The sequence below is a fragment of the Ceratotherium simum genome, chromosome 10, assembly GCF_057802395.1.
Source record: "Ceratotherium simum simum isolate JZ-2026a chromosome 10, ASM5780239v1, whole genome shotgun sequence".
Taxonomy (NCBI): domain Eukaryota; kingdom Metazoa; phylum Chordata; class Mammalia; order Perissodactyla; family Rhinocerotidae; genus Ceratotherium; species Ceratotherium simum.
Genome location: NC_141909.1, coordinates 25,880,244 through 26,024,422, shown reverse-complemented (window position 1 = coordinate 26,024,422; position 144,179 = coordinate 25,880,244). Strand labels below are relative to the sequence as shown.

Sequence of the window (144,179 nt, the reverse complement as noted above, 5' to 3'; positions counted from 1 at the left end):
TTAGAAGAAAAGGCAACACTCTCTTGTAGCCTCCTTAAGGGAACATAATGAGGATTATTGTTGGCAAATGATGACATAGATACAACCACTTAAGATACAACCAGAATGAGGAACAGCTGGCAAGACCAGTCATTTCTGAGGGACTAGTTCAAGAGGCAGCTGAGAAATATGGTTTTGTGTGTGATTTAGAGCTTTTTGTGGTTTTGGGGAGATTTCTTAGCATTTTTGGTGGTACTTGCAGCATCCTGCCATAAGTAGCAGGAGTTATTCATGCCAAGAAACAAATAGAGAAGAGGAAAAGGTGGACACCACACAGCAATTCACTAAATACTGTATGACTTGCCTAAGAATTTTAAACAGCAGAATAGAAATAAAACATAGCCTTTCCCCCTGATTCAGTGCTTTGTACTGTACCTGGCTGCCATCTTTACCTAGATTTTCATAACTTGCTGATTATCAAAGTCACTTGGAAGATGTTTTAAAAATCTGTAATATTGAGTCATTGAAAATTTGATTCACCGTGTTGATGGCAGGTCCAAAAAGCCATAGCTCAAGTCTTTTTTTTGAATCTCAGACAGTCAGCTTTGGAAGCCACTGACCTAGACTATAAGGAATTCTTTTATTAAAGTTCTGTTATTCATACAGCTTCAGAATTAGCTAGCCTAGGTAAGCAGCCTACTTCAGCCATGTAATTAGCTGTCTGGTCTGGGACAACTTTTCAGAACCTCATGATACTCTTCTTTGATTAGACCTACTTAGCAGCAGTGTTGTGAAGATTACAGATAATTTGATATGGCATGCCATAGGTACCCAAAAATGGCATCTTTTATAAGGTAAATAAAGGTCTAATATAAATTACTCCAGCATGTTATAAATGTTAATTTAAAAGCCTTTTAAAATCAATTAACATATTAGTCATTGTATATGGTACATTTAAAAAATCACATTTTCTTATAATATTTTTGTATAATTAGGATAGGCACATATCATTGCAACCCACAACAAATTATAACAAATTCTAAAAAAATTAACATTAAAATTAATGAAATTTTACTGACTGAAATCCTTTCTATTCTGTTATAAAAATAAATAAATTATTAAATAAATAAGATACTTTTCACAGGTAAACTACTTTATTGAATTACATACCAAGGAAGTATTATTATTTACTATTTAATTCTAAGAACAGTCTATCTAGTGATTTTTACTTGATTATTCTATTGTTTTGTTTTGTTTGTTAGTTGTATTTGTTTGTATTGTTACTTAGAAAATTAAATCCAAATATTTTCAGGAATTTTTAAGTTAAATCTCTGAGTTGTTCAAATGATTTTCCCAGTCTTTAGGATTTTGATGAGTCTTAAAATCTAAGTGACTTGGATTCTCAGTTAGCAAAGTACTATTTACTTTCTGTTTTATTATTTCTATGTTGTATAAACTAGTCCAAAATATCTCAATTTTACCATTTACCTTTTAAAATATTCTAATATGAGAAAGGTATATTTATGAAATTCAGAGGTTAATTATATGAAAAAGTTTATGAATAACATAATACTTAATCCAGTTCTACGTCTTCCTGTAAACCAACATAAAGATGAAAACAGTAGACACTTACAATATTGGAGTTTTATGTTCTTTTTTGAAGGAATTTATAGAAACCTGTGAAATGACATGAATACTTTTCCCATACACACACACACGTAAGTAAACATTCTCTACTGATGGTATAAATAGATTCAACTGCATTGATCTTGCAATCAACTTATAGAGAATGTTACAAGGTGACGTTTTCATTTTGTAAATATATGTATTATATATAAGCATATGTATTTTAATTTAGAAACTACTAAATATAAAAACAATAACATATACATTTCAATGTTATTTTTGAAGATACAAATAAACATTTTTATTTCTTCCAAAACTTATTTAAGAGTTTAAATTCAAGAAAAAGTTCTTTTTTTTTTTTTTTAAAGATTTTATTTATTTTATTTTTCCCCCCAAAGCCCCAGTGGATAGTTGTATGTCGTAGCTGCACATCCTTCTAGTTGCTGTATGCGGGACTCGGCCTCAGGATGAACGGAGAAGTGGTGCCTCGATGCGCACCCGGGATCCAAACCCGGGCCACCAGCATCGCAGCGCGCGCACTTGACCACCAAGCCACAGGGCCGGCCCAAAAAGTTCTTTACTAAAGAAATTTTATATTCTTTCAATTCTTCATGGTCCTAATTTATAATGTTCCTGGCCAAGATTTAAAATGTAATCAGTGTTAGTATTCAGTAGAATTCTGAGAATCAGCAGATATTGTCCTAATATTGCATCAAACTTTAGAAATCCATTCTATTACAAAGACTCCAAAATACAATAATATGTTTGAAAGCAGTCATTAAATTTCTATTGTATCAAATAGGATAAAAAAAGTAAATGGAATTATAACAGATATACTGAATCTGCTTGACAGTCAAATTATGTAAAGATATGTTCCGATCATTAATAGAAACCTAGGAGGAAGAAGACAAGATATAATCCTTGTATTCAAGGTGCCTTCAATCAAATGGAGAAGCTAGTACCTAATTTAACAGAAAGCAAACTAAATTATTATTGTACTATGTGTACAAAATAATTCAAGTTGATTTTAAGAAGATGGAATTATTCATTTGAATAAGGAAGGAGAAGAAATCTTGATAAAGAGATTTGGGTTCAATCCTAGAAGATAATGGGTTTTAATAGATAGAGAAAGAAGGAGGGAAGAGAAGGAAAAAGTTTTAGAAAAGGCACAAATTATATGCCCATCTTTTCAGAGAATGGTAAAATGGCATATGGCAGAAGTACAAGACAGGTTTGGGGAAAAAAAATAAAGAAAGATGGAAAGATGCAGTGACATATTCCAGAAGGCCTTGTTTGCAAATTTAAGGAGGTTTTTTTTTAGGGAGATTCGCCCTGAGCTAACATCTGTTGTCAATCCTCATCTTTTTTTGCTTGAGGAAGATTGGCCCTGAGCTAACATCCATGCCAATCTTCTCCTGTTTTGTATGTGGGTTGCCTCCACCGCATGGCTGATGAGTGGTGTAGGTCCGCGCCTGAGATCCGAACCCACGAACCCTGGCCGCTGAAGCCGAATGCGCCGAAATTAACCACTATGCCATGGGGCTGGCCCTAAGGAGTTTTGTTTTTAATACTCACCAAACAGTTGTGAAAAGAATAATAGTTTAATCTGAACTGTGTATTAGGATAACACTAACCATAGCATGAAGAAAACATAAATAAAGTAAGAGATTGGATTTTGAGTGAACAATTAGATCACTACTAGGCAAGAGTTTATGAAATCTTGAATGGGCAATGGAGTTTGGTAGAAATAAAGGAATAAGGAAATATTACAAAATAATTTAGTTCATTCTTTAAGGTGAGGGTTAAAGGAAAGAGAGGTGACTGAGATTTCTAGACATAGTGATTGAGAGGATATGACAACTCAAAATAAAATACTAACTTAAAAAAATCAATCTATTTAAGAATTCTACAAAAATATGTGGTTTTCATAAAACTACCAAAAATCGCTGAAGTATTTGGTTTTATAAGAGAGTTTGATTTACAAAATCAAAACCTGTATAAATTTTAACATACTAGAGATCTAAGCACAAAAAAGAATAAGTGATTTTATTTAAAGAAAGGAGATTTCTAGGAAACAATGCACAAAATACCATCCTCACTATTAAATCTCTTAAATATGATTGTGACAGTCTCCATGATAAAAATGATTAATTCTCAGGGGTATTAGATGATGATTCAGTTTGTTATGTTTAGTAAGTTTCTCATCCTTGTATTTATTCAGTGGTTATTTTTTTAGGCCATTGCTCCCTAATAGAAAATAAGGAGTTACGTGTGCTGTTCAGTGTGGGTATTTAAAAATGTTTCAAAAGTAGGAAATTATTCATTAGATATTAGGTGCAAACAAGTGGAATGGCACTTCCTTTGTTTGGATAATCACATATGAGAATAAGAGCAATTCACAGAAAATCCCCAACTTCAATTGTACTTAATCTTTTCACTCTTCCTATACTAAAAATTTAGCCAAATAACTTATATTAGCTAAAATTGCTCTACTTCAGTATGGTCTCTGACACAGATTCCAGCAAGATATGAACTGGCCAAAGCCTTACAACGTAAGATAACAAAAAAAAAGGCAAGAAGGAGCTGCTCAGTCAAAACTAATTTATACCCTCACGGCTGATAAGTTTATGGAGTCATTGAGCTGTTTGCCAATTCCTAATGTGATAGTCATTTCTGGATAGAGAATGCTAAAAATAAAGAAAGACTGGATTTTTATGGCTCTATTATTTATGCTTTTTTGTTTTTTAACTTTGGAAAGGATATTGACCTCTTTCTCAGTATGTCACACAGGCTTTATGACATAAGGACACTGAACCTGAAAGCAATGAGTAAAATGTGAGTTGATACGGTTATGTTAGCCTTGAAAATTATTAATGACAATAATTGGAAAGAAGCAACAACAAATGATGAGTTTTATAAAGTAAACTTTGTTAGTATTCCTAAAAAATGCTCTTATCCTTCATTAACCTAAAAGCCCTTTGAAGATAGGAACTTTTGAAACATACCCTAAACGTTACTATTGATTGACGGAGTCAGAATCCAGTGCATTTGTAGTTTTCTGGCTTTAGCTAACCTGTTGTCCACTTTACTAGGCTTAGATGTAAAACCTGGAATAAAAAAAAAAAGTGAATTAATAGACTATGTTCATTGGATTAAAAAAACTTCAGATAGGAAAAATTCATGAGGATCCAACTTGCAAGGATGGCATTATAATAATAGGTGATGTTTGCTAACAGCCAATCATGTGCCCAGCAATGTTTTTGTTGTTAGTGTTGTGGAGTCCATTTCAACTCCCTAGCAACCCTGTGTACATCAGAGCAGAGCGCTGCCTGTTTTTTATGTGGGATCTTCTCGCCTTCCAGGGCTGTTTCAGACAATGCTCTGCTGCTATTCCTAGGGTTTTCATGGCCAATTTTGTCAGAAGTGAGTTGTCAGCTCCTTCTTCCTAGTCTGTCTTAGTCTGGAAATTCTGCTGAAACCTGCCCACCGTGGGTGACCCTGCTGGTATTTGAAATCCCAGTGGCATACTTTCGGCATCACAGCAACACGCAGCTGCCATGGTATGACAACCGACAGATGGTCCAGCGATGTACCAGACCCTTAAAACATCCTTTATTTAATTCTCACAATTTTCCAATAGATGCTATTACTAACAATTTCTTTTTAGAGATGAGGAACCTGAGACCCAGCAAACATCATTAGTTAATTAAAAGTTACCCACCTAGGACATGGAAGGTCCAGGATTCTAATCTGGAAATGTCTGCCTCAGCGTGGGGGCTTTCATCTTTGTGCTCTGCTCCTCCTCAAGCAGATGATTCAGTGTAGAATATTGGTTTTATGTGCTTTAAGTCTTTTTTCATCTATAATTGCAAGACTTTTATTCTGACAGCTGGGTCGTCTGTTGACTGTGCCCAGCTTATCCTTCTACTTTTGAATCTCAGCTAATTATTCAAGTGTAAGAATACCACTTTTATGTGACTGGGATTAAGCTTAGAATCAGTTCCCCCACATTCAAATTAATCAATTGTCAAAGTAAGATCTTTCTCTGTTGTCTTTCTATTTAATCCTAATAAAAAATCAAAGTGAATAGCACGATTCGTACACTATTAACTGTCATTTGAGCCTTCAAGAATTTTGCATTTTAAGGTCGGCCTTATCTTCTTAGCCATAGTATTGGATTTTTGAAAGATGAATATGAGCTAGGTTTCCAATACAAACTGTACAATTATATTTCAGCATGTGTTCTTTTCTGGGTATCCATCCTTGACTGTCATCAGTATAGGCTTGCATGATTCAAAACATTTACCATTAATTAGAGCTCTGCAAGTCAGCTATGAATGCTAAAATATGGCTACTTACAACTTCGTATAGATTTTCGAGCACCTACTTTGTTCTTATCTGACTCTTTGATTTATCTTTGATGATTCCATTTGACGCATTTATACCAAATTTGGAGATTGATTTATCTATGAAATTTCTGAAGGAGGTAAAAGCGGCTCATCATTTGTCTTCTGCTTAAAAGTGTTAGATCCACATTAAGATCCTTCTCCATTTCTCTTGGGCCTTTTTTTAAATTGTGTTCTAAGCTGAGAACCATGAATTACCTGACAGAAAAAGGTTTTACCTGAACTGCCAACCTTCTAGTGCATGATAACAGGATCTTATGTAGTTTTTATGCAGCCCATAATGGCTGCTGGCAGCAACCATGACAGACAAGGGCCAGGCATCACCTTTATTTCACAGATCACACAAAACAGCTAGTGAATCAGAAAAAAGGGTAAAGTGAAGAATGAGAACTCCAACTCGCACTTCATTTAGAAGGGATATGGCTTACATTTGTTTTTCCACCTTTGGAAAAAAAATTGCAGGATTGCAATAAACCAAACCTTCCGAAAGGTGAAATGGTTTGAAGATTACTCAAACCAGTAAGAACTGTGCTGCAAACTTATCTTACTGTATAAAATGGGCTTAGCATGAACCTTGAAAACATGAGCGTAAGTGAAAGAAGCTAGATAAAAGGCCACATGTTATATGATTCCATTTATATGAAGTGCCCAGAATAGGCAAATCAATAAAGACAGAAAGTAGATTAATGGTTGCCAGGAATTGGCGGGGGAAGCATTTGAGAGGGGCTGCCAGTGAGACAGCTTTCTTTCTGGGGTGATGAAAATTTTCTAGAATTAAATAGTGGTGGTGGTTGTACAACTTTCATAAAACAAAATGAATTTGAGGCTTTAAAAGACTGACTATTACAGTATGTGAATTACTTTTTTTCCTTAAAAAACAGCTGCAACACATTTTGAAGATGTTAGAAGCTAAAACATCTGGATGAAAGAAAATATAAATTTGATCAAATGCTAGGTAGTCTAAGTTTTTAATAAGAATACATATTCTGAAGCTACTTATTTTCAGACACTTGAAATATCCTTAAAGTCGAAGGTAAAATAAAATATTTTAGACAGTACGCAAGTCATGATGTCCTATAATTTTCAAATGTTTCTTTTTATAGTGAGTATGAGATTTGAAATCCAAGAGTCCCTAAGCTCTTAGCCTAGAAGTACTGAAGAATTCCCCTTCACAAGACACACATATAAAATAGCCAACAAGAGATTAAAAATAGAAAAGCAAAGTAGATCAGGGTCAAATGTTAGTATTTCTATTATTTATTCTAATTTTACTTCCTAGTATGAAGATATGCTTCAATGTCTTAATATTAATTCTGAAGTAGAAAATTGTGTGACTGAAAGAATCTAGCTTTTTTGTCTCTTTCTTTCTTTTGGAGAAGTGTAGTCTAAGAAGCTTTGTTTTAATGAAATGGCATTAAAATTGCTTTTTACAAAATGAAGCCACTAAGTTTATATGCTAATATTATAGCAATTAGCTATGCTGTGGTTAAAATATAATGCTTATTGAAAAGTAATTGTTTTTATGGCTTACTCAAAACTTAATTTTTCCCCCACACATGCAAATGAAACTGAAAGCACAATAAAAATTTGGCAATATAGGGACTCTGGCCAAAAATATATATTACTCATACAAATTCCTGCATTATATATTTCTCAATAAAAAAGAAAAATTTAAACAAAGCATCTTGTTTTTTGCACTGCATTGTACCCAAGTTGAATTGCATGTGAAAGTAAATGTTTTACATTTTGATTTGCAGTTAGTTATTTTCATTTGCTAAACTATCTCTTTAACAACTTAAAGCGGAATTGTGATCCAGTATCATGAAGTTAATTTAAAACTAATAGTGAAAGAACTAAAGGGAGAAACATTAAAGGAGAATAACAGAAAGAATAAGATTATTTTACCTTGAAAATATGGAAATGGTTTTAGGTACCATTTACTGGCATCTATTAGAAACCAAGTTCGGCTTATTCACAATATCAATTAATTCTCTCATTATACCTACAACTCATCCTCAAAAAAAATCAACAAAAACCCTGAGCTATAAAGCAGTTAAACTTTCCCAAAGCCATACAATTTAATAAATTAACATTTAATGTTAATTTATGTTAATAAGTTAACATTTAATGAAATTAGAACATATGCGAGTTCGAACAAATTCCACGATACCATACAACTGATTGTAATACGTATACACATACACACACATGAAAAAATATAAAACATAAAAACTACCCAAAGTCCTTCTTTTTATCTAAATGGGGCAAATATTTGTAAAGCATACTCTGTAAATTTTGGCATTTAAAAATTATTTACAGAAATATTTTGCAATCACTCTATCAATTGACACATATTTAAATTACCCAATTGTTAAAGATAATTATGTTCAAGTCATCTATTACCTACAAAGTTGTTGGAATGCACGAGAAGTTACTCTAGCATAGTGACACAAAGCAGCATGAACCACCACGGGCGGAACATATTTACACAGCAGGGTAACATTAAAGCCATTTACTTCAGGTGAGGTAGTGTTATAGGCCATGTTGTTACCATAATTTCTTGTGAAAGGGACAATATTATTGTGTCATAAGCCATTAGCAAGAATGATGGTAGTGTTATGAAGAATGTATTCACCAAATTTGAAGCCAAAATGGCATCTTTTCCAAAAGGAAATGTATTACATTGCACACATACTCCTGTTTGGAAGCACAGACTGGTTACATATGTAGATTGTAGGTATCTATATATATATCCTGTCTTAGTATCATTTAAATATGGTGAAATACAGGGCTCAATGTTTCATAAATAAAATGTTTCCTCTATTTAAAAACATCACAATACATCTTCCTCATAAACTGTATAAAGTGTTTACAGTTATGGACATCAAGTTTTGTCTGTGTGTTTTAACATTCTTTCATTATTGTTCCTAGGACATTAATGATATGTTCTACCATGGTATGATTTCTTTAAGCATCCATTAAAATACATTCTTGTTACATGCCATCAAGTCAGCTCCAACTCCTGGCAACCCTATGAATGAGTGATGTCCACAATGTCCTGTCCTCAACAGCCTTACTCAGCTTCTGTAGAATCACGCCTATGGCTTCCTTTATGGAGTCTCTCCATCTCATATTTGGTCTTCCTCTTTGCCTGCTGTCTTCTAATTTTCCCAGCATTACTGTCTTTTCTGAAGAATCCTGCCTTCTCATGATGTGCCCCAAGTAGGACAGCCTCAGTTTTGTCATTTTTGCCTCCAGCAAGAATTCAAGCTTAATTTGCTCTAGGACCCACTTGTTTGTCTTTCTGGCAGGCCAGGGTATCCATAGAGCTCTCTTCCAACACTGGATTTCAGATGAATCCATTTTTTTCCTGTGAGCCTTCTGCACCGTCCAGCTCTCACACCCGTGCATAGTGCTTAGGAGTGCGAGGGTGTGGATAATCTTGCCTTTGGTCTCTAATGACACTTCCTTACACTGATGATCTTTCATTGCTGCCCTTCCAAGTTTTAGTCTTCTCTTGATTTCTTGTTGTTTTCTCGGCTGCAGTCTCCATTTAAATTGATGACTGAACCAAGGTAAACAAAATCTTTAACAATTTCAGTGTCTTCATTGTCTATGTTAAAGCTGTGTAGTTTTTCTGTAGTCACAAGTTTTGATGTTCAAATGCAGTCCTGCTTTGGCACTTTCTTCTTTCACTTTCATCAGAAGTCATTTCAAGTCGTTGCTGCTTTCTGCCAGTAAGATGATGTCACCTGCGTCTTATATTGTTGATATTTCTTCCACCTATTTTCACTCCTCTTTGATCTGAGTCTACCCGCAGGGACACCTACATTTCACAGGCGTATGGTGATGGTGACACCACGGACCTGAGCAAAATGGTTTGCACCATACACCGTGCGGCAGAAGGCAATGGTAACCCGCTGCTGGATTTTCCTTTCTTTTCCCTCTCTTTCTTTTAAACTTTTTTACCTTGAAAACTCTATAACGAGACAGTCCAAAATGAAAATATGTTCTACACACCAAGAAAATTTTTTTTCTGTGTATACTACCATTAGAAAGGCTTACTACATTGTTACTTTTAACTTATTTGTTATACAAAAGCCATTCCAGATGGAAGAATGCTAATAGGATTTTGATACTAAGATAAAGTTACATGTTCCAGATTTTGCATGACAACAACAATAATACAAACTTTTATGGCCAGAATTTAAACAAAGCCAAACTAAGCAGTCTCATAAATATTTAACAAAATATGTCTTTAATTTGTACATGCAAGAAACATTGAAAAAGCATCTCTGGAAATGAAATGGTAAATGCTATTTCTTTCAAAGTTATTTTATTGTTGTGATTTGATGTGATAATGGAGACATTGATTACTCTGGTGTTATATCTTTATGGACAAAACAGAGAGCAGAGCATTTATAGATTGGATGTCAACGATACTCAGTCTATGTCTACATTGGCTGACTAATTTTTAGTCAAATGTATCACTCTTTTTACACCACCATGAGAAAGAGAAGTACAAAGAGAGTGAGAAAAGAAAGAGAGACGGAAAGAAGACAGAGAGGCGGAGGATTAAAATTAAAATTTTATTGAACTCCTCTGAGCCCAACCAAACCTAGAGTGTATATTATTACAGACTATATTTCTCTCCCAATTTAACTCAAAGCAGCTAGTCAAGAGTTGCTTCTTTATTGAAGGAAAACTTGAAAATTAGAACAGCAATGTTCTTCATGTTTATCGCAAGGATAAATATTAAGCCCAACTAATACAAATTAAGGGTAATCAAGGAATATTACAATAATTTCTATTGTTTTATTTATTTTTGTTTGTCTCCAGTGGCTGAACTCTTCAAACCTATAACTACAAGGTGCATCCACTGTCCAAAGAATGCAACTGAAATATGGAGTGGAAAAACATTTCCCAATTTATTTGCCTTTTCTAATTCCAACACGGAGCCACTTGTTCTTTGTCCTTTGTTATCTTAGTCACAATAGGGAGGGACTACATTTGAAAGAGTTGCCAGTGATGGTAAAGAAGTCGCTCAGACTGAGAAGAGCCAAAACATCAATCCATTTAACAATGGAGCTCTCCTTAAGTTCATATGAAATAAGTCCTGGGGTTCCTTAGCAAATTAATTTTGGTATACTATAGTCAAATTACATTTGTATAATTTACTCAGCTGCTCACTTAAACATAATTTTGTAAAAAATACAGTATATCTAGGCATAAATATAATTTATTTACACAATATGGGAATTTCAAATTTAGGAATTTACATATTTTTGTTAAATAATATTGATATATAACTTTTTAATTTCCATTTTGGAGCCAGACTGACATATTTTAAATAATCCTAGACATATTATCATTTTATAGTTTCAGTTAAAATATTATTTTTGTACCTTCTATTCTATTGAATAGAATTGTCTGTCTATTATTGTAGAACCACAAATTTACCTAAAATAAAAAGGCTATTTTGTTACTGGCACTATTTCTGTTTTCTTTTTATATTTGATTGTTTTTTCTAGCTTACTTTATCTTGGAAATTCTTGTTTAATACAGTGTGAATTTGATCTCTAACACTAAACACGATTCTCCTAATCTACTGACACCCTTTATAGGCTGGCCTCAAGAAAATTCCACATCATTTAGAGCCAGTTCAGTTGTTAATGCAATCTCAGAGAGCATGATATGAATTTTCCAGATAACATGATTTCAAGAATATTTATTTTTGAAATTATACACATTCTATAATAATGTGCACAATGTGTTGTTTACTATTTATAATATTTGGGTGGTGTCATGCTTCCCTTGAGACAAATGGCATCATGGGTGGTTAGAGGATTGTTTCATGAGAGGAAGAATTGGATAGACAAGACTTGTTGTTATAGGAATCTTGCTACCCAGAGCTATTGATCACACGGCTATTGATTGATCTGTCTGTATTGGCACAACTGTTGTTTCATTTCTGCTTTAGTAATTAAATAAAATAATTTGGAATTCATAAATTATTAATAACTTGTCCATTAATTCAGTTAATTGTCATCAGCTACCCATGTTTGCTTAACTTTATAAATGCTCATTTCATTATATTCAGAATTATTAACTAAGACAATTTCTAACAGTAAGTGAATTTTTTATTCCTAACGAGATATATAAATTCCTGAAATGATAGATCTTAAAGAGATTATTTAACAAACATTTCCCACCATTGGTATTGAGGTTGGAAAGTGGGGGCTCCAAACGTTAAAGGCAAAACCGGTACTTGTTTCAACTTATATTTTTAAAAATACAGAATTTTAGTAAAATATAATCATTATAAAGTTTTTAGATGCTTATTTATTAAGAATTTTTAATGATTTGTGGAGACGTTATGATCATACTTAATCATACATTTGATACTTAATCATACATTTGATTTATCATTCACTATCTATTGTGGTTATTTAAAACTTTATTAAATTTCTAGTTGTTTGACAATTTAGTCACATATTTTTATACATATACTTACTATGGGCTGTTAGTTATCAGAAGGAAGTAGTCAAAACTGATGTTTTGGCATAGATATTCATATGTGTAGCAAACACCAATGGAAATGAACCAACTACTGCTTTATGTAAAATGATGAATAAATCTCACACAACACATGTCTGGAGCTAAATAAGCCATACACAAAAGAGAGCACGCTATATGATACCACTTAGAGAAAGCTCAAACACAAGTGAAATTAATGTATAGTTCTGGAAGTTATGCTAACGGCTAATGCGTGGAACTTGATGAAGATGCTTCTATGTAGCTGGTAATGTTCTACTTCTTGAGCAGCATGGTAGTTATACAGGTGTGAAGATCATCAATGATATATGCATTTATATATGTTAAACTTAATTTCTAATTTTTTTCTTAATTTTAAAATATTTGATAAAATACTGGAAGCAGAGTGCTCTAAATTTAAGAAAATCTTCCAAAAAAAGAAGTACAATGACTTTTTGAACTTCTTGTAAAAACATATGAAAACACATTGTCTTCTTCTGTTGTTAAAACACTTGAGCAAAATAAAAAATATGGATTTTCCTGCATGTAATGTTAGACATAATCACATCTAAGTGCTACCTCCACTAAGAATTGTAAGAATTTTTGTTTAAAATTTTAAGTAAAATAAAGGAGTACTAAACATTTAGTAACAAACAATAAAATGTAAGAAATAAATACAATAAGTTACAAGTTACTGTCTTTATACTGCATTAAGATGGCTGATTTTTCTACTTTATGCTTTTTTGTATTTTTAAATTTTCTAAAATTAACATGACTTATTATAACCTAAAAACCATGTCATAAAAATGTTCATTTCTATTTACCCAATGATTCTAAGACTGGATTTTACTCTGTATAAAAATTTCAACTGCAGGAAAAAAATATATAATTTTTTTACCATGGTATTATTTATAATAGATGAATTTGATGAACGACTAAGGAATACATGATATGCATCCAAAGAATACCATTATGGTGATTATCACATATTTTATAAAAGCTTTGTAAAACCGTAGTATCATAAGCTAAAATGATTTTAAAAATTATAATTATTTTTTCAACATACTTTTTACTGCTGTGGTATATCCTGAAATGATGTTATTAAATGAATGTTTTAAATGCATAATATGTACTTTTTTCTGAAAAGCATTCATGAAATATCAACTACCTTTCATATGCTAATGGTCTATAATAGCCTATGTCAGAATAATGTATTCATTGTTCCATAATGAATGCACATAATCAAAGCTCTGTTTTCAGGATAAGTATGTAGGAGAAAGTTAAAGACATCCCAAAGTCTGAAGCTGGAAAAAGGTATGAATTAAAGGGTCCTGTGTACTATTTATTGCAATTACCTCCAAGCCACTGGAGTTATTACTTTTTTGGAAGGTAACAGATTCCTGAATTTTATCTCTGTCATAAAGAGCCTGGGAAAGTTATTACTTCTGCTTAAATATCTAACAGTGCCCTGGAACTGGGTTTCTCTTAACTTTCTAATAGACATGAGATCAGTCCTAATTCTGTTTTCCATGTGTTCTTTGAGGTAACAAGTAGAGTCATGCAGTTGCCAGGTGGACAGCATTGGTCTGGAGTCTTGGTGTACTAGCTACTGTTTCTGCAATGGAACACTCTCAATATGGGAAAATCTTTTTCATAAGCTAAATCCTATGCTTGAATAAAGTGCTCGGAAGGAGGAGAGATTACAGGTCTTCCATCACTCTACTCCAATTTGTAGACTTCTGTTTGAAAGAGCTCTCAGAGTGGTTGGGATGATCCAAATAAGCAGTACTTAGTTGTGCAAATAGATGTTTCCTATTGAGTGATGAAAGCGTCCGGGTTGAATGTTTGGTTAGATAACAGAGCACAGAGGCCATGGGTGAAAATAAGTAATCCCAGTACTCTTGCCTTTCGATTTTTGCCTTTCAATTCTGATTCAGCTGGGTATGGTTTTGGCAAAGGGATGTGAGAAACATTACTTCTAAAGGAGTGAATCTCAGCCTTTGTTTCTTTTTTAAAAGTAATGATTTTGAGGCATACCTCAGGGCAATGAAATAATTGTCTCTGGGGATAAAGCCATGCAATTGCTTTGAATGTTAAAATCTGAGAAGCCCTGCTAGAGCGGTGTTTTCAACATGCTGCCACTGTCATCGCAGCATAGATGTCATCCAAGAACTTGAAAGAATGCGAAAAAAAAATTCCAGAAACTCTGGAGGTGGAACCCAGTAATCTGTGTGTTAGCAAGCTCTAGATGTGAGTTTGATCCATGGTAAAGTTTGAGAACTACAGGTGCAGACTAGAATATAAAGGAGTGACTCAATGTAGTTGATGTGAGTATTGGATTTAAATTTACTGCAACAGTTAGTAAAGTGAATAATTGACTAGGAAATTGTTAAGTTCAATGTCAAAAATCTAGCTAGAAAAATTATGTCTAGATATAAATAACTAGAAACAGATCCTTATAGGACCCTCCCTTATTTATAAAAGTCTACAACACTGCTATAGGTAGGCTAACATAGAAAAAATGGAAACAACTAAGTTAAATTATTATTTTAAATTTATATAATGCTTTTCATATTATTTAAGCTTTTCTATAATCACTATTTAATTTTATCCTCAAGTTCATCAAGAAAGTGATTCGGAAATGTCACAAACACTTTTTAGGGACTAAGAGAGAGACTGAAGTTTAAGGTGAAATTACTTCCTTAAAATCCTGTGGTTAAGAATAAGCAGAACCAGAACTTTTGACTTTGAATCTGGTGTTCTGATGTATGTATTTTAAGGAAAAAACGGAAGGAAAAGCAATCTTTGCTTGACAGGCATAACCAATCATGAATTATCGTATGTGTCTGTGTGTGCCATTAGATTCTCTGCCATTACAGAAAAGGAAACTGAACTTTTACCTGAAGCTCAGAGTTATAATTAAAACAATCAAATCCAAGATCTCTGAAAAGATTTTGAATAGATTGCAGATTGCTTAAAAGCCGAATATAATCAAGCAAATCCAGAGAGGATTTAATAGACAGAAGCTTCTCCTGTCTTAATTATACGTACTGGTTCAATAGAGAGCTTGTAATAAAGAGGGATCATCTTGTTTTGTTTTTAGCAGACTGAGACTCATTATCTTACCATTTGTCATAACAAATATTTTCTTAAAATTCGTATGTGACCAGCCTCATAACTTTTCTCTCCGTGCAAACTGTCTGCATCTGAATTTCCCTTCAACAACAATTATTCACAGCCCAAGGGGTTCCCTCATTATCTACATTTAGGTCTATATATGAGAGTAAGTGATATAGCCTGCTCCCTCAATTTCTATCATTTGACTTTCATCAAAAAATAAATCCAATTTGCTTCAACTCTGTAGAAATAGAAGTATGTGAGCCAGGTTGTAAAGTAAATCGACAACATGGACCATATGTCATTCATCCTTCTATTCACATATAACCTTGCATATGTTACATGTTTTTTTTTTTTAAATTTAACTTCAGTGTCCACGTAAACATATATAGAATTTTAATGACAGAAAAAGAAAATCAGTTGAACTGGGTATCTATTGTATGCCGGGTGTCATTCTAAGTCCTAAAAGCTCATTGGTGAATAAAAATGATATTGCCCCTCTTGAGAAAGACAAAAAATGAGCAAATAATTTTAAGTGCAATAAATGTTATGAATGTGTAAATAAGAACTATGGATCTAACCTAGATGAGAGAAAGAGGTGAGTCCTCCCAGAGCAAATTGCATTGCAGCTGAGACCTAAAAGTGAGTCTGTTAGATAAGCAAATGGGGTGGTTTGCGGAGGTTATGGAGGAGAGATTTCAATCAAAGAGAAGAACATGTTCAAAAGCATGGAGAACATGGCTTATTCTCAGAACAGAAGAAAAGCAGGGGTGGGAGTGTAGAGGAAGTAGTGATAAAAGAGCTGAATAAGAAAGCAGAAACCATTTACATGGCCTTGAAGGCCAGATATGGGCCTTTATCCACAGATCTATGGAAAGACATTAAAGGATATTAATCACTATATGTACATTATAAAAATAAGTGATCATTCTGGATGCAGTGGACAGAACGAAGTGAAGGAAGATAAGAGTAGATTCAAGGAGGTAGCAAGGTAGTGACTTAGCTTTGTGTATGATGGAGGTCTTAGGTATGGATCTTTGTGGACACATTCAAGAAAGACCTATTATGAAGTGAAAAGGTCTTGATGATTGAGTAGTTATTAGATTAGTTATTAGTATGTTAGGGAGAAAGAGAAATTATGGATGACTCCCTGGTATGTGGCTTCAGAAAGGTGGTAGCTAGTGATAATAGCTGCACTCTGGTGCAGAATCCGATTCGGTGTGAAGTACAGAGTAACCCCATTAGGAACATACTGAATTTGAGATGTTTGCAATGAGACCATAGGTAGAGATGTCAATTTTAACTACGTCTGAGAAAAGAGGTTCCAGGCTGGTCATTTGCATTTAGAAGTTGATGGTGATAAAAGTAACTGCAGTGAGTAAAATCTTATTAGAAAATACATAGGAAAAGAGAAAAGTCAACCTATTAGGGCCATGAAGATGTCCACCATTTAAGGGAAAGAATTAGCAAAGGATATTAAGGAGAAATAGCCTCTAAAGACAATTGGAAACCTAGAAGAGTATAATATCATGGTATCAAGGGGTATGTCAAGAAGGAATGGAATGTGGCTGGGTTCATTACTTCTGAGAGATCATATAATTCTCAAAACGATCTATTGGTTTAACTGACATGGAGGATATCAGTGACCTTAGCAACAGTCATTTCTGTTGATTGCTGAGAGCAAATTGAGGAGAAATGGGAAGTTGAATAGTTAAAGACAACAAATATGAATATTATCTCAGGAAATTTTGCAGTAAATGAAAAATTACAAAAGAGAGGAAAATAATACAGAATTTAAAAAAATGTTTATTTTAAAGCCGGTCCTGTGGCTTAGTGGTTAAGTGCGCGCGCTCCACTACTAGCGGCCTGGGTTCGGATCCCGGGCGTGCACTGACACACCACTTGTCCAGCCACGCTGAGGCTGTGTCCCACATACAGCAACTAGAAGGATGTGCAGCTATGACATACAACTATCTACTGGGGCTTTGGGGAAAAAAGAAAAAAAGGAGGAGGATTGGCAATAGATGTTAGCTCAGAGCCGGTCTTCCTCAGCAAAAAGAGGAGGATTGGCATGGATGTTAGCTGAGGGCTGATCTTCCTCACAAAAAAAAAACAAAAAAATGTTTATTTTAGACTAAAAGAGAATCATATAGGACGAAGACCACTAAAACAAAACCAGTTAAGGAGAAAAAGCTGAGGATACAGGGAAGAGAGTAGATATAATTAGGGTCCCAAAGAAATGGTTTAGGATAGAAGCTAAACCATGAGTGGAGGATACACTAGACAAGGGTATTTACACTGATGAGAAGCTGAAAGAAGTGAGAAGAAAGGTAAGAAAAAAGGAAGGAGAAGAAAAGGAATGTTAAAATGTATTTTGAAGAAGAAACAATATCCATTGATAAAAAAACGTTGAGCAGGAATAAGAGAAAAGAATGAAGTTGAGAGGTTTTGTGGGATAGAGATACAAATGAGAAATATCAAGCTTGAAGAGAAGAAAATTAATTAGACAGCCCTGAGGAAAGAAGGAAATGTAGAGACAAATATGGGAGAGTCAGCCTTAAGGAATCGAGAAGCTACAGCTATAATGTGATACATGGAACCTAATGACTATGTAATATGCAAGGAAGAGTGCAGGTGTCTCCCTTTTTACATATTAAAAAATAATCTGTAATTGCTACTTGAAACTTATATAATGATCTAGGAGGAACACCTTTGGCTTTTTCCCTCGCTTCCACTCTTTTCTCTCCTCTCAGCTCACTTACAACATGCGTTCTTTCTACCCTTTGTAAAGCTAGGGCTAGTCTTGATCTACAGCTGTCTTCAATTTGTTACTTTTTTCTACTTGTGAAAGTATGTAGCCCATGAATCATAACTTTGATAGAACTGAAAATCACTTCCTGATTAGTTGATTAATACCATACATTTTGGAATTGTTTCCATTGTGTTTAGAAATGTCTTTTGATCAGAATCACATAAACAAGATATTAAAGGGATCTATGGGGTGTTCTAGTTCATTATCCTCCACCTGCATGACTACAGAAATGCTATGTTGCATAGTAGATGGACTTTGGAGCCAAAGAAATCTGTGCCTAAATTCCAGCTTTATAAACTTGGGCAAACTTCTTAAGCCTCAGTGACTACCTGAAAAACAAGAAAAACAATATCTGCTTTTAAAATAACATGTATAATGTATATATCACACAACAATGTTCAATAGATGTTAAATTCTTCTGTACAAGATATTTTGAATCAGGTTTTTATTGTTGTTGTCAGTTGTTCAATACTATTTGTTGAGAAAATAAATATTAAATGTAGAATACATCACCAAAATATTAATAATGTTAATTATTGTTATTAATTGTTAATAAAGAAGGATCACCAGATTCAAGAGCAGAATACAATAGCAAACATTTGGGTTATTTTGCCCAGAATTATAGACCTCATTGTCTAGAATTAAATTTAATGACTTGCAATGTATTTTTAAAAATTTTAAAAGTCTTAGTAAAAGAGGGAGTGACATGATATTCCTGGAGTATCTGGTATGTGCACTATGCTAGGTGTGCAATTTATACTCACTGTCTTGTGTAAATCTGGAACAACTGTTATCTTTGCAAGCCAGAAGAAGTAACCGAAACCTCTATGGTTTGAACGACTCTTCCAAGCTCACTTACCTAGTGCTTACTGGAAATGAGATTTAGACCAAGGTCTGTTTGGTGCCACAGGCCATCCTCTCTACGTTTCGCTTCATAAATCAAGAAAACAAATTCCACAGTCTTTCAATTCAACAGAAGATTCACAAGAAGAATTTCCTACCAGGAACTTGAGAGATATCCTTCCAGGAAAATAACATGCTAAGTTACTTTGCCCACAGTCGAGTAATGAAGTCTCTGTTGTCCAAATCCTCAAAGTCCTTGTGACTAGTTTTTATCACATCAGTAGAAAATGAATTTCCTTACATGCCTGATTAAGTCCAATCTCTCTTTTCCTTGGGAATTATATGTATGAAGAAGCTGTTTGTTGCGGTGGTTTTTCCCTATTGGCTTCTGTGGGAATTGGACTCAGATGTCTAGGCTGTAGGGTGCATATTCCATAGAATACTCAAGAACGTAAAACAATAATTTACCGCTCCCTAAATTAATGCTCTGCAGTAATGAAAAAATCAATGACACATTTGATCCTACTGGCTCTGACTGAATTGCTTAACACTCAAAACCCAGTATTGAAGATGCTATATGTTCCAGATGGTTCTCAGACATCACTAGCAAGTTACAAAATCCCTTTATATAGTGAGGCAATATAGAATATTTCTGACATGCTAGACATAGGGAAAAATAGCTTCCATTCCATTTCTATCTCTCTGGAAACTGTCAAAGTAAAAAAATGTAACTGCCATCTAAATTATTCTGTGACCTATTTGCTTTAGGCAAAAAAAAAAGTATAAAAATCATTACATATATTTTATATTTTCTCTAATTTTTAAATACAGATGCAACATCACCAAAATAGGATGAAGTAGATTGGAAAAATCTACTGAGAATCCTATACATTTTCCCTCTCATTTGGGACTGTGTCTGCATAATACATGGTAGAAGCAGGTGTTTGTAAGATATAACTTCTCACAACACACGCAAATACACAAATTTATATGGGTGCTAAATAATTAAATAGTTACATTTAGTATGCAGTACATAGAACAGTAACACAGATGAGTTTGCAACATTAAAGGCTTTTGGACTGTGGAATTATATTCTGCTATTCAGATTGTTGATGAAGTTTTAGTTTGGGAACAGGGAAGAGCTGACGATACAGATAATTTCGAGATTGCACACCCCCACTATTTCTTATCTGCTCAAGTGAAAATCATAATATTGCACTGAAGCTGAGTATTAAGTTCTCCAGTTCATTTGCATTCACCTCTCCCTTGAGGCCTATTGTCCTCTCTCTTTTTATGTTATAGCACATGATTAATTTATTCCATCACAATTACACTCAAAACAAAGCTTACATTTAAGAGGTAACAGCTGTTTTCATGAGAGGTGAAGAGATTGACTCTAGATGATGTTTTCAGCCTGAAATTTAATTAATGATAAGAACTCTATGGTATTAAAGTTATTGCGTATTGTAGAATATACACGAGACCATTTGGTGATTATATTTGTTGTATATTTTTATAAAGAAAGACATAATACAATTATATTTGTAAATTTATGGCAAATAAAAATATATATATGTGCATAGGGATAATTTGATTTTTCTAAAGCTTTAGCACTTTACCCATATTTTCCATAAAGTATTCGCTATTAATTTGAAGATTCTGGCTCCTATATTATTACTTCATTGTTATAAATCTTTTCCAAGAAATACAATTTTTAAATGAAAATAGCATATAAAAGTTCAAAGATTTTATCATCAAACAATTTTTAGAAAATAAATCTGAAATACATGCATTTTTACCATAGCAAAATAATTTAAAAATCATATTTAAATTTAATGATGAATGACAAAATTATCGTAAGATTAGTATCTTCATACAGTTCTAAGTGTTTTATGAACTTTATCTGGGACTCAGTTAACATATTACGTTAATTAATGATGTTTATCATTCTTCATTCCTTATATATGTATATGTATATATACATTCTTATTCATACATATATCTATATTTATATTATGTATATATTATATATATGTATTTCTTAATGTCTCTCACAGAATGCACAGTCTTATAACAATCATACATAAAAAATATAACCAGAAAAAAACAAAATGAATACCTTGATTATCACTTTTATTGAAACTTAGTTATTCATTTGCATATTTTCTATTATCTTTCAGATAGTATAGATCCTGGGAATATTGGGTTATTCTGAGAGGTATTTCTTAGTGGGGTTTTATGTTCTGCTGACATTCATCTCTAAGAAATTCTACCTTTTTTTTTGCTTTCTGGGTAATTTCACTTCTTTTTTTAGCTATGGAGACTCATCATTACTCTCCAATTTCAAATAATACCTAAAGTAGCCACATCTACTGGCATCTTTCTGTTAGTGTAGTCTCCATGGTGAATTCCATGGTTTTACTGGCAAATATTGAGATAGCAATGTCGGGCTGTGTCATCTAGGAAAGCATTTGGATTTCCCTCATGACATAGCACTTTCTTCTGATACCACTCCTCTGGACCACTACTTACTGCTGCTCATCTCTGCTTGCAGTTATTATACACAGATATGGAGATTAAGTACATTTGTTACTGAACAGCAGTCACCCTCCACAAGTAAATTCATAAGTGAAAAAGCAGTTTCTAAATAACCAGTCTGTTAGTAATGTGAATGGAGGAAACATCTTGTGTGTGTCTTCGATGTCAGTAGGAACCTGTACAGGTATGTGGGTGGTGCAGGGCATCGCAGAATTCTCTTTTAAATCAGTTTCGTTTCTCCTTTTGAATAGTCTTCTTTTTGTATTCACTCCTTTTTGGATTTTGTACCTAAAAATGTGTTGGATGTTTGTTTTCTCACTAAAGTCCTACAGAATTAAAAAATTCTAATGATTTAGAATTACAAAAGCAAAAATAAAGAATTATTTTTTTAAAAAGCTTCTGAAAACCTAGAAAAATCATTTAAGGTAGTAAATTTCCCCCTAAATAGGACTTTTTTCTTTTTGTTTTCCCCATTCTAGCAACACATAACTGCTATAATTTTCCGCAACACTGGGTGTTTTGTTTGTTTGTTTGTTTGTTTGTTTTGCTTTTTTGGGGTTTATTTCCACTGTTATTTTGAGTTTGGTGCTGCTTGTTTGATGTACGCAAGAGCTATATCTGATTACAGATTTAAGCTAGAACACAAAACAACATCATGGGAAAGTCAGAAACTTTATAACTTAAAGTTATAAACTTTAAGCACGAAAGTATCAAGTTGCAATGTGTGGTCTTACTCTAACAGTTCTTTTTGACCATGGTGTTCCAATTTTATAGGTGAGGGAATTTTTCTAATTTGAAGTATTTCTCTACTGATAGATATTTTAGCACAGAAAGCATATACCTCCTTATTTATTTATATATATATATAAAATAATTATAAAAAATTCAATAAGTTTATAAAATACATAAGCTTTTCTAGTGGGAAAAAGAAATAATTAATTTCTGTGCATAACAAATAAAACGCCCTATGTTTCTTTTCCTCTTTCATAGTACCACTGAGTACAGTCTTAGCATTAAGTAAGACTTAGATCAAATTCATCTTATGAACTCCTTTGATATTTGCCTACTGATTCTTTTCTTTGGAGAAGACAAGATCTGTGTCATTATATCCATTCATGTAATCAATATATGTATTGAGCACATATTTTGTTCTAGGCACAGTGCTAGCTATTGGTGATCCAGAGATGGATAAAACAGATATGCTCGTCTCTTCATGGAATGTGGTGCATGTTACCTGTGGAGTTCAGAGGGTGTTCTCTGCTGGGATAGTGAACTCTCCATGATTCTAGCCTAGCCTTCTTTACCCCCTTGCTCCAAACCTTTTGCATTTTAGAGACACTTTTCACTATGTCTTTTCTATAATAAGTAGAAATAATTAATTTTAAAAGTAATAGGAAGCATGAATTGAAAAATATGCCTTATTATCTGTTCTTGCCATATTATATTTAACCAAAAAAATTTAATGGCAGAGTGAAAGCATATGTATTAAAATAAGGAAAATGTATAGTTCACCTTGGAACCATTGATAAGCACTTATATAAATTTCCCAGATTGACTCATAATGTAACAATAAACTACCAAGAAAATTTTTCTAGTCATTTTTAAGCCTCATTTTCTCTTGGCGTTTGCAATTTAGCTGAACTATTAACTGATATCAGTCCAAATAGAAGTCTTATTCCAATTCTCACTGAAATCCATGCATCTCCTAATACTGAAGTTATTCCATCTTTATTTAAAAATCTTAAATTGCACCATTTTCATCAGCAACATATTGCTCAGAAGCAGTTTTCACAGCAGTCTCTTTTACCACGTATCAATCAACATGATTAGTCCTGCCAAATACTCAAAAGTAAGAAATCAAAGAGCAAAAATAAGACAGACCTGCCAGGTATAACCTTGCAGTTCAAATTGTTTAAAATTTCTGATTTGTGATCATTGTAGCCTCAGGAATATTTAGATAAAAATAGTCTTGAATCTAAATTTATAAAAAAATCTTTAAAGAAAAATCTTTCATTTTCTTGAGTACTCTTTTTTTTTTTTTTGAGAAAGATTAGCCCTGAGCTAACATCCGATGCCAATCCTCCTCTTTTTGCGGAGGACTATTGGCCCTGGGCTAACATCTGTGCCCATCTTCCCCATCTTCCTCTACTTTATATGGGACACCACCACAGCTTGGCTTTGATAAGCAGTGCATAGGTCCTCGCCTGGGATCTGAGCCAGCGAACCCCGAGCCACCAAAGCAGAGCACATGAACTTAATCACTATGCCACCAGGCTGCCCCTTGAATACTCTTTTTAAAGCAAGTTAAATAGATAGTAATGAGCTGCTGAACTTCGATTTTTGATAATGTAGACAATACATAAAAGATTACACATAAAACAATTTTTAAGGAAAAATATATATGCAAACTGCCCCAAACTTATACTGTTTTCAATATTCATTCTCATTAAACATAACTCTTGTGTAATTTGCATAACAAAATGAGGTAATTTTCTAACTTTTAATGATAATAAATGATTTGCATAGATAATGTTCTTTAGCTAACTGTTTGAGATAATTATTTTAAATTTCTTTCAGTTTTCTTCATTAGTACTATGGTACTAATAATTAATAGTGCTGAAGTAATTTAGTAATATAATACTTTGCTACTTTTACCTAGACTTTATTTTTAGTTGATCTGCAGACAACAGTTTTTTGTATAATATAAAATTTAAGGCTTAAAATCTAGTATAATACTGGAATATGCATCAGTCTCAGATGAAGCCATGGGGAACAGCGAACATGGGGACTCGTCCTAAAGAGAACTCCATGACCAGCTCAAAGAGTTTTTATTTTTCCTCTCCAACATGATGTCATATGTGAACAAATGAAAGTGGATGGTTTTTCTATTTACAAGTTTTACAAATGAAATTATTCATTATAGTTTTCTTGTTATTTCTCTATATTGACATACATACATTGAGGATACCATGTGTGTCTACCAGGCCATGAAGAAAGATATCTGTATCTGATGAAGAGGAATGCATATGACATTGCAATCCTGGACATGAGTCTCGGTTGTCTCTTGGGGAGAACTGGAGTATTTTTGAAAACATATATGAAAAAGGAAGTATGAGTGCCAGGTGGCCAAAGTGGTAGACAACAGAAGGTATTGTCATTGAACTCCATAGACATTCACTCCTTCCTCAGCTACCCACCTGCACCTCCCTGCCTTCACTTTACTGTGGATGTCGGGCGGGCTATGAATAGTCTAAGATGATAACAAGCGTCTCATCCTCCTTGCTATTTATTGCTCCACAAACCCCAGGTGAAATGGATCAGCACATGGTATTCTCACAGTGAAAGAAATGAGTACAATTCAAGCCAATGAGAATTTACCACTGACTTCCTAGGAAAGTTTTTCTCTATTAAAATCTAGGGAACAGATTTTATTCCTGCTGAATAAAATTGCTATTTCTTCTAGCAATCATTCTAAATCTACCATGACTGCTAAAGGATGACCGAGTGGAACTATGGAAAGAATATGCATAAATCGTGATACTACTGTGCCATTAAATCATCAGACCTCAAATCCGATGCTAGCTATAGCCTTCCTGTTATGTGATTAAATATATATTAATATAGTTCAAAGCAATTTGAGTTGGATTTTCCGCACCTTGCAGCTGAAATCATTTTAAATAATACATTGTCTCAAGGTTTGAGTGAATGTTAGCTTGATCTTGATTCAATAGATTCGCCTTTGGACATTTATTAAATATATACTATCTCAGTAAAGACTACATTTGGCTGTAAATAAAAGTGTCTTAAATAGGATATATGTTTATTTCTCTTTTGTATAAATACTCTCTAGAGATTAGTGGTCCACAGCTGGTTACGGAGTTTCCTCTATGAGATCCCCAGGGAACCAAGGACTTTCCTGTTCAGAACTCGGGCATGTTCTGAAAGGGTTTGCTCCCCAACCTCGTGTTCCAAAATGGAGCATACACATTCCAAGAAAAGACAAGGAAGAGGGGATGAAAAGAAGGTCAAAATGTGTCTGCCAGCTAACTCTTAAGGAAGGTTTCTGGAAACTTCCAGAGGACATTTCTATCCATATCCCATCTGAACTGAACTTATCCACACAGCCACATCCAGCTTCTTTTAAAAAATCATGTGTATTCTGAATTGGCATGGCTAATTCTGGAAAAATGGAAGTATAGATAATGAGGACAAAGAAATTGTGTTAGCGTCTAGATAATAACATAATGCATAATTTACAGTAATATTATGACAAATATATTACCAATAGATAGGATACCCACGTAATTTATTGTACAAACTAGAATAATTTTAAGTATAAAAGAAGGAACTATTAAAAATTATGCCAGGAAAATCAATATAAATTGAACTGCCCATGGACATTATGTATGCAGGGAATCTCATTTAGAAATCGGAGCCATTTGTGTACTTTTCCTACTTAATTAAAACATGTATATTTGTTGTGTAATTTTTCCTACACAACTGTATATTCCTGATGTTTTAAAACTTAAAAGCTAAAATAAAGTATCTTCTATTAATGACTAAGTGTCGTAGGAAAATTGATTACTTTAGGCATTTGGGGACATTTTGAAAGCTGTAAATGAATGTGTCTCTATACATTTTATGCTGTATGATTATACTGTAAGAGTTCTGATTTTTCTCTTTCTATTTCTTTTTCCTCTATGGTTAAGCTGTCAATTATTAATCTTGGTGTTGGTCGCTATGCTTTTAAGAGTCATTCTAACTCCCCCGTATAAAATTGTTGTTCCAGAGTAGTTTACTTTGGGCTGAACAAAGAGATAAAAGAGCTTGTTAGAACTGTGTGTAAAATAAAATGCCGAGATATATCCAACAGAGTAAAGTGCATGTATTTTAGGGCATGAAACTTTAGACAGCTATTTCAGGTTACCTAGACTGTGTGATTACTAACTTCAATTTTCAATGTTTGTTCAAGAGTGCTCAGATTGCTAAAAGAATCTGTGCCTATAAAATATAAAAACACGTCTATTTGCTATGCATTATATCACATTCACTCATTTGTATGGTAAAATGAGTTTCAGACACATTGCTAATTCCCTCATTGTTGCCTTCCTGTAATATGTCAAGTACATTGTCACTATGTCTGTCACAGTCCAGTCAGGGAAATAGAAATCAATCCACATTGTTCAAACAGGCTGGATGGTTACACAGGTGGCAGAGGGCTGAATGATCAACAGAAAGATGACAGGGACTAAAGAAATAAAAAGCAATAAAAGATAATACGGTAAAATCTAAGTTGCTAATGCCTCTGGGCTGGAGGCCACCAGCTTGCATCAGCTACTGCACGCTAGAGGAGGCTATGGTAGTAGTTATGGACACACTAATAGGTGATCAGTGTCAAAACAATCAAACAAGTGATCAAGTCCAATAATACCTCACTGCTACCACTGCTCCAAGCAGTGCTAGCAGCTGCCAATAACTGCTGTGCCAGAATCAGGAAGCTCTTCTTTTCCTCCCAGCTTCTGATCTACCAACAATGCTTCCTATTGGCAGAACCTATCAGAAAGCCAGCCGGCAAGACATAGGAAAAATGTACTTTGTAAATTCTCAGTGTCCTACAGTACATAGCAGAGAATAGACGGACATAAATGGAGGCCAAGATTAAATAGGCAAAGGACAAGAATGAAGACTAAAATTTGAGCTTGAGAATAACCATATAAGTACAAAGAGAGGATTGATCTTATTGGCTCTTGGATGTGTCTATGATATTTGCTCCTTACGCTCATGACTGTTTTATAGGTTCTTCTGCCTGGACTTTTTAGAGTAATTCAGGGAGAAGCTCTTAGTACTAGATTCAATTTGATTTTTACTTTAGTTAAATTAGTGACTACTAAGTACTTGAATCACATAGACATGTGAAGCACATATGTACAGTTAGACTGAAATCTTCTGTAATTCTCTGGAAGGTTGACATGACCAAAATTTATTTGTGTTTTGTAATGAAATTATTTTGCTGCATTTAGGATTGTTCTCATTAGAGTAAATACATTTTCTTAATTTTTCTTTGCCCATCCATCTAAAATATGTATATACTTTCTTAATATGTATGTACTATATTAGTCAGTATAGCCTAGGTTTTATTCTGCTAACGAAAAGCACCAAAATCTCATACACACACACAAAGGTTCATTTCTTGCTGCCCCTATGTCTGTTATAGGCTCAGGTATCTGTCTAGACAACACTGTCAGCCCTCCATGTGGCAAATCAGTCACCTAGGCTGCTCAGACGTCAACATCCTCCTCACCTCCAAACAAGGTCTTCTCACATTTTGCAGCAGGATATAACGCAAGTGGAAGGTCTCACACAGGCTTTCCTATGCCCATGCCTGAAAATGATATGTAACTTCTAGTTGCAAATCACAGGGCCCACTTATATGTAAGGGGGCTGGGAAGATGTGGACACTGTTTCTTTTACATTTATTATTTGTCAATAAGAGTTACAGGGGCTAGCAATATAAAGAAGGAAATAAATATATCATCCGATAAAATGCTCTTGGGGAAGAGACTACTTAACCTTGCATAGTCAGAAAAGACTTCCCTGAAGATGTGACATTTGAGCTCAGACCTGTATGGGATGTGCTTTTATTTTGACTCACTATTTACTATTGATTCTGACCCAGACTCTGTAGTTGCATGTTAAATTATGGATTTTTTATGCAGTAGAGATCCAAATAGTTTCTGTTCAGAAGAACCCAAAGATATGATTGTATTGCCTTCTAGAACATAAATAGGAATAAAATCACCAGTTTATATACAAAATGATTTGTTACTTAAATTTCTACAATCAATTATTAAAATTCTTTCTAAACAACATAGTTAACTGGTTTTTGACAAAAGAGCAAAGACAATTCAATGGCAAAAGGATAGTCTTTTCAATAAATGGTACTGGGACAACTAGACATCCACATCCTAAGAAGATTAATCTAGACCAGACCTTATATTTTTCACAAAATTTAACTCAAAATGGATCATAGACCTAAATGTAAAACACAATACTATGAAACTTCTAGAAGATAACATAGGAGAAAATCAAGGTGACCTGGGGTTTGGCAATGACTTCTTGAATACAATATCAAAAACACAATCCATATAAGAAAAAATATAAATTAGACTTCATTAAAATCAAAAACTTCTAATTTGTAAAATGCATGGTTAAAGAGAATGAAAAGACAAGCCACACACTGGGAGAAAATGTTTGCAAAATACCTATTGGATAGGTATTTTGACTGGTATCCAGAATATACAAAGAAACCTTAAAACTAAATAAGAAAATAAACAATCCAATAAAAAATAGGCAAAAGATCTGAACAGACAACTCCTCAAAGAAGATATGTGGATGACAAATAAGCATATGAAAAGATGTTTAACATAATACATCATTAGGGAGTAGTAAATAAAACAATAAGATATCACTACATACCTATTAGAAAGGCTAAAATTCAAAACATGGACAATATCAAACGCTAACAACAATATGAAACAAGAGGAACTCTCATTCATTGCTAGAGAATATCAAGTTGTATAGCCAACTTGGAAAACAATTTTGGCATTTTTACAAATCTAGTTATAGTCTTACCGTATGATCCAGCAATTGTACCCCTTGGTATTTAGCCAAATGAATGGAAATATTATGTCCACACAAAAACCTGCACATGTACGTTTATAACAGCTTTATTCATAATTGTCAAAACCTAGAAGCAGCTAAGATGTCCTTCAAAAGGTGATTAAATAAATCAACTGCAGTACGTCCAAACAATGGAATATTATTTAGCTCTAAAAAAATAGCTATCAAGCCACAGAAAGACATGGAAGAATCTTAAATGCGTATAGCTAAGGGAAAGATGTCAAATATGAAAGCCAACCTATTGTGTGATTCCAACTACATGACATTCTGGAAAAGGCAAAACCATGGAGACAGTAAAAAGATCAGTGGTTTCCAAGGGTTAGGAGGGAAGGAGAGGCATGAATACATGAAGCACAGCGGAATTTGGAGCAGTGAAACTATTTTGTATGCTACTGTAATAGTGAAGATATGTCATTATATATTTGCCAAAACAAATAGAATGTTCAACACAAAGAGTAAATCCTAATGTCAAATATGGATTTTAGTTGATAATAATGTTTTAATATTGGCTAATCAATCTTAAAAAATATACTGCACTAATGCAAGATATTAATAATGGTCGAAACTGGAGGGAAGGTGAGATGGTATATGGTAGATCTCTACTTTCTGCTCAATTTTTCTGTAAACCTAAAACTGCTCAAAAAATAACATCTATTTAAGAATATTATTTGTATCAATTTTACCACACTGCTTGTGCCCTCGTAAAGGAATTTTTAAAATTTCATTTATATTTGAATGAGATCAAGTTTCTATAAATTCTTAAAATTATTGTTTGACAAGTTAGTCAGATAAAGTATACAGAATAAAATATTTAATGCATAAGGACGTGTTTTATTGAACATTTGGTACTGAATAATAATTATTACCAATAATATTAATAATTACCAGTAATTCAAACAATGTGGTGCTGATGGCATTCAAGAAGATTAAAGCTTAGAATATATTGGCTTTAAAAAAAGTTCCTGGGCCGCCCCAGGAACTGCTTAGCGGTTAGGTGTGCGCTCTCCACTACTGGCGGCCCGAGTTCGGATCCCAGGCGTGCACCAACGCACCGATTTTCCGGCCATGCTGAGGCCGTGTCCCACATACAGCAACTAGAAGGATGTGCAGCTATGACATACAACTATCTACTGGAGCTTTGGGGAAAAAAGGGAGGAGGATTGGCAATAGATGTTAGCTCAGAGCCGGTCTTCCTCAGCAAAAAGAGGAGGATTAGCATGGATGTTAGCTCAGGGCTGATCTTCCTCACAAAAAAAAAGAAAAAGTTCCTGTAGGGGCTGGCCCAGTGGTGTACTGGTTGAGTTCGGGCACTCCGCTTCAGCGGCCCAGGGTTCGCAGATTTGGATGTTGGGCGTGGACCTACGCTCTGCTCATCAGGCCACGCTGCAGCAGCCTCCCATATATAAAACACAAGTAGAGGAAGATTGGCACAGATGTTTGCTCAGCGACAATCTTCCTCAAGCAAAAAGAGGAGAATTGACCATGGATGTTAGCTCAGGGCCCATCTTCCTCACAAAAAAATAAAGTTCTTGTGTTTCGGTATTTTATCTAATGTATAGAATAAGTTCTATTTCACTAATTGAGGATGTTATTATTAAAATTATAATAAAGGAAAATGTGCTATTTAGTCAATCATGTTAGATGTTCACCCCTACCATTATCCAAAAAATAAATGAGTTCTAAAAAATAACTGTAAGTAACATGCAAAAAAATGAAACAAAGAATGAATAGGAGACTAAACCAGAATGCACATGTGATCAATGTGCCTGTCCCCTCTCCTGCCCAAAATTCTAGACTTGGCAAAGGACAAAAAAGACTACATAACCATACTAGTAATTGTATTGAGACTGGAGTCTCTTAAAATAAACCTAGAATATTAGAAGGAAATTTCCCATAGCTAAAGAAATACAGAATTCTGTGTATTTAAAGGGCCTGCCAAGTAGCAAGAAGTGACAATGAGTAATGGCCCACAAGACACATATCATAGTAAAATTTTGGAACTGTAAGAAAAAAGGGAAAGTATGAAAAGCTTTTAGAAGTAAGACAAATTGCCTACAAAGGGATAAAAATAAAAGCGGTGTCAAATTTTTCATTGCCAAAACTGGATTATGTAGAAAATGTTTTAGGAAAAGTTAAAAAACTATCTTAATGCCTAAGTCTTCGTTTTATCAGACATTTGGTGTTGAATACAGCCATAGTAATAAACAATGAAACAATGTTTCATGCTGACGGGTGGGAAACTGATTTGGAATTTAGTATTCTATATCCAAACCAAGCAAACTTTAAAAATGAGAGAACAAAAAAAAAACTTTGTGAGAATACAAGGACTCAAAAGGTTTACCTCTCACACATGCTCTCTGTAGAAAATTACTATAAAGTGAAATGAATGTGTCAAAATCTTAAAATTGTCAGATTCACCAATATATTATTAATATTATAGTAAGTATTGATATTAATGAAATAAAAAATTTGCACAAAGAAATATGTATATAGATATTTGCCTTACAATTTATAATAAAATAAGCATACCAATGTCTAATAATAGCAGTTAATATTAATTGCTTACTCTATCATGTGTTGTGACTTTAAACATATTCTTTTATTCAGCCTTCAAAATTCTGTGAAATAGATAGTGTTATACCTATCTTATAGATGAGTAACTGAGGTTTGTTGGGGAGAACGAGAAGTCGAAAACAAGCTGTTTGATGCCAATGTCCTCTTAATCAAGGTGTTATAATTAGGTTGTTAAAAAAAAAAAAGAAAGCATTGAATATCCATAATATCAAATAATATGGATAACATCACATCAATAACAATCATAGAGGGAGGTCCTGTGGATGATATTAGGAATGGTTCTGGATTTTAACAATAAATTAAACAAAGACACTAAAAAGCAATCAATTATTCACTAATATTTTATATGGATATATGTTATATATTTATGCATAATATATTTAATAAATGTGTATATATGCAGAGAAGGAGAAAAAAATCTAAAAGAACTTGAACTTTTATGTGAAAATAATTGTTACATAAGGAGACTAAACTAGTACGTATTTTTAAAATAGGTAACGTTTTTGATTGCTTAATGTAGCCTAAATGCTTCTGTTTTTCTAAGAAAGTAAAAGTAGTGCTTTATTGCACATCTAAAAGTAAGTTTGAGAACTCAGTTAAGATGCCCTGCCAATTGCTTGCAATTTTTATTCTCCAGTTTCCGGTGTAGCTCTCATACCTTCCATCCCATTCCACCTCTTCCCACATCCTCATATTACCATCACCTCCACCCCCTTCCTCTAGGTGACAATCTAGCAATTAGGTTACAGTTTGCAAATAGAGCAGCAGAAGGATGCTGCTCTCTGGGTAACTGGTAACATCACCTAAGAAAAATCCTGTATTTTTAGGGTGAGAAAGAGAAACAGCAACAGAAGGTAGAGGGGGGATAAAGGCTCATCTAAAGGCAGGATTAATAGACAATCCCGTCGCATCAACAGCTTTATCTTTCTGATGATTCTTTTTTTGTCCTTTTCTCCAGAAATTGCCTCTCCACAAATTCTTTAAACTGAAAGTTTAGGTAATAGTTCTTTGTTCTTCTCATATGTGTCAGTGAGAAATTCTCAAACTTTAGGGTACTTTAGAATCATGAAAGATGTCCATCAAAAAATTTGCAACTATATAGGCCCTTCTGTAGAATATGTTTGAGAAGATCTAGTTCAAGTATCTGCATGTTTAACAATCTGTCCAGGGGACTTCTAGGTGGATGGCCTCCACAGTCTCACTAGGAGTTTCCAGCAACTTTTTATTCAAATAATATTTTTGATCCAAGGCTTTAATGCTGTGTCTTTTTTTAACAGTTAAAATATTAAATGCTTTAGCTTGGTATTCAATGGCATATATATTTAATACTGCAAAGTTAATCATTCAATTGTTTATTCATTTATCCAACAATCCATTCATTAAACAAAGAAGTATTAAGATATTATTATGTTCTAGGCATTATTGTTGGTTATGGAAATATAGTCGGGATGGCAAGGCTCTTGACTGTAAAGAACTCTATGGTAGATTGTATTATTTTTTGCAAATATCTCAATTTATGAGGCATCTCTTCAGTGCTTCCCTTATGGGATAAATATACCTGCCCTCTTACGTTGACATCAGGGTTGGCCATAGAATTTGGGATGTAGGAAGAAGTGACATATCACATTCAACCAGAAGTTTTAAGAGCCATTGCATGGTTTTGACACAGCTTATTCTACCCTTAGCCACAAAATCAGCATACCTCTGATACAGACTGCTCCTTCAGCCTGGGTTCTAGAGCAGTATGACACAGAAGAGAGCCATAGTGGAGGACATAAAACATGATTGAGAAATAACCCTCTGTTACATGAAGCCAGTGGGACTTTTGGTGATAACATTTTAAAAATTTTTTATCTTATAAACAACAGAAATTTATTTGTCACAGTTCAGGAGGCTAGAAATCCGAGATCAAGGCACCAGCATAATCACATTACATGATAAGGGCCCTCTTCTTTGATTCATGGTTGGCGCCTTCCAGCTGTGTCCTCATGTGGTGAAAGGGTGATTTTTTGTTTTAACAGCAGAAAAATAGTAAAGGCTAACTGTCAAGTCCATGTTTTAAAAGCCAAGAAGACATAATGATAAGGGTTACAAGAGAGGCTCATGAAAAATGCTATGAAATCAGATATGAGACAATTATCCTTGGCTCCAGGATGGGCTGGTGGAGGCATGGGATAAGTTGAGTTGGTCAGAAAAGGATAACAAGGATGCTCCATTTAAGGTCCCATTGAAATAGGTATCATTTATAAGTTAATTTAATTCCCTCTCTTTTGGAGTATATCAGTCAATATATCACAAACAGTATTTCCCTTTTTCTCCTTCTTTTCTTTTTTGTATGCCTTATCCTGGTCCTGAAGTAAATTACCTCTGGTTTAATCTGTGTTCATGGAGATCATGTCCAATTTTGGCTTAAATTCTTTCTCCTTTCTAGAACTTCCAACTCATCACAAATGGAATTTTTTTTTTCATTTTCAAAATTCTTAGAGTGCCAATATTTGTAGAATTCAATTAAACATCTGTTTTGCTTAGCTTTATTTTCTTATTATTTCTAGGTTATCTCCTCATGTATATGTTATGTTGTGGGAATATGGGAACCAAATGTTAGGCCTGGCTATACGATGATTTCATAGTAGATGCAGAAAAATGTTTGCTGGGTTCTAGGAGTTGCTGATGGTGTCCTGTCCCTTCTCTTCTATTACTTCAACCACCTACAAAAAAAATAGTGCTGATGTAACTCATGGTTTGGCAAACTTGTTCTGTAAAATGTCAAAAGTAAATCACTCTTTGCAAGCCAAACAGTCTTTGTACATTTACTGAACTCTATTATTGTAGCATGAAAGCAGCCACAGAAAATGGATAAATGATTAAGAACGGTTGTATTCCAATAAATTTTTATTTATAGATACTTAAATTTAAATTTCACGTAGTTTTCACATGGCATGAAATATTATTCTTTTTTCTTAATTTTTTCAACCTTTTAAAATATAAAAATTATTCTTACTTTGTGAGTTTACAAAAACACCTTAGTTTGCCAACCCCAGAGATAGCTGGTTCAAGTTCAAGGACATTTCCTGAGCCATGATGTTAGAGCAGAACTTTCTATGTAATGATGGAAAGAGAGTAAAATGCTGCTTCTATTTTGTAGATACCCCTCCGTCGAGAGTTTAGTTAAGCTATTCCATGGTTTTGCTGTCTCAGCATCCATTTTGTGTGGCCATGTGGCCTGCAGGGACCTTAAACTGATGCTAGCTCTCTCATGCAAGCACATGCCCTCGATAGTAGCCTGCAGAGTAAGAAACAAATGTACTGATAGGACTTCCCCAACAGCCTTGTGATCAACAGTCTCTCCGGCCTCCCAGTGCATGGATGCCTTATGCACCCATTATGTAAGACCCCTGTGGGACCTAACACATTGCTGTTCTTTTGGTTTGAATTGACCAATCTGGCCCTAGCCCCGGGAAACCCCAGAGCACTCCACCTACTTACACTAATAAAGGCATATGTCCTGGGTCATGCCTTTTTCTCTGCCTGTACTCTGCCTTGACCGCCCCTCACAGCATGCTGCACACTTCCTCTAGGACTTCTGAGTAATAGGCTTCTCTATTTCAATTTCTCTTGTGGTCTGCTGTTGAACCACAGTTCACTATCTGTGCTCCACTTAACAAATGTTAATTTAACAAAGTCATAACACCTTCATCTGGTACTTTGGTGCTTCTTAGAAACATTCTCTTCAGAGATTAATATTTCTCCTTAATGGCTGGTATATAAGGCTAGAGGGCATCATTCTGCTCTTCCTTGGTAGTGGAGATACACTGTTTAGTTTTGAGTGTGGTAGACCTTAACGTCTTTAAGTTACCTGAGAAAATTTGTTTCACTTAGACCCACTTAATCCACTAGAGGACTACACTGGGGTTTGCAGAAATAGCCAGTTAGTAATTAAGTGTGATCATTTCCATGTATGATTGCTTCATAGTTCATTAAGATACTCACTGAAATTAGCAAAGATTGCTTAGGATTTAGGAGTTTGGAATGATAATAAGGCATTTGAAAAAGTTTCTTGTTATATTTTAGGGCAAAATGGAGAGATTTGTGTGCATTATATAGAGACATTTTGTTTTATAACTATTTGAAAAATTATGTCCCAGAAATGCTGAGTAACAGATTGTTTCAAACTAGGGGTAGGAGGTATTGGAAGCTGTCTTAAGTGGTATGTGACAAAGTCCTACCTTCTGTTTTATTCTCTTCAGCACTTTTATTAATGTCTTTGATAATGGTCTTTTGGTTGTTGGTGAGAGAGATCAGCCAGAACCAGGGAGAAATAATTCACCCTTGATGGGTGTTGTTTTTCAAATAAGCTGAATAAAAAGGAAAAGAATGTCCATCAACCAAAATAAGACAAAAAATAAGCATACATATATACATGTGCATATACATACACATGGATAAACACTCACAGTCTATACAGATTACATTCCCAATTTAGTTATGCAAGGATATAAAATCATAATGGATATGAGTTTTCCCTTGTGCCAAAATAGATGTAGCCAGAGTCCCTAACAGGGGAAGACATGCTTATAACACACTATCTGATCAAGGTAGGGTCTAGTTAGGCTCCAAAAAGTCAACTTGTTCCATGATTCTGACCTTTTATGCATGGGACTTTAATTGACATTTTGGGAAATCTTAAATTTTCAATCAATGTGCTACTTTTAAGGAAGTGTATAGCAGTCATGAGCCAAATTCTGCATCAGCAAGGCCACACCTTCTTCTAGAGGGAGAAATCATACTTAGTGCCCAAATGACTCTGCCACCAGCTTTCTCAAGAAATCTCTTTTTTTCTATGTTAGCACAACTAGATTTCAAATTCCCTGATGGGAATTATTAAATAAAATAAACAACCTAAAATTTAGCCCTGATTAAAGGAATATCTATATTTAGACATAAAACCCAACAATAAAAATATAAGATTGATAGAGAGTCAGGGGTAACATTGTTTTAACAAGATAGAATGTTCATCTCAAATACATATGATTTTACTTTAATGTTTGCTAGTTTACTATGCATCTACAGTAGTAAATCATTGTAGAGTACTACACTTTAATTAAAATTGTTACAGAGTAATGCAAAAGCCAAATTAACATATGATAAAAGAAATGTAGATATATTATTTGGAAAAGTAAACATAATACCCATTTTCAAATACTTGATGGTCTTACAGGTAGAAAAAAGCAGATTTATTTCATGTGTGAAGGACCAGGGCACATTATAGGGAAGTTGATTTTTAAGTGAGAAAATTGACTAGAATTGGAACAATCCATTAATAGTTATAGACTGTGTCACAGGAGAAACACAAAGTGACTTGTTCAAATAATGTTTAGATAAATATCTGCAAAAGATTTTGTAGAAGGGATTAAAATGTCACAGTTGAATCACAAAAGCATGCCCAAATCTGGTCATGAGAAATAAGTTATAAAATACAGGTCTGAACTTCATAAGAAATCTCTAACATTACTGTGCAATGGAAAAGTGCCCAGGAAATAGATTCATATTAGCCACATTAAGGACTAACTTCACCCACACGCAGCTCATTGATGCCTTTGCTTAATTCCTAAATACATGCAAAATTAACCTTATAGGTAGATACAAGTTCATCTATGCCTGTGGTTCTCCACCATGGCTACCCATTAGAATCACCTGGGGGATTTTAACATTTATCAATGCTCAGTTCTCTCTACCCTCAGATATTTTAATATAAGTGTTTGATGTGGGTCTTTCCATCATTACTTCTTTCAAAGCTTCCAGGAAATTACACATGGATCCAAGGCTGAGAGGCATTAAAGTGGTCTAAATTATTATAATCAGAGTGAATGGCAGTGTCAATCCCACTGGGTAGATTATGTACAGTTTCCAGTATTTCTAAGAAAAAAATTCTCTCATTTCTTCTTATATTAAATAAACATTGAGTCTTTTTGCTAGGGCTGAGAATAAAAGGGAAGCTAAGGAAGCTCACTATCTACTGGATGAGATAAAGACAAACAATTAACTATAAGACGATGTGAATTTAAATAGAAGGGAGATATGAAATTGGAAAGACGAAGATACAAGGTGCAAATATAATCTGAAAGGACACACATCTTGAAAGGGTGATTTTGGATTAGAATATTGGTAAAATATTAGGATAGAGGGGTGAACCAAGATCAGCTTGGAAAGAACCTCCTATACCCTAAAGCATCTAAGTCTTATCTTAGAACAAAATGTGGTGATATCTGTTACAGAGAGAGGAGCTCACTCCTCCTGCCTTTTCCCACTCACTCCTCTTTTTTCAACACATAGACATATAGGAGCAATTCTTAATTATTCTTTGGCACCAACTAGGTATTCTTTAAACACTTCAGAACATCCAAATTTGAAATTCCCTTCTCAGTCCATATCACAAAGGAGAATACAATCCTCACGTCTGTTGTATGAAAGGGCCTAGAACTAGAGGCTGAGATCATATGAAGACATGCACTGTGTGTTTACAAACAGGAAATATGGAACCTTGGGCAACCATGGCCTCAGAATAGAATGTTTGAACTGCTAAATTTAACAAAGGAAAAAGATTCAATGAGCAATTTATCAATAGTGTTTAGTTATTTTAAGAAATTAAGACATCAATTTAAAGGCCTTGTCTAAGAATCTATTTATACATGTGTTTTAATAGTTATTAATATTAGATATTAAATATATTATTATTTTCATATTATAGCTAATGCTTATTTGGTGATTCCTGCATGTCATTCACTGTTATAATTGTTTCATATTATTAACTGATGAACAAAAAAAATCTGTACATAGTAAAAGAAATTAAAAAATAAATTATGTATTTATTAGATTATTTCATCACTCAAGTATCAGAATACATTAAAATTACAATGGGTAATACAGGAGGTTATAAGTTTAAATACACATACATAATTCTGTTAATGCTGGCTTAAAAATAGCCCTACAAATAGGCCACATGCCACGTTCAAATGAGGTCGTGATCTCAATTCAAGCTTCTGTAAAATACATATATTTTTAATCTCTGGCATTCCTTGTTTGTGTGTGTGTGAGAATGTGCACATGAATAGCAGTGATTTGATAAGATTATGCAAGCATATGGCAAGAAGCTGGGCTTCTTGGTATATTTTGGCAGAATGACTAGTGATTTTTGAGTTATAAGTGAGCAAAGAAAGAATGCTTTAACTTCATAAAACATTTGGATTTTCATAACTCTATATAATTCAAAATAACACCAGTTATAAACTTTATACTTGGCAATCTTAACATTCTTATTTCAAACCAAAAGAAGCTTATGTTGTGAAGTCTATGGAAATGTAATCATCTGCAGTCTATTTTCAACACAAGCAGAAGAGGAGTTTAGTTTAAGACCACATTTAACTAAATAATTAAAATCCTCGCGGATACTCTGATTTGTTTAGCAGTATAGCTAAAATGAGATATGAGCTAATGATTTCTAAATTAATATACTCATTAATTTACTCTTATGCAAGTTTGATGCTATCACTCCAGAAATTTTTCAGTTGGATGATATCCCATAATGTTTTGCAATTTTTAATCCAGTTTTTTTGTAGCCATAATAAGAAAATTATTGGTGGTGTGCTCCTTGTTTCTCTGGTGTTGAAAAAGACATGCCATATTTTTAAAACCTTTAATATAAAGACCATAGTGAGTAATCTTTTAAAAAGCCATATTGTTAATGGTTTCTGAAAAGAAAAAACAAAAACAAAATGCAAAGGCTTTTTTTTAATCCTGAGGATCCATTCTAAAAGCTTTGAGATCATGTATTTAATTTGTAGTTTCCGTATAGTATAAAAGGCATTACACTTTTAAACTGTTGGTGGGAATATAAATTGGTGCAGCCACTATGGAAAACAGTATGGAGGTTCTTCAAAAAGTTAAAAATAGAACTCCCATATGATCCAGCAATCCCACACCTGGGTAATTATCTGAAGGAGATGAAAGCACTAACTCAAAAAGAGATATGTACCCTCATGTTCATTGAGGTATTATTTATAATAGCCAAGACATGGAAACAACTTAAGCAACTTGCCTATCTGTTGATAAATGAATGGATAAGGAAAATGCGGTGTACACATATATATACATACACACACACACACACACACACGTGTATATGCATGTGTATATGCAACTTATCTATCCATTGATGAATGAATGGATAAAGAAAATGTGGTACACACACACACAGTGGAATGTTAGTCAGCTACATAGAAGAAAATCTTGTAATTTGCAACAATGTGCATGGACCTTGAGGGCATTATGCTAAGTGAAACAAGTCAGAGACAGACAAATACTCTATGATCCCATTTATTTGTGGAATCCAAAAAAAAAGAACAAAACTAAAAAACTCTGAACTCATACATACAGAGAACAGATTGGTGGTTGTCAGAGGCAGTGGGTGGGAGATGGGTGAAGGGGGTCAAATGGTACAAACTTCCAGTTACAAAATAAATAAATACGGGGATGTAATGTACAACATGGTGACTATAGTTAATAATACTGTATTGTTTATTTGAAAGTTGGCTAGGGAGTAGATCTTAAAAGTTCTCATAAAAAAAAAAATTATAACTATGTATGGTGGTGGATGTTAACTAGACTTATTGTGGTGATCATTTTGCAATATATAAAATATTTTATTTTTTTAGTGAGGAAGATTGGCCCTGAGCTATCATCCATCGCCAATCCTCCTCTTTTTGCTGAGGAAGATTTGCCCTGAGCTAACATCTGTGCCCATCTTCCTCCATTCTGCATGTGGAACTGCCACCAAAGCATGGCTTGAGGAGCAAAGAAGAGGTCCGCACTGGGGATCCGAACCCGGGAACCCTGGGCCGCTGAAGCAGAGCTTGCAAACTTAACCACTACTCCACTGGGCCGGCCCCTATAAAATATTTTTAAGAAGACCTTGTAGGTCAAATTGTTATCGTAAGCACAAAGTAACTCTTCAAAAACTATTGTTAATATTGGTTTTCAATTATAAATGTGCTTCAAAATTTGTACTACACAGACATTTTTGGCCTTATTATAACACAGTCTGACTCATGGATGGCAATAATCACTTGTTTACCATTCCCACAAAAGGTAAACAGGAGAGATTTCTGTCAGTCATAACTATTACATGATTACAAATGGAAAATTTAAACACAGTCAGATGATATATGGATTTTTTATCTTCTTTTGCCTTGACCAAATCCTACAAAATGTTGCATGTATGTATTTTTTTCCAAGATGAGTGATGGACTTAAATTCTCTGATAGATATTACAGATTATTTTTTTATGGAAAAAAATCCAGGAAGTACTATTTTTTAAATTTCTTATTGTAATTAAAAAAAAAAAAGAAAAACATTTTGCGTCTGTGTACATAGGTCTGTATAAGTATGTACAAATATATATATACACATATGCATTATATACACATATGTATGCAGTGTTCTACAACTATTTCAAAGTTATTTCAAGCCTATATCTTTTTAAAGAACCATCAGTATTGAATATTTACACAAAAATTTTCAAATTCTTATTCTGTTAGAATATTATACGTGGTTATTCACTCATGCTCAAGAAATAATTATCATTTATTGGAGTTCTGTTGGTTTCTAAGAACTGTGGCAGGTCTAAACCCAGTGAAATTTGCCCAGAGCATGGCCACCTATGGGATCAGATACTGGAAATAAGGGCTCCAAATTTCATTTCCAATGCTATTACTCTAACCATGTCATATTACCTTATAATATCTTTCAATAAATAACTATATTTTATTCATAACAGAATTTAAAGTCTATAGAGCCGTCATATTAGTTGGAGCTGGAACAGTTTATAAAATATTTCATATTTTAGTATTAAAATTACGTTTTAACATAGGTAGTTATATAGGCTCAGTTTATATTAGAAAACAAAAGTCCCTTCTCTGACTAAATTGACAGTTTTGAAGTTGAGGTTTTTGAGAGAGAGAATTACTCTTTATGGCAACTCTGTGTTTAAAGCATTGGTGGTTCGCTAATTAGCCTCCTGTCCTGGTTATTGATGGAAAGAATACAAAATACGTGCTAGCATTCATGATGGTGCAATTTGAAGCTGATGAAGTCAATGCAAATGTCATGTATGGGATTTTGCAGGGAGAGAGGAGGGGTTGGGGATAGTGACAGAGTGTTCCTCTATGAAAGAAGTGTTTGTGCAGGCTGCTAAAATGAACTACTTGTTGCTGTGCTCAGCTGGCTCAAATCCACAAACTTGAGACCTCACATGTTCTTAGCATCCCTTTGTTTGGTATACCATACTGTATTTTTAGTGGTTATGAAGATTCCTGACATCCTTCAAGCATGCAAAAACACAATAATGTTATTTTTGCTGTTAATCCACTCTGGCAGAGTTAAGTCGAATTCCATCACTGTTAACGGCATGTAAATATATTGTAGACACTAGCATGAAATCTAAAGATATCTTTTGCACTGACCATTTTTTTTTTTTGGTAGAAATGCATTTTTTGTACTAATATCATGCACATGTATCATTAGTCTCTTTTCTCTATAATATCTTTTCAAAATATAATGTGGCGATGCTTTACATTTCATAACATGGTAAAATCTGAGACATTTTTTTAATTAGAATTTAAAAAGAATAAAGTTTGTTTTACTCAGAAACAGAGAGGTATGAAGCAAATCTTTATGCACCCTTAATTTAACTCCAGAGTAAAGTAGAATCAGGCTACAGTTTAATTAGAAATGTGTGTGTGTGTGTACCTGTACTTTTAGAAAAATATGACGGCCGTGGTATAAAGGAAGAAGACAATCTTCTTCATTGTTTTACCATTATGTAACTGTAGTGACTTTTGAAATGAATATGAGTTTATCAGATTGTAACTTAAAATGGTGACATTTCTGGAGAGTAAAACAGAGAAGAAATGTAAAAGAATCAGATACCAATCAAGGCTAGAAATATATTTTAGAGATTAAACTGGACAAAAAACATTTTTAAGAAGCTAATTTTAAGCTGGTTATGATAAAATTTCAAAAGCAATAGAAATCTTTTATCAGCTATATATGGGTCAATTATGGACTTTTAAGGAGCTATTGAGCCAGATATCAATTTTAGGAATATGTTAATCATTTCACTTTATCATTTTGAATTAAGCGTAATACTAAAATTACAGAAAGGCTTGCCTTATTTTAAAGGCCATGGATTATAATACTTTAAAGGAATTTTAATAGAATAACTCCTAAATCTAATAGTTCATTAATAGTTTATACCAAATAATCAGTAACTAATAACAAATATATGTATATGAAAGAAGACATTTTAATTTAGAAAAATATAAAAATTATAAACTATATAAATTATTGAATAATATTATCCTGTACTATGTATTGATATAATATTATAATGAAAAGATCCAAAATATGTTTTTGAGTTCATCCAAATACTAGAGAAATGGTGAAGTGATGGCTATACAAAACTACAAAATTTTCATTAAAATATTAAAGTTAAATCTATATAACTCTTTCCCTCAAGACGTTCAAAATAGAAAACAAACTACACAGTGATTCTTAAACTTCAGTATGCACTAGAATCAGCTGGAAGGCTTATTAAGAAGATGTGGTGTATATATATATATAATGAAATATTATTCAGCCATGAGAAAGAAGGACATCCCACCATTTGCGACAACACGGATGGACCTTGAGCATGTCATGCTAAGTGAGATGTCAGAAAGAAAAAGATAAGTACTGTCTGATATCACTATTATAAGGTATCTACAAAAGCCAAACTCATAAAAACAGAAGGTAAAATTGTAGTTACCTGGTGATGGTGGGATAGGACAGATGGTGTTTAAGGGTACAAACTTACAACGAGTAGTAAATAAGCCCTAGAGATCTAACGCTAATGCTAGTCTAACCACTAGACTAACAAAGAAATAGGAGATACTGGCATTTATAATGGGTAAAATGCAAAGCCAAATTAAATTTCTGTTATGTTCAAGAATATGATTGCATTTTAGTTTTTACTTGTTTGTTAAACAGTGTGGACCAAGTGGGATATAAATATTCAGTGACTTTATCCCTTCATCCAGTCAAGGGCAGATTCTAGAACTTTATGGTCCTTGTCAGATAGGAAAACGTTAGACAAGTTTAATCCAGTTTAACACTCTAATATCTACTTCAACGCTTCTATACTTTTCCACCCAAGTCAGGTTTGATTCATGGCCCTAGTAACCCTCATGGTATAGGTGGTATGGTCTGCTTTCTCGCTGCTTCTTTTCTCTCTTTTGGATTCCTCTCTTTTTCACTGGGTCAGCATAGGAACAAGAGAAGCAGAAAAGAACCAGGATCTCTTTTGGCTCCATTTTTCTTTCTCCCTTATGCCGGTGAGTTCTGATAAACTTGTAACAAAAGTGAATGCTGGCTATCTCACTGCAGAAATGAGTGAACCTGTTGACAGGAAATACCCAAAGAAGGTGACTCCTCTTGCCTTCTTCCAACCCTTCTTTAGCTGCCATCCCACAGTCTTTTGCTCATTTGGCAGCTGGCCAGCCTTCCTGATTGAGATACCCACAACATGCCTCAAATTTGATTTTCACGTACTATAAATACAATGGAGACCTCATGGATCCTTGCCACATCAATGATAGATATGATTGCTGCGCTACCTTTTACCTTCTTCCTGGCTAAGCATGTCACTTCAATTCCCTCTCCCACCCCTGCTTAAATGAGCACATGTAGCTGATAGTTTGATGGAGGGGCATACCTTCAATAGAGGAATGAGGGCTACTCTAAATCCCTATGAGTAATTTTGTTGGAAACATTCTTACTGGGCTTAAAATGGAGGGTTCAGAAATTGGATTAGAATTGGGATAGCAGAGCCAGTCCAGCCTCTTATTAAGTGCTGAAGCAGGTCTCTGGCCTCTAATTGATTGTTGCTTGATGCCTCTCAGTCCCTAATTTTGGATTCCACTAGCCAATATAGGGCAACAATAAAAGCACAATCATGTATTTTGTTACATTATTAAAGGAACATGGTAAAAATTCAACCTCAGAGCCACATTAAGAACAAAATCATGAAAACCTAATTTAAATTCCAAGAAATTTTTGGTGGGGGAGATGGAAGATTTTACAATGTTTTAAAATTAGTAATTTGATCAGAACATGTTAAAATTTAGGTAGAATAAAAAAGAAAATGCAATGGCGGTGTCTGTTCACATAATGGCAACATTGAATAAATTTTCTCAACAAAGTAGTCTATGGGATAGAAAGAAGCAAATGATTTTAAAAAGATATTATGGAGGCAGCCTAGTGGTGATAGGTGTAATCACATTTGTGGATGGAAATGACTGGCTTTAGATAGAATTGGTGTCTGGCTCCTTGGGTTACTGGCCCATTTCTGGTATTCTCAAACCCCAGTTCTTCCAATTACTAAGTACAAGTGAGTCTTCAAGTCATTTAACTACTCATTTCGTTTTCTATTATGTGAAATGGAAAGAAACCCTTCTCTATGACTAGTGTGATAATTATGTGAGATAATATATATGAAGTGATTGCATAGTGCCAATATGAGTACTATTAGTACAGTCCAGCAGGATCTAGTGGAAATCAATTAAGAAATTGTTTAAAATATTAGGCCCATATTTTAAAATAATGAGGAAATTCCACAGAGACTTAAAGACCAGGGAAGTAGGACTCAAAATTATTGTGCATAAGAATCATCTGGGAGCGTTGTTAAACTGCAGATGTCTTCACGGCTAGGGTGAAGCCAAAAATCTAGATTAAATGAAAATCTATTCTGAATTATTTTTTAAATCGCACTTTGAAAAATATGGGAGAGGGGTTGATGTTGGTTAGTGGACTATACTGAGAGAATGGAATAAAGACATGAATAGAGACTAGGGATGAATGTTACTGAAAATTTTAGCATTAGTTATAGAGCTGTTAAAACTCAAAATTGAAGTGCACCATCCAATGTACTTGTTATCCTATACATGTGTTTATAAATATTTTGAACCGTGCTCTTTTCTTCTACTGCCTACTGGATTGGGCTTAATAGCTAATGGATAGGTATTGTAACATTGGTGTTCTATAGCCTGAATCCACTCTGTGAACTGCATCTTGTTTTTCTCATAGGTTCTACTGAGGTTATGCTTTTAGGACAGTGAACAAAGGCATGTTTTAATAATCAGGGAAAAGAAAACTTAAAGGAAAAATATTTTCTATGTCTCAATCCCCTTCTTTTAAGACAAACAAACCCATTAATTGGAGCTAACCTATGGAGTTCTGTTAAGGAAATTTAACAAAAGTCACTTTTACCAACTATGTAAAAGAATGATTATCATCGTGGGTTATTTTGAACTCATCCCCTTTATAAGAATTAGGTAAAAATATTATAATTATTAATATGATCAAGAAAAGTCAGCCACAGTATTTGCTCCTAATAATTTCTGCCTGAAATCATAAATGGAACAAGTGAATTCACTAAAGTTTTAATTCCTATATATGGTAAATATGCAGAAATTAATTTACACTCTGGAGAGAGAATTCCAAGAAAGAAAATTCCAAGTTTCCCTGTTGATTGTATACTTTCCAGCTTAAATAATCTACATTCCTGACAGAATCATCATAAGAACTGATAGTTATTTAGTACTTATCTGTGTTTAGTGAGAAATTGAGAAGGATTTGAAATTTTACCCTACTTGCAAGCAACCAGTTAGCGTGGTAGAGTTTTATATTTATATACTGACAGAAGAAGACAAGACCCCTGGTTCAGAGACATGGTTTATTATTCACAGTAAAAGGAGCAGTCAGAACGTCACCATGTAGTGGTTCACATGCCCCAGTTCCCACCGGGAGACATCATGAGGACCTGTCACCATAGGAGAGGAACTTTGAATTTTAGGAGATGCTGAATTTCATCAGAGCTGTTTATGAGTTTCCTATCCTCCCTTATAGAGAGAGCGAGATTACTCACTACCCTGGAATGTGAGCAAATTTCCTCCATGGGAGAGCAGGATGCCATCTCTAGGTTATTACCCCATAATGGAAACAAATGTTTGAGTGAGGGGAAGGAGAAGGCTTTATCTTTAATGTTCTAGGATGGCTCCAAATATCTCCAGAGGGATATACTGTCTCTAACTTTCAATTCCAGTTGCTGTTCAAACATGCCCTTTGCTCAGAAGTCAAGAGACCACACAGAAACACAAGGAATCCATGGAGAATTGTATCCTAACAGTGAGCAGCATAACTTTAATGCATGATTTCTAATTTTAACTACTATGATGGTAGCTTTTTCCCCCATTTTATAGGTTAAAGAAAATAAGACCAAATACAATGTAAGTAGTTGTCACAAGATCATAGAGTACAACGTTCCTCATTTCAGCTTTATTCTCTGTATTCCTTCAGTAGCCTCTGAATGGACTAAATTTGCCCCCTGCAAAACTCATACATTGAAGTTCCAACTCCCAGTACCTCAGAATGTAACTGAATTTGGAAATAAGGTTTTTAAAAAGGTAATTAAGCTAAAATGAGGCCATTAGGGTTGGCCTAATCCAATCTGACTGGTGTCCTTGTAAAAAGAGGTGAGTAGGACACACAGAGAGATCCAAGGGATGGATGCGCATAGAGGGAAGACCATGAGGACACATCAAGAAGATGGCCTTTTGCAAGCCAAAGACAGAGGCCTCGGGAGGCACCAACCCTGCCAACACCTTTATCTTGGACTTTCAGCCTCCATAACTGTGATAAAATAAATTTCTTTTGTCTAAGCCACACAGGCTGTGGTATTATTTTTTATGGCATGCCTAACAAAATAAGATACCACCCTAGATCAGATAGCTTAATCTTCACACACAAATACCTGTAGAAATTTAGAGATGGGAGTGCTGGTAATAACCTAATCAGGTCATATAAAAAACAGTGGTTACACTGTGAAGAACTTCCAACAGATAAAACTCAGAATGTAGGTCACTACATTCGAGATTAGGTTCTCTGCTTTGGCACTCCAGAACATTACTATTATCAGAGCTCAGAGGTGTTTAGGCCTGGGAACCACGACCTTAGTAAAGAATACAATGATAATTATTAATTAGTAATGAGAAGTAGAGAGATGAAGATACCAAAAGCAGTAGAGAGATGAGACTTTCCAACCACCAGTGCCTTAGATGCTGTGACTACAGTCCAGGCAGTTTTCTATTACCTGAGACCTTCATTACCTCATATGGTACCTCCCTGAGAGTTGGTGCAGTAAATTCGTAAAATCAAATGAACTTTTGTTAACTCCTCCCAGAAAGGCTCAAGCAAGCAGTGGCTGCATCATATAATTAAATGGTTTTCATACCTCAGATCAAGTAAATAATGATTTCTAGGTGGAGCATAAACATTGTCACATTCTAAGGCCTCTTTAGCTGATTCTAATGTGAAGCGAGCATTGAGACCGCAAGACTAGAGTCTCCCTATCCACATATATATCTTGTAAGTTAAGTGTTTCCCAAATATTAGAAGCTGCTGCCTTTCCGGTACAGGGTGATATTTTCAGTACACGGTGATGCTCACATCACCAGTTTGTGCCTCTGGTCAAGGACTTGCCCTGAAATAGGATCAGTTCAGGCCTGGTTGTCTTTTATTCATCAGGGAATGCAGAGAATTATTCTATTTTGAAAAGCCTGTTTCAAGTGTGGCAGGAAGATATACCAATTGAGGTGCATTTCTCCCTTGTACATAATGACCCTCTCAAATCAGGCCTCGAGACATGAGATGACATTGCCTGGAGAAGAGATTGTAAACAGAAGGATTGGTAAATACTGAGCTTTTAAATTAAAAAAAAAAAAAAAAAAAAAAAAACCTACTGTATAGTTTATAAAGCAGAAAGATATAGGCACTTGAATCTCTGCTCTCAGATCATACACTCCTCTGACCTATGAAGAGAGAGGGCAGGAGGTGTGTGAGATATGGAGTCAAAACAAGGTAGATATGATATTTAGATTCTAATTTCTACCTCTGATGTTTTTGGTTTTGTTTTTTTTTAGGTCTAGTCTCTTGAAGTAGGATGTTGTGGATGATACAACTCTCTTGGCATTTGGAGAAATGATTTTAAAGAAAGCCAGTGCTGCAACTTCAAGTTAAAGCCTTCTCCTGGGTCATCATAGTGGCATTGTGTGTCTCAGCATGAGAGGACAAAAATATAATTCCTAAAATTCCTGCAGTTCCTCAGTCGCGTAGGATTAGAATGGAAATTTACAATCCCACTTGCCCACACCCAAATGAGTCACAGAAATTAACCATGGGAGAGAGAATTGCAAACAGAAAGCTTTACAGGGGCTCTCACTGTCACATGGAGGGGATATGGCAGCAGACATTATGGAGGGAACCATCCAAACTGGGATCTGATGAAGGTACAGATAGAAGCTCAGTGCATATTTTGCTAGAAGATCCTAAAAACTCCACAGAGGGAAGAATGGGCAAGATGGGAGAGAGATGATTCTTTAATTTAAACAAGAAATATCTGAGAAAAATTACAGAAGTTAGTAACCTGAAAGAGTTTACATAAACTTTTTTTTTTGTATCAGAAAGAATAGGGAGAACTTCTGGTTATGGAGGAGTAAGGAGGTCAGGAAATTGTCTCCTCAAAAAGCATGTTTATATCTGAACAAGATTGTCACATATATCCATTTCAAGATTCTAGAAGTTGGCCAAAGCCAAACCAAAAATAAAACAGCAGCAACATTTATTTCTGAAGTACTAATGAACTTCAGCTGAGAACGGTGGGAATCTGTGTCATTATTGCTAGGGCTGCTCCCACAACCCCTCCCAACATCTCAGTCCATATGGTAGTTCTACCAGGGCAGCACCGACTATGAAAACTAGAAGCTTCCCTGGGGGAAGAAGCTGACTTAATTTGTTTCAGAGAATGGAAAGTACAACCCCAATGATATTACTAATAAAAGTAGCAAACACGACTGGAAACAAATACATAAATCCTGTAGATCTGTTAGCTTAAGGTAGCAGTTATGACTGGAGTGAGTGGAAGTCCACTGATCAATCAAAAGTTTTAGCACGGTGATCCTGGAAACAAGAGAGCCATAGTAGAGTGAGACATGCTCTCCCATATTCCTGGCTTCATGGGTAGCTGTGTGCACATGGAGAAGAGACCTGAAAGGGCCCAAGATCTCCAAGCAACTGTGATTAAATGGGAAACTCTGCACATGCACATGTGAGACTGGAGGTGGCCTGGTCGAAAGAGTTGAAAACTGTTTAGACTTTGGAGATACTCTCCAATCTGGTATAAGGATCCATTATAAGACAGTGAAAGTCTTAACAGGAATTAGGTTTGAGCACGCTCTGTCACCAATCGTTGACTGTCTTCTGAGCTATGCAGATATAGGTACAACCATTAGGAATTGAGGCTAAAGAAATAAAATAAGAATAAAAGCAACTGAGCAGAGGCATCAGTGACCACACCCTGCTGTGGAGACAGAGCCCACAGATTAAGTCCAGGAAAGCTACAACATAAAGCAAAACAAAGCAAAGCAACAAAAATTAGTAATGGCAACAATATTTCTCAGTTAAAAAAATCAGAATCCAAAAATGTTACAGTATGTTGTGCAAAAGCTACAAATTCCAACAAAAAAATTAAGAGACATGTAAAGAAATAAAAAAGTATTAACCTTACTCAGGGAAACTATTAGATAATAGAAACTGTCTCTGAGGGACCCAGATGTTGGATTTTGCAGACAACGATTTCAAAGCAACTGTTACATCTATGTTCAAAGAATCAAAGGAAACAATGCTTAAAGAATTATAGAAAAATATAAAAATGTTTCAGCAGAAAGGTAATATCAACAAGCAATAGAAATTCTACAAACCTAGCAAGTGGAAATTCTAGTGTGAAAAGTAAAAATAATCTAAAATAAAAAATTTCCTAGATACACTTAACAGCAAGTTGGAGATGGCAGAAAAACAAATCAGTAAACGTGAATATAGATCAATAGAAAGACTATAATCTGAAGAGCAGGAAGAAAAAAAAGATGAAAGAAAAATAAACAGAACCTCAGAGACCTGCAGAACAACAGGAAGCACACCAACAGAGAGGTATAGGGAGGCTCCCAAGCAGAGGGGAGAGAAGGGAGCCAGAAAAAAATGGAGGATAATGGCACACAGCTCCCAAAATTTCATTTAAAAAATTACACCTAAGAATTTAAAAACAAAGAGATCCAACCCAGATGTAGAATAAAGCCAAAAAAAAAAAAAGAACAATTCTTTAGAGGAGCAACAGAAAAGCAATTCACGATAGACAGGGCAACAACAATATCAGTCTCTGAGTTCTCATCAAAACCACTGGAGGCTAAAAGGCTATATAGGATGATATGTTCAGAATGCTGAAATATATATATGTATGTATAGAAAGATGTATATACTACCCTTAAAAAAAGGTGAAACAAAAGCTATTCCTAGATAAACAAAAACTGTGATAAATCATTGCTAGTATACCTGTCGTTCAAGATATAGTAAAGGAAATTGTCAGGCTGAAAGGAAATTACCCTAGATGTTAACACAAATACACAGGAAGAAATGAAGAGCACTGGAAATGATAAATATGTGCGTAAATGTTAATTATTTTTAAAATATGCCACTCTTTTCCTCTTTTAATTTTTTTAAAAGACCCATGGTTTTATAAGGCAATAATTTTAACACTGTATATTTCAGATTATCAAATACATAGATGTAATAAATATAAAAATTATAACACAAAAGAGAGGAAAGGATGAGTTATATTAGAGCAAAGTTGCTGTATTTAACAGGAATTTAGTCAGTATTAATTGTTAGGAGACAATTTCCCATGGATCTCTCTCGTTTTCATATACCTTGTCAGCAGAGACATTTCTGCCTTTGTGCTAGACTAGCTTTTCAAGAATATTTGTGTAGTGAACAGTCTTGGAAGATAGAGATATATTTTCATGCATATAAGATCCAAGAAAACTAACCTCAGGGATTCTTTCCCATAACAAGACTCAAGGTGTGTACAAGTATCACTTGATCCTTTCCAGTTTCATTGTGGGAATTAGGCCTCAGGGAACCAGGGCATGAAAATGCGGATCTTTTGGCTTCCAATGTTTCTGTGAGAGATAAAATTATTTTCTTCTTCCCCATGAGTCACCTGTCTTCTCTCAGTATCCATGAGACTGTTGCAGGCTATTGTCATTGACAGTAGGGTAAGATCTCAAAACTTCTACAGTTCTTGATATTAACTTGAAGTAGATCGTGACAAATTAAAATACATATTGTAATCCCTAGAACAATCACTAAGAAAAAAACTAAAAATATATTGTTAAAAAAATCACCAGGGGAGTGAAAATGGACACTAAAAAAATGGTGAACCCAAAACACAAGAGTAAGAAGGAAGAGAGGAAGAAAAAAAAAGACATGAGAAGTATAAAAAAATAAATAAAATTGTAGACAGAAGTACAAACATATTGATAATTATATTAAACGAGTTTTGGCTAATCATCCAATCAAAATGCAAGACGAAAAAGTAGTACTTAATGTATGCTGTCTATAAGAAACGTATTTAGATCAAAGACACCAATAGGTGAAGGTAAAAGGATGGATCAACATATACAGTCAAAATAGTGATCATGAAAGAATGGGAGCAGCTATATTGATATCAAAATAATAGAATTTAAGACAAGAAATATTACTAGAGACAAAGGGAAACATTTAATAATGATAAAAGGGTGCATACATCTATAAGAAATAACAATTATAAACACATATGCATCCTAGCATAAGTGTCTCAAAAGACATGAAGCAAAAACTGAAAGAGTTGAAGGGTATATGGACAATTTAGCAATTATAGTTGGATATTTCAATGCCATATTCTCAACAATTACTAAAACAACTATATAAAAAAATCAGCATTGATATAGAAGACATGAACAATACTGTTAACCAGCTTGATCTCTCATTTATAGAATACAGCACACAACGAAAGGATAATACATGATCTTCTCAAGTGCACTTGAAATATTCTCCAGGATAGGACATATGCTATGTTATAAAATAAGACTCAAATTCAAAAGGGTTGAAATAATTGAAAATAGGTTCTCCAAACATAATAGAATTAAGTTAGAAATAAAAGAAACAGTTGGGATATCTTCAAAGATTTGGAAATTAAGCAGCGTAGTTTCAAATAAGCCTATTGAAAGAAAAATAGCAAGGGAAATTAGAAAATATTTTGAACTGAATGAAAACAAAAACAAGACATATCAAAATTTATTGGATCCTGCTAAATAGTTTGTAGATAAGTATAACTTTAAATGTCTCTATAAAAAAAGAAAGATCTTTATTCAATAATATGAACTTGAGCATTGAGAAAATAGCCAAAAAAAAAAAGAGAAAAAATGAAACTGAATTCAAGCAGAAGAAATGAAATCATAAATATCTGAGGAGAATTCAAAAAAACCAATAAATAAAATCAATGAAACCGAAAGATAATTAAAAAAAAAAAAACACAAAGATTGACAAACCATTCTTTAGACTAACCAAGATAAAAGAAAGGAAACAAAAATTATCAAAATCAGAAATTTTAAAAAGTCCTTACTAATGGCTCTACAGAAATTAAAAGTATTGTAAGGGAATATTATGAACAATATTATGCCAGTAAGTCAGATAATTTAAACAAATTGACAAATTAATATAAACACAACAATTACCAAAACTGGCTCAAGAAAAAACAAAATCCGAATAGACCTATTACTGATAAAAAAAAAAAAAATTGAATTAATAATAAAAAAAGCCTCACATGAAGAAAGTTCCAGGCCCTTATAAATTCATTGATGAGTTTTATCAAATATTTAAAGATGAAATGATGCCAATCTTAAATTCTTTTAGAAATAGAGAAAGTGGAAACACTTTCCAGCCCTTTCTATGGAGACTGTAGTACCCAGATATCAAAACCAGGCAAAGATAACACAAGAAAAGAAAACTATAGAAACTACGTAAACATAGATGCAAAGATGACTGACAAAACATCAGCAAACTAAATCCTACAACATATAAAAATTATTGTATATCAGGACAAATTGGAATTTCTCCAGGAATGCAAGATTTGTTCAACATCTGAAAAGTAACACATCATATCAATAGAATAAAGAATAAAAGACACATCATATCCCAGTAATAGGAAAAGCATTTGGCAAGACCCAACACCTATTTATGATAAAAACTCACAACAAACAACAAGTAACGGGGGAAACATACTCATCTAATGAAAGCATTTATGAGAAACCTATGTCATTATTGTACTTAATGGTGAAAGACAATATTTTTCCCCAAAGATCAGAAACAAAGCAAGAATGACTGTTCATGTTATTCCTATTTAAATATTGTGTTGGGGATTCTAGCCAAAGAATTAAAACAATAAAAATAAATAGAAGGCATCCAGACTGGAAAAGAAGTAAAACTACCTTTATTTGCAGACAGCGTAATCCTGTATGTAGAAAATTCTAAGGAGCCTACAAAGACACTAGTAGAATTAGGAACTATATTTAATGAAGTAGCAGGATACAAGGTCAGAAAAATAAATTAATTTATATACTGGTAACAAAAAATCCAAAAATAAAATTAAGAAAATAACTCCATTTACTCTGGCATCAAAAAGAATACAATATTATGGGACAAATTTAAGAAATAAAGCAAAATTTGTATACTAAAAACTGCAAAATGTTGGTGAGAGAAATGGGAGAAGTTCAAAATAAATGGAGAGAGATTTCATTATCCTAGTTTGAAACACATCATTGTCTTCTCCCCAAATTCATCTGTTGTTTCAATGAAACCCCTACAGAAATCCTGGTACGTTTTCTTTTGCAAAATTGACAAACAAATCCTAAAATTTACATGGAAATGCAAATAACCTAGTATATTAATAAAACATTTTTGAAATATAAGAGCAGTTTTACTATAAATCTACATTAAATAAGATAGAGTGGTATTGGCATAAGGATAGATGCAGAGATCAATCAAAATGAACTAAGAGTTTAAAAATAAACCATTATATTTATAGCCAGTTGTATTTTAACAGAGATGCCAAGACAATATATTGGGCAGATGATAGTCTTTTCAACTAATTGCACTGGGAAAATTGGGTATCCATTTGCAAGGAAATATATTTAGACACTTACCTCATATCATAGCAACAACAACAAAAACTCAGAATGGGTCAGATGCTTAAATGTAAGTGCTAAGTCTAGCAAATTTTTTAGAAGTAAACAGGAGAAAATCTGTTTGACCTTGGGTTGGGGAAAGAGTTGTTAGATATGAAAACATCACAATCCATAAGAGGAAAATGATAAACTGAACTTCATCAAAATTAAAAACTTTTGCTCTTCAAAAAGGCATTACTGATTAGAAAATTAAAAAAAAAAAAAGACGAGCTACAGAATGGGCAAAATTACTGGAAAATTATATATCTGATTAAAATAATTTTATTCAGAATGGGTAAAGAACTCTTACAACTTAATACCAAGAAGACAAACTCATTTTTAAAAAACAAAAGATTTGCATAGACATTTCAACTTGATACTAAGAAGACAAACTCATTTTTAAAAAACAAAAGATTTGAATAGACATTTTTCACCAGAGAAGATATGTGAATGGCTAATAAGCATATCTTTAAGGAAATGCAAATTAAAATAACAATGAAATATCACTGTACACCACTAGAATAGTGATTATCAATAAGAGTTATGATATCAAGTATTCGCACATACGTGGAGAAACTGGGACCCTCATATATTGTTGGTGAAAGTGTAAAGTGGTGCAAATAAAGTGGTGCATAAGCAAAAATATTATGCTTAGTTAAAAATGCTAGACACAAAAGAGGCCAGATTCCATTATAAGGAAATTCCAGAAAAGGCAAATCTGCAATGACACAAAGTAAATCAGTGGTTGCCAGGTGCTTGGTGTAAAATCAGAGATTGACTACAAATGTGCACAAGGAAAGTTTTTGGGTGATGAAAACCATCTAAAACTGGATTGTGCCAATGGTTGCACTCCTCTGTATATTTACTAAATATCACTGAATAGCACACTTACACTTGGTGAATTTTACGGCATTCAAATTATACCTTACTAAAGTGATTTTGAAAGAAAAGGCTCTCATGCTACATCTTTAGTTACAAGAAAATTTTTAAAAATCATATTTTAGAGTCACATGACTAAAAATTTTATTAGTGACACCACTAAGACTACCATACCAAGCCTAATTTCCTTTGGTACTATTCAAGATGAAGATGCCACTGTTATGTATGTATGTATCATTTCTGGTTAATCTCTATCCCATACTTCTCATTAATCCCACTTCTCTAACACAAATTTCAGTGCCCCACACTTACCCAAATCTTTTCATGCTTCCCTAGGAAGCCACTACGCTGGGTATAGAACCTATATCCAGAACCTCTTCACTGAGGGATCTTGAATCTCCTTGCCTTCATTGAAAATGGATTTTCCTCTGAGGGTCCTGTCTCCTGTGTTTCCCTGTGAAGTAAAGGAACCTCCTATTGCCACATCTCAGGTATATTCCTTGCTCCCTGGCACTGTCATAGTATTATTTTTATGTTCTTTTATACAAACCTCAGTTCTTTGAGGCTTATCTATGCTGTTGTAATTCACCCTTATTGAAAAAATTAAATGATCCTTGCACACTTTTCCTACCGTTGTCATTAATCATGTTGACTACAACATCTACTTGGAGCTTCCACTTCACCAATTATGTGAACTCATCAGAACTTTATTCCTTTGATGTTTATATTTTTCCCTATCATCAGCTCCCTTCTTTCATATTCAGTTTAGGCCTCATTTCCATTATTTCAACCACCGACTTATCATTAAGCTGTAGTCCCTCTGTGCATTGTCCCTTAATCAGACTGCTCGCTCCACTCCCAGCAAACCCCAAACCTGAATTAGAATAAAGGATTGGCTGCACATTATTGCCAGAGAAAAATAACCCAGGTTTACAGATCCGCGCCAGTATATATCCTTGTTTTCTAATATCCCCAGGCTCTCTACGATGCTGAACAATCCTTCCAAGTTATTGCCTATTCCCATTCTCCAGAGAAATTATTTCAAACATAATCTTCTGTTGTCCTCATTCTCAGCTGCAAATCTTGCCTTCAAATTCATAGAGCAAACAGAAATGCTCAACGTTCTGCCATTAATATTCAAAGTTGTCTTCTTTCCTATTTATTAAAAGGAGTTCCCTTTTATAGCAATAATCATCTTGCTTTTCTCTCCTCCTTCTTCAGTTATATTTCTCTGCTGATTAAACTTTTTTTTTTCTGTCTTCAGTCCCACCCTTTTTCTTGAATCCTTTCACTGACTACTTGAACATGCTCGATTTTTCTTTCTCACTGACATACCATCCCTGGGCCTCATGTGTTCCTGCACCTATATAAGCCCATCTACTTTCTCCCCTGCACAGATTCCTTGAATTTAATGAAATTCATTGTCACCATGTCCCATCTATGAAAAAACTCTTTTAAATCTTGCTTCTCTGCAAAATCGCTTTTCTAACTGCTCTGAAATTGCAGTTACTTTTGCTAAAACAAATATTCAATATTCCCATATAAATAATTGAAAGACATTTAATCCTACTGACCATTTGTTTTCATGAAAATTCTATTCCTCTGGTTCCTTTCTTCTTCTTTGGCCACTATTTTGGTTTATTTTTCAGCCTCTACCATCCCTTCCTATCTCACCAATATCATTAGTCTTTAAGATTATCTTCCTTGTCCTCTTCCCTTCCCTCCTTCTGCTCTCTCTTATTTAATATACTAAACATTTACCATTTTAATTAAGCTACCTTACCCACTTTTAATTCCCTTCCCAAGCAGCAAAGACTTCACTTCTGACTTACAAGCAAAAAAATAAGGGATTCAGATATACTTATCTTGGCATCTTATTCTCTAACTTATATATTTATATATAGTTATAGTTTCTCATATATTAATATTGCAGAAAAGATGTGTCCCTCCAATCCAAAGCTAATTCCTCTCTCTCTGCTGTGGATACCACCTGCTCTTATTTTCCAGGAACTGTAATCCATCAATCCTATCTACTTTACTTTTTATCCTACGATTATCTTCCTTCACTGAGACTGCCTGTCAACTCAGGTTATATTCTTCTTATCTCATTCTCAGAAATCCTCCCTCCACCTTGAAACTCACTTTATCAAACATCTAGCATATCTTGTCTCCTTCACAGAAATGTTTTTCAAGATATATTCCACTTGCTGTGTCCATCCGCCAACTTTCATTTACACCTTAAATCACAGACGTCTTGTTTTCACTCCCATCGCTTCACCAAACCTGCATCCTCTGCGATTGATTTCACTTGAGAATTCAGCAGCATCCGGAAGCCTAGGTCTTGAATATTTCTCTCCCTTATATTTGGTAAATAGAACTTTCCAGAGTTCTCCTTTTGTTCAGAACAATCTTTCACAGCCTCCTTTACACATTTCTCTTCCTTACTGCCTCTTTAAATATTAGTGATCTCAAAATTATGCTTTCAATATTCTTTTCTTATCTCCTTTCCCAGCCTCTACAATATATATCATCCATGTTGATGACTTTAAATGCATCATTTATTGCTGATTCCACACAAATTCATGATGTTCTGACATTTGTGCTATATTTATGATCCATACTGAGAGCTGTCTATGCAATATAATTACTGAATGTTTTATAGTACAAACATTTCAAATTCACTATGTCTCAAGTTATTGTTTGTCCCTAAAACATGTTCTTAATATTGCCCCAATCTTATTTAAAGTGCTGTAATAAATCTTCACAGTCATTCTTGATTTTCACTACTATATTATTACCTTTTTAGTGTTTATAGAATATGCACTATGCAACAGTTTTTATGGTAATTTTTATAGAATTACGATGAGATATAGTATATGCATATTCACATATATTGTATATAATGTATATAATATAAATTATGATACATTATACACAATATGTAACACATGAGTTTTATATATATATATGTATAGATACATACACACACACAGTGTGGCTGTACTTTGTTGTCTATTAGTTTGTAAAACTCAGTCTATTTCTCTCCACTGCTTACATTCTTTTCTCTTTGACACTCTGCCTCCTCATGTTATTGCAAAGCTTTGAGGAATGGTAACATATGTTGTAACTGAAAGTTCTAATTTTAGGACATGATGTAGGATCAGTGGATATCTATAGGATCACTTTGCTTTAATAAGATTGAGATAATTTCACTTTGAGTTAGAAATAATCTAATAAACGAAGATGTACAATATTCATCTCCCTATCACCTCATTTTAAAACTCAGTTCAGTTTACTGGAATTCAGCTAGTAATGACATCATATATGTGAAATGAGGGAGTTGTAGCTCACAATAGTTTTTTGATGTAGGAAAGAAGGCTTTTTATAATTAAGTTTATTTAGGACTCAATTGTTATGCCTCACAAGAATTTAATTTAAATAGCAACCATTGTTAAAGTATTTTGTTCTTATAATAATGGGACAATTAGTAGATGATAGAAATCTACTATGGCTTAAATCCATTCCTATTCGTTTTTTGAAGCAGAGAGAGGAACTCAGAGACTTCTGATGGCATTTTCTATCTATAATCTATAATAAGAATTTGTACTCTCTCAGGCTGCTGAGATTCTGCAGAAATATATAGAAGTGATGTTCTTTAAATCAGTGGGTTACAATTTGGGCTTTGACTGTACGTTCTTTTAAAATTATATTCACGTATTATCATTGTTGAATATTGCCTTCTATAAATGCTGGAAGTCAAAGGTTCTTATTTTGAGCTCTTAAGCGTTGCATTACAAATGGTTCACAAAAATGTCGTTTAGCTATATCTGTCTACTTTATGCTAACAAATGACAGTAGCTTTACAGAATTTAGTATGGTTTTATATTGCACTCAGTTTTCTGTTGCAATAAAGAACTATACTATACAGTGCTAGAAAATCCTTCAAATTAGGCTAGATGTAAGGCTTAATCTGAAGTTAATACCCAGAGTTAGAAAACTCATCAGGAATATATACATAATCATCTGTGCAAACAAGGAGCTAGGAATCTTCCCAGCTACCTAAGACTTGACTTTCTTCTGGTGGTATTTAAACCTACTTTTCACTTTAAAAAGCAAAAATGACTAACATGTCTGCCACTATGGAATATTTTAATCTCAGTTATGTCCTATGCCCACATGACATTCACATACCACCCACCAAACCCTATAGCTGTCACCCCCACAACCTATACACCCTACACCCCCAAGAGCTTCCTTCTTGCCAGCTTAGTTTTAGTTGTGCTAAACCGGCTCAAAAAAAACAGACCAAAACCAAACTATTCAAAGTATCCTAAATAAATAAGTCAAGGTATACAATAAGTGAAATATATCTCCAATTTCAAATGTGGTATTGCGAATTTTATTATTTTAAGAGTATTGACACAAATACCTGTTGCGAATTATTAAATTATTTAAACCACCTTCATCTATGCAAAAGTAATATGAGAGAACATTTTTATGACTTAAAGTGGAACATAAACTTTGCATTTCCACCAGGCATACGTTTGATAAAGTAAAGACTTAAATTGAGTAATACCTTTATAGGAAAACTATAACCAATTTAGCTAATTTATTAACAAACTAAATGTACTTATTTGAAAAACAGAATCTTAAAACATTAGTGACTGCTATCTTCCTTTAAGGTAAAATGTATTACTATTCCTTGAATAGATCAACTTCAAAAGCACTTTTCATATTCAAATTACTGGTTGTACGCTGTCATACCTCCAACTACCCATATGATTTCCCTTTCCTTCCTGTTTTATCTTATATTCTCTCCTTGCTTTGAGCAATAATCAAGCTTTCTTTATGCTGGACCTGCTAAAAAAACGTGTACTTCAATTAACATCTTTTTTTTTTTTTAAGATTATATTTATTTATTTTTTTCCCCCCAAAGCCCCAGTAGAAAGTTGTATGTCATAGCTGCACATCCTTCTAGTTGCTGTATGCGGGATGTGGCCTCAGCATGGTTGGAGAAGCGGTGCGTCGGTGCACGCCCGGGATCTGAACCCGGGCCGCCAGCAGCGGAGCGCGCGCACTTAACCGCTAAGCCACGGGGTCGGCCCAATTAACATCTTCTGATCCATGCTATTTTTATATCCAGGCAAGTAACGTGGTCCAGACATGCAGACCAATTTAGCAATGTTTTAAAATCACCTGGAGTGTTATCAGATTGTGAGAGAAGGCTAGTAATGCCAGAGTCAAGTAATCACTGCTTATTTTAACTTGATCCTGTGGCAAACACCATCAAGGCATAAAATTGAGTCGAAATGAAGAGAATAGTCAAACAAACAGACTTGGAGACATTCTTTTCAATAAATATCAAATGTAGTTAATCCAAGTATTACTTGGGTACTGACTTCAAAACAGATAGATTTAGTGATTTAATTTTTTTTTAAAGTCCAGCAAATTTTTTCTTATATTTTAACAAGGTGGATTTGACTGCATGCTGCATAAATACTTTATCTACAAATGGGTAGATTTTCACACAAATGCATAAAGCAATCGATGACAAGTAAGCACAGAACAACTTGCAAATTCATTGGCTACAGATCTAGAGATGCTGATAAGCCTTTGATTCGCTATTAGTTTGACATGATATATACCATCATTAATATCTGTGAATAATGTACGTGTATGTTTATCTAATTTATTTCAATGTCACATGCCTTTCATCAAATATCAGAAATTCAGCCTATGACAGAATAGTTTTGTTTGTAATTAAGGGTAATTAAAGATAATGTATTAAAGATGATATTATATGATATGAACAAAAACCCTTTTTTATGAATGGGTGATTTATTCTTTAATTCTGCAACGTTTAGCTATAACATTATCTGATGATATTGATATTCACATGTGGATAAAGGTAACCAAATGTGCAGTTCTTTGAATTTTCATTATGTTGGTCGAACTTGTCTCCGACACAGCTTTTTTTTCCTAAATTTACAAGTCTTCAAATCACTTATCTGATCTAAACCAAAATTACATTATATTTCTGAAAAGACTGGCTAATCTGGCACAATACTGTGTGCTCTCAAAAATTCTCCTACTTGACTGACCAAATCCTTAGGCTTTATGACATTTATAATTATTGTTAATGATCATTCTTAAGTCATCTTTCTACTCCAATGGACTATACACTCCTTCGTGGCATAAACCTATTGGCTTTGGTCATTTTTCCACTGTTGGTATCTGATATGCTCAATGAACAAAATTTAATTAGAATAATAACCACAAACACGGGAAAACAGAATCTTTAGAAAAAAATTATTTTAAAAACACTAAAACAAATTCCCCACAAGTTGATCTTTGAAAATAAAAATACAAAAATGTTGCTGTGTCCTCCTGTGTTTGATTTTTAGGCAAGGCAAATTATAATAAGAGTAAAATCAGTTATATTAAAAAATATTTATAAATTATCCTCTCAGTTGATTCTTATTTTCATAACAGTAATTCTCAAGATGTGAAGGTAGAGAAATTCTGCACCACATATGATAGATGGTTTTTTTCTTTTTTTTTCGTTGTTATCTATCTTGTTAGTATTCTACATGGTCATTTTTTGTAAATCTTTTAAGAGATCTGGTAGACAATGACATTAATTGTACAGTTCCTTAAAGACAAAATATTGTCTTGATAAAGAATAGTATCAGTTTAATCTGTTTTTCCTCTCTTTTAATGAAAAAAAAATCACCTGTTTAAGTTGTTAAACAAGGTGGCCATTAGACTGAGGTGGCTCTAATGCCTGGGTAGCCTATGTAAGGAAAACAAAACCTAAGCCAGAGTCAACGCACTTGACCCGAGAAAATGAAACTTAAGAGCAACCAATCACCAACACCAAGGAAGCTTTTTCAAATAAGGCAACTGCTTAAGCTCTAGCCAATCAATAACATCTTTGCTTTGCTTCTCCATCTTCTCTATAAAAACCTCCTCCCTAGCTCCTGTCGTTGAGCACTCCTAGCAAAATTTGGTTTGGTGCTGCCCGATTCTAACGGATGTATGCTCAAATAAACTCTGGAAAAAAAAATTGTAATGTGCCTCACTTTACCGTTTAACACATCTGTGACTTCTGATCATCAAGCTACTTATTCAGTATTCCTAACTTCAAAGTCTCTCAATAATTGTAATCTCATGGTTATATCTTCCTTAAATTTGAGAAATTCTACTTTAATATATTATAAATATGTAAATTAAAAATCCATAAGGTTTTATCCCCAAGCTTTATACAAGTTTAATCTCTGAATACTGAAGACATCAGTTGGAGTGATTCATATATCTACTAGGGCCAGATTATTATTATTTAAAGTTATAGCACCAAAATAGGCCTTTGAAAATCTTTGATTAGCCTATTTTATTACCTTGGCTTGCAGAAAGAGCTAAATTTTTATTTACCACATAATTTCTCAATATCCCCAAACCGCCCAAGGACAGGCTTTACATTTCCCCAAAAAAATCTCAGTTTAGCAGAATAGAGACAAATATAGTATCAGCTTTGAAGCTTGAGCAGTTCCACACGGTGAGATTACAACAATATTAACGGAAGGAAAGTAGGTACAAATAAATAAATAAAGCTGCACTGAATCTTCATCCTTTGACTTACTAGTGTGGTCAGAAAGAGTATTTTGATGTTGGAAATATCCTTCAGTGCTGGTGATTTTTGTAAAAATCATGCTGTTATTTTTGGCGAATTATTTTACTCAGATTTGCACTTTATATATATTTCATTTAACACAGAATATTTTTTATATGCCTCATCCTATGCTAACTTCTGGAGATGCAAATGGAAGATGACAATCATAGCCTCTAATTTTGCTTAAAATCTATATAGAAACCTATATAGAAAACCTATATAGAAAACCTACATAGAAAACCCTAAAGAATCCACCAGAAAACTTTTAGAAGTAATAAACGAATATGGTAAAGTTGCAGGATACAAAATCAACATACAAAAATCAGTTGCATTTCTGTACACTAACAACGAAGTAGCAGAAGGCGAAATTAAGAATACCATCCCATTTACAATTGCAACAAAAAGAATAAAATACCTAGGAATAAACTTAACCAAAGAGGTGAAAGATCTGTACACCGAAAACTATAAAACATTTCTGAAAGAAATTGAAGAAGACACAAAGAAATGGAAAGATATTCTGTGCTCTTGGATTGGAAGAATTAACATAGTTAAGATGTCCATACTTCCTAAAGCCATCTATAGATTCAATGCAATCCCTATCAAAGTTCCAACAACATTTTTCACAGAAATAGAACAAAGAATCCTAAAATTCATATGGAACAACAAAAGACCCCGAATAGCTAAAGGAATCCTGAGAAAAAAGAACAAAGCTGGAGGTATCACACTCCCTGATTTCAAAATATACTACAAAGCTATAGTCACCAAAACAGCATGGTACTGGCACAAAAACAGACACACAGATCAATGGAATAGAATCGAAAGCCCAGAAATAAACCCACACATCTATGGACAGCTAATCTTTGACAAAGGAGCCAAGAACATACAATGGGGAAAAGAAAGTCTCTTCAACAAATGGTGTTGGGAAAACTGGATAGCCATATGCAAAAAAATGAAAGTAGACCCTTACCTTACACCATACACAAAAATTAACTCCAAATGGATTAAAGACTTGAATGTAAGACCTGAAACTGTGAAAGTTCTAGAAGAAAACATAGGCAGTACGCTCTTCGACATTGGTCTTAGCAACATCTTTTCAAACACCACATCTGACCGGGCAAGAGAAACAATAGAAAAAATAAACAAATGGGACTACATCAAACTAAAAAGCTTCTGCACAGCAAAGGAAACCATCAACAAAACGAAAAGACAACCTAACAATTGGGAGAAGATATTTGCAAACCATACATCTGATAAGGGCTTAATCTCCAAAATATATAAAGAACTCATGCATCTCAACAACAAAAGAACTACCGACCCAATTAAAAAATGGGCAAAAGACCTGAACAGACATTTCTCCAAAGAAGATATACAGATGGCCAACAGACACATGAAAAGATGTTCAAAATCACTAACTATCAGGGAAATGCAAATCAAAACTACAATGAGATATCACCTCACGCCCGTCAGAATGGCTATAATTAACAAGACAGGAAACAACATGTGTTGGAGAGGATGTGGAGAGAAGGGAACTCTCATACACTGCTGGTGGGAGTGCAAACTGGTGCAGCCACTATGGAAAACAGTATGGAGATTCCTCAAAAAATCAACGATAGAACTACCATATGATCCAGCTATTCCACTGTTGGGTATTTATCCAAAGAACTTGAAAACACCAATTTGCAAAGGTACATGCACCCCTGTGTTCATTGCAGCCTTATTCACGATAGCCAAGACTTGGAAGCAACCTAAGTGCCCATCAAGGGACGAATGGATAAAGAAGCTGTGGTATATATACACAATGGAATACTACTCAGCCATAAGAAACGACGAAATCCAGCCATTTGTGACAACATGGATGGACATTGAGGGTATAATGCAAAGTGAAATAAGTCAGAGGGAGAAGGCCAAATACCGTATGATTTCCTTCATTAAGTAGTAGATAATAACAACAATAAACAAACACATAGGGACAAAGATTGGATTGGTGGTTACCAGAGGGCAAGGGGGGAGGGAGGAGGGTGAAAGGGATAATTCGGTACGTGTGTGTGGTGATGGGTTGTAATTAGTATTTTGGTGGTGAACATGATGTAGTCCATGCAGAAATAGAAGTACAATGATGTACACCTGAAATTTTTGCAATGTTATAAACCAATGTTACTGCAATAAACCAAAAAATTAAAATGAAAAAAAAAAAAAAATCAAGTAGGGAAGACCGGTCTGCAGCTCTAGTCCAGAAACCTCTGATATAAAGTCTTTTGATACAAGGATGAGAATAGACAGATGTAAAGCCAAGTTTTGCAAGTTTCATTTTATTCTATCAGCCTTTCCAACACAGATTTGGAAGAACATATGCAAAATCGATGGGTAAATTGTTCATTTTCCAACACTGATTAGCATGGTGTTCTCTGCAAAGACGAAAGTTGAAGAATTGACAAATTCATCACATTGTTTCGTTAAATTAATTGTAAGTTTTATGTGAATTGTTTTAATAGTATCTTTGTAACCAGGTGGTAATTTAAAATTCCTAAATGCCTTATATTTATGGGTATATGGATGAATAAGAAGGTTATAGCTCATAGATAATGGATCTGGCATGGCAGTAAACTTTCAAATAACAACATGAAGAGTAGAAGTCAATACAGCAGTGTCTTCAAAATTCTGATGGAGATATATTTCTAACCTAGACTTTCATCAACTATGAAGATTAAAAAGTAAACCTTCTTCAAACACCCAAGTTCTCTAAAGAATTAAAAATCCTCTCACAGATCATTTTCAGGAACTATTGGTGAATATGATCTGACAAAACAAGGGAGGAACACAAGAAAGAAGATATAAAACCAGAGCTGGAGGAACAATCCACCAAAGAAGATAGGTGAAGGAAATTCCAAGATTATGAAAAAAAAAAAGCCCTAAGGATGAGAGCTAAGTAATAAGACTAGAAAGCAATTCAGAACAAACTAAAAGGAAGAAGGATTGCAGGGGAAACACCTCCATCTCCAGGACTGAAATGAACCTGATATTACCTGATTCCATTCTCTGTATTGAAATATAATTTCTAATTCTTTTATGCATGAATTCAAATAGGAAAAGAAAAGAAAACCAAAAATTTAGATTACAAAGTCTCAACTGAATGTTATAAGAGAGGAAATACAATCATATCACACTAACAAATCTTACACAGATATAAAAATTAAACCCTAAATATCTACAAAAAAATTATATAATATGCAGAGAGGATGGGACAACAAGAAGTGTGTCTAGGGGTGGGGGTTGTGGGGGATTATGTATTAGATTGACTAAATGCTAGTTTTCCATAATAAGAATCAATAGACTATGTTTAAAATTGAAGGATCAGGAAATAGCAGAGTAGGTTTTTTGGTGAGAAAAATGGAAATGAATGAAATATAAAACATATAACAGAGTTGCAGTGGTTGACTGTAGCTTGGAAAGGAGTGAGTAAATGATGTAATTTTGTTATAAGCATTATAGCATTATGTGTCTCTAATAATATGTTTTAATTGATAAAATAAAAAATAGATTAAAAATAAAGGAGGGGCCGGCCTGATGGCTTAGTCGTTAAGCTTGCACACTCTGCTTCAGCGACCCGGGGTTTGCGGGTTCGGATCCCAGGCATAGACTTACACACTGCGCATCAAGCCATGCTGTGGTGGTGTCCCATATATAAAGTAGAGGAAGATCGGCACAAATGTTAGCTCAGGCCAATCTTCCTCAAGCAAAAAAGAGGAAGGTTGACAACAGATGTTAGCTCAGGGCAAACCTTCTTCACCAAAAAAAAAAAGCAAATGACTTCATATTTTTAAATTTTTTCTTGAGAAAATGATGTTAGGACATTCTTATTGTGAAAAGCTTCCTGATAAACAGAATAGAATAATGCATTCTTTGGTAGATATTTTTATTACAATTTATGTCATATTCTAAGTCATCATAAATAGAGTGAAATAGTCTGAGATTCCAAGCTATGATAAGGCACTCAATTATTGTGAAAGAAATGAAATCCCATAAGAATTACAATGAGGCTCCTGGCTTGATCAGAGATATGGTTTTTGTTTTTCAGGTTGAGCAGAGGGAGAGCCAATTGTATGTTTACCCAAGTTTTGTTGAACTGAATCTCACCTACCTTTTGTATTTGGGTGAAACTCTCAGAAAACTTGCCATGATGTGCCTTTGTGGGGTGGGTGGAGGGTAGGGGATGGGAATAAAGGGGGAATGGAAAGAGACTTCTTTAACTGACAAATATGCAGAGCTGGAAGTAGAAAAATCCATGTGGTTTATTTTATCTCTTAGAAACTTAAGTGAGAGCAGATAGGGGAATGACAATGGAGTAACATTTTTGTTTTATTCCAATCAAAATTTACAAAGAAAGATAAAATATTTTAAGCATAATTTTTATGAGTGCACTATGTGTTCTGAAATGCCTAATTTCTTCTTTTATACTCTTTTCTTATATAAATAGCAATATACTCCCCAGTGTCTAATTCATTACCTAATAAAAAACTAAAAATATAAAATGTTACATTAAGTTTTTCAGCTTTTATAACACATTTGATTAACAGATCCAAGTGCTTGTTACTTTGCCTTTTAAATAGGTCTTGGGGAAAAAAACTCATTAGAAATTTCACTGGAAATAAACTGTTGAAATCTGTTACTGACTTCTGTCACCCATACAGTTCCTTATACGACACGGCAATAAAAACAAATGAGAGAATAAAATATAAAATCTGACAGACTTGTGGGAAACTGGGAGCTGTAATGTGGCATACGTATGTCATAATAATTTTTCACAGTTTGCATAATAACAGCTTATAATGTCATTTCCCCAGTTTATTTCCCATAATCCAAACCACAAATCTAAAGTATTATTTTCCTAAAGATATGATTTTCACATTTTTTTTTTAAATGAGGAGAGTGGGGCTCCATGAAGTTAAATAATCTTCTCAAGATGGTGGAATTTATGATGTAAAATATGACATCAAGTTAGTGGTCAAACAAGTAATTATACCTTGTCAGTATTTTAATAGAAGCAGTGTTTCTGGCAAAACAGCTTTGTACATTCTGGACATCGAAAGCATATCTGAAATATTTAAGAAAATTTGCTGGCTTTTCCTGTGAAATAAAAATCATCTCAATTTTTCATATGTCTTATATTCTTCTGTAAAGTATGCTTCAATATGTCAGGCAATTATTATACATTTGGAATGTCCTGAGCCATCACATTAGCTGAATCAATGTGACCCCTAATCCGCCCATGAGATTCAGGAGAGGGAAACACATAGTTCTCTAAAATGGGTGTGCTACTTTTTGCCACGTGATTTTGTTTTAAGGGATATATGCAGACAGTAAATAAACAAAGGGACTATAAAGCAGTCACTGGAATCATACCGGAGTGGCAATGTGACGCATAAATAGAAAGATGTTAAACATTTCACATTCTGTGATGTCACTTGAAGTTATGGGGGGAAGGAGTTTTTTGTCTTTTTTTTAATTCTGAAAAAGCAAACTGAGAAGGATGTAGTAGTCCACAAAAGGGGCAATATTTTGAGCAAAATAGCATTGGATCACTAGAAAATGCTTTAAGAATATGGCCTCTTGAAAAACTAATCCTAAAAAACATAGGAATATTAAATGTGAAAGAATAGAAAATACAATGTTTAAAATGCAAAACACAAAGGAGGACACATTTTCTCTGAAAACCAGACGGTTTATAAAAGATTGGAATTCTTAATATAAACAATTAGAATAATTAAAGCAATGTTGTATTATGCAAGTACAGCCAAATATTTCAATGCACTGGGATAAAAAGCCCTGATAAACCATATATATCTCCATATTTATATGGGAAGTTCATGAAATATGATTGTCATAAAATAAAACCCCTGTTTATCTGAAAATCTATTTCCAATATTACTAAAAATTAATATAAATTATATTCAATTTAAAGTGTCTTTGAGAAACTCAGAAATTTTGAGAATCCAAACATGGAGTTGATTTTCCCCTTTGTGCATTAGAAATTCCTGAATTTTACATGTTGGAATGACCACACAGGATAACACTGACTAGATACACTTATTTGGAGAAGAGAAGAAAAAATTGTGTGTTGAATTTTTATATACATTTGTAGAATGCTTTCATATTTTTTAAGACAGCCTACCAAGATAAAATAAATATGCTCGTTTTACATCAAATATGGGGGGAGTGAGACATAGCCATGATGGAGAGCGTAATCAATGCACCCTTAGCAATGTGAAATCCAGACTACAAAGGCCCAACAGAAGCCTTTGTGGAAAAGAAGAAAGTCTGGGTTCACCTCTTGCTTTAGAAGTCTCTGTGGAGATCCATCTTGGATCGACTGGATTTCAGGAAGCCCACTGTGCTTGTGAATGTCATCAAACCAAATCCTCCCTGTCCCTTTAGATGTAATTTGTTCTTGAACATTTGCCTGGGGTACTAGAGCCAAAGACAATTACGTGGAATCCTTCTGGGTTTCCTAAGGAAAGGCTAGAAATGTCAAATAGCTTTCTTCTGAAGTCCAAATTCTGATGAATTGATAGTGACTGCTGGAGACAGTATGTCAAGAAGAATTCTTCAGTTAATTCTCTACACAGCTGGAAAAATGGAGTTATCAATTAGGCAGCATTCGTGCTGTTTACTTGCCAACTCCAAGCTACATTATTCTGAAACCTAGAATCCCTTAGTAGTCTGAATAGTTGGATGGACAGTATCACAAAAGTATAGCCATATATAACATAACATAGAGAAACCAACATTTTCCCCATCTCTGAATTTCAATCATACAATCATTCCATCATTTATAGTTTCACGAAAGTAAGAATATAAAGTTTCTACTGCTATGCAAATGCTATTCGAGATGGTTAATATAGGAAGGTATTGGAGTTTTCTTTATATCAAATTTGTTTTGCATATGATTTAGGCAACCTCTTAGCAGAATCTAGCAGTAAAAGGACCATGGATTGCTTTGCTCTGTATGCTATTTTGTGTAGAGATAAGATTGGTGAGAGGTAGTCAGTACACATAAGAGCTGAGAAGCAATGTGGGAAGAAGCAGACAGTGGAAGGAAAGAGCAAGTGTAAATAATTGGTAGGTCTAAGCCCAAAGGAAATTCTCCCTTAGGTTGGTCTCAGACACTTGGACCCACATCAGTGGAGCTCAGCATGCTCTGGAACTCTTTTATCTCTAAAATCATTCACTGGGTTTTCATACTATTTGATCACAATCTTCCAACATTTTGACTCTATACATCTTTAACATGTCCCTTCTTTTATCTCATTTTGGCTTTGTTCTTTTGATCCCTCTTCTGCCTCATTTTCTGTGTTCCCTTCTTGTTCTCCCTTCTTTTTCTATGCATGGATTATCACTTAAATCACTCTGTTACCAATATTCTCAATTCCTTTGGCTTTTTCATCCAGCAAAACCACCAATCTAGATTGTTATTAATGATACTGGTGCAGATTGGAGCAGGGGGATTTCATCAGCAATGTAGACAGATAAGTTAATGTCTCTAATCACATTCAGAATCCCAGTTTTGCCCTGCAATAACTCCTCCAATTTCTTAACCTTTAATTTTGGCATCTCTTTCCTTCAAACTTCGCCACCTCTTTCTTCCCGGGAAAATAAAAAGGCCATTAGATGAGAATTCACTCAATTTCCTGCTATTCAGCCCACAAACCTACCCTTCTCTAGGAAACTGATTAGGGTTTTCTGTGGACGTGGATGCTGACTAGTGAGGGAGACATCATGGGGAGGGAGCATGGACTTGTGATCTCTGACACAGCCCATCTCGACCATGTTGTCACAATCATGGCTTGTCCCAGTCAGGGGGTTGATGCTGGCAGCATTTTACCTTTGTTTATAAACTGCTTTAGATCCAAAACTATCCTGACAACCTCAACATTCTCACCTGTACATTGTGAGTTCAAGGGAAAGGAGGACTGTAGTTAGTGGCCCGGGATACACAAAGCCCAACCAGTGGATTTTCTCATCTGTGCTGGAGCCTCCGTTACCTCTCACTTCCCAATACCCACAGTAACTCTAACAGTGCCTGCAGTACATTAAACAGTTACAATCTGAATTGAACACAAATTGAAAACAAATTAATCTGATCACAACCTAATGGAGGTAATCATAATTAAAAGTCCTCATCTAAATGTTTCAGGCACTAATATAAATGAGAAATAAATGCACGTAACATTTAACAATTCTGAAATTAGAAATATAAAATTATTTCAATTACCGCTATGAACATTTCCTCTCAGATAAATTGTGCATAAAGCACATTATATTTTTTCAATAGATGCTAAATCTAAGCATGTCCAGTGGAACCTAAATTTTTAGTTATAAAAAGTGTATTTTATATAAAGTCCCTATTTATTCACATCTTCCAGAAATAGATATTCTCATAGAGGAAGATGAGTTGTACTTTTACTTTCACTGAGGTTTTTAATCTGAATTATTATTATTATTATTATTGTTATTATTATTTTGGTGAGAAAGATTGGCCCTGAGCTAACATCTGTTGCCAATCTCCCTCTTTTTGCGTGAGGAAGATTGTCCCTGAGCTAACATCTATGGCAATCTTCCTCTATTTTGTATATGGGATGCCACCACAGCATGGCTTGAGGAGCGGTATGTAAGTCTGCGCTGGGGATCTGAACTGGTGAACCCTGGCCGCCGAAGCAGAGCGTGTGAACCTAACAACCACGCCACTGGGCCAGCCCCTTGAATTATTTTTAAGGCTCTTAAGTACATATACTTGAGTGGCTGTGTGCATAGTAGAGTGAAATCACAAAAATTTCTTTAAAACAAGTCTTATTTTCTACTTTTCACTCAATAGTACATGGTCACTCAATATTTGTTGTTTACTATTTCATTCCTACATGTATATTAAAGTCATAATGAGTAAACATATATTAATATCAAACAATCTTAGGGGATAACATGTTGCAATAATTCAATTTTCTTTTTAGCTCAGTGTTTTTAAGATAAAAATTAGTTTTAGTCTTCATGCTTTTAAACTTTCTAAATTGTATTGATTTCTTATTTGCATATAACAATTTAATTTGTACTTGCTAATATAAGGTACTTATAAGAGTCATGTCCAATTGTGAAGAACAATAGAGGGTAAATATGTACAAAATATCTTCCAGTATGTAGAATTTGTTCCTAAGAAATATTTTTAAACATATATTTAGAAATTTAAAAACATATGTTTTGTCTATAATTGATTTTTAATTCTAGAAAGAAAACGTAGCCTCTTAATCGACGGATTCATTACTTATGCTTTAATTATTCAAAATATTACTGCATTCACATTTTGGCAATCTATACTTCTAAAATATATTATATATATATAAAATACCAAAATTTATACCAATTACTGACCAATTCATTTTATGGCCTCATGCCTGACATACTGGCTGCTCATTTGGATTTCTAAGCTAACTAAATTATCCTTTGCTAAATTAATTCCTGGAGCTTAATTCTATAATGTGATTTGAAAATGTTTATGTATTTATAGAAAGGAACACAGTATACTGTATACATTTTGATGTTGATTTGTATGTGCTACGCATATTTTGACCCAATTCCTTCTTTTTTTCAAAATATGCTTGAAAGACTCATATTTTCTTGAAATTGACAATCTTAACTTAGCCGCTATTCGTGTTGCCAATTATGTGACATATAGACTCCCATGAATCATAAAGCCTTAAAAGGAATGCTTTATTTATTATAGTCTCATGTATCAACTTAGTTCTCTATATTAGCTCTTTAATTCATTTCAAATCTCTGACAATAATGCACTCATCTCATCTTCCATTGTTACTTGATTTTAGAAGAGGGCAGAGGGATGGAAGAAAGAAATAGAGAAATAAAGAGTTTGGCTATTTAAAACTATGGTATTAAAAGACTTAAAAAAATCTTTGTATTTCATTATTTCAAATAATAATAAAGTGACAATATTTAATTGTTGGGTATTACATGTGATGGGTTTCTTTTTCTGTTAGTATGAAACACACGGTTATCACTATTTATATTGAACATTTTTTATCAAAATAACCACAGAATAAAGATATGTCCAGATACTTTTATAGGCTAGGTATTAATCACAAAAAGGATTCACTTAGAGATACTGAAAACAAACAAGCTCATAAACAAAAGTGGTCAGAAAAGCCCAAGAAAACATGAGTACTAGACAGAAAAAGAATTTACAACTTGAGCTCTACTTCTAATGCTCTTCTTATTTGATTTCTTTTCATGGAAACTGAGGCTTATGAGAAAACCCTTAGTTAGTGTTTTATATGTTATATCAGAATCTGGGAGTATTAAAGCAATTGAATAAATGCAGAAATCTGAACCTAGGAAGAGTTTTTGTAAATTCTATTTCTAGGGGTCAAAAATAAATTTTATTACATTAATTGTTGATTGCTTCTGACTTTTATATTTTGTGTGTGATGCTGTATCAATCAGGTTTTTCCAGAGAAACAGAAACAATAGAATCTATCTATCTATCTATCATCTATCTATACATAGGTAAAGAGATTTATTTTAAGGAATTGGCTCATGTGATCCTGGGGTTCAGCAAGTCTGAAATTTATGGGGCAGTCCACCAGGCTGGAAACTCTGGCAGGAGTTGATGCTGCAGTCTTGAGGCAGAGTTTCTTCTTCTTCTCAGGGACACGTCGGGTTTTGCTTTTAAGGTCTTTCAAACGACCACCGACGTTACTGAGAGTTAGTCCCTGTTCTTAATATTAACTGATTGTGTAGCTATTAACCACATCCACCTTCACAGCTGTACCTAGAGTAGTGTTTGATTAAATAACTGGACTCTATAGCCTAGACAACTTTATAGATAAAACTATCACAAAGGGGGGCCAGCCTTGTGGCTTAGTGGTTAAATTCAGGCACTCCACTTCAGCGGCACAGGGATCTCGGGTCTGGTCTCAGGTGCGGACCTACACACTGCTCATCAAGCCATGCTGTGGTGGTGTCCCACATACAAAATGGAGGACGATTGGCAGAGATGTTAGCTCAGTGATAATCTTCCTCAAGCAAAAAGAGGAGGATTGACAACAGATGTTAGCTCAGGGCCAATCTTCTTCACCAAAAAAAAAAAAAACCTATCACAGAGATTATGTATGTATGAGTCATAACAGCATATATCATATTAATAGACAAATTTTCTGTATTCTATTGCTTATGACACTTGGAAGTATTTTTAAAATATTTAGATTTTTTTCTGGCATCACTACTGCATAAGTAGAATCTAATGAAAAAAATAGGTGAGCTTAAAAACACCATTGAAATTTAATGTTTTTAAATATAAGTTAAGTATTCTTATTGCTAAGGTATCTGAATTAAATTTTATTGCTCAGCATATATATATATCTTGTTAACTACTCTATTTAAAATGTAATGATTTTGATAAATACAAAGCATATAATCACTTATGTTTAGATGACTTAATATCCAGCAATGGACTTATTTCCTACAAATAGTCCCAAATTAGCTTTTTTTTCTTTCATTACATAGTATATTTAATGGATTTTTTTTATGTTGGAGATTCAGAACTTTGCTATCTTTTGATGGTTGCCATATATATTATTTGCAACTATTCCAAATTCATATTATAACAAGTAAATCACATCAGACTGATGTATGTTGATTTCTTGGTCTATCTTTGCTTTTAAAATACTTGTAACATACTATTTTTCTCTATACTGGGGTTACATCCAAAAACTCTATTTTAATAGTGTTGTTTCCCCCAAAATGACCTGTGTTAGGCAAAATGTTGTTGTTATTACTATTATTATTATTATTGTTATTTCTATTTACAAATTCAATGAGCAAGAGTCTACTCAAGACCAAAGTATCACTTTGGATGATAAAATAGGAGGTTCATTACCTTTTTCAGGTCACAAGCATGCTGTAGCTATAACGCATAGGGGGGTTAATAAAACTACATAATGACAATCATCTGGAGAATTTAGGATTCTCTAAAATTTGCAGTCCTATTTCATAATTTCAGTGAATAAGGACTACATGTTATTCCCAATATTTTTAAAAACATTTTGCAAATTAACTATTTTATTATTTTTTTTTGGTCAACTATGTCCTTATCTCCCATTGTTTTCAGGTCAAGATGCCTTCATATTTTAAATTGCCAGTTCAAAATATTATGTAAGTAATTTGTTGGCATTGTCACAGAAGGAATTTAGATTCTTATATATATTTTTTTCAATTTACCTTTTCATCAATGGCTACAGAGAGAACTAAGAGATGACCTTGAAATCTAGGCAACTAGATAGGAAACACGAAAAGAAAATCAGTTTGCAACTGCAATGGCAAGGTTTTGTGCTCTTAACAATATTCTGAAACACAAAAAAGCAAGGCAGTTGTGATAAACAATGAGGCAGATGCAGAAAGGTTTCTGCTGTTATATATCCAGAAATGGTAACAGTTTATTGATTTTGACTTGGCTATTTAAATGAGTAAAGAGGACTTTAAAACAATATTTTTTTTTCTATCAGCAAAATTCCTTCTTTAATGTATTAAAAAAGTGAACTAAATGTAATCTAACAAAGAAGCATTTCTTTTAAATCTTACATTCAGAAGGCAGAGTACTATAAACTACTTTCTACTATAATTTAGGCATTCCATAAAGACTTATCTAATAGTTAATTGACTATTTGGAAGATTGATGATTGGTAGAAAAGTCTCCATTCTTGCCCACAATAATAATAGAATTAATCCTAAATTGAAGCATGTTTTACTTTGGTTATTTGCCCTTGCTATTTGGCTACTTTCCAATTTGCAAATTTTAATTTGCATATCTCATAATATACAATGATATTATCAAAATCTGTCATAAATAGCACATTTCTACCAACACACTCAGAATTTATACAGAAATGCTGTCAGGGTTTAAAAAATAGAACTTATCTACCATTTGGGCAGCCAAAAATTATCTAGGGGTGAATGGCCAGGTGGTTTACATGAAATAAAGTCAGAAATATTAATGGTTATTTGTATTTTCTGTTGTCACTGCTATTGTTCTAAATGAGTTTGAGCTGTCCCAAGTCAAAATGTTCACCTGCAAGAGAGGATGGGTTTGTAACCATAGCTGGGGGTAAACATCCATTTCATAGCTTCCTTGTAAGTTTTTCGTTCTTATGACCACTAAAATCTCCAGTTGGAATGAGGCAAGGAAATGAAATTTTTACAAAAGTCAGGACAATTGAGTGGCTTCAGTGCTAAAAACACCAAATGAGAACAGGTTTAGGTATCAGTTTGTCTTGGAGTAGAGGTTTTCTAAGAAGATCTGACTCCACTTTACAGATTTTCTATATCAAACTCTTTGAATGGGTTATCACAACAAACTGGACACCAGGCAGCTTCACTATTTGCTACTGACATGCAGTTTTGAATACTGTAGTCTTCTCTAATTTCACTTTTGGAAGGATATTGAAACATACTGTATCCATGCTTGCATTAAAAATTGTTTTAATTACTTGTGTGAATATGATTTTCTGTCATTCATATCAATAATATTAGCAGTTATACACAATCTTAATAATGTCCTTGAGTATATTTCAAGGTTTTAACCATTTAACATTGATTATTTAAGTGGAAACAATTCTCTGATAGCAATTTCTGTACTGCTGTATTACTTTTCTATTGCTGCTTTAGCAAATTACCACAATTTGTCAGCTTAAAACAACGCACATTTATTAACTAACCTTTGTAAACTGGAAATCCAGATGGGCTCAGCTGGTTTTCTCCTTAGGGTCTCAGAGGGCCAAAATTGGTGTCATCCAAGCTGTGTCCCTTTCAGGAGGTTCTGGGAATGATGAACTTCCAAACTTATTCTGGTTGTAGAGGCAATCAGTTCCTGGGACTGAGGCCAACGTCCCTGCCGGGTGTCAGCTGGTGGGTTCCTATTGGTTGCCTGCATTTATTCTCATACTTTCCAGGTGTCTCCATTACCTCTGCACCACCCCTCACCCCACCAAACAGTAGGTAGATTCCCTCTCAGACTTCGAATCTCTCCAACTTCCCTTTTGCTGCAAATCTCTGCCCTCCTCTTCTTCTTCCAGTTGTAGACATTTCTCTGCTTCGAAGGACTCATGTGATTGGATTGGGCTTACCTGGATAATTCAGGATACTCTCATATTTTAAAGTCCACGCCCTTATATCAGCACAGTTCTTTTTGTCATGTAAGGTAATATTCATAGGTTTTGGAGATGAGGTCATTGCACATTTGGTGGAGGGCATAATTCTACCATGGCTGCAGATCCTCAGCAACTGGTTTGCCTTCTTGTTTACCTTAGCATTTGTTTGTATTTGTCATATTTTCTGAAGTATGATTACGTTTTTCCGTTATCTAATATAGCTTTCCTAAAGTGAAGAAATATTTTGATATTGTTTCTATCTTAACTATAGACTCACTAACATGATCAATGTATTAATTGTAAGAAAACTTGAACCAGATAAAAAAATAAATACCTGAGTTCTACCCAAACAATAGCATTTTAAATTATAAGGTAAAATCAATAGATTGAATATTAAAATACAAGACATTTTCCCTTCCGTTACTCCATTTCCAATTCCCAAGAAAAAGTTACAGGATCTGAAATTCCTTGATGTATTGTCTAAGTCCTCAAGAATGAGACCATGCATTGATGCTGACTGAAATCGAGTGTATGATTGAATATTCTTTCCATACTTAATCAATATTCTGAATGCGCATTGCATTTAAATAGTCAGTTCCTATTTCCTATTTATTCCCTCAGAGGACTTAACATTCTTAGGTCAGAAAAAAACATTGTACCTTTCAACCTTTGCAACTTAAACGTTATTCATAGTCCTATGTTACTGAGTATAAGTACATATTGCAATTAAAAATTTCTTGACTATTATCACTCCAACCACTTTCTTTAAAAATAACATATTTATCAGTCCTGAAAGTGCTTGTTTACAAACAACTCTTCAAGTTTATTTTATTTACGTTTATTATTTTCTAAAATGTATGAAGGGAAAATACTTTTTTTCATGTTTCAGATTGTTTGTTATTAATTTTACTCTACTCTTACCCCATTTTCAATCTCTATAAATTAGGTAAATGTATGTAAACTCTCCATAGTTTTAAAACATGACGTTCTTCCTGATGTAGCTAACGATTACTGAATTCATCGATGAGGTAAAACTCAACTGATTACAACAGTACCTTGTATCTGATATTAACAGTAAGAAACTCCCTGTCTCTATTTTGGGATTTAATTTATTTGCAGTCTGTCCCTTCAGCACCCAGGACATTTCTGGGATGATGGATGTTCTATAAGGAAGGCAGTGTCAAGCCTGCAGATGTGCCTGAATATATGGTAATTTACGGCCTGCTTTCTTGGTGCTAATGTAATGAGCTACATCATATTTGAGGTTCAAGAGGATAAAGAAGCTGTCATTTCAGCAACTTGACATATATTGCTAATAGAAAAATAGGCCATTTTCAAAAGGATAAAAGCCATGCACCAATTTTTCTATGTTATTATATATAAATATAAGTGGAATTAGACTAATCATGTAATAAATTATTTTCTAGTACATTACCATTTAAAACTGATAATAAAATATTTAGGAAAATCAAGAGCTGAGTGAGCACTGATATTTTCTTTCTTAAAACAACTGTATATGGAATATCTTTAAAAGCATCCAATATACAGTAAAGTATTAATAAGATCTTTAATATATACTTTACTAATAATAATTAGTAAAGCAATTAATAATATGTTCATATATGTGTATATACATATATACACAGACACAATGAAGACACCATATTTGGAATTATTTTTCTAAAAAGTAATAGAAATTTAAAAAGAATAGGAATTTAAGCTAAGAAAACACAGTGACAAGTTAGGGAATTATATTTCAGAAGAATAGCCTCTTTCTCTGATGACTATATATATATATATATATATATATATGTATATATATATATACACACACACACACACCTTTGTAAAGTCACTCAAATATTATCTTTATAATGATTTCTATAGTTAAACATGTGGTGATGAATAAATGCATTCTTTTGCTTGCCCAAGTATAAAATCTTTTATGTATGGTTCAAATCAATTGTCATTTTCCTAGTGCTTAGTTAAAATTGTAATTGCCAGTAAGAAACAAAGACATAGCAAATTTATTTCAGTTGTTCAAATATTTAAACATCTCTCATTCTTTTCTGCCTAGGCTAATCTCAGTTGACACATCACTGTCTTATGCTTTTAGTACAAAGTGGGTTTCTGTTAAAACAACAGTAGTTAGGGCCAGCCCTGGTGGCCTAGTGGTTAAGTTCTGCACACTCCACTTCAGCAGCCTGGGCCTGGTTTCCAGGCTCAGAACTACATCACTTGTCAGTGGCCATGCTGGTGGCTGCTCTCATGCAAAAAGAGGAAGACTGGCCACAGATGTTAGCTCAGCGCAAATCTTCCACAGCAAACCAAAAGCAAAAAACCCTGTAGTTATACTACTAAAAACAAAGATTGAGATAAATAGAAATTTTTGTTCGTTAATTTTTCAAGAGTACAACCATAATTCAAATATAACTGCTGTCTAAAAGTCCACTCATTTCAGAGTCTAAGAGGCCATGAGTACAGAAAACAGCAGGTATTCATTTAATTAATAGTGAAGTTGTAATACTGTATGCATTTTGTATAGTGGGCCATACGAAAAAATTCACATTAAGGGCCCTGCCCGGTGGCACAAGCAGTTAAGTGCGCGTGCTCCGCTATGGCGGCCCGGGGTTCGCAGGTTCGGATCCTGGGAGCCCACCGACGCACCGCTTGGCAAGCCATGCTGTGGCAGCATCCCATATAAAGTGGAAGAAGATGGGCATGGATGTTAGCCCAGGGCCAGTCCTCCTCAGCAAAAAGAGGAGGATCGGCAGATGTTAGCTCAGGACCGATCTTCCTCAAAAAAAAAAAAAAATTCACATTAACATTAGATTTTTACTTTACTTACTAGTGCATATTTTCTCATAGCTTTTGATATGTAATAGTATTTCATCACTTTCCCACCCTCGTACAATCTTCTCCATAAGACACTTGTGGACCATTTTAACTAAAATCTTATTTAGTTGCCTTCTCCTTTCAAAAGCCATGTAAAACTGTAAGTACTACAATTTCCTGCACTACTAAGATAAATTACTATGTGGATGAATACAGTTACATTCCCCCAACATTCTGGGTTTGGTACACCTAATCTCCTGAGCACCTAACGTTTTAAAAAAATAATAGTTCTCAATGATATAATTGAACAATTCAGTTTGCAGATTAACTAAATCTTGTTTAATCTTATTGACTACCTGCTGTTCGCTATTATTATTTTGCCTATTTATTCCTATTCTTCACTGCTTCCCAAGCCAAATAGAAGCTAAAGGAAGAGTCTTTTAGATTACATCACTGAGTTAACTCGCCTCTGGTAAAGTAATATCCATAAATCAGGAAAAATGGAATTGGAGAGAAGATATTACAGAGCTGTTGGCTGCTCATCTCTCTAATTGAAAATACTTCTTGCCAATAAGGAATTGGAAGCTTGGTCTCTCAACAAATTATTTTCAAAAAGGGGACTGGTGCCTAGGCCGTATAATTTTCCAGTGACCTTATCAATATTTTATATAAGAAACTTCTACGTGGAGCCTGTGTATAAATATATATAATCGGTCCTAGACAAATTTATGCAGCAGGTAAAAGTCATTCCGTGTTTGTGTCCCAGTTTCTGCTTTCTAAACTCGGATTCACTGAATAGTTTCTGAACCTTGACTATTCTGCTGGCATTGTTCTGGGCATTTTCTAGGAAGCCACCTCATTTAATCTTCACAAAAATCCTATCATGCCCATGGTATTACAGAAATAATAATAAGGGGGCCGGCCCCGTGGCTTAGCAGTTAAGTGCGCGCGCTCCGCTACTGGCGGCCTGGGTTCAGATGCCGGGCGCAACCCGACGCACTGCTTCTCCGGCCATGCTGAGGCCACGTCCCACATACAGCAACTAGAAGGATGTGCAACTGTGACATGCAACTATCTACCAGGGCTTTGGGGGGAAAAAAAAGAGGAGGATTGGCAATAGATGTTAGCTCAGAGCCAGTCTTCCTCAGCAAAAAGAGGTGGATTAGCATGGATGTTAGCTCAGGGCTGATCTTCCTCACAAAAAAAAAGAAAGAAAGAAAGAAATAATAATAGGAAAGTTATTCACCCCTCCAACAGTCTTAAGGGTATGTGGCTTGCCTAAGACTCACAGATAATAACAGGCATATCTAGCAATCAAATTTTCTGAAACCAAACCAACCAAAACCCAGATTTTATCTGTACCAATTGTACTTCTAAAATGTTGAATATACAATAATTGTTCAAGTGAAACATTCACATTTTGGTATAAAATAGCTGGATTATTACTTTTCAAGAATGAACACTGCTCTACTGCCATTAAAATCAATGATGTATTTTGGCATGCCACTGAAATCAGAAGTAATCCCAGTAAAACACCATGATTCTACACATAATTTCTCCCCAAATTTGACAGGAATTTTAAAACCGGGATAAGCAGAAGTGACTGTAATGGGGAAAGTGCTCCAGATTTCCCAGTAACAAAAGGTTATTTCAGTCAGAGTCCACAAAATCTTGGTGTGACACTCTTCTTTTATAAGTTATGTGGAGACACTGAAGCCAGGCTTTTTGGATTCAAGCCCCAGCTCAATCTCATGCTTATGTAGGACCTTGGGGAAGTTGCTTAACGTTTCTGTGCCTCAATTTTCTCATCAGTAAAACAGCTATGACGATAGTAGTATCTACCCCATAAGACCCTAATGGGGATTCAATGACTCAATAATGCAGGTGGTAAAGGTTCTGTGAGTGTTATCTGCTAAGTCTTACCATCTACCACTTCCTAGACATGGATAAAGCCACTTGTAGGTTCATTTCCTTTTACTTTCAGCAAACAGGACTAATAATACCCATTCAATTATCTTCACCTAAATTTCATAATGTCTCTTACCATTATTTCCAAAGGATCCTGCTAAGGACAATGAGATTCTTACTCGAACTGAGGAACTAGAACGCAGGAAGGAGAAATATACCATTACATGTACTTAGAATCTTTTAGGCAACCAAAATGAACTTAATAATGATGTCATTAACTATAAAAAATGAAGATAACTTTTCAACTTTGCATACGATAATACTATAAGGATTAGAATGATTAAATGTTAAGTGTACTACACTGAAGAATATACTTTTAAAAAGTGGATTGTATCAACATATGTATTTATATATTTTTAACTTCTTTTTGTATTTTATTTGATATTTTTATTTTGTTAGTTTGGAGCCTGAATTAAAGTCTATATCTTAATAATATCAAAGAAAGTGAAATCAACAAAGTTAATGCTGTATCAAAACGGATATTACTGATACAGTTGCTAAACTGAAATACCTGTGTAATAATATTTTCCAATTATATTGTCTTCTTGTTGTTTCAGATGTTTTACAAATTTCTCAAGTGTCTAAAGAGGGGTCATGTTATCTCTCATTGCAGTGGAGGTATCCCTTAGGTAAAACAACATTTCTGCAATAGAACAATGACCTTATACATAGTTAAATGTAGCAAATTGAAATTATCTTTTTGTGCTTTTTCTTTTGGAAATGCCTGGGGAATTTAAATCCATAGGATACAACTATGAAAGTTCTATTAGACCAGGAAAGAACTAATACCCAAGCTTCCAAACCCAATCAAACAAAAACAAAAGCAGATAAAAATGTAACTTGCTGTATTACCAAGATATATATGATCTCAAAAGTTATCTGGTTGAAGGAGTTGATAAAGTTAAGGAGCTGTCCTTTTCAAAATCTGTTAAGTGAGACCACGGACCATCGATATTTTGTTGTTCCTGGTCACATCTGTACAATCTATGTATTTTGGAGGAGAGTCCTCTAGTAACTACTGATGGCCTGCTCTGACAGTTGCTGTGAATTTTTCAGACACCGCAGGGACCTGAGTTCACCGGCAATTCTCTTCTCTCCTTAGTGTGTGCTGTCAAGAGATGCTGTCAGATTACGATGGTGGCTGCAATTAAGCTGTCAATGAGTATCTGTAACTCTGGCATTCTCCAAACCTCTCAACACATATGTGATGTCACAATCAGGTTTCAAATTCATTGTTTTTATATGAAATTAGGAGCGTATTGCTGTCTCCTGAAGTTTAGTCATGTTCTTCAGTTTTATAGCTACTTCAGCTCACGATAATAACAATCACCAGGCATCTATCATGTTTCTGGCATTACACTAGTGTCAACACTAATAAGATATATAATCACTGCCTTCAAGAAGTTTATGTTTTTTCAGGGAAAAAAAAGTTTTCCCCTTGATCTCTCTTCACCTTACATTTCTAGCCTCGTCACACAACCAATTCTACTCAGAGGGACAATTTTATTTTAATGTACTCAGTGTTCTTATTATTATTAAAGCCTCTCAAACAAGGGTATGGTTAAGCCAGGACTCTCATACACAGCTGGTGGAATGTGAATATAACAAGAATTCTATGGACAGCTTTTGGAAATCTTTTTAAAATTATAAATGCCGTTCTCTTGAATCCACTCTACTTAACGGAATTTTTTTCTCTGTACATATTTCCTCATGTGAGAAATACGTTATTCACTGTAGTATTTTCTTGTAACAGAAAATGTTGGAAATACTATGAATTTCCTTAAATGACACATCAGATAAACTACAGTCTGTTTGTGTCTATATTTACACGTATACACACGGTATACTATGATATCATTAAAAGCATGAGGATCCTTTTTAATATATAACTGGGGAACAATCTCCATAATACATTGCTAATTGAAAAAAGCAAGATGCAGAACAATGTGTATAGTGTGCTGCCACCTGTATTTAAAAATGGGTCAGGTGGAAGAATATAGATACATATCTGCTTAAATATCTATGGATACACAAGAATCTGTTACACTGTTTCCCCCCTGGGAGGTGAATTGGGAGTCTAGTAGACCTGAAGGGAAGGAAGAGTTCTTATTTTATATTTTCTAAGCCTTGGAAAGTTGAACTATAGGAATGTTTTACGTTAATTACAACCAAAAAACAAAACAAAACAAAATAATAACTTGAAAACTGCTTGCTTAACTTCTTTCTTTCTGAGTCTCTACTAAGTTTCTCATTAGATTAATACCTTTTTGCTCCCAAAAGATTCTAGGGACAAACAGGATGTTAATTCTGTTAGTCCAAAGTGCAACAGTAGGACCCAACATGGATAGGAACTGTATCTTTATTAAGATTCAAAATATTTAAAACTGAAGACATTTATTATACTTGAATGTAGATTCTCTTTGGACTTTTATATTTTTACCACCATTTGTAAATTTAAAAATTACAAATTTTAAGAATTGAATAAAATTCAAATAACACCTGGTCATAAAAACATAAAAGAAAATCAAGGCCAGTTTTGTTTTCTTGGAGCTGCCAAACACAATACTTAAAAGAAAAGACTGGGCTTATTTTGGATGTGAGTGGGACATTGCTTTCAAGTTAGCTATTATCTCCAAATAATTATTTTAGGAAAATTTTGGGATATTTTGATTACGGATCTGGCTAGAACTTGCACTTTGAATTCATTTTAGGAACAGCTGGAAACCTTTACATGATATTTTAAGGACAAGAATCAAATTTTCAAAAATAAGAGGATTAAAATTCTGCAAATGGAAAATTTTAAATAATTTAAACTAAGTAGGTAAACACAGAAATTATTATAGAGTAATGTATATAATGAAATTATTATCTACCAGTATAAAAATAGTTTCAGAAAGCATCATAGTGTTTTTTTGTTTTTTCGTGAACAGTGAGAACACACTGTATCTTATGACCTTTAATAAGCTTGGTTATAGCTTTCGGCAGTCAGCTAAATCTACTGACCCAGGGTGTTATCTTAAATTCACATACCACAATGTACTTGTTAACCATGAAAATTTTACCCCCATTATTTTGGTTAACATATCTTTATGATTTAGTTCTTGTTTATGTGTTAATTTTATACCCAAGGTCCTGCACTTCATGAAATGAGTGCCATAGTCCATCTGTAGCCACGAAACATGCGGCCCTAACTATCCCAATTTAAGTTACAATCTGAAAAACAGATTAGAATTGGAGCTAAAACAATTAGCTGGCCAATTTGTTTAAATATGAATAGTTAAGTACAGTTTACCTTCTTAAGTAAGGAAGAGATATGGCTGACGGTGGCGGGAGAAATGGCTGTTTATCACGTATACATGGAGAAGAGCAAAATTATAATTAAATTCAAGTTGTGGATGATTTTGTGATATAATTTAGCTATTAGTAGAAGGATAGTGATTTTTTAGAATTTTCTCCATATTATAATTTCTTATGTACCTTGTACTTAGAAAAAGAAGAACAAAATTTAATGAGAAATGGAGAAGGTAACTTGGTTTTTGTTAATGTCTAATGTGTGCCAGGCACTGGCCTAGCAGCTCTTCATTATCTAATATGTTCTATTACTTAATCCTAGGGAGTAAGGTATCTCATTCATTCATTCATGCAACAAATATTAGTGAACACCTACCGCTATGTATCAGAGGTCTAGAAATAAACAAAATAAACAAACAAATCCATGTTTCCATGCAGTTTATAATCTGGTAATAAAATAATGGCACAAATATCATCAGTAGATCAATGAATTATGTATATACTATTTTAGGCACTGAATGTATCTGTGAAAAGGACAACACGATAAGCAGACTGGTAAGAGCTGGGTGTCAATTTTTAATAAGATGGTCAGGTTTGAGCTCACTAGAAGGAACATCAAAAGCTGCAAGGGAGAAAGCCTTGCAGCTATTTAGGGGAAGAGTGTTCCATGCAGAGGGAAAAACCACACAAAGGCCATATCTCATGACATCATTTCTGACCTGTTTGAGGAACAGCAAGGAAGCCAGTGTGAGTGTAATGAAGTGAGCAAAGAAAACTACTTGGAGATGAGATCAGAGCAGTGAGTGCATGAATGGAGGGGATTGGGCAAGGGAAAAAGCTGTAGGCTATGCAGTCCATTGTAAGGACATTTCAGCTTTTACTTTGAAATAAACTGGGGAAATATTGTAGGGTTGTGAGGAATTATAGCATCTAACATTTGTATTAAGAGACTCTTTCTAGGCTAATTTTCAAACTGATGCGGGAAAAATAGCATGTCAAATTCTTCCAGGACACTCAGCCCCTGAGATGGAGATTTGCATACAGGATGTCTATTGAGGAGCAGTGTCAAGAACAACACCTGTGAGGAGTGAGGAGCGCAGGATTGGGCAGAGGAAGAATTTCAGATGCCATAGTTACAGCAAAGACCTCAGCTGGTCCCAGGATGCTGTGGAACTGGAATGTCCCCATTGAATTCCTTCAAATTGGTGGTGCAGGTCACCTCCAGGGAGAATGCATACGCTTAGGAAAGGCAGCTACCTTTGGTTGAGGGAAAACGTTTCCCTCATTTTCTTGTATGTTTCCAGCAGATGTGGAACTGAATGTATTCTTTCTGAAGGAGAAACCTGGGCAGTGCACAACAGCATCCACTCTAGTGCACAGGAAGGAAACAGAGGAGTTCTAGGGTATTGAAGTGAGCCAGGAAAGAGATTACGATAGCTTGGACCAGTATGGTGGCCATGGTGGGAGAGAACACTGATTTGATTCTAGATATATTTTGAAAGTAGAGTCACCAATGTTGTCTGAGAGATTAAATGTGGAGTGTGAGAAAAATTGTACAGTTAGGAATGACTCTGAGGTTTTTAAGCTGTGCAACTATAAAGGAAAGACTATCCATTAACTGATATGGGAAACTTGAAAGTAGAACAGGTCAGAGTGAGAAAGTTAAGAGCTCAATTTTATGCATGTTTGGGGGATATCTATAAAATATCCAAGTGGAAACCTCTTGAAAGCTGGTCAATGATTTCCTGCAGACATCTATACTGGATAAAAAATTGGGGAATCATTAACATATACATAGTATTTAACTTCACAGGACCAGGTAAAATAAACAGGGAAGTGACATGAACAAAGGAGAGAGGGTGGATTAAACCCCAGGCAATTAAAATTAAAAGGTCAGGACAAAGTTGAAGAAAGAACAAGGGGACAAAAAAGAAAATTAAGAAACAGTGAGGTGGGAAGAAACCAGCATAAAACTGTGTCCAAGAAGCTGATTGAAGAAAATGGTTCAAAGAAGAGTGATTAACCAGTGCAAATGCTTGTGAAATGCTAAATAAGAAGCAGATTGGGAATTGACCATAGGACTTCACAATGTGGATGTCAGTCATGACCTTGACAGGGGCAGTTTCATTAAAAACACAAGCAGAGATTTGATTGGAGAGATGCAAAATAATTGAAGAGAATGGATAACGGCTAATGGAATATTGTTTCAAGGAGTTGCTCTAACATGGGAGGAAGGAATTAATACAGTGGCTAGTGAGATAAGTGGGGACATAAAGGTTTTTTAAGATGGGAGGAATTATAGCATATATTTACACTAATGAAATGATCTGGAGAAAAAAATGGGTGATGCAGCATAGAGATAATTCTTGCTGTAGATAGTTCCATTCATTGATTAGGTCAAAGGTAAGGGGATCTAATATAGAATCATGTGCGTGTTTGTGTTTTTGTGAGGTAGGGCTAATAGCCTTAATAATGAAGTCCAACTGTCTATAGCAGCAGGAGAGAAGGCAGAGTATATATTGCTAAAGAGATTGATATGATGGATGATATGGGGGATATATTGACATTCTCAGTGAAATACTTAAGGTCATCCACTGAGAGAGAATGACAGAAGAGGCAATAATTAATGGCTTAGGATGATGAGAGGGTACATGAAATAGAGAAATACATATAATTGCTGGTCAGTATTAAGGGACAATGTGAGGTTCATTTACAGGAATTTAAAGTGAGGCTAGTCAACAGGCCTGTAATTGTTTTCTTCTTTTCCAGCCACAGTTAGCAGGTGCAGCCTAGGTAGAGAACTGGATTCAGTCGAAGTCATGGCTTTGCCAAATAAATCAGCTGAAGAGCACTAAGGCAGTTAGAAAAGGATAGATTACAAATACCGACCAGGGAACTTAACCATGATAAGAAAGGAAAAAGGTGATAAAATGTAGAATCAGTGGAATTTAATCCCAGTTGAGTCAAAGGATTGTTGGAATATTTATTTATTTATTTATTTATTCATTCATTCATTCATTCATTTATTTATTTATGAGGAAGATCAGCCCTGAGCTAACATCCATGCTAATCCTCCTCTTTTTACTGAGGAAGACCGGCTCTGAGCTAACATCTATTTCCAATCCTCCTCCTTTTTTTCCCCAAAGTCCCAGTAGATAGTTGTATGTCATAGTTGCACATCCTTCTAGTTGCTGTACGTGGGATGCGGCCTCAGCATGGCCGGACAAGCAGTGCGTCGGTGCGCGCCCGGGATCAGAACCCGGGCCGCCAGTAGCGGAGTGCGCGCACTTAACCACTAAGCCACGGTGCCTGCCCGGATTGTTGGAATATTTAAATGCTGAAAACTTTTCTCTCTCAATGTAGCAAAGACTAAGAAGAGAGTAATTCAATGAAAAATGAAATACAGATTGGAACAAATACAAGCTTGATTTACAACATACTATCTTGAATTTTCCAATCTTAATTCACCAGGTGACAATCAGTTCTACTAAGAGGTGTATCTCTGGCATTCCAGTAGCATCTTACCACTTTCTTAGGTATTAATCAAATCTCACCATTTTCTCTTCCTTGTCACCTACCTAAAACATTCACAAATTGTATCTTCAAGAACTCACTTTCTTGCTCATATTCTTCCTGTTTTTTACCTTTTTAAAATCAGAGGAAAGTCAGTGGTCTGGTTCCTTCACTCAACTGTACACTTTCATTTGAAAAGTGCCATTAAAAGGACCATGTTAAAAGTTACGGAGGGACTTTCATGCTTCCCAATAGAATAGGAACATCACCATGGATTTCCTCAGTTCAAAATCATAAAACCTAACGTTATTTAAATTGTTCAGTTAAGTATTCTCATAAAATCAACATTTTATATGTACCCATACAGAAAGTGATGTCCCCAAAGATTATTAAACAAGTAAATGGCTGATTTGAGATTTAAAATCTCAAATTCCCAGATCAGGAAGTTGTTTCCACTAGACTCTAGTGAAAATAAATGATAATAATATTTAATAATACTTTGTATTTCATTTTGTTAAAAAATACAAGCAGATATTTACTTTAAATTTTTTTCAATTGTGGTCTAAAATAGAAATGGGCAAATTGTGAATTATTCCTATGTACATGAATTTATATAATTATATTTATATATAATTTACATATTTATATATATAATTTATACAATTATATATATTTCATTTGGTTTAAATTTCAATAAGCTTTGAATGTTTTCTCTAAGTTTTGAAATGAACCTGATGATCTGACAATGATTAGTTGTAGGACGGGAAAATTCTAGTCACTAGCCAGCTTGCTCTGTCACTTCGATATTTCAATAAGTCCTGGAAAAAAAGTAGGCCAGTTTTTCTTCTCTGTGTCTCAGCCTGTCTCCATTTCTTTTTTTTCCCCTCTGTGTGTTTGTGTTCATGAGCATGTGTGTATGCTCACACATTCAGGTGTGTTTGTCTGAGTGTTTGAAGCAGAAAACAACAAAGAAAAGGGAAAAATGTTTCAAAACTACATCTTGCATGTAGGTCAAACAGAATTGAAGCAACCTGTCAAAAGGGTGTCAGTTTACCCAGATTTCAGCATAGTTATGTCCTTTCCAGATCTCTCTTAGTATTACTTCTATACTCTCGTCATACCTACCAAACACTTTAGAGAAGCAAAATGTCATGTTTTTCCTCTGAGAATAAAAGGTAATCCTAAATACATTGTTTACTAATGAGTTAAATCACAAATTTAATATTTTGCAAAGCATTACAGTAGAATAATGACAGTTTAAAAATTTCAAAGATACATGAAAATAAAAGGAAATGTATGAAATGTGTTAAAATGGATGCTCATGATATAGGAGGTAAATGGCAGTAAGGAATGGGATATTATGAAATGATTATGTGTATATATGTATTTATATACATATAAATGAAGGTGAAGATAACGACTTGGATAGGACCAAGGATAATAGTGAAACCTGAAAAGAGGCATACAATTAAATCAACCCTCTGTACTTAATATAAAAAGAAAATTTTATAATTGTACTCATTTGTGGTTTAATAGTATTAATGATAATATTAAGTCAAACGAAATGAAATTGCTGTATTCATAGGTAAAAACAGTCAGATATTGGCAATTACATGTTATTTCAACTTATCCTAATAATAATACCTTACATTTACCTGGGATATTATACATAGAACATTTCATGCCATCCTTACAAAAATGCCATGCTAGAAATGATTGAATTGACGCTCAGAGAAGTTAAGTTGCTCAAAGTTAGAGAGCTATTTAACATCAAATTAGATTTTTTGCGTCATAATCTAATTTTCTTCCTACTATAAACCTTATGAAGGTGTTTACAGGCCTGAGTTCTAGCCCTTGTTCTGCGGAGTAATGGGGAGAAGTCTTAGATTTTAATATCTTTATCTATAAAAGGAAAGATTGGATTACATGACCTGATTTATAACTCATAAAATCTGTTAAAGATCTCCAAGTTGATTTTTGTCTTTTTAATAAAGGTATCATTACTATTATTTTTGCATTTACTGGGAATATGAATGTACTTCTTTACTCATTACACTGCTAATTAGCAGACTGGGTCATTGAGATATTGGATAACATTAATCTCTCATACTGTTTACTATAACTAATTCTCCAAAAATCTGCTTAGGTTGAAAAGTAAGTGAATCATCCAATAGTAAATTCTGACATTGCTGCTATTTTCTTTATTAAATGATCTTGTTCAATAACCTATAGCAGTGGCATTCACCCATGTTTGGGTGGTAAAGTCTTTGATTTCAAATGAAATTTTATGCAGAATCCAATATTAAACAGATTCATATAAGGGTGTGTTCTTGTTGAGGTAGCAGAGGATGAACTTGGGCTATTGCTTCTGTATAACTGTATATAAACTTCCCTGAAATCCTGAGGCTCCAGGAAATCCAATTTGATAACCACCATCCAATATTTGTACATTCTGTTGCTTTGCACGTATAAGAACCCTAACTAAATCTTCCATTGTATTTCCTTTAAATTTCAAGATTCAACATAGCACTTCCAAACTGGCTCTGTGTTTCATAATCTATAAGAAATAGTTAAAAAAGCATAAGATCCTTCAACACAAATATTCTATGATGTTACGAATTTAGTATGATTAGAAAAATGCCAAACAAATGTTTAGTGCGTATGCTAGTCATTCAGTGTACTTGATCCTCTGAAAATACATTGTAAAAAATCTGTTCGAGACAAACTGTTGATCATCACTGATATTTCATATACAGAGTTTGAAATTCTTATATGATATTTGTTACTGTCCCACACAGTGGGCCCGTCTCACAGTGAACACTGACACCAACGTGGAAACATAAGGAAGAAATCCTCCACTTACTATCCATTATTGTAACAGTACCCCGAGGGATGTGAAAAACTTTCAGCACTGAATATAAAAAAAGAATGTTTTCACAAGACACAAACTGTTTGGCATATACTCAAAGAATATGGAGATTCAAGGTTAATTATGTTTTCAATAAACTGTTCTATTTTGTTAAGAAATGTTCCTCTTTATTCTGAGAGTGTTTTTCCTAGCATCTTTCATCATGTTGAATCAAGTAAGTCATTCTAACTCTTCTGTATTGTCTAAAGAACCAATTCAGAAATAAAATTAAATTATAAAAGAAGAAATTACAAAAAAAAGTATTTTAAAATATATTTTTCATCCAATGGAAAGCCCTCTGGTCCTCCTAAAGACCAACATCTTTCTCTCATTTTGAAACTTGCTTTTTTAGCAGCTGAACAATGGTAAGCACCTGGCACTGTTGTACCATATCCAATTTCACACACAGTGTTGTGTTCTAATCAAACTTTGTTAAAAAGACAGATAGGGGGCCGGCCCGGTGGCGCAAGCGGTTGGGTGCGCGCGCTCCGCTGCGGCGGCCCGGGGTTCGCTGGTTCGGATCCCGGGCGCGCACTGACGCACTGCTTGGCAAGCCATGCTGTGGCGGCGTCCCGTGTAGAGTGGAGGAAGATGGGCACAGATGTTAGCCCAGGGCCGTCTTCCTCGGCAAAAGAAGAGGAGGATTGGCGGATGTTAGCACAGGGCTGATCTCCTCACAAAAAAAAAAAAAAAAGACAGATAGCAGGCCGGATTTTGTCCATGGAACATAGTTTACTAATCCCTACTTAAAGAGAATCTTTTAAAATCGATTTTATATCATTCTTTTATTAACTCATCTATTCATTCAGAGGTGCAGAAAGGGAAAAGGGCAAGGCATAAATAAGGACAGAGAAATGTGCAGTCTAAATAAATGGTGCAATCTAAATAGTGTGTAATAGTGAGTAATAATAGTAAGTTCATCAGGGATCCTCGAACTGTAAGAGGCTGAAGGGAATAAATTTATAGAAATGAAATTTACCTATTTCAATCTTATATACACAGAAATGGGTTGAAAAATTTATAAAATCAGTCAGTCTTTTCCTCACAATTCCCTCCATATAGCATTGCATGAGGGTAATGGCTCACTCCTCAACCAATGAATATCTATGTGGATGACAAAGCCAAAATCTCCCAGTAGTGCCAAGCTGCATGCCACAGTAGCATATTATATTTACTCCCTGTTCTCTGTTGGCACTTGTTCTGGAATCTGACAATCATTTCATTTCCCAGGGCTACAATTTCCTCACCTATGAAAAGAATAGACTGGATTAGATGATATCTAAAATCCCTTCAAGTTTTAAAATTCTATTAAATAACAACCCATTTCTTACCTGATATCATCAGAGATCACAATGGAAATTTTCTGTCCCTTTTTGTCTTTGTAATAGCAAATCTCACATTAAGTTTTTACTCACGTCTAATGCTGCCATTTTACCAATCCTAGGCTGGCTACTCATTTCCATTCTTACGTTTCTATTTTTTAAGTGTCTTTTTTTGTTGTTGCTAACAATGAAAAATCATAAAAGATTATGAAGTAAAAAAAAGAAGGTAAATAAAGAAAGGATCAATGAAGTAAAATAAGTTTTTAAATAACACAACTTGAAAACTTTTCCTCTCAAAAAATACCCCATGAATAAAAATCACATTTTTTTTTTTTTTTTTAGTTTTCCTCTTTGTTGAACTACTTTTTGAATCTGTGGAAGAACATCAACAAAGGAGGCAGTCCTTGAAGCAGAACAATTGACAAATAGCTCCTCTAAGCAGCTGACAAAGACGCCATTGTGCCACCGCACAGCAGTTGGAAAATTTAATGAGGAAGAGAAGTAAAGAGTCAAATAATTGACTTTTTAAGAAACGAATCCCTTGAAAATTATGAGGAAGTTGTGGCATCACATGTAGTACACATAACAGGTTAATATTATTAATCTATTAATGACTAAAAGCATGGCCAGAGAAGCAGTGCATTGGTGCGCACCCGGGATCCGAACCCGGGCCGCCAGCAGCGGGGCGCGCGCACTTAACCACTAAGGCTCTAGGCAGGCCCCCACATGGGTAAATTTTAAAGAAAGGGAGGGATAAAAATAAAAAGAGGGCAGATTAAAAAATTAAACGTACATTCATAAGAGCACTTTTCTTTATCCTGTCTTCAATTATAGAATTTCTAATTGTGAAAAATAAACATTATAGACATCCACAAACTAAAATTTTTCATATATTACTTTCTTTATGTGCTAATTAAAAATAAATGTTCTTCCATCTAGTTCTGTTATGACTCAAATTTAAGTTTATTTATATATTTTGAGTAGAAGTAAAGAGACTATGGATAGAATGAACTCAAACAAAAACATACCTAGAATTAAAACTTCAGTCTTCTATCCTTTCAAATACTGGGATGATAGATGGGACCCAAGAGATATATGAGTAAATTGAAGGTTGCTACTAGACGTAATTGATGTTGCAGAAAGAATGCCAAAATTGGCTGTGGAAAACCTTGGTTCAAATTCTGGCTCTGTCTCTTACCAAACACTCAACTTTGTCAAAATTATTGAATCTTGTATTAGCTGTAAAGTTGGACTAACCATCTGCCCCTCATACTTAACAGTTGCTATGAAGTTCAAAAGAGATCATGTATATGTAAGAGTTTTAAAAATGGTAAAATGCTATAAAATTAGAAGTCAGGCTCGTCTGGAAGCACAGAGAAAGAGAAATGAATGGACTGAGAATCTGCAGAATTGAACTGGTTGCTAGTTCGGGTTCTGTCTTTAATTAACCAGGTGTTTTGGGTGAGTCATTCCCTCTGGATCTTAGATTTCTCTGTTGGAAAACAAGGAACATGTTGCTCTAGATGGTCTCTAGGATCTTTGGCTTGAAATTCTATAATTTATACCAGACAACGTTTTTTCAGGGTCTGGTATCTCTGTCAACATATCTTCTTCCTGAGTGAATTCATCTACTCCTGAATCAGCATAGCTATTTATGTTATTTATTTTTAAATTATAATCTTTGACTACTACGTTATAGGCTATTGAGCCCTAGTCTTTATCTCCAGTTCCCAATTCTTTCCAAAGGTCAGAAACCGTCCCTTGCATATACTAGAAATACATCACATACTACAGATGAAAACAATTAAATTGCTGTTTCACCTATCTCCAGAAATCAAACAAAAATATGCTTCCTTTGCAATTCCTCACTCAATTGGTGGCACTAAAAACCATCTTAGCAACATGGTTCTACAAAAGATAAAGAAAGAGAGAGAGAATCCCTCTTGACATTTCTTTTTCCATCATTCCCTTATCCAATTAATTACATGTCCTATAAAACTCAGTTCTTTAAATATTTATTTGTTCTACACAGGCTACATTTTCTAAAAGATAATATCAAAACAAGCCACTTAGGAAAAACTCATAAAAATAGAAATAAATAACCTAAAAAGAGAAAAAGAGAAATATCCCTATAATCCCATCTCTCAAAGCTAAACATTGTTAAGTTTATAGTACATCATTATTTTCTATACATTTATAAATATATAAGTACTATTATCTTATGAAACTAAAATAATATTTATAATACTTGGTAAATTTACTTACTATATAATTAAAAATGAATATCTTTTTGTGATTTATATATGAATATATATTTCCTAACTCATTCTTTTCAAAAGCCATATAGTAATTCATCCTATTAATGGGCATTTAGGTTGCTTACCATTTTTATAACATTCGAAAATTATTGGAGTGAATATATACCTGTATATATTGAGAAAGAAAATATATATTCACGTATATGCATATACATATATACAACATATGTGTAGACAATATATGTATACACATTGCACGCATTAGTCCTTTCTTTTTTAGAAGGTAAAACTTCCACTTTTAAAAAATCTGTCTCTCCCTTTCATTCAGTACCATCCTAATTAAGAAACTTAGTGTCTTTTCTCTGTTACCATGACAATTTCTTAACTGTTCCTAATGCTTACAAGCTTTTGGTCTTTAAATCTGTTTTCCACATCACCAGTCAAGTGTTTTATTTAAAACAGAAGTGAAAACATGATGGTGCTCTGCTTAAATGTGTTAATGTCTTTCAGACACCCTGAGGATAAAGCCAAGCTTCACAGATTGCCTACAAACCCTCCATGATCTTGTTCTCTCCAGTATTAGCCAATGTCATCTCTCTTGCTACTCCCTGGCTCCTAATTCAATTATAACATTAGTCATTTACATTGATTCCGGGCAGAATGGGTACGGTTACATGTGCCTACAATGCCTTCCCTACAGTTTTTGACTGCCTTACTTTTATTTATCCTCTAAGGCTTAGTTCAGATGTGATGTTTACCAGGAGGCTTTTGGTAAACCCTCAGACTGGGTTATGTACTCACTTTATGCATCCTTCACTCTCAAAGTCCTATCACCACTTTACCCTCTCGTTCTAATGTTCTCAAAGGGCAGGGACTGTATGTCATGCCTAATCCCTGGCATTCTATAAAGTATCAGTAATAGCCTACTGAACTTAATGGAGTTTAGACATTCAAGATTAACAAAATCTTAGGTTAATCTAGACTTTGTCAGTTGTCTGAAGAAAATTCTAAAGTATAAATTGCCCTAAGTTCAGAATTAATATCCGTGAGCGGCACCTCGTAGCCTTCTAAGCCCTCTCTATGGTCTCTCTAAACTCCCAAACCAAGCCTTTTAGTCCATCCGTCCACCCCACTCTGGCCCCACAGAAGCCAGAACTAAGACCAAGCCTACTGGGGAAGAATCTAAGCTTTCTAAAGTCAAAAGACTACAACTTTACCTTTATTTTTATTTCACACTTAACAGAGTACTTCATGTTACTTTTACTGAGGATCAGGTGCCCATAAGGGGAATGAGGGAAGTAAGAATGATCACGTGAGATTAAACCTGTAGGATCTTTACAAAGTAGACCATAGCAAAGGCTTATCTGACAGTAGGGAAATGTCTCAAATGTATTTAATAGAGAGATAAATCATTCGTCAATAGAAGAAAGAAAGAAATTTTAAAAATTGAAAAAATAAAGTCTTAGCAGGAAATTTGGTTTTGCCCTTCAATGTAACTGTCTAGGAAGAAGGATTCTTAGCTGTGGATTCTTGTGGATCTTTGTAGATGAATGCAAATTCAAGCATCATTAAACTTTTCAACCATTTTTGTTATTCTGATCCCACACTCACACAATGGGGGACTCTTCAAAATAATTAATAGCTCATATAACTTGGGCACTAAGCAACAAGTGCTACACTCAACCTGAATGAAACCAGCTATAGACAACAGCTATGGTCACTCAGGTGAATACTGGCTGGACATCAGCTTTGTTACTGTATTAGTTTCCTAGGCCTGCTGTGAAAAAATACCATAAATTGGGTGTCTTAAAACTATAAAAATTTATTCTCTCGCAGTCTGGAGACTAGAAATCTGAAATCAAGGTGTTAGCTGGGCTTGGTCCCTCTGAGATTGAGTAGAATCTTTCTTTGCCTCTTCCTAGTTTCTGGTGGTGACAGTCGGTCCTTGTTCCTTGTCTTGAAGTGGCATCACTGCAATCTCTGCCTCTGTCACCACATAGTGTCCTCCTTATGTGTGTCTTTCACGTCTTATACAGAGAAGAGTCATACTGGATTAAGGGACCACCCTCTTCCTATATGACCTCATCTTAAATTAATTACATCTGCAGATACCTTATTTCCAAATAAGATCGTATTCACAGATACTAGGGGTAAAGGCTTCAACATAATTTTGGGGGAAAATAATTCAACCCGTAACAGTTACCAAGCAACTGTCTTCTTTCAATGTCATCTCAGGTATAACTTACTCCTTGGAATGTATTATGGCATGGAATTTCAGAATTGTTATTACTGACAGAACGTTTGTGAGTTACTTTAAAAACTGGAAAATTTTCTGAGAAAACTGCCAATACAGATAGGCCATTCAATATATGTAGCCAACGGTAATTTCCTTAGACTACAAGGTTCAAAGACGGAACTTGGGTCTTGGAATATTCTTTCAGGTAATAAATGTCCTGTTGAGAGGCCTTTCAGAAGACACTAAAAGCTTGTTAAATTGCTATGCTAGATTCACGTTAGGGGGTGCAAATATTTAGTACATTTGTTGAATACGACAAAGAGGAGAAAAAAGTTATCAAAAACGAAACTTCTTGCCATAAAAAGTATTAGTATGATAATAAGTCAGAAATATATGTTCCGTTAAGTACAGCTTTGAAGCTTCACTCACAGCCAAAAATATGCCCTTAAGTTTCTCACTAATTATACCCCTGAGTTGTCACAGGAACAGAATGAAGATCTACCCATCTTATCTGCAATATATAAAAGTTCTTCATGTTTCTTTCATACCGTATCAAAGATACTCAGTTAACAGGACAAGGGCAGTGAAAGAAAGGAGACAATCAGAGTCTCCTGGAATACCTTTGAAAACTACGATTTGGTTTCTGAAAACACCAACAATTCTACCTCCATGACTCCCATGAAAGTCACGGTTTGGGGAGCTGCTGTTTCTGATGGTAGTTGGTGGTATTCTCAGTTATGTTTGAACAAAAAAAGAAAAGTGAAGAATTGCCAATCTGAAGAATGATGACTCTGTGTGTTAGAGTGAAAGAGTGAAATTCATCTGAGGCATCTGTCATGCTAGGTCATTTGCTTTCGTGTCTGGAGTAGACAGTGATTTTTCAGAGATGCATAGAGAAATATTAAGATTAAGAATAAACATATGCAAATATGCAAATATATGAATAACAAAACAAAACAACAAAAAATCAAAGAACTACCTTGGCACACTATGGAACTCCACGTAGAGTAGAGTACAAAGCTCTGGGTTTTATACGATTTGGCGCTAGGCAGACTTTTTTATTTTGTCCCAGCTTTGCATTTGCTGAACCATCTTAATTCAGCAATTAAAGAGAGGTAACACATTGCGGTAAACTTGTGAATATTTATATGCTTTTACATTTGGAGGAAGCTTCCAACACTGAACAAATAGTTAAGAGATTTATAAGAAGGCTTTTTGTTCAGCAGAAGGGGAGAACCTAGGGCCTTGCTATGTTATTGGAGGAAAGCTCTGCTTTGTAAGCTGAGCTACTTGCAGCTTTAGAAAGTGATGGCACCGCACATGAGGTGAAACAATAGGAGTCTTTTGTGAAAATATCAGGGGAAACAGCATCTGGCATCCAATGTCGCTTTGTAACAAGGAATAAAATGATTACAGGCATTATTTATAAAACAAGCTTTGTAGAGAAAATAACCTTTCCAAGACTTAGCAACATTAAGTAGTATAAGATAACTGCTAAAATTTCTGTCAAGTGTTCCAACAATACTAGTGAGAAAATCATTGCAATGAGTAAAATATCTTGATTCCCAGACAGTTTTACTATTAACAGTGTTCTACATTCCAAGTGTAAAAAGCTATACCTTGTATTAATTAACCTAAATATTCTTGTCAGGTTTGGTACCATAGCACTGAGGGCTGCCAGAACCGTAATTGTGTTTGAGTCCTGAATTTTTGCCAGTTCTGGATGCAGTCTCATTAGCATATTCATAAGTCACAGCCTTGTGCAGGTGCCAGAATGCTGCAAAATGTTTTGTGACTATTTGTTGCAGCAATAGAGGCAAGTAGTAAATTATCCTTAAAAAAATCCCATTATATACAATAAAACATAACATGTAATGCTATAAAGTAACTGCAAAGGCTTTTTAGCAATTATTCCACACCAAATGAAGCAATACTTTTTTTCTGAGCGATGTAAATAACAGGGATCCAGAGCAGAGGAAATAAAATAGAGATTTTCTTACATTAGTTGAATTTAGTTGTGATAAGTGATCAGCTACCATTTTCTGGATAGAAAAATTAGAATTTTCCACTAAATTAAAGTTTTAAATATTTATTTCTTAAATACCTTATTTCCACTAAATAAAATTCTAAATTATTATTTTTTAAAAATAGGAATACTATTTAACATTCAATCCCCCTTCAAGTGCACACGCACGCACACACACACGCATCATAGGCTTTGTTAATGGAGAAGATTGGTTAGGAAATAGTCTTATTCCCTTTATCCACTTACTTCAGAAAAGATTTGGTCACATTAAAAGAAAATCATGGGACACTCGGGAGTCAAGATGGCGGCGTAGGCAGACTCTGAACTCACCTCCTCCCGTGGACACAGCCAATCTACAACTACTCGTGGAAAAATTACCCCTGAGACAGAACTGAAAACTGGATAAGAGGAACTCCTGCAACAACGGACAAACCTGACTGGGGTAGAAGAGGCAGAGACTCCCTTCTGGAGAGGAAAAACGCCGCCTTCACAGGCCGCCAGCGTCACGGCTGCCGGGAGCAGCTCACAGGTACGCAGCCTCCCTGGAGACGCGGGGCCCTGAGCCGGGAGCGCCCCCGCTGTGGGCATATTGTGGACCCAGCACAATCGAGACCAGCGGCATAATATCTGACTTTGCCTGCTGCTAAAGCATTGGGGAGCACCCCCAGAAAACCCGGTTCACAAAGAAACTAAAACTGGCTCTTAAAGGGCCCGCGCACAAACTCACCCGTTCCAGAAAGCATCCTAAAATCACCAGAAAGAAAGGTGCACAGTGCTTTGGTGACAAGAGACTCACCTAATAGGTCCTGAGTGCATCTCAGTGAGGGGTGAGACCTCTCCAGGGACTGGGACATTGGCGGAGGCCATTGTTGTGGCCTGATGTGGGCGTGCTGAACAGACGCCATTGGAGTTCTCCCTGAGGCCTGCTAGCCCAGGGTCTGCCCCACCCGCTAGAGCACCGATTTAATCCAGCTCAGCCAGGGCAGGCAGCCCACCCTAGAGACTGGCCCCACCCAACACAAGCCCTCAGGCAACGTGTGGGCCTGCATGGATTGGTGACTGGATTCTCTGCAGCCTGGCAACTGAACCGACTTGAGAGGGGCAGGGTGTGCACAAGGAGCGGGTGGAGAGTGTGGGGCGGTGGCGGAGTGTGTGGGGCTCCCGCCATGGAGAGACTGGGTCCGCTTGGGGAGGTCGGGGCACTCACACGGGGCAGGACTGTGTTGACTATGTGTGGACCTGTGGGCAACAGGGCTTGTCAGCCGCAGAAGACTTGCGCTTCTCAAAGACCCACATAGGAGGTTTGCCCCACCTTCCAAAGCCTGAAACAATTGGGTGCTCCTGTGCCTGAGGCCAGCCCCACCCAGCTGCAATCCTCAGAGAGCTGACAAGAGACCTAATAGGCTAGAGGCTTACAGCAATTGTAAGGCCCTGAGCCTAACAACCTGCCATGCTGGGGGCCTACTCACTTAAAAGAAATACTGCAACATAAATGTGGTATTAGAGCTTACAGCCAACTGTGCTGGGGCTCCCCACACCTGATAAAGAGACTGAAGGGCCCACAACAACTACAAGCAGCTGAGCATTACAACAGCTGGCCAGGAGCATAACTCAGCCTCCCTGGGCGCCTATAGGGAGAGCTAACAGGCCACAATAGGACACACGTAGCCCACACAGGGGCCACCCCTGGAACATTGAGAACTGAGGGAAGCACACTGGAAGCTTCCTAAGGCATCACTTACATAAGGTCACCTATCCAAGAGCAGGAGACGTAGCTGACCTACCTAATACGTAGACACAAGACAGGGAAAGAGGCAAAATGAGGAGGCAAAAGAATACATTCCAAGTAAGGGAACAGGACAAAACCCCAGAAAAGGAACTAAGTGAAACAGAAATGAGCAACCTACCCAACAGAGAGTTCAAACTAAGAGTGTTAAGGATGCTCACTGATCTGGGGAGAAGAATAGATGAACTCAGTGAGAATGTCAACAAAGAAATGGAAGATATAAAAAAGAACCAATCAGAAATGAAAAATACAATACTGGAAATGAAAAATTCATTAGAGGGACTCAAAAGCAGAGTAGAGGATACAGAAGAACGGATCTGTGAGCTGGAAGAAAGACTAGAAGAAATTACCCAAGGTGAACAGGTAAAAGAGAAAAGAATTAAAAAGAGTGAGGACAGTCTAAGGGACCTCTGGGACAACATCAAGCACACTAACATCCGTGTTATAGGTGTCCCGGAAGGAGAAGAGCGAGACAAGGGGGCAGAGAATCTATTTCAAGAAATAATAGATGAAAACTTCCCTAGCCTAAGGAAGGAAGCAGACATCCAGGTACAGGAAGCACAGAGAGCCCCAAACAAGATAAACCCAAAGAGGCCCACACCAAGACACATCATAATCAAAATGTCCAGAATTAAAGATAAAGAGAGAATCCTAAAAGCCGCAAGAGAATGTCAAGTTACATACAAAGGAAACCCCATAAGGCTATCAGCTGACTTCTCAGCAGAAACCTTACAGGCTAGAAGAGAATGGCACGATATATTTAAAGTGCTAAAAGGAAAAAACTTACAGCCAAGAATACTCTACCCAGCAAGGTTATCATTCCAAATGGAAGGAGAGATCAAAATTTTCCCAGATAAGCAAAAATTAAAGGAGTTTGTCACCAAGAAACCAGTGCTACAAGACATGTTAAAGGGACTGATTTAAGGGGAAAAGAGAAGACCACAAATAGGAAAAATTATCTATTTCCATGATAAGAGGGAAATGGATACAAATGCACAAAAAAGAGGTAAGATATGATATAAAAAACATAAAAGGAGGGAGGAGGGGAGTTAAAGAGTACAGCTTTCAGACAGAGGTCAAACTAAAGTGACCATCAATTTTGTATAGAAGAAGAAAGGAACAGAAAGGACTAGTAAAACACTGAGAAAAAAACAAAAAGTTCAAAAATGGCAGTAAGTACATACTTATCAATAGCTACTTTAAACGTCAATGGACTAACTGCTCCAATTAAAAGGCATAGGGTGGCTGACTGGATAAAAAAACAAGACCCATATATATGCTGCATACAAGAGACACACTTCAGACCTAAAGACACTCACAAACTGAAAGTGAAGGGATGGAAAAAGATACTCCACGCAAATGGCAATGAAAAGAAAGCTGGGGTAGCAGTACTCATATCAGACAAAATAGATTTCAAAACAAAAACTGTAAAAAGAGACAAAGAAGGGCATTACATAATGATCAAGGGAACAATCCAACAAGAGGATATAACACTTGTAAATATCTACGCACCCAATGTAGGTGCACCTAAATATATAAAGCAATTATTAACAGACATAAAAACAGAAATAGTAACACAATAATAGTAGGGGACTTTAACACTCCACTTACACCAACGGATAGATCATCCAAACAGAAGATCAATAAGGAAACATTGGCCTTAAATGACATACTAGAACAGATGGACCTAGTAGATATATACAGAGCATTCCATCCAAAAACCGAAGAATACACGTTCCTTTCAAATGCACATGGAACATTCTCCAGGATTGATCACATATTAGGCCACAAAACAAGTCTCCATAAATTTAAGAAGATTGAAATAATACCAAGCATCTTTTCTGACCACAACGATATGAAACTAGAAATCAACTATAGGAAGAAAATCAGAAAAGCCACAAATACATGGAGATTAAACAAAATGCTACTGAACAACGACTGGGTTAACGAAGAAGTCAAAGAAGAAATCAAAAAATACCTGGAGACAAATGAAAATGAAAATACGACATGCCAGAATTTATGGGATACAGCAAAAGCGGTTCTAAGAGGGAAGTTTATAGCGATACAGGCCTATCTCAACAAACAAGAAAAATCTCAAATAAACAATCTAACAATGCACCTAAAGGAACTAGAAAAAGAAGAACAAACAAAGCCCAAAATCAGTAGAAGAAGGGAAATAATAAAAATCAGAGCAGAAATAAATGAAATAGAGACCAAAAAAACAATAGAAAAATTAATAAAACCAAGAGCTTGTTCTTTGAAAAGATCAACAAAATAGACAAACCTTTAGCTAGACTCACCAAGAAAAAAGAGAGAAGGCACAAATAAGTAAAATCAGAAATGAAAGAGGAGAGGTTACAACAGACACCTCAGAAATACAAAAGATTATAAGAGAATACTATGAAAAGCTATATGCCAACCAATTCGACAATCTGGAAGAAATGGATAAATTCTTAGAATCATACAACCTTCCAAAACTGGATCAAGAAGAAGTAGAGAATTTGAATAGACCAATCACCAGTAAGGAGATCGAAACAGTAATCAAAAACCTCCCCAAAAATAAAAGTCCAGGACCAGACGGCTTCCCTGGTGAATTCTACCAAACATTCAAAGAAGACTTAATACCTATCCTTCTCAAACTCTTCCAAAAAATTGAGGAGGGGGGGAAGCTCCCTAACTCATTCTACGAAGCTGGCATTACCCTGATACCAAAACCAGACAAGGACAACACAAAAAAAGAAAATTACAGGCCAATATCACTGATGAACATCGATGTGAAAATCCTCAACAAAATACTAGCAAATCACATACAACAATACATTAAAAAGATTATACACCATGATCAAGTGGGATTTATTCCAGGGATGCAGGGATGGTTTAACATTCGCAAATCAATCAACGTAATACACCACATTAATAAAATGAAGAACAAAAATCACATGATCATCTCAATAGATGCAGAGAAAGCATTTTACAAGATATAGCATCCATTTATGATAAAAACTCTGAATAAAATGGGTATAGAAGGAAAGTACCTCAACATAATAAAGACCATATATGACAAACCCACAGCTAATATCATCCTCAATGGTGAAAAACTGAAAGCCATCCCTCTAAGAACAGGAACCAGACAAGGATGCCCACTGTCACCACTCCTATTTAACATAGTATTGGAAGTCCTAGCCAGAGCAATCAGGCAAGAGAAAGAAATAAAAGGGATCCAAATTGGAAAGGAAGCAGTGAAACTGTCACTATTTGCAGATGACATGATTTTATATATAGAAAACCCTAAAGAATCCACCAGAAAACTTTTAGAAGTAATAAACGAATATGGTAAAGTTGCAGGATACAAAATCAACATACAAAAATCAGTTGCATTTCTGTACACTAACAACGAAGTAGCAGAAAGAGAAATTAAGAATACCATCCCATTTACAATTGCAGCAAAAAGAATAAAATACCTAGGAATAAACTTAACCAAAGAGGTGAAAGATCTGTACACCAAAAACTATAAAACATTGCTGAAAGAAATTGAAGAAGACACAAAGAAATGGAAAGATATTCCGTGCTCTTGGATTGGAAGAATTAACATAGTTAAGATGTCCATACTTCCTAAAGCCATCTATAGATTCAATGCAACCCCTATCAAAGTTCCAACAACATTTTTCACAGAAATAGAACAAAGAATCCTAAAATTTATATGGAACAACAAAAGACCCCGAATAGCTAAAGGAATCCTGAGAAAAAAGAACAAAGCTGGAGGTATCACACTCCCTGATTTCAAAATATACTACAAAGCTATAGTAACCAAAACAGCATGGTACTGGCACAAAAACAGACACACAGATCAATGGAATAGAATCGAAAGCCCAGAAATAAACCCACACATCTATGGACAGCTAATCTTTGACAAAGGAGCCAAGAACATACAATGGGGAAAAGAAAGTCTCTTCAACAAATGGTGTTGGGAAAAATGGATAGCCACATGCAAAAAAATGAAAGTAGACCCTTACCTTACACCATGCACAAAAATTAACTCCAAATGGATTAAAGACTTGAATGTAAGACCTGAAACTATGAAACTTCTAGAAGAAAACATAGGCAGTTCGCTCTTCCACATTGGTCTTAGCAACATCTTTTCAAACACCACATCTGACCGGGCAAGAGAAACAATAGATAAAATAAACAAATGGGACTACATCAAACTAAAAAGCTTCTGCACAGCAAAGGAAACCATCAACAAAACGAAAAGACAACCTAACAATTGGGAGAAGATATTTGCAAACCATACATCTGATAAGGGCTTAATCTCCAAAATATATAAAGAACTCATGCATCTCAACAACAAAAAAACTACCAACCCAATTAAAAAATGGGCAAAAGACCTGAACAGACATTTCTCCAAAGAAGATATACAGATGGCCAACAGACACATGAAAAGATGTTCAAAATCACTAACTATCAGGGAAATGCAAATCAAAACTACAATGAGATATCACCTCACGCCCATCAGAATGGCTATAATTAACAAGACAGGAAACAATATGTGTTGGAGAGGATGTGGAGAAAAGGGAACTCTCATACACTGCTGGTGGGAGTGCAAACTGGTGCAGCCACTATGGAAAACAGTATGGAGATTCCTCAAAAAATCAAGGATAGAACTACCATATGATCCAGCTATTCCACCGCTGGGTATTTATCCAAAGAACTTGAAAACACCAATTTGCAAAGGTACATGCATCCCTGTGTTCATTGCAGTGCTATTCACAATAGCCAAGACTTGGAAGCAACCTAAGTGCCCATCAAGGGACGAATGGATAAAGAAGCTGTGGTATATATACACAATGGAATACTACTCAGCCATAAGAAAGCATGAAATCCAGCCATTTGTGACACCATGGATGGACATTGAGGGTATAATGCAAAGTGAAATAAGTCAGAGGGAGAAGGTCAAATACTGTATGATTTCCTTCATTAAGTAGTAGATAATAACAACAATAAACAAACACATAGGGACAGAGAGTGGATTGGTGGTTACCAGAGGGGAAGGGGGGAGGGAGGAGGGTGAAAGAGATAATTCGGCATATGTGTGTGGTGATGGGTTGTAATTAGTATTTTGGTGGTGAACATGATGTAGTCCATGCAGAAATAGAAGTACAATGATGTACACCTGAAATTTTTACAATGTTATGAACCAGTGTTACTGCAATAAACAAAAAATTAAAAAAAAAAAAAAGAAGAAAATCATGGTACCATAAGTGGCCTGTGAGGTTTTAGACCCATTACATGTTTCTGGACTCTAAGAGAGAAGTTTTACCCACACATGCGTGCACACACACACATGCACACACACACATTTTCTGTTCTATTGCATTTATGAAGTCAGTGTCTTAGCTACTCTAACTAAAACCTCAGTAAGGTATTTTTCTTTGTTTTTTTATAGAATATAAGAAATGACATCAGTCACCTTGGTTAACTCCAACATTTCAGTCACAAAGTATAGCATTACTATAATATTTTTGTAATAAAGATATATAATTAACATTTGCATCTTGAACATTTGTGAATGTCTGCGTTTGAGATCTAGATATATGATGTGATATATATATAAAACACATAGACATTCTACTGTTCAAATACATATATATACATAGATACATATACATATATATATAAATCTAGGTGACATCATTTAGATTTTTATACTATAAAAATCAGTTTCCCAGCTGAAGGGATTATTAAAAAACATTATTATCATTATATAAAACCATAGAATGGAATAAAATATACACTACAGTTATAATTGAAAACATCATGATTTTTTAATACTTCAATTAAGTTTACCATACATTTTAATTCTAATTGGGGTTTGCATAGATTTTAAGATTTTTTTATATGGATGTTAAGATTTTTAGAAATTAAAAGAAAAAATAACATTAAGACCAACATTTTTCTTATTGTTCTTATACTACATAGGCACGTTGTACCTTTTTTCGTGATCTTTTATTTAGTTTAATTCATTTCAACAAACATCTATTAAGTGCCTTCCTATGTGCAAGACACTATTAAATACTCTATGAATAAAAGATGAACAAAACACAGTCTCTAAAGGAGCTCACAGTTTAGTAAGGGAGACAAAAAAAATAATTAGCAAATTTCAAAATAATACAGTGCATGCTATGATAGAGTTATGTCTGGGGAGATACTCTCTTTAGTCTCACCTTTCCCAGTTACAAAAATGATCTTCTTAATTTGAAATGTCATGTTAGGAGATCAAAACTTCAGGCAGACAAAATGAGCAGGGTAATTTGATCCTTCTGTCTAAGTTTGAGTCATCGGACTGCAGAAGAGTACAACAGACAAGGGAACACCTTAAAATGAATGTCAGTAACAGCTGTGGATTTCCTCCTGGCAATAAGCCAACTAGGTGTGACAGACAGGAGAACTTGTGAACCTCAAGGTGCATGATCTTCAGACTTGGAATTTGTTATGCTCAGACAACTAAAACACTAATGAAAAAGGATCCATTAACAGTACTTGGAATATTTTCAAATTGACGGAATATTCCCCTCATTAATCTAAGTACATGTTGCTGTCCATTATTTACTGCATTCTTGGAATGAAAGCAAAAAGGGAACATAGCAACATTCTCTGATTCTTGTAATAGTCTCTGTCTCCCCTTCTGATCTTAGAAATAATCATCACAAAATTTGTACCTCATACTCTTGTCAATATCAGATTTATTTTCAAGAGAAAAGTAAAGAATATTTTTACATTTTAACTGACTCCTTTTCTTTTTAATTGGATAGATGGGTACTGGGGAGGTTATGGACTTTCTCTCTCAGACACAAACACACCCAGCCCTACACAGCTTTGACACAATGAAAAGCAAATGGTCACCAATTGTGTGATCAACACGATCTCTTTGGTCAGCCAATAGGTACTACACAGAACTAAAAAACCCAATCTAGTATATAGATTTGGCTTGTATTCATGATCAAATTACTTATTTTCTTGATTTCATATATGCATGGTATCAGAACTTCAGAAATAGAACTCATACAAAAGCTATAAAATATGTATCTAAATATTTTTGTCTATTTAAATAACAAGCATCTTTCTTTGAAAAAAATTCTGATAAGCAGTTTTGTCATCAGAATTTAGATGCAAAGGAAAATGCTCCATTTTTAGTGCTAAGCTGATCTCCTTGGATGAATATAATTTTATTTCTTGTCTCAGTGGTCATTGTAATAGACAATATCAAAATAAGTCTACCAGATGGGCTATCACATGCATTAAAATACAGTCTGAAACGCTAAAGTTCATTTTTAGTTTAAAAGCTGTCTGCAGCACATAGATAAACTTTTTCTCAGTTAGTTATGTCTTGTCTTGACCTTTTAAACAGACTCAAAATTACATAAACATATTTTTAAGACTCATTTTTTTCTATATCCTCTTCTTGCTTATGAAAATTCAATTTTAAATCGGTAATTTAACATTATCCATTCTCTCTGTGTTTTGGAGAAAATAACCTTTTAATTTTGTCTCTTAGAAAACAGAACATTAATTCAAAATCCTCCCTATTAAATATATTATCATAGTCTACGGCATTTCTTTATGAGTAATATAAATGCAAAACATGAATCTGCCACATCTGATTGATTCTCTCTTTCTTATTTCTCTTGACCTCTATGTGTTTCAATACCTGTTGCCACAAATCAAAAATTCCTAGAGCAAAACTTTTCTGCAAGAGTAAAATAAAATGAACGAAAGTAGGATGTCCTATTTTTCCTAGAGAGAATACACACACACACACACACACACACACACATTTCTCTGATTAGAAATTTGTACTAAGACAAGTATTATCAAAAATCGCCCCTAAAAAATCAGAACTAAATTACTGTAGGCAACATTTGTATCTTTTCCTGAATTATGTCCTTCAATGGTAACGTGGTCATCTTGTTAAGTCTGGTTTGACAGGCTGTGGGAACACTGGAGCTTTCTTCTTAGGATTTGGAGTAAAGGTAGTGACTGATGATATTATTTGCCCTACAGAGATCTGTACCTAAAATATCTTTCAATTAGAGTAGCTTGTTTCATTGTTTTGTCTTGATGATGGCAGTAAGTTCTACAATAGACAATCACTTTAGTCTTTTTTTAAAAGATTGTTTTTCATTAAAACATAGGTACAAATGTCCACACAATAAATATTGAAAACCATTAGAAAGTAGGTCCTAATTTAAAGTAAAAGGACCTAATGGATATCAATGAGAAGCAAATGACTCCCTTCCACTGTTACCTCTTAGAATGTATTAATTCATGCATTTGTCAAACGTAGATGGAGAATCTACTTTGTTCCCATCTCGGTACTACACCCGGGAATTAAAAGGTAATAGAAGGTAGTATCAAGAGGGTGGTAGCTATGTAATAATGCAATTATGTCTAAATTATAAAAATGCAATAATAAAAATATTGAAAAGCATTATAAAGGAGGGAAGAAATTTACTATTATCTACATTCTATGTACCAAGAACTACACAGATCACTTTATAATCTATGCATCTTTCATTTAGTCAGCAATACAACTTAATAATATTGATATGATTATTTTATTCAATTGAAATTATTAATTTATTCAAGAAATAAATTGAAGCTCAGAGAACTTTAAAAAATTGAAACATGATTCTTGACCATCAATGGTTGAATCTAAACTGAGTCACTCCAAAGCTCATGTTTTTTTCATTATACTTGAAAGCTAAGTAGACCTGGAATGTTCACAAAAGTCTTGGCAGAAAAGATGATGTGTGAGATGATGTGTGATCCAAGCCTTGAGGATAACTAGGATTTTGCCAGATGGTTAAGGTGTTTAAGGACATTCCAGGCTACAGGAACAGCTTATGCAAAGAAAGTAAGTGATATATTTGTGGATTAGTGAGTTCTGTGTAGTTCTAGCTATAGTCTGAAGTGAATTTGTGCAGACTTGTTGTGTAAGGACTTGACGGGGCATGCCAGAGGTGGTTGAGGTTGTTTTGTTTTGTTATAAGAATGACAGTGGAAGGATTTTTTTTTTTAAGAACTTAAGAATGAATAAAGACCAAGATTAGAGTGAGGCAAGAAGTAGTATCATCAGTTAAGTAGCTATTAAAATAGGCTGGACTTAGAGCAGCAACAGAAAAGAGTGGTACGGAGATATTAAAACATGTTTCTTTCACCACAGATAGTTCAACCAGCACTGATCTGAAGGATTTAGTCCCTGATTGGGTGTGGGTAGTGAAGGAAAAAGAAGGTTAAAGATACTGGGGTTCTTACCTGTGGGTCTGCATGAATCTTGCCATCATTATCACAATATGAATTTAAGAAGGAAGTGAAGGGAAGATAAAATTACTAAATCAGTTTGAGCCATGCTTTGTGATTACCATACAGCACATGTAAAGTAAAAAGAGAATTGGAAGAAGTGTAGACCCTAAAGAACATAAATGTTTAAGCCATGAGCAAAGGAGGAGGAACTGTCAAAAGAGACTAAGGAAAAGCAAGAAGAAACAAGGAGAAATTTGTTAGAAGTGAAGGATAGTTGCTCCTCCTCTGCTCTCGGCTTAAACATTTATGTTATCCAGGGTCCACTCTTCTTCCACTGAACGGACATAAAGTTTCAGCTATTTTCCATGAGTAAGTTCTAGAGATCCGCTGTACAGTAGTGTACCTATAGTTAACAACATGGTATGGTGCACTTCACAATTTAAGAGAGTAGATCTTATATTAAGTATTCTTATGACAAAACAAACAAACAAAAAAGGGACACAGGAAATGTTGGGAGGTGTTGGATATGTCTAGTATCTTGATTGCAGTGATGTTTTCATAGGTGTTTGCATATGTCCAAACTCATCAAGTTGTACACATTAAATATGTACAGTTTTTTGTATATCAATTATCCTTCTATAAATCTGTTAAAAAATATTTTCCTATAAATATGGTCAACAATATCACATATTAGAAGAAGTGAAAAGTGTGAGAATTAAAGTGGGCCACTGGATTTAGCAAAAAGTAATAAATATTTCTATATGAATATGGAAAAATGATAATATTTAAAAAATAGTGTAAAGGCAGAACCTTCATATTATATGATGAAAGGTAGATCAGGTTTGTGGAAATAAAGATAGATGAAGCAGACTATTATATCAAAATGTTTGCATAGTAAAAGGAAAGAACAAATAGGACAGTAAGTTTCGAGGGAAGGGCAATAAATTAGAAAGAGTTTCACTATTTGTTTATTTTGTTTTATGCCGGGAAAGATTTAAACAAGTGTGACCTCTTCAAAGCAGAAACTAGAAGTAACAGGGAAAAAGGGAAAGTGGGAGGGAGGAGGAATGTAAGAAGGGAGAGGAGGAAAGAAAGAGAGGCAGAGAGGGGCGGAGCGAGGGATAGAGACGGATGATATACGAGAGAAACTGAGCTAAGACTTAAACTCTCAGATAAAGCCTTGTGGGATAGGATTCAGAATGTAAGTGAAGAGACTGTTCTGGAAAGAAAGGAAAAGGAAGGAAATTCTTGCTTTAAGCCCAGAAGGAAGAACATAAATATTATGTTGATGCTAAAGGAAGAGAGGAAAGTGAGTTGAAGGAACTCTGACTGATGATCTGTATTTTTCTTGATTGTTTGAATGATCATCATCTGCAGAGATCAAGTGAGCTGGAGGTAGAATAGGAGTCCAAGGAGAATGTAAATGAAAGAGTCATTATGAAGAAGGAGAGAGAGAGAGGACCAGGGACAAATATGTCGTACCCTTATAAGCAATCCAGGTGAAGTTAGAGAGTATTAGTTCTGTGGGTGTTCACCGTTAGACACAGGCCAAATAGTTTTTATTTGCTAGCTCAGCGATAGTTACCTCGATCATGAAATACTGAGTTAAACATTAACCAGACTAACACAGTGGCTGAAGGAAAAGGTCACGTCTTTCTGATATCTCCCACTTGAGTAATAATCAAAAGGAGTCCACAGGATATCAGTTGTCCATCTACATACGGTTTTCATGACATCCTTTGATGCACTCATGAAGAATTTAGTATATATCAATTTCGTTTTAGATGGAAAAGATCTTTTACTTTTACTCATCTGGTACAACTGCTCACCACGGCCCACAGCCTCCTGCCTCTTTCTGACCTCATCTGCTTTCACACTCCCTCTCACTGACCAGCTACATTGGGTTTCTTGCTTTTCCACTTTCCCATCTTAGGGTCTTGTCTAAAATTCTCTTCACACACAGTCGGCCACACTGGCTCCTTCTCTTCACCTTTCAGCTTTCTGCTCAAATGTCACTTTCAACAAGAAACCTTTTCTGGGCTTTCTGGCTGAAATAACACCATTCTTGAATACACTTACACCTCATCTCTGTCACATTCTATCCCTTTTTTCAATTTTACTATCTTTCTCTAACACTGTCAAATCATGTTATATTAAAGCAAATTTATTATGTTTTTATTTTTTTATTGGCTTAAAGTTAATTTTATGAAAGCAGAGAGTTTGAACATTGTCTTCACTCTAATATCTGCAGTCCCTAGAATAAGGCCGCACAAATAATATGGCTCAAAAAAACATTTTAATGAATAACTGAATGGATTGAGGGAATGGCAATTTCTTGAGAATGTGCCTCTGACCTGACTGTAGGGTCAGCTCAATCCCAGGAGTAAGAATGCAAGAGGGAGGAGGAAGGGGAGTGGGAGCAGATAGAGGAGGAACAGGAACAGCACTTGGTTAGAGACTGCTGTTTCAGGCACGTCTTTCGGAACATTTCTACATGTGTACTGGGAATAAATATCTCTAATCTCAGTCCCCAAAAGTTTTAGGAAGGAGACAAGTAGGTTAAAAATGGGTATGTAATTGAATGACAGATCAATTTGCATTTTACGAACTTCACTATTTATTTTTCTTTTTATAAATTATGGGGAAAAAGTTGAATAGAAACAAAGAAATTATAAAATGTTTAAAAGAAAGCCATCCGCAAATATGCATTTTGATTTCTTATCTTCCAATAGCATCAAAATGAATTAATCCTTTGCCATTTAAATTTTGCTAAATTTCACCCTCAACTCTTTGGAGGCAGTGCTAGAGAAGTTCCAAAATCATCTTCATCAGATAAAGTATTATCTGCTCGTTAGCACATATTGTTTCTTAAATATTGTTAATTTATTATCTTGAAAGTAAGCTATTTATGATGAGAATAGGTAAAGTTTGACTTAGTGGGCAAAAAAGAAAATATAAAATCTTCCTAATTTGTCATGATAGTAAGATTTAGTGGGATTTACTTTCTTATCCCTTTTACTGCCCTCATAAAGCAAGTATTCTACATAAAAAAAAAGGAATGCAACTTTTTTGCCTTTAACAAACTTGAGCTTTCTGTATGGAATTGCGGAAGTACAGCATATAAATTCTGGTAAGTTCTTGAAATTTGGTAAAAAGTGTGCGACTATGCAGTTTTTCCTAATATGATGACTGGAATACTTTGGCCAAACTAAGATTGCATTGATTTCGGCAGTATTACAGAAGAAAATAGCCTTTGAAAAAAGCCTGCAATGCATTTTCTATAGAAGGTAAATATTTGGTTCAATATTGGTTTTGCATATATCGTATATTCCATATCATTCTCTGTGTGAATAAGAAAAGTAAAATCCATTTCTTTCCAATATTTTAAACCCAGTTTAGCTGGGACCTACTAACAGCACAAACTGGAGTATCTTGTATTTCTAATTTCCTTGTACCACAAGTTTTTCATTTTGTTAGTTTGGTTCCTAATAAAATATCACTGTTTTTCCTAAAAAAAATTTCTTCTTGTATAAATATGTCATACAACAAAACAAAATATACACATATATAAGCACAAAAAATTAAATAAATCACAGTACTAATAGATATTGTTGACCCAGGATAATAGACACTGCATTTAGCCTCCAAGTTTCCTGATCCAAATCATGGGAATAATTATTGCTATGACCTAGTTGAAATATATGAGGAAGAAGGCAGGTAGATTAAACAAATAGGTTTATAATTTAAATAATGGATCAATTTGACTTTTAAGAACAACATATCTTATACTATAGAAATATGGAGAAAACAATTCTAAGGAAAAAACATTTGAAATGTTTAAAAGTAAAACCACAAATAAGCATATATACCAATATAGAAAATTTTAAATATAAAATGTATATTCATATATTCCTTTCAAAAAAGATACTCTAAACATTGCTAATAATGTTGGCATTTGATCTAAAATTGTAGAATTGAAATAATTTCAAAAAGCTCTTAGTGTATTTTCAATATAACCTAAAATGTATATAAAGCTTTACACAGACTTCTGCATATCTCATTTCATTTGATCCTTGCAAGGACATTGTCAATTGGGACAGATTTTAAATTGGCGAAAGAGAGTGTTCTAGAAGTCGCTTGTTCAAATATGCAAAGGAGTTGATTTAGGATCTAGAACAGCTGACTTTTTTATTCATTATTCAATTCATATAATCATTCATTCATATATTGAACAGTTATACCTGAATATCTATTCAGATACACTATGTTGAACATAATAGATTCTATGTACAATTCTTGTTATACAAATTAACACACTTCATTTTTTAAAATTAAGATCGTGATGGTGTGCTATGAGGAAAAAGAGGGAGCTGAACACTTATTACAAGGAAATCCAGCAGAATCTAGGTCAGCAAAGGCTACCCTGATGAAATGATGGTGTTTATTCTATGCATGATGTATTGGATTTCCAATAGCTTTCCCAATTTTAGGGATTGGGTTTCACTGTGTGTCAAGATTTTCAAGCCATCTGTCTTAATTTTGGCTTCAGAAAATGATGAGGTTCTTTTTACCTTATTATTTAAAAAACCCTCTGTATAGGAATATCTCAGGACACATCATTTCATTTGTATATAGGCACCCCTACCTTTGACTAAATAAACTCTCCTTCAAATAAAAGGACTATTTGAAATAAGAAGATTTCTAAACAGGGCTAAATTACAAGTCATCTGCTGAGATTGTAGTGAGATAAAGACATTTCCAGCAAAGAGTAGCTCAAGCTTTATCATTGTTACTAAAAATTAAGATATGTATGAGAGTAAAGCAGAAGTTTGGAATGGAACAGTAGGAATGAGGCCAAATTGTATATATTTCAATAAGTACAAGTTCAAAATGTAGAAAAGAGTCCTCTGATTTTCTATACATGTGAAGCAACTGAGGCTGATCTAATCAGATTGTCAAAATTGACTATACTGGAGCCATTTTAAAATGGAATTGGAGCTCCTTTCCAGGGAAACTGCTGTGCTTTCTTGAACCCTGGACTGGGCCAAACCATTGGACTAAACAGCAATTGTTTTATAAGTAATTGTTTGAGAGGTCAGCAGGAGAATGGACATCCTGATCACGAAGACTGATAATCACGGACTTTCTGAAGATAGAATCAATAGTCAGTCAATGTTTAGCCAAGACTAGCTCTCTGCCTCCAATTCCAATTAAAATTCTTTGTAATACAACCTCCCTTGTTTGCCGTTTAAAGCCCCTGACTTTTACTCCCTGGTGGGACACTATTTGGATTTCTTCCCGAATCTGTGCTCCCTGAATTGCAATTCTTTGATCCCAAATAAATGCATTGACTCTAAAACTGGTTTCTGCTTTTGTAGGTAGACAAGATCAAAATGTGTACTTACAGTACTGAAAAGGACAGGACATCAAGGAATGGAAAGTTTGGATTCTAATCCTGATTGTACCATTTACTAATTGAGTAATTTAATATCACTAAGGCTCAGCTTCCTCATCTATAGAATGGTGATAACAACTCATAACGTTGAAAAAACCTCATGGCATTATATGTGTGACTGTGCTTTGTATAAAATAATATATAAAGCATTAATAGAAATATTATTGAAAACAATAGCTTGGATACAGGTTATAATAAACTTTTTCTGAAGATGCAAAATTACAAATTGCAGAGATTTTAAATTCTTAAATTTCTCCAACGTAGGTTTTTTTCTTCAGTGTTGCTTTAGAAATAGTTTAGTCTTCATTAAATTATTGGGTAAATTTCCATCAACTTGAGAATTGAATCTTAAGAACATCTCATTTAAAGGATTACAAACTGTTAATCAATTTTTTTCTAATCTCTTATATCTTGATGTAGACCATTGCCAAGTCATATTATATTCCAAAGTTCTTAAAACATCTCAAGCCTCATGCACTTTCTCAAACTACATTGGTCAGATTATCCTAATGTACAACTCTCTAAGACTCATGACTTTGAACTATTTGGTATGAGAATCCTGATTGTGGCAACCATGTAAACCCACATTAAAACTGTCAGAATTGCAGACAGGTGCATTGGCAGAGAATGATTCTCCTCTTCCAATACATAAGAGAAATTCCTTTAGCAGTTTCTTTTCACTAATGAGCTGCACTGAGGATGACTGATTTCAAAGGAATGAGACTCTTACAAAAATCAAATGTATTAGTGTGATGAACATATTGATAAATAAATGGCAAGCAATAGGACATATGGGAGTGTATGAGGAAGCCATTTGGTGTAAAACTAATTTGGCCTGACCTTGTTTTTCCAAAAGGGGGTGACTGTGGCCTTTGAATGTGCATTATATATCTGCTTTAAGAATTTACTATGTCACAAAGACAAGAACAAATGTCCTTAAGATAAGGATACAACTTCTCCTGCATTGGCATTTCCTTAAGGATAAGCACTTCTCCCTAGGCTAGGATTTGATTGCTGTGCTCATCCTGTGACCACCCAACTCAAGACAACAGACCTGCTACCTGCTGTGCCCATCTGAGACAGCAGACCTGATACTTGCTGTGTCCATCAATCGCTGTGCCAACAGGACAATCTCATGACTATTGTAAAAGGGACATTGCAATCATAGGTGATACATGCTTTTTGATGGTATATAATCACTTTGTACACCCCACTTCTTTGGTGCCCTTCCTTCCTTGGCTTCCTTCCAAGGGCTATATGGTCCTCAAATTTGGCTCATAATAAACTCACCCCAATTTTGATTTATAGATTGATTATGGATTATTTGCATCAATAATATGTTAACTTTTGAAAATGAATGTTAAAAAAAATAAAATAAAATATGTTATGTTTGTCTCTAACCTAATACATCATATGTCCTATCTCAAAAAACCCAAAAAATATAATAATGTGTACATGGAAAATAAAAGTACTTCCATATATTTATATTTCGATTGGAGGCAAAAAAAGAGCATATAAAGAGAGCAACAGAGGGAATCAAATTAAGATGACATGGGGTTGAAACAGAAGATGGGAACTTTTCTCTTCATATTCTTGCTTCTGTCCTCTGACATGTTCTTCTATGTTTTGTTCAACAAACTTTAAGTGATTTTAGTAAGGTACCTCACTCACTTCCTTTAGGTGATGATTCTATGGGCCAGTAGATTTTACTGTCTAGAAAGTAACCTTGGAACACACTCAATTTGTTCTGCTTGTAATCTGATGTACTTGTTTCTATTTTTTTCGGATTGCCCTATATGTTGCATCTGAGCAGGGACTGTGCCTTATGCCTGGATTCAGTGAGTGCTCAGTAAACTATTATTTGTTATTATTTCTTTAAGTTGAAGGAGGTGTATCCTATATCATTTAGTGAAATTTTTAAAAATCCAAAACAACCTGTAAACACACAAAGAGGCTTCTCTGGATCCTAACAGCATCTATTCTTTGAGGATCTGTTGCTATATCCTCTCCAATTATACAAAAAAAAACCACCTTAGCTCCATTCTATGTCAGATTCCTGAGTCTGCCCCAGGAATTTTCAGGCATCGTAAAACTCTGCTGAACCACTTAACATTCTGCTTCAGTTTCTCCTTAAAGCACTTACTTTGTTTACTTTGCAGTCTTTGAATGCTTCAGCAGCTTTGATGCCCTTATGTCACTATCCAACCGCAGCCAGGCCCTGCACAGGGCAGAGCCATTGCAATCAGTATCATTTCCATGCAGATGAACTAGTTACATTCCAGGGTCCTTTGTTCATGACTCCATTTTGTCAGTGAGTGTTGAATATTGCTTCTAGGAACTGATGGTAAACTGTTTAAGAAACCTGACTGAATATCTAGAGACTACGTTTCATAACCATACAATTTATTGTATGCTGACACTTCTCGGAAAAACATGAATCTGATTCTGTACCTGATTGAGAACACAATTATGAGATCAAATGTCTACACAGTTGAATCTTAAAATAAATGTGGACTGTCCACTTCATTTCGACAATCTCCACTAGGTTGCTTATGTTTTTGATATCATGAAATACTAGATCATTTTCTTTTCAGAGAACTAGGATCTGAAAAACTCATATTCTATTTCTTAGAAATAAAATGATGGTCTTATGCTATCTTTTCTTATGAAAAGGCAATGTTGGTGGTGACTAAGCTAAAAACTAGATCTAGGACATGTTGTGCTGTCTGAGGCACGTGGTTCTGAATAAGAAAACATGCTGGGCAGTCCAGCCTAGTTTGTGAAGATCCAGATGCTCATTTTTGAGTTGGTCTCAACCGAGAAGGATCCTGGTTGCCTGTGTTGAAATTGCCCAGTTTACTAAACTAATTGTGTTCAGGGACCTGAATCCCTAGAACCGTGGTGGCACAATTAATGAGGCATTCTCCTGAAAGAGAAAGGACTGGCACTTAATACAAAGCAAGGCTGCAAAATTACCTCCTTCTGGGCAATGGTAAAATACATCTATTCCCTTTATGCAGTCTCTTAGAAAACTAAATCTTAGAAACTCTTAGATATGTCTAGCTTCCTAATATTGACCACATTTTATGGATCCTTTCCCTTCTTAAAATTTCCTCTTCGGTTTTCATGTATTTTCAAATGCATAAGCACCTCATTAAAATGAGTTTTTTTTTTTTTTTTGTGGGTGAGATTGGGGGTGGAGTCTTAAATTCTTTTCTCAGTTCCATCTTTGAATCTTTTTATGATTATAGCATATGTAACTTATATTTATCCAAGATTCCTTATCACTCTGCATCAACAAAATATATATCTACCTTAGTAATATGTGACAAATTCTCTTTCTACCGGCTTAAGATTTATAAATCTCCTTTCTTTTCAAATCTATTTCTTAATTTTCTCTTGTTTATACTTTTAAGTCTTTCCTATTTCTGTAAGGTTCTGCTACATCCAGTATTTATACTTACACTAACCCCTTAATATGTAGTAAACTAATGATTTATTTTACGATAGGGCTTTCTAAAGCCATAGCATGATATTAACAATATAGTGAGCATTTTGAAATACCACTCTTTCTCTTCCTTCTCAATATATCAGTTTAGTAGTTGCCATAGATTCCACTACCATATAATTATTTTTCAGTCGTTGAATCAAATATCTCAGAATGTCAAGAGAGTGTTCCCTCTCAGGATTTGCGTTTGTTACTTTTGCAATAAAAATGAAAGATTATTTACGAAAATCGATTTTACAAAATGTATCAGTAGTTGAAAAAATACCCTTATTTTCAACAGGTATAGTTCAATTACTTTATTTTCCTAAGGCAATAATGAGAAATACAATTAAATATGTATCCACAATGAAACAGAGTTAGAAAGAGCCTGAATTCTCAGTAACAATGTGTAATTTACTATAAATCCATAAGATAGAGTATTATGTAACTGATAAAAATGTTTTAAAATAATTTTCTATTATCTTAGAAGAGACAAAACTGTAAACACAGTGTGTCTCAACTATACGAATATATGCGTGGGTGTACTGCATCAAAGACCTTCAGAAAGAGGAATACTACAGTGTTAACAATAGATAGATCTAAGAGGTAAGATTGTAAAGATTTCTGATATCACCTCTATCTATTTACAGGCTTCCAAATTTTCTACACGCATATATTATGCTAATAAGTAAAAAACAAGTCTATCTTTAGAAACAGAAAAAATTCTACTCTTTTTGTAAAGAATAAAAATCTCCCAGCAGGCCTTCTCATTATCTGTTCTCATGTGGGAGATAGTATTTTTTAAGATATATCTATTTGCACAAGTAAAGTAACTATACCAGAGGTATAAACTCTAGTCTCCTCTATTCCAAAGTTGCTTCCTGGGAAGGAGTTAAATAGCAAGGAAGATTCCTGAACTCTTACAAAGAATCAGGTGCCATTTAGTGCACCATTGAAGTGCTGAATGAATCCCAGAGGCCCTAGATCGAGGCAGCAAGCGGGCCATCAACTCCACAGGAATCTATTAAGTAGCATCCCTGTGCACACTTAAACAAGCCTAGGAAACTTCTCTGACAGCAGCCGATTAGGCTACATATGTGACTGAGGAGCAATTCTCCTGACTTCAATAGCAAAAACAAAGGAGGAACAAAGGAAGTCACTTCCTTTTTGTACTCAGTTAGCAAAATTAGTCTCAAAGAGCATAGTCTGGACCACTTTATCTCTAATATATTGCCTTAGTACACACTTCATTTTTTTAAAAGTATTGATTCTAAAATCATAAAATCTCAGACTGGCAAGAGATTTTACAATTAGACTTCTGGGTCTCCCATTTTAAGCCCATAAGAATCACCTGGAGATGTTGTTAAAATGAATTTCCCAGGCTCAACCTTGACAAATTCTGATTTGATGGGAGGAATCTATATTGTGAATAACATCCCAGGTGTAACTGGGATTTCAGTCGTCCACGGTGCACATTTTGTGTGTTTGAACAATGATTCTCACACCTATAAAATCTCTTGACCAACACGGTTAACAAATGATGGCATTTGCAAAAAGGCAGAAAAGAATAATCATTAGCAAGTTTAAGTTTACCTATGCCTCTTTAAATTATATCTATTTCGCACCTCTAGGTGACTTCCACAGCCTATTGCATGTCTACATCACTCCACTTTAAGAAAATAAAATTAAAAAACAAACAAAAAATAGAATCACCCTTGTAGATTAGGCAAATGCAGCCAACATTAACAGTTTCAATAGACCCCACATCTTTAACATCCAGAGATATTAAATGCTTTTGAAGAGGAAGGCAAGAAGCTGTATTGGTTTGCAACATGTTCTAAAGCAGAGAAAACTGACCCATTAGGCACAGTGCTGACGGCCCACACAACTTTTAACAGCCCATGAGCTGTTTTAGTTTCTTTTGAACTCAAGAATATTTGAACTTTTAAGTAGAAGAAAATGTTTTATATATATATTTAATACATTTGTCTTTATACCAACACAAACATAACATATAATTTTTAATATTTTTTAATGGAGAAGGGGCACTGCAAAGGCAAAAATGCTTAGGATTCAGGAAAGTCACAATGCAGCTCTGGTCCAAAGCTGTCTATTATAATTGTCCTGATTTTTAACCTAACGTAGGCAGGTCCACCAATAGTCCTTCTCTTCTTTCTCCAAATTGTACAGTGGAAAATGGGTGTGAAGCTAGCTGTGAATTTGCATTTCTCACTAAATTGTCAAATTTATCAGTAGAAAAGATATGGTTTCCTAGCAAAACAGCACATCCCAAAGACGTCTTCAGGAAATGCTTATTGACTGACGGACACCGGTAAAAACTGCTAAAGAATTCAGAGCCATATGGACAGTGCTCAGAAAGTGCTCACTTAGCTTATGATATGCAAGCAAGAAAGTTATTATTTTTCTCCTATGTTTGATGAATTGTTTATGTTCTTAATCTTTTTAGATCTTTGTCAGTATGGATTCTGCTTGACAAATTACATTAAAGACAGATTTGAATAAAATACCAACATTTTCTGAGTATCCATTTTGCTTGAGAAACTTGTCCGTCCAGAAAATAAAAGAGGCATTTGAGAAAAGTTTACTTGTTTTTCACCCCAAGAAGTATTCAGGTTTGTCTCAATTCTGAACAGGCCATATATTTTAAAAATTTTACATATCTTCTGGCTAATTAATTCTACTTCTTAGAATCTAGGTCAAATTACTGATTGAAAACAACTAAAATTCTGAGTTATAAAAAGATAATCACCAAGAAGAAACACTTAATTACAGATAGTCATAAACAACCAGAAGTGTAATAAAAGTGATATGCCTAAATTAATAATGATGGTAGTGATCAAATAAATCATGCATTTGCATATTTATATTTTTTACATTCACATATTTGCATTGTTGCCTGGAAGGTAATTTGGGACAACGATATAATAGATGTTTGTTATCCTGGGGTCCCAAGTAAATTTGTTGGGGTCTGAACTAACTGGTGTAGGCTGCTACTGATATATCTTTCCTGGTTCCTTTTTATCTTCTATGTGAATTAAAGCAGTCCCAAAGCTAGCAATGAAAGTGGAAAAAGAAGTCAACATAATCACTAGATTGTTTATTATATAGTAATGATAAATTGCAATTTTGAAAATTGTATAATTATTAACAAATAATACAATTATTGTATAATTATAAACAAAATACAGCTGAAAATATGCAAAGAAAAAATATATTAAAGCTTCTATATTTGCTATGATTACAGCCAGATATTTAAAATGCAAATGATCTATATAAGATTTTTAGAAAATTCCTTTAGGTAAATGTTTAGGAAACTTTTTATTTCTTTTATTTTCACATATTTTCCAAATTTATATATAATCAAAATTTTTTTAATATAGGAAATAGAACCAACATCAAAATAATAATGTGAGCATTAATTGAGAAAGGTAAAATATAAATGGACAATAAAATAGAAGATTCTATTTTTAATAAGAAATAAATAATATAAACTATTTGGGTTGCTTTAAAGTTTCTCAATGGGATGTCTAAAAGCCAGAATTAATTAAGAATTAGTGTATGATATGTCAAAATTGGTTATTTCCAATGGTGCAATCCTGCCTCTTTGCTTACTTTAAATTTTCTTTTGTTTGTTTTATACAAGGTTTTACACTGCCATGTTGTTTGATGGATATGCCATCATTTGATATATCTATCTACCCCCAAAAGACTCTGAATCAATCATTGTTGTTTTTGTTGTTGTTACATGCTGTCAAGTTGACTTCCACTCCTGGCGACCCTATAAATGAATGATGGCCGTGAGAATTATTAATGATACGAGTTCCACTTGCTTCCCTTTGAATGAAGAGGTTACATCTCTTAATCTTAGGTAAAGTGCTTGCCTTTTATAGAATTCTGAGAAGTAAATGAAATAGATAATTTCATGGCTACTTGTATGCTGAGGAAAAGTTGTGATTGCAATACATCCCATGATGGTCTCTTTTGGTCCTCAATTCTTCTCCACTGCTTTGAGTACCTAGGATTGCTCTTACTCAGTAACTTCACCAGCCTGACAAACATTCATTACTTGCCAATCCTCTTTTCCTGAAAGCCTACCAAGCATACATCTTTGTGCTTTCAAACAGTCAAGCTCAGCTGATTGACATCACTATAAATGTGTGTTACATAACTTATTTGGGCCTTCACTCCTCTAGCAGCAACCCAGAATCTTACCTACTTTCTTCAAGGTCTCAATTTTTTCCTGGCCCACTATTCTCTGCAGACAAATTTCCATCATCAAGGCATTCAAACATTCCAAGATAATTTTTCCCTTTGTATTTGGGTTCCTTCCTATGTACAATGTATATAGCTTTACCTTTCCTTTTCCTCCCTCCCTTCTTTACTTCCTTCTTATCTCTGAAGAAATCCTATTTGGATTTTAAATTTGTTCCTGTAGAATTACCAATTACCCTGTTGTCTACCTATGTCCTTCTTGATAATTCTATAAATGTGTCTATTCTTGGCAATTCTTACTCATTCCTTTAAATCTCTCCTTTCTTATCTTCCGGTATACCCCAAAGACCTATGTGTGGCCTCTCACCTTATTTTCTGCCTGCATGGAAGAACAATCTACTGTGTTTGTCAAATTCATTATATTTACAATTATTTCAAATTATATTCATTGTGTCTCTTCACTATTCACTCAATAGCCAGCTAATATTTTTTAATCTTCTCTGTCTTTGTTGAAGTCTCATCTTAGGATCAAGGCCCTAGTGTCATTTCTGACTTCTCCCATTAATATATGTAATAATTTTCCAAGTCCAGCAGATTTTACACCCACAAAATCTCTCTCATATGTTCCTGCGATTTTTTTGACCTCTTAAAACTAACACTAATATTCTTATTAAATATTAGCATAACCTAACTTGTATCCCTTCTTCCATTTCCTCATTTCTGATCTATCATATATACTATTTAAAAAAATGGAATTTAAATTGATTCAAAAGACTTCAATGACTCTCATTACATATGAACTTTTAACTTATCTATAGTATTACCCCAACCTTGAAATTTCATACTTACATGTGACTATTATTTTTACCCTTTGATGCATTAATTCTCAGAAGTTATGTATACCATCATGTGGTAGAACCTAATAATGTAGAGGGAATAAATTAATTTTAATTTTGTGTCTACCACATGCCAAACCAGAGCTAGCTGATCTCTATTCATTTCCAGAGTTCTTCCCCACAAAATACCACAAAGAAGGTTTTATTCTTATTTTATAAGTGAGGACTTAGGATAGAGTGATGTTAAGGAACTTAAATAGGTACACGGAGATTTCAACTCCATTCCTATTTTCATGTTACTTGAGACATGGCTTCTCCTTGCTCTACAACTTCAATTATAGTGACTTCAATGGTTCATTAATATGTTTGAATCCCAGTCAGAAGGGAGCTCCTAGGGCAAGGATCCTGCAATTTATGTTCTTTAACCAACATGTCTGACAAAAGGCTTGGCACATAGAAAGTATGGAAAAAAAATATATTTTTTTTAATGAATTGGATGTATGAAGATTTTTTTTGACTGACAACTTAAAGACATTCTCAAATTATTAAGGCTTAAGTAAATTATAAGTCAATAAAAAATGAATACATTCAATAATTATTTAAGCACTTACTGCCCAAGTGGCACTATTCTAGACACTGGAGATACACTAATAAACAAAATAGAAAAAAAATCCCTCATAAAACATAGGTCATAACAAGGGGAATTATAAAAGAATAATAAAGAAAATGTGATATAGATATATACATTTACACACAGTGGAATATTATTCAGTCATAAAAAGGGAAGAAAATCCTGCCATTTGCAACAACATGGATGGACCTTGAGGGCATTATGCTAAGTGAAGTAAGTCAGGCAGAGAAAGACAAATACTGTACGATATCACTTATATGTGGAATCTAAACAAACACACAAAATAATTAAAAGCTGAACTCATAGATACAGAAAACAGATTGGTAGTTGCCAGAGATGGGAGGTGGGGGTGGGCAAAATGGATGAAGGTGGTCAAAAGGTACAAACTTTCAATTATAAGATACATAAGTCCTGAGGATATAATGTACAACACGGTGACTATAGTTAATAATACTCTATCATATATTTGAAAGTTGCTAAGAGAGTAAAATTTCTCATCACAAGTAACTGTCTATGTATGGTGACGAATGTTAACTTAACTTATTGTGGTGATCTTTTTGCAGTCTATACATATATCAAATCATTATGTGGTACACCTAAAATGAACACAATACAATGTTATATGTCATATCTCAATAAAAAGAAAGAAATTTTAGAAAGGCAAAAAATATAGATATATAAATTATGAGTATGGTGATGAGTGCAATGGCATAAAATTAATTGCACAAAGGAAAGAGTTGGGTATGTGGCAGTAGGAAACTACAATTTTAAATGAAGTATGGCAGACCTCCCTGAAAAGATGTCTCTTTGAACAAAGACCTGAAGGATGTAAGAGAGCCAGCCATGTAGATATTCTATGACTGATAATTACAGGCACAAGGTAAAGGAAGTGCAGAGGCCCTAAGGCAGAACAGGTACGTACCTAACACTTCTGAAGAACAGCATGAAGGCCATTATTTGGTAACAGACTAATACATGGGTTCAGGAGTTAGAAATGAGGTCAGAGAGGTCATAATACAAATCATGTAATGCCCTGTGGGTCTTTCTAAGGACTTTGCCTTTCCTCTGTATAAGAGGAGAAGTGATTAAAAGTTTTGAGCAGAGCTATGGTATGATCTAAATTGCATTCCAGAGGGTCTCTTGGCTGCTCCGTGAATGTATGGAGGTTAGGTGTACAGGAGTGGCAGACTGGAGAGGGAAGGCAGAAGCAGGGAGATCAATCAGGAGGCTATTGCAATAATGTAAATGAGACATGACACGAGATGGTGGTTTCCCAGGGTGGAAATAGTGGATTTGGGAGAAAAGGTCAAAATCTAGATTTGCTTTTTCAGTAGGGACAACAAAATTTGCTAATATATTGGACATGGGAAGTGCGAGAAAGAAAGGAATTAGGAATGATATCAAAGACTTTGGCCTAAGTAAATTGAGTCGTCAGTGGCTACAATGCTGCAGGCTGTAAAAAAAGCAGGTTTGAGGGGAAGTACCATGAGGTGAGTTGTGTACATGGTACATTGGGATGCCTGCTAAACATCCAGGGGAAATGCAACTCTGCAGGTGAGTGCATGAGCCTAGTGTTTGGGAAAGATGTCCAAGCTGGAGATGTGAATTTAGCAGTCATCACTGTTCTGATGGTATTCAATCTTATGAGACCCGATGAGAACAACAAAGCAGTGAGTACATACAGAGAAGACAAGGGCAAGATGTCAGCCATGGGAGTGCTCAAAGGTGACGACGTTAGGCAGATGAGGAAACATAAACCAAGGAACTGAGAGAGAGCAGTCAGTGATGGAGGAAATAAACTGGAAGATAAGCGAAAAAAAGTGTTTGAAGAAGAGACAAATTATGATCTATTTCAAATGCTATTGATAATTCAAGTAAGACAGGACTGAGAAATGCAAGTAAAGTAAAATTTACAATGTGATGGTCATCAGTAACCTTAAAAAGAGCAGTGGTAAAGACAAAAGCCTGACAGCGGGGTTTAAAGAGAAAACAAAGGAAGAGAAATTAAAGACAGCAAAGCAGCAAAACCCACAAGATGTTCTGTTTCCAAGGGCAACAGAGAAACGCAGTAGCATAATAGTAGAGATATGGGGCAAGAGAGAAAGAGAAGGGCTTGTACTATTTTTAAAAGAATATGGGGACTTTCCAAAAACAATTATCTCCTCATTCTCAGATATTCCATATGTGTTATATTTACATTCTTAAATAGCAATGACTAGATCAAGATACATATAAAAATACAACAATAGAGAATTATTCTGAGTAATCATAATTTTCTCTTGAGCAAACAAATTGCCACACTAAAAATGTAGAGACCTAGTAGGACTATTGCATGTTTAACCTAGAAAGATTATTTTTAAGAAAATATTGATCAGGAAATATCCATTGATCAAAAAATAAATCAGTCTTGATATCTATGTGGTCAATGAATCGACTAGACTATAAAGATATATGGTGATAATTCAAAATTAAGTAATCAAGATGTAGGAATATGTTATGGTGATATATAGCCCAACTGTTATAATCTCTCATATTTTTATAAACTAATAATTAGATTATAAAGAGAAGCAGTAAAAAAACTTTAGACAATAATTTCTAATCTGATGAGAATTTACAGTGTTTCAGTTGTTTGGATTCTCTCTGATCAATTAAAATCACAGCAATATATGGCACATTTAAAAGAAATAGCAAATTTTCAAAACAAAACTTTTAGTGGAGAAAACAAAAAATATAATGCTTTTTCCCATTTCCTCTAATATTCAGTTATCATTCCAGTAGTAGGAAGTGAGATTTGGGGGGAAAATATTTATCTTTCTAAACATTGGTTTCTAGGATACTACACTGGGAGACTTTAAGAGTTAGTAAACCTCATTTCAAATACTAAGTTATTAGTATCCAGTTACTCTGACACTGGTGAAAATTAAGAGGGTGAGGAAACAAAAATCTTTGTGTCATATCCACAAATTGAATAAACATCAACCACTTACTGACATACCGTAAAGATGACTAAAGAAGAATGAAACCTTACAAACAATTTGGTATGCCTCCCTCCCGCCTCTGGGCTCTCTCCCCACTCTTAATCTTGAAAGACTTGCTATCATGAAGACATTTGGAGAGGGACTAATATTATTTTCTCAGATGATCTCTTCAAGTGATGCCTGAAGGAAAGATCCAAGCTAAAAGACTCCATTAGATATTCCCTTGGAGAATAATATGGTTATTCTTGAAATGCTGTAAAGGAAATAACTATAGTAAATCTGATTTAAAGAGGACAATTAAGTTAGAATTATTCAGTTCCAAGAAGTGACTAAGGAAATATAGTCTATAAATGTAAAAGCTTGTTACTAACAAATCACTCCTTTATATCACAAGTGTATGACCTAGAAAGGTATAGCTTCAGTAAACTTATGAACCCGTGTATTTACCGCTCTTTCTTACTTAAGCCTGTGACTGTGATTGAGCACCAAAAAAATCTGTCCATAAAACCATGTATGTCAAATTACTACATAGATTAAACTAGCCAACTTATGGGAAGCATGGGATAAGAATAATGCAATTCTATTAACTGAATGAATAAAGGAAACTCAAGAAATATTTTAAGTAATTTTGCCACATCACATACACTCTGGGTGTTAGAAGAAATATGCATTGAACATTTAGGGCCTAAAATAATGTACTGCGTATATTCTTTATGAAATTAACTCATTTTACTTGGATTTCTGTTTTATAACTTCAAATCCTAAACTTGCAATTTTTTTAGTTGCACAGCCATATATCTAGATTTATTTGGGACATTTCTGTTGTTAAATATTATGCTATATCGTACTAATAAGAGCTAAATTGTGTGGTTTGATTTTTTATTTCAAAAACATGGCCACCATATTGCTAGATTCCTTTAGAATAGAGATGAGAATTAAAGTGATTATTTTAGGATAAAGTTTCTTAACCTAAAAAAATAAGAGAGTGAGATTCAGATGGGTCTGGGTAGAGAGGTCACCTCAGAGATTGAAGAAAAAAGCAGCTATTAATTTTAGTGAAGTAAACAAAAAGTGTACTTAGAGCTTTGTAGCCTCCACAATGGGAAGTAAATACAGAAAACATTCACTTTCCAAAGTCTATTCTAGTGTCAGCAGTTTTTAAATCATGTGTGTGTATGTGCTTTGGGGAGACATTCATCGCAGTTTGTCCCAGCCTTTCCCAGTTTCAACATTGAAAGTCCCACATCCCTGGAAATTCCTCAGTCCAGGACAAACCGGGAATCTTGGTGTGTGTTGGTGATTTCAAAAGAAAACTTTTCATTTAATTAATTGGTGATTCTGAAATAGGATACATATTAAATTGAGAATCACTTGGTTCAAACAATAAAAAATAGATGTACCTTGGCTATTGATACAATAAATAAAAGGTCAAAAACATATACTGAATCACATCGGTAAAATACAGAAATGCCACATTTAGAGAAGGCTTATAAATTTAATCTTCTTACCTGGACGTATTCACTTTTTTGCTATATCCCAGTAAAACTATAGTTTAAAATTAAGTAAATTTTATCTTGAACCTCTATAACAGTTTCCTTATTTTCCTCCTTTTCTCCATTTATTCCAGAATATTTTTTCACAAATTTTTACTTCATCATGCACTCTACTTATAAAACAATAGAGTGATCACATTTTAACACCCAGTCAAAGCATATGATGCCTTTCAATACTTTACTTCCTTTTGTCTAGTTTGCTTTAACTCCAGTTATACACAAAAAGCACTGTGACTAGGGATCTTATCTACCTCCAGAGAAGCCCACTTCCTGATCCCCGGTTACTCTTTATTTCCTTCCACTGTTACTATATTGATTATATTTCTATGGTCTGCAATCAGCACCTTCCCCAAATTATGTTATCTGACTCAAAACAGTCTTTACAGACCAACTCTTATATTAGGAATGCCCAATTCACATTAGGCACCCCCCATCCACAACCAACCCTCCAATAAATGACACTCATTCTTTATCCATCATGGCAAGATAACTGTTTTCTAAGGAAAAGTTGCTTTTTAAATTTTCTGAACCTTTGTGATAATTTGGAGGGAGTATGTAAAGAATAAAACAGCAATAGTTAAGTGAAAATAGTGGGAAAAATTAAACCAATAAGAAGGTAGAATTTATGGGTACCCTGATGATGACCATAAGTCTCTCCAAGCTCAAGTTCTATCTGATGCATATTCAAGATTGTATTTATCTAATTGGTTACTTATTTGAATATCTTTATTAGTCCATAATAAATTACAAAGACTCTGAATTCCAAATAATTGAATTTTTACTGTACATTTTATTTTACTCAATATATTTGTATTTTCCTCCTTAGCATTAGTATAGAAACAAATGCTAATATCTTACTGAAATATGAAAATTCATTTCTTATTTATCCTTGTATTTGAAACATGTAAAAATATTTTTATTTTCATACATAATATATTTTATTGTTAATGTAGAGTAATTAAAATTAAATACTTGGAGCTACAATATTATAAAGTACTAATCAGTTCACAAAAACATATGATCTAAATTCATTTTATATAAATGAGTTCCTTTTCAAAATCACACAAAAAATAATTAGACCTCATCCAATTTACACTTAAAAAATCTTAAACATATCCTCACAAACACTAACACACACTAATAAAAGACAATGTCTTCCTTCTTTCAAAATATTTTGGTAACTAAGCCACAAAAAGAGGTGTTTAAATATTTTAAAACTTTAAAACAAATATATAGAATTATGTAGCAGTCAATACCCAATAAAAAATCAATTATATACCACAGTAATATTTCTGAAATATATATATATTCTTATTTCTTAAAAATCAAGTAACATCTACAAGAAATGCTTTAAAATAGCATTTACAAATATTCTATACATAACACCTTATATTGGAAAATGTATCATTGTTACGGAAATCTGTATGTCTAAAGTTTATATTTTTGAAATTGTGTTCAATTGCCATCATAGCTACCATTTATATAAGAGATTGTTGGATACCGTATTGGTTTCCTAGTTGAGTGTAGCAAACAATGGCTAGACTCTGAAGATTGGAAGATGCTTGTTAGAACAGAACCACATATTATGATGTATATGTACATGTTTGGGATAATGTATTGTAAGGCATATTGACATTTAGAGTAAGCATTTTGGCTTCCAGTTTTTCTTCAGTAATCTCATAATTCCCTTTGTCCTACAATCACTTGGACTGTTCACATGTTAATCTATTTATAAAATGACTAACATTGTATTTGGAATTTTAAAACATTTGTTTATTTATGTTTTTGATAAAGAGGCAAAATTTTATAAAATACAGAATCAGCAAAGTATTTTTTCCCACACAGAGACCAGTCTAATGTTTTCCAACACTAATGAGAAATTTCTGAATGGCAGGATTCTTCTATCCCTCCTCTATCTAATACATTCTAAGAAAAGTGAAAATAGCTCAGGTTATTTTACAAAATAGGAACCCTGTTATATTTTCTCTGTGGTAAACTTACCTAGGAATTCAGTCTTTGTGACTATGACAAACTGTTACTACTTATGTCATTTTAGTTTTTTAAGTTCAATCTAAATTTATGATTAGTTGACTCGTACAAAAATGTGCTAATTTAAACACATTAGCAGATAAATTAAACGGAATTGTCTGAATTTTCCTCTTGACAGATTTAGGGAAAACAGAAATGTGTATTGTAACAGTAAAAATAAGTTGTATGATATTCACATTTACTAGCCAAAACATTTTGCCATCATATGATATATGTCACTGGGAAGTGTTAAAAAATGTCACTATCCTTAAAATTGGCCGTAGCACCACTGAAAATTCATTTGATCCCATTTTGTTATTATAGGGGAAATAAAAAATTTAATTTTTTATTATCTAGATATAACTTGCATATTATATAGAGATAACTTGCAAAGGACAAACACGAATGAATCCTGGAACACTGGAAAATAACCTGGAATGCTATAAAATAGTAGGAACCACCATAGGTAAAGCCAATCACTGTTGATGGTATCAAGGCAATTAGATTGTTCCCTGGAAGAGCACAGAGAACCAGGAAGAGAAAAACATTGGTGTTCAAAGAAGGAAAACTTGTTAGCACTCTATATCAGCAAGAAAGCCCTTAAGGAATAGAGCTATACCTTCCCATCCACAACATAGATTGCCAACTTGGAACCAATATTTAACTTTGGGCTTATTTATTTGGGAAAACATATAGGGAAAGTTATCTGGCTGTCATTATAGTAAAATTTGTGACTCATCAACATTATCTCAAGATATTCACACATCTGCCATTTTTTGCAAATAATAGAATTATCACTGAAAAATGTAAATATTTGCAGTATCGTAAAAGTTATATTTCCTGGAATACATCAAGAGAGCCTGGAATGTGTTACTTTCCTTCAAATAGAGGAAAGTGTAACATGCTGGACCCAGAGTAATTCTTGAGGCGAGCTGGAAACTAAGTCCTGCTTATCTGTGTTTCCCCAGGTAGGAATCACTCTTGATCCCTCTCTCCCCTACTATCAAAAATATCACTCATCTTTTCTGTTCTGTTAGCCTTGACACAGAGACTATTCTGATAACTTTATGTTTGCATGGAGATACTTCTATGTACACCTTACACACAAACATGTTCCATGCAAGTTATATCTTAGGCTTTCAGTAATATTTGATAAATAAATAAAACTCCCAAAACACTCCAATTAATATCACTTTTAAAAAAAGTAATAATATCACCAGCCCTATCATCTTCTCCAACAACAAAAACAACTCCAACTCAATTACAGATAGATAAGAAAATTAATAGGTTGATTTTACATTCAATTATTGTTACAGGAATCTATCTATAAAGTTTTTTTGATGATATAAATAACATGTCATAAATAATAGAGAAAATAAGAACAAGTTTATTTACTGGTCTTCAAGGTCCTTGAGCACAAGACCATGGTATTATCTCTAGTTCCCAGAACAGTATCTGTTGAATAAATAAATGAACGAATAAAAAACCATAACTTGCATATGTACACTGTTTCAAAAAGCAATTTGTAAATCCATATTATTTAGTAATATTTTTGCATTTTTGCAAAGAATCAATAAAGTTTAAAAATGGTGGGGATTTAGGTCCACTCAGAAAATGCCACTAAAGACCTTAATATAACTTATGTCTGGGTCTGTACTAGTAATTCTAGAATCACTGATCAACATGTATTGTTCTACGTATCTTTGTATCGTGTTATTATTATGTCTTACCTGCTGCTGAAAAATATGACACCTTAGAATGATTGACCTACTTGAAATATGTCAATTAAGCAATTATTACTATAGAGAAATTAAATTAGAGTTGTAATATTTCAGAAGCACATTTCTGCCTCAGTAAGATTGGAGTTTTGTCTACACTTGACTTTTCCACCTGCCACAGAATGAGAGCACATATTCTCCAATCATAAACCACCAATACTGACTCCTGGGTCTTGCAGAATGTGAAACAGAGGGTGATAATAACGGCTGTAAACTATAGGAGCAAAAAGTAATATAAACTATGGCCCTCTGCCAATCCAGCCCTCTTCTCCAAGAATTCAAACCACAATTCCAGTCACCCACCCTTTTTCTCCATCTGCCGTGAGGAATAATTGTGCCTACTACACCTTCCATTTTCAATACCTATTAAATGTGGCTGAAGTCTCCTCTTTGTTCTACTAAGAATCAAAATGTCATCTCACAACCTTATTAGCCACACATGAAATGCATAAAAAATATTTTTAGCTAAACCAATGAATTACCTTAACTATAAATAACAATTTGCAAAAACAGAGAGTGAACATTCTCCCTGATTTATTCTCCCAATCCTCTTATTATTTTTTCATCTACATTTCAGAGAAACAGGCTTTGGCTATAATAACAATTTCAAACTAGAAGCTAGGAAAAAATCAAGCGTTTGGGGTGGTTTACAAACAATTTCTCTGTTTAAAATCTAAAGATGAGGAAGTTGGTTTAGACTAATCTCTAAGGTGTCTTCCAAATGTATAATTATAATTGAATCCTGCAAAATAATAGAATGATTATTAGGCAAATTGCCACTGGTACAATTTGTGGTCCACAAGGAAACACAATCCATACCACAAAATGCTGAACTCAAAGAAAAATCCAAGCTAATTTAGTAAAGTAATTGTTGATGAGAAGGAAATGAAAACAAGTTTATCTTTTTATATTTTTAAGAGTTTCAAATATTTTTTTGGAAAAATCTTTAAAAGAATATAATTGCACATAGTCTTTGCTCATTTAAATGCTAATTCTTTATAAAACATACGGCTTTAAAATCATGACCATGTTTTTTATATATGATTGGCTCCAAAATATCTTCAGACTATGGCCTGCTTGGTGGTGTTTTTTTGTTTTTGTTTTTATCTCAACTCCTGACCTAAAATTCCTAACATCATTCGTAGCTTTAGTTTTTCAAACCTTCATCAAAACTAACTCATGATAGAAATAACTCATGATAGAAATAAATCCCTACACATATACAAGAAATTTTTATTACTCCTTTAGAATAAGAAGTTTACTTCCATTCACATGCTTTGAGGAGATTTCCTGAATTCTACTTTTATGATATTCATCTCTCTTGAAGTATAAAAAATTAGGCTGTGTTCATCTTAAAATCGATACAAGTATTTCTTTAAATGTGCAAGCAATATACTATGTCTCTTGAGAGCTATTTTGAGAAACACTGTCAACCTACTTACTATCTTTTAGTGTTAAAACAACTTCTTCCCTAAAAAATAATAAAAGAATCTTGTGTTTCCCTCTTTGTTCAGGGGATTTCCCAGTTGTGGTTGAGGGATTATATTGATGGGTGATGTCCTATTTGTAATCTTTCTCAAATTCTCTTCAGATCTCAGCGCATGAGGAACTTCAGAAAGATCACTATGACCTCTGGGTGAAATCAATGTGAACATCTACAGCTACTCATTCTGTAGTTGTCTTAGTGTGTCAATTGTCCTACAGACTAAGCGTGGAAGGAGACTGCAGAAGGCAATTTATTCAGTGACTTACAACTGGGCAAGGGAGAATAGACTTATCTCTCTTTATCTTTCTGTTTATAACGTTTTCTACAAAATGCTACAGCTGATTTCTGATTTAAAAAAAAAAAAAAAATTTGAGCTAGCCCTGATGGCCTAGTGGCTAAAGTTCAGCACACTCTGCTTCAGCAGCAGCCCGGGTTTGGTTCCCGGGCAGGGAAGCACACCTCTCGTCTGTCAGTAGCCATGCTGTGGTGGCAGCTCACATAGAAGAACTAGAAGGACTTACAACTAGAATATACAACTATGTCCTGGGGTTTTGGGGAGGGAAAAAAAAGAGAGAGAGGAAGATTGGAAACAGATGTTAGTTCAGGGCGAATCTTTCCCAGCAAAAAAAAAAAAATTTCTTCATTCCTCACTATAGAAGGTAAATTAGCTTTATTTTCATTTTACCATTATAGTATTCAAAACTGAGAAAAGTTAGATGACCCTTTAATAGTCAGAAGTCAAATAATTGGCAGAAACAGAGGATTCATTTTAACTCCTAGGCCTGTGTGTCAAAATCTTAACCTGATCTTTGTAATATGCATAATGTGTTTCTATAAAGTAATAATATATATCCAGCCAACAGCTAATAGCCTTTGACATGCCTAGAGAATATAATATCCAAGACTTTTGCCTTTGTTTCAATTCAACCAGCCACTTCTATTACCAGGGAGTATTCCAGCTCAGAAATCTAATTCATAGCATCCTCCATTTTGACTACAGACTCCATTTCTTCAGTTCTTTCAAAAGCTTATTTCTGCCAAATCTGCTCTTCAAATTCTTAGAGGCCACCATTGTCTTAATTCTTCCAATTTGTTCGTGTCTATTAGAACTATTCTTCCTCTCAAGTTACAACCAGTTTTTATTCACTGAATAATTCTCTATTGAGATTATCTAAAGCATTTGCATCATTATGCTCCCACCAAATAGGTCCAGCAAACTCATATCTGGATCAGTATCATGTATATCCTTTCATCCAATTACCTAAGCATGGCTTAAAAAAAACACACACATGCGCACACACATACACATCTACACCTATCATTCTGCTAATTGGCATCATTACAAAATCATTTTTTCCTAACTCGGCTGGAGCCTCTGATTTCTCTGTGAATTCTTTCCATCTGCACTTTCCGCCTTTATTCACAGAAGGTAAGTTAATTATGAACATTTTATTGGTGAGGAATAGTCATCCATAAATTCCTATTGCCAAAACTAAAGCTTACATACAGCCACATTGCCCATATCCTGTTATCCTTTAAAGAGTATTCCATGCTCCTATGCCTTAAATCTCTTCTTCCTCAGATCCTGATTAATTAGTCATCACATCCAACTTAGATATCTTCAAAGTCTTCCACCATACTGTTTCTTTTTCTAATCTAATAAATATGATCATATTTATCCCATTCTAAACAAACACATGATTTCCCTTGATCTTATTTTGCCCCCAAGCTGTGTCTAACACCTTCTTACCCAATTTTCACAAAAGATTTATATTTATAATAATCACTATACCACTTCCACGCCTACCATTCATTCATCAACACACTGGCATTTGTCTTCTTCCCAAGAACCCTCCTTTCCCTGAGTTTGTCATACTGCTAATTAACAAATGTAGTGGACGTTTACCTACAGCACATCTGTTGAGCTTGCATTCAAAATTCTTTAATTCTAACCTATTTGCTTTCATGATGAGTCTGGTCTTACACGTCTTTGATCAGCTCTTGAATTACCATTTTTGTCAGTATTCTATCCTATTATCATTGCTCTTTACAATCTACACCTGCTTCCAGGTTATCTTCATGATTTCTTCTATAATGATGGTTTCATTTTTCATGTCCTGTAAAGTCCTAAATCTATAATTCAAACCTCTCCTCTACCTTTGGTCTTTATATTAAAATGCATGCAGTATGCCAATGCAAAGTTATCAGTTAGCATATGCAAAAAATGGACTCATCTCCCCCCCCCCCCCAAAACAAATGATCTTTTTGGTATCTTTTGTCCAAATTAGTGGCATCTTAATCCATCAAATAAATCAAACTAGAACCCTGGGAATAATTCTCTCTCTGCCTTTTGCCCAACAATCTAGTCATCAAGTCCAGTCAATTTGACCACTTAAATAGCTTATAAACACATTGCTTCCCTTTTCTACATATTGAACAGCTTACTCTATTCCTTAATAATATACAAAGACTCCTATAAACCAAAGAGTCCCATAAATAAACTGGTAGCTTAGAGGCTATGTATATGACTCAGATATTTTTGTTTTCCACTACTATTAGTATTAATCATACATAGTGATAGATTGATAGATAGATAGATAGATAGATAGATAGATAGATGATAGATAGATAGATAGATAGATAGATAGATAGATAGATAGATTGCTACTTAATGTTTCATGCATAATTGCATGTAGTACAAAATGCTTCTAGTCTGCCAATACTCGTTCTGCATTTTCTCAATTATAATAAAATGGTGAGTAATGATCACTCAGAATAAAAAATCCATTTCACAATCTTCCTTGCATCTAGACATGTAGATAGAGTAGAATCCTCTGTAATTTCCAGTAACTTTATCTAAAGGAGAACACTCTCCTCTCCTATCATCTTGGCCATTTTCTCTGCTTCCTGGACGTGTTGAACCAGAATAACAAGAGTTGTAGCCCAGGGATGATGGAGGACTGAGCTAGACAGAATCTGGTTCCCGATAGTTCTGGTAGAACAAAACTGACATTCTAGTCTAGGACTGCATTTTTCCAGACTAATCTGTAAGCAATGAATAGTTTCATTCTTACTTAAATGCTTATTTTAGGATATCCTGCTACTTTCAGCTGAACCTAAATCAAATAAATACACCAGGTTTTGGCTATTTTTGAAAGACTGGACAATCTGGCAATTCTATGCCACACTTCCCCATGGCAACGACTGGCTGGAGCAGAACAGCTTTAGTGTGAAACATTCTGCTTTGTCTGTCTCTCTGAACTTGTTTCTTTACTAATTAATTTTATTTGCTTTTGAATATCAAAATCACTGAAACAAGATACAATCCAATTTCTTTAACATGATGTTCAACGTCCTTGATGATTTTGTGCCTAATCATCTTGATACTCCTTTTCTTGTGTCATTTATTTTCTCCTAAACAAACTCTTTGCCTATCTCTATCTATACCAGTCTATTTCTAACCTCTCTCCCTTGGTTTATGAATTAGCTGCTGCCTAGAAAGGCCCCATACTGCTCCCCATTCCAAACAGGACATGCGCTAGTAGGTAGCCTCATGTGACTGTCAGCCTTAGACGTACCTTCTTAGAGAAGGCCTTCCCACTCCTCTAGGTTGGGTTACAAGTCCCTCCACACTGGCAATTCCCTGAGCATATCTATTACTACATTACTTTGAAAATAAATTTCTGCTAAAGAATCTATTACTCGACAATATTCTAAGTAAAATTGCTTAAGAAGTATGTAGGATGTTATTTTTAAAATAAGGGTTACCAGATCTTGAGAAATTGTGAATCACTAAGTTTAAGACAGTGCTCAAAAATCTGCACTTGAAACAAGCACCTCTGATGGTTTTTACACAGGTAATCCAACAACCATATTTTGACAGGAAATGTCTTTAGAATGTGAGCTCCTTGAGACTCTGGGCTGTCTTATTTATCATATTGTACCCATCACCTAGCACATTGCCTTTTGCTCAATAAATACTTGTTAACACGAGTGTCTTTCAGCACTTGGGAGAAGCAGGAATCCTTGCAGGTCATGAGGTCAATTTAATAAAACACAGCTCAGCTGTGAGGCATCATCTCTGTACCTTGGCTCAGTCTGGCAAATTATCAGTACAGAAGTTGGTTAGCATCATTTATACTAAATAAGAATATGAGTGTTGAGTGCTTTATCTGTGATTCTAACTCTTGTACACAAAGCTCTATCTAAAGCAGTAGCATGATGGTTATTTACTCAAAGGTAGTATTTATTTGCTCATAATTGGAACTAAATATCTATAAATATCTATGAATGTCAAGACAGCATTCTATGCATATTGGCTACTCAATAATTCTATTGACCAACCACATACACTATTTTCAAAATATTTATGTTTTATTGTGCTTTGGGATACCAAATGTAAAGCTATTATGTTTTTCAGCTGAAAGATGGAACATATTCTAATTTGAGAGAGATTTAAATCGACTAATTAAAAGGTAAATAGCTATTTTAACATTCGTGATTTCAGATGCCTCATCACCCTAGACAGTCTTCTCAGTGGTCTAATTCACTAAAATCACGTAGAAAATTGTCTCGGTTTACACCCCAAAAGTTTGGGAGTATTATAGAATATTTTTTAAATTAAATCTAAAGTACATAAAATTTTTTACTACGTAAAAATCTTCAATGAAATAAAATTTTAAAATAAATTGATATCTATTTATAAAAATTCTTTCTATTCAGGTGGAAGATGATCAGTTTTCCTATTCTTGATATGTAGCTAATTTTTAAAAATCTACCAAGCATTAATAATTGTTCCTAAATAATCAGCTCGAGTTGAGACACATACCTGTAGTTATAGTATATACCGCCATTCTGAGGAGTAATCATTCTTCAACCAGAGATCAAGCTGCTATCTGGATCATCCCTGGCGTTTCCTGCCCCTCTTACAGCATCTGACTTTCAGTAAGCCTCTTTGTAACTTTTCTATTATTTTTGTTCATCACTTTTGGTCCATGTCCTTGCCAGACTCCCCTCTACCTACACTCTAAACCACATATGCACTTGGGTTTTCATTTTCCTTCTTAATAGACCTTGAAATTTCCTTCTTAATGCCAACAATTAGTCAAACTGAGGGTTTCCACTAACTGTGCAGGTTTCCTGACTAATGTCTCGGGGTGATATATTTTAACCGTGGGCACATTTTTTAGAGTACTATAATAAGTATCTTCCATTTGGCACTGTCTCTCCTTAAACAACAATTTTTTCATTTTCTGGGCTGGTTTTCAATATGAGTGAGAGGATAGATATATTAAAACTTGTTTACCTGTTCACACAAATTTAAAGACTACGATTTTAGAGTTGGCTTAAAAGAAGAATTGTAATTAATTATAAAACTACTCTTAATATGGTAGAGTATGTAGAGCCGTATTCTGAAAAAAATCTTCTAGGCCTCAGGTGAATCGTAAATAACAGATAAAAATGAGAATGCATAAGAAATATTCTTCAAGCAATTTCATAACTCAAAAATATAATATAAAACTAAATCATCCTTAATATAAGTGAAACACAGCTCCAACACATATTTTACCGGCTAAACTAAATCAATAGAACAAATAACCTTTGCAAATGAGTTTCACTTTCATTAATACAGAAAAACTCTAACAGTAAAGCACTTATGCCATAATATTATCTGCTGAAATAATGTCATTCATAACCGTCTGTAGTCTCACAGAATCAAACGGCCCAGTTTACAAAATGTCTTCTTGCGACTAAATAACAGAGATTCCTTTCTTCTCTTCATCATCAGTAGGATGAGTCTCAAGCCTCCCTCAGTTCAGAAGGCCAAAATGACTATGCTCTCCTGTCATTTTTGCCAAGCCCCCAGGGCATATGTATGGAAGCATTCATGCTGCACAGCTAGAGTCAAAATTACATTTAATTTTATCTCAAAGTGGTGTCAACCATATTGCATCAGAGGGGTGGAAAATGCAAGCTGTGTTTACAACACAAAGGCAGTGGAGGTCCATTATTTGTTCCTATCAACTCCTTTTATCCCTACAGCACATTTGTGTGTATTTCTCCATTAAACTTGAGTTCTTTTTTATGTTCCCTAAACATTCCTGGATTAGGTAGGAACTCTCCTTCAGTAAATCAACAAATTTTTGATGCCTCTAAATATGATTAAATAATTTAGCAAAAAATAGTAAACATTTTTTTTATGTATCTGCTCGCGTTTTTAAGAAAGTTGTGAATCACAGAGCTTACTTTTTCTGTCAAAAAAGGAAAATCTTCTGTCCAGTGATCATGAAAGATACAACCAATCTTAATTTTAGTTGCTCATGGGTCTCCATTACAATGTTTTAAAGCCACTAATAAAATAAAGTAAAGCAGGATTCCTTATAGAATCCATAGGAATTTAAGATCTCAGTACAATGTTATAAAGTTTGTAATACGGTTGTTTCTGCTCTAACATTTAGAGATACAAATGTTTGTTTTATAGCCCTCAAATTATGAAATAAGTTTTAGAGATACCAAATGAGTTGATTTCCAGAAACAGTAAATGTCCTTAATTTTTTTAAGAAATGAAAGTTTTTTTAAATAATAAACTTTGTAATTTCTTAGAGATGATATTTAATAATTGCCTATGAATGTGACTATTGTTTTACAATACAAAAAAGATCACAAGAATTATAAAATATTACCAAGAAAAGAAAATTAATGTTAAATAACTAATCCTCTTTGACCTAAAACAACTTGGGACAAGATGTGGTTAAGTTTAATAAAAACTAACAATTCCTAGTAAATATTTTTAATGGAAGCTTAAATTTCAAAATCATCTAGGAAATTCAAGTCTTATTTCAGACATATTTGACCCTTATATCAGCACTGTGTGATATGCATTAGGCAAATTTCATATGGATAAATCATTTGTACCAGTCCTAATATTAACAAATAGTTTTAGTAACCTATCATAAAGCTTTGCTTTATTTAGTCAACAAACTATACAAATGCACCATTTTCCTTCTCATAATTCTATTAGACTTGTAAATTAGAATAAAAAATATGTATTTCCCCATTTTTCAAAATAGACTTATATTCAGTGTTGCTCTGTTCCATTCCACCCTTCATGAGTCAGTGTACCAGAGGTTGTGCCTCATTATTAGACCAATGTGTGTGTGTGTGTGTGTGTGTGTGTGTGTGCATGACAGAAGAAATTTTTTCCCAAAAGACTCCTTAGTGTTTTTTTAATGTCTTTGTAGCCACATTTCTTTCGCTGAATTATAGCACTAAACTTATTTACTCTTTGTGTAAACCTAATTTCATATAAATTTAGTTCTAGCTCTACATATCAAATAAACTGTGATTAGCTTATCAAAAAGATAAAACTCTATGACCCCTTTGAAAGCTTACCATCTTTATCTCTATAATAGACTTAGGAATGGAAATATTTATTGACAAATACCATGCTTTGTGGTTTGCAAAATATTTGATTTGGGAAGAGTGTGGGTTCTGAAAATATACTGAAAATAGCGGTTTTGAGCTGCAAACATATTTAAAGCATAAAGATATGTATTTTTATAAGCATTCATTCAATCAACTAACATTAATCATCTATTATTCTCCAAATAAGCAAGGAGGATAAAAGATACAAAGACATAAGCCTTGCTCGGGAAGAACTTACAATGTCAATAGAATATAAATGTGCAGATTTTCTAACATTCAATAGTACCTGTTTATCACTGTGAACATAGATATAAACTATTTTCAAAGAAAGTGAGAGGTGAATTCTTTAACACATAGAATTCACTTACTGATTTAACAAAACAGTGGCAAATAAGACTCAATTGACCTTTTGTTTCATTAAGTTTGGTCCTAAGTCCTAAGTTCAGATGGAAAATCAATCAGCATTTTAACACACCAAATTAGAGGAAATAAACCTGCTTATAAAGTTGGGTAAGAAAGTCACCCAGTCACAGATTTAAGGAACTGCATACTAATCACCTGCAGACTATCAGTTTATTATTAATAATATTTTATTTGTTAGGCTTGCAAAGTCCATATATGAAAAAGACAACTCATTAAAGACAAGTGGGATTGAGGTAACTGAATTGTACACTATTTTAAAATATACTCTATTGTGACCAATTAATCTTATTCTCATGAAACTGGCCTAAATGGGTGAATCTTC

The 144,179-nt window shown here is 34.4% G+C and overlaps 1 long non-coding RNA gene across 1 annotated transcript; it reads right to left on the bottom strand.

The window, feature by feature from the left end:
• Window positions 1-32,614: 32,614 nt before the first annotated feature.
• Window positions 32,615-101,375, bottom strand: LOC147916079 (uncharacterized). The gene is made up of 3 exons (XR_015553332.1): window positions 101,255-101,375; window positions 36,336-36,464; window positions 32,615-34,817 (listed from the first exon to the last, which is right to left on the bottom strand). It is a non-coding gene; the product is annotated as an uncharacterized LOC147916079 (long non-coding RNA).
• Window positions 101,376-144,179: the final 42,804 nt, after the last annotated feature.